We start from the raw sequence: 121,896 nt of genomic DNA on the forward strand, positions 1-121,896 counted from the left end.
CAAATCCAGCGAGCAATCGTCTGCTTAGAAGCAGGAACACCCATCTTGTTGGGTGCATACAGGCTAAACAGCAAGTCAGATTTTCTGACTCCAGTCGTCCTGGAAACATATATTTTCAGGGCCCTGACAACGTCAAGTAACTTGGAGTCCTCCAAGTCCCTAGTAGCCGCAGGTACCACAATAGGTTGGTTCATGTGAAAAACAGAAAACACCTTAAGGAGAAATTGAGGACGAGTCCTCAATTCTGCCCTGTCAGAATGAAAAATTAAGTAAGGGCTTTTATATGATAAAGCCGCCCATTCTGACACACGCCTGGCTGAAGCCAGGGCTAATAGAATCTTCACCTTCCATGTGAAATATTTTAATTCCACAGTGGTGAGTGGATCAAACCAATGTGACTTTAGGAAACTCAAAACAACATTGAGATCCCAAGGTGCCACTGGGGGCACAAAAGGAGGCTGTATATGCAGTACCCCTTTTACAAACGTCTGAACTTCAGGCACTGAAGCCAGTTCTTTCTGGAAGAAATTCGACAGGGTCGAAATTTGAACCTTAATGGACCCTAATTGTAGGCCCATAGACAGTCCTGTTTTCAGGAAATGTAGGAATGACCCAGTTGGAATTCCTCTGTAGGGACCTTCTTGGCCTCACACCACGCAACATATTTTTGCCAAATGCGGTGAAAATGTTTTGCGGTTACATCCTTCCTGGCTTCGACCAGGGTAGGGATGACTTCATCTGGAATGCCCTTTCAGGATCCGGCGTTCAACTGCCATGCTGTCAAACGCAGCAGCGGTAAGTCTTGGAACAGACAAGGCCCCTGCTGGAGCAGGTCCTTTCTTAAAGGTAGAGGCCACGGTTCTTCCGTGAGCATCTCTTGAAGTTACGGGTACCAAGTCCTTCTTGACCCATCCGGAACCACGAGTATCGTTCTTACTCATCTCCTTCTTATGATTCTCAGTACTTTTGGTATGAGATGCATAGGAGGGAACACATACCCTGACTGGTACACCCACAGTGTTACCAGAGCGTCCACCGCTATTGCCTGAGGGTCCCTTGACCTGGCGCAATATTTGTCTAGTTTTTTGTTCAGGCGGGACGCCAACATGTCCACCTTTGGTTTTTCCCAACGGTTTACAATCATGTGGAAGACTTCCCGCTGAAGTCCCCACTCTCCCGGGTGGAGGTTATGCCTGCTGAGGAAGTCTGCTTCCCAGTTTTCCACTCCCGGAATTAACACTGCTGAGAGTGTTATCACATGATTTTTCGCCCAGCGAAGAATCCTTGCAGTTTCTGCCATTTCCCTCCTGCTTCATGTGCCGCCCTGTCTGTTTACGTGGGCGACTGCCGTGATGTTGTCCCACTGGATCAATACTGGCTGACCTTGAAGCAGAGGTCTTGCTAAGCTTAGAGCCTTGTAAATTGCCCTTAGCTCCAGTATATTTATGTGGAGAGAAGTCTCCAGACTTGATCACACTCCCTGGAAATTTTTTTCTTTGTGTGACTGCTCCCCAGCCACTCAGGCTGGCATCCGTGGTCACCAGGACCCAGTCCTGAATGTCGAATCTGCGGCCCTTTCATAGATGAGCACTCTGCAGCCACCGCAGAAGAAAACACCCTTGTCCTTGGAGACAGGGTTATCCGCTGATGCATCTGAAGATGCGATCCGGACCATTTTCCCAGCAGATTCCACTGAAAGGTTCTTGCGTGAAATCTACCGAATGGGATCGCTTTGTAAGAAACCACCATTTTTCACAGGACCCTTGTGCAATGATGCACTGATACTTTTCCTGGTTTTAGGAGGTTCCTGACTAGCTCGGATAACTCCCTGGTCTTCTTCTCCGGGAGAAAACATCCTTTTCTGGACTGTGTCCAGAATCATTCCTAGGAACATTAGACGTGTCGTCGGAAAAAGCTGCGATTTTGGAATATTTAGAATCCACTCGTGCTGTCGTAGAACTACTTGAGATAGTGCTACTCCGACCGCCAACTGTTCTCTGGACCTTGCCCTTATCAGGAAAGCGTCCATATTTCTTTTAGGAAGAATCATCATTTCGGCCATTACCATGGTAAAGACCCGGGGTGCCGTGGACAATCCAAACGGCAGCGTCTGAACTGATAGTGACAGTTCTGTACCACGAACCTGAGATACCCTTGGTGAGAAGGGCAAAATTTGGACATGTAGGTAAGCGTCTCTGATATCCAGTGACACCATATCGTCCTGGTTCGCTATCACTGCTCTGAGTGACTCCATCTTGATTTGAACCCTTGTATGTAATTGTTCAAATCTTTTAGATCTCACCGAGCCGTTTGGCTTCAGTACCACAATATAGTGTGGAATAATACCCCTTCCCTTGTTGTAGGAGGGGTACTTTGATTATCACCTGCTGGGAATACAGCCTGTGAATTTTTTCCCAATACTGCCTCCCTGTCGGAGGGAGACGTTGGTAAAGCAGACTTCAGGAACTTGTGAGGGGAAGACGTCTCGAATTTCCAATGTACACCTGGGATACTACGTGTAGGATCCAGGAGTCCACTTGCGAGTGAGCCCACTGCGTGCTGAAACTCTTGAGATGACCCCCCACCGCACCTGAGTCCGCTTGTATGGCCCCAGCGTCATGCTGCGGACTTGGCAGAAGCTGTGGAGGACTTCTGTTCCTGGGAATGGGCTGCCTGCTGCAGTCTTCTTCCCTTTCCTCTAACCCTGGGCAGATATGACTGGCCTTTTGCCCGCCTGCCTTTATGGGTACGAAAGGACTGAGACTGAAAAGACTGTGTCCTTTTCTGCTGAGATGTGACTTGGGGTAACAAAAGTGGATTTTCCAGCTGTTGCCATGGCCACCAGGTCCGATGGACCGCCCCTTTATACGGCAATACTTCCATGTGCCGTCTGGAATCTGCATCACCTGACCACTGTCATGTCTATAAACATCGTCTGGCAGATATGGACATCACATCTACTCTTGATGCCAGAATGCGCATCTCGCATATATAGAAATGCATCCTTAAAATGCTCTATAGTCAATAAAATATTGTTCCTGTCAAGGGTATCAATATTTTCAGTCAGGAAATCCGACCAAGCCCCCCCAGCGCTGCACATTCAGGCTGAGGCGATTGCTGGTCGTAGTATAACACCAGTATGTGTGTATATACTTTTTAGGATATTTTTCAGCTTCCTATCAGCTGGCTCTTTGAGGGCGGCCGTATCTGGAGACGGTAACGCCACTTGTTCTTATAAGCGTGTGAGCGCCTTATCCACTCTAAGGTGTGTTTCCCAACTCGCCCTCACTTCTGGCGGGAAAGGGTATACCTCCAATAATTTTCTATCGGAGGAAACCCACGTATCATCACACACTTTAATTTATCTGATTCAGGAAAAACTACAAGTAGATTATTCCCACCCTACATAATACCCTTATTTGTGGTACTTGTAGTATCAGAAATATGTAACACCTCCTTCATTGCCCTTAACATGTAACGTGTGGCCCTAAAGGAAAATACGTTTGTTTCTTCACCGTCGACACTGAAGTCAGTGTCCGTGTCTGTGTCTGTGTCGACCAACTGAGGTAAATGGGCGTTTTTACAAGCCCCTGACGGTGTCTGAGACGCCTGGACAGGTACTAATTTGTTTGCCGGCCGTCTCATGTCGTCAACCGACCTTGCATCGTGTTGACATTATCACGTAATTCCTAAATAAGCCATCCATTCCGGTGTCGACTCCCTAGAGAGTGACATCACCAATACAGGCAATTTGCTCCGCCTCCTCACCAACATCGTCCTCCTACATGTCGACACACACGTACCGACACACAGCACACACACAGGGAATGCTCTGATAGAGGACAGGACCCCACTAGCCCTTTGGGGAGACAGAGGGAGAGTTTGCCAGCACACACCAAAAACGCTATAATTATACAGGGACAACCCCTTATACAAGTGTTTTCCCTTATAGCATTTTCACATATGTAATCATATCGCCAAATAAGTGCCCCCCCTCTCTGATTTAACCCTGTTTCTGTAGTGCAGTGCAGGGGAGAGCCTGGGAGCCTTCCTCACAGCAGAGCTGAGCAGGAAAATGGCGCCGTGTGCTGAGGAGAATAGGCCCCGCCCCCTAAAACGGCGGGCTCTTCTCCCGGAGTTTGTGAGATCTGGCAGGGGTTAAATACATCCATATAGCCTCAAGGGCTATATGTGATGTATTTTAGCCATAAAAAAGGTATAATACATTGCTGCCCAGGGCGCCCCCCCCAGCGCCCTGCACCCTCAGTGACCGCTGGTATGAAGTGTGCTGACAACAATGGCGCACAGCTGCAGTGCTGTGCGCTACCTTATGAAGACTGAAAGTCTTCTGCCGCCTGTTTCTGGACCTCTGGACCTCTTCAACTTCGGCATCTGCAAGGGGGGTCGGCGGCACGGCTCCGGGACGAACCCCAGGGTGAGACCTGTGTTCCGACTCCCTCTGGAGCTAATGGTGTCCAGTAGCCTAAGAAGCAAATCCATCCTGCACGCAGGTGAGTTTACTTCTCTCCCCTAAGTCCCTCGTAGCAGTGAGCCTGTTGCCAGCAGGACTCACTGAAAATAAAAAACCTAACTTAAACTTTTATTCTAAGCAGCTCAGGAGAGCCACCTAGATTGCACCCTTCTCGGCCGGGCACAAAAATCTAACTGAGGCTTGGAGGGGGGTCATGGGGGGAGGAGCCAGTGCACACCACCTGATCCTAAAGCTTTTATTATTGTGCCCTGTCTCCTGCGGAGCCGCTAAGCCCCCATGGTCCTGACGGAGTCCCCAGCATCCACTTAGGACGTTAGAGAAAATATACTGTATAACGGACCTGGTGGACACTGTCAGCAGACTGCTAAACTAGTATGAAGAAAAAAAAACAACACAGGAGTGTTTTTCAGGCAGACAAACGTATACTGGACTGGTGGTCACTGTCAGCAAAACTGTGCACTGTACTCCTGCTATAACTGCTCCCCAGTCCCCACAATTAGGCAGTGTGAGCAGAGCAGTGCACTCAGCACAGATATATCATGCAGCAGTGCAGCACACTGAGTGAGCACAGATATGGTGGAGCGTTTTTTTTTTCAGGCAGAGAAACAAACAAAGGATTAAACTTACTGGTGGTATAATCAAAACCCTGCACTGTACTCCCTAACAGCTGCTCCCCGTCCCCAATCCTCCCCACAATTATAAGTAAGTCACTCAGTCTTTATACTCAGTCTTTTTCTACTATAACGGAGAGGACGCCAGCCACGTCCTCTCCCTATCAATCTCAATGCACGTGTGAAAATGGCGGCGACGTGCGGCTCCTTATATAGAATCCGAATCTCGCGAGAATCCGACAGCGGGATGATGACGTTCGGGCGTGCTCGGGTTAACCGAGCAAGGCGGGAGGATCCGAGTCGCTCGGACCCGTGTAAAAAAAAGGTGAAGTTCGGGCGGGTCGGATTCCGAGGATCCGAACCCGCTCATCACTAACACACACTGCAACAATGTTGTTTTAATACTTTCCTTTCCAGGAGTCCCACGACGGGTGCTGCAATCACAGTGGCCGCGGCAAAAATCACAACCAAAATGGCTACCACGGTATACAATGTAGATGGATGGATAGTATAGTATTATATTACTTATGGACGACGAGTGCACTGACGACACAGAGGTAGGTACAGCCGTGGCCTACCGTACTGCTGCTTATATATATAATATACTGTATAACGGACCTGGTGGACACTGTCAGCAGACTGCTAAACTAGTATGAAGAAAAAAACAACAACACAGGTATACAATGTAGATGGATGGATAGTATAGTATTATATTACTTATGGACGACGAGTGCACTGACGACACAGAGGTAGGTACAGCCGTGGCCTACCGTACTGCTGCTTATATATATAATATACTGTATAACGGACCTGGTGGACACTGTCAGCAGACTGCTAAACTAGTATGAAGAAAGAAAAAAAAACACAGGAGTGTTTTTCAGGCAGACAAACGTATACTGGACTGGTGGTCACTGTCAGCAAAACTGTGCACTGTACTCCTGCTATAACTGCTCCCCAGTCCCCACAATTAGGCAGTGTGAGCAGAGCAGTGCACTCAGCACAGATATATCATGCAGCAGTGCAGCACACTGAGTGAGCACAGATATGGTGGAGCGTTTTTTTTTTCAGGCAGAGAAACAAACAAAGGATTAAACTCACTGGTGGTATAATCAAAACCCTGCACTGTACTCCCTAACAGCTGCTCCCCGTCCCCAATCCTCCCCACAATTATAAGTAAGTCACTCAGTCTTTATACTCAGTCTTTTTCTACTATAACGGAGAGGACGCCAGCCACGTCCTCTCCCTATCAATCTCAATGCACGTGTGAAAATGGCGGCGACGCGCGGCTCCTTATATAGAATCCGAATCTCGCGAGAATCCGACAGCGGGATGATGACGTTCGGGCGCGCTCGGGTTAACCGAGCAAGGCGGGAGGATCCGAGTCGCTCGGACCCGTGTAAAAAAAAGGTGAAGTTCGGGCGGGTCGGATTCCGAGGATCCGAACCCGCTCATCACTAACACACACTGCAACAATGTTGTTTTAATACTTTCCTTTCCAGGAGTCCCACGACGGGTGCTGCAATCACAGTGGCCGCGGCAAAAATCACAACCAAAATGGCTACCACGCATGCGCAATACGAAATTTGTCTCCAGATTATGGCGGGTGCCATTTTTTCGCAGACCTGCACATGTGCAGTAGACTCCGGCACAATGCCGGAGCCTGCGGCGCCGTGGAGAGGAGGGGGCCAAGCCGGAGTCTACAAACAGGCCTCCCCCACTCTTAAATAGCCCCTGGCTTTATTTACTGATATACATTACTTTAATTCTTATTTATAAGGCACCATAAATTCTATAGTACATAAATAAATGCAGACAAAAGAACATGGAAACAGTTAAGTGTAACAACATATACAACAGTAATACATAACACACCTATGTGTAATAACAAGTACGAGAATACAGACACTTATAAATAGCTAAAAAGGAATGAGATATGGAGAGTTGTGCAGGCATCAACAATTAACATTCACACAAAGAATCAGCATAAGACATACTGTACAAAGGAGACAGATGGATATGTTACGGCACATGGGGTACGGAGGACCCAGTGAGTGAGGGAGGGGGAAACAACTGCTTGCTTAACACTGTAGAGAAAATGAACATAAGATAGTTACATTTCACTAAAATATCACTGGATTTGTTTTTAGCTTCCGTCTCAGAAACTAGTTTTCTTGTTTTTATTTTTTAATAAATGTCAAAGCTTATGAAAAAAATAAATCACAACGCGCGCTGAAATAAAAATCAATATTACAGTGTAGGCCAATATCTGGGAGAAGTAGAGAGATTGCGCTTAATCTTTTTCCCAAACACTGTTAAAACCTTAAACAATTGCTGCATAAGCTTTATAATTACTCCATAAGCCTCACTAAACTAAAGTTTAATTGTTTCATTTTATATATAATGTCCTCATTAGAATGTAAAATAATGAGCAAAAACATGGTTATTTTCAGTATAATTACAGTAAACCAACCTTCATTAGTCTGGGGACATTCATTTGTCTTGTGATGACATCACTGCTCACCACAGATGCAGATATTTTTCTCTTACGTCCTAGAGGATGCTGGGGACTCCGTAAGGACCATGGGGTATAGACGGGCTCCGCAGGAGACATGGGCACTCTAAAGACTTCAGATGGGTGTGCACTGGCTCCTCCCTCTATGCTTCTCCTCCAAACCTCAGTTAGATCATGTGCCCAGAAGAGACTGGGTGCACTGCAGGGGAGCTCTACTGAGTTTCTCTGTAAAAGACTTTTGTTAGGTTTTTTATTTTCAGGGATCACTGCTGGCAACAGGCTCCCTGCATCGTGGGACTGAGGAGAGAGAAGCAGACCTACTTAAATGATAGGCTCTGCTTCTTAGGCTACTGGACACCATTAGCTCCAGAGGGTCGGAACGCAGGTCTCACCCTCGCCGTTCGTCCAGGAGCCGCGCCGCCGTCCTCCTCACAGAGCCGGAAGATAGAAGCCGGGTGAGAATGAGAAGAAAGAAGACTTCAAAAGGCGGCAGAAGACTTCGGATCTTCTATGAGGTAACGCGTAGCGGGAACGCTGCGCGCCATTGCTCCCAACACACACACAAACTGGCGGCACTGTATGGGTGCAGGGCGTAGGGGGGGTGCCCTGGGCAGCAATTATTAACCTTTTAGGGACACTGGCAGAGATATATACTGCGGAGGCAGTATATGGCAAAACCCCCCGCCAGTATAAAGATTTGAGCGGGATCGAAGCCCGCCGGTGAGGGTGTGGAGCTTGATCCCTCAGCACTAACCAGCGCCATTTTCTCCACAGCACGCTGCAGAGAAGCTGGCTCCCCGGACTCTCCCCTGCTGAACACATACAGAGGGCAAAAAAGAGGGGGGGCACATTTATTTGGCGCAGTGAGTATATATTATAAAAGCGCTGTACTGACTGGGATTTTATTCCAGTTTCTGGTGGGACTGGGTGTGTGCTGGCATACTCTCTCTCTGTCTCTCCAAAGGGCCTTATTGGGGGACTGTCTCCATATATATATATATATATATATATCCCTGAGTTTGTGGGGGTGTCGGTACGTGTGTGTCGGCATGTCTGAAGCGGAAGGCTCATCTAAGGAGGAGGTGGAGCAGATGATTGTGGTGTCTTAGTCGGCAACGCCGACACCTGATTGGCTGGATATGTGGAATGTTTTAAATACAAATGTGTCTTTATTACATAAGAGATTGGACAAAGCAGAGTCCAGAGAAAAGTAAGGGAGTCAAGCCATGGCTTTGGCTGTATCACAGGGCCCTCCAGGGTCTCAGAAACGTCCCCTGTCCCAAGTAGCAGACACTGATACCGACACGGATTCTGACTCCAGTGTCGACTATGATGATGCGAGGTTACACCCAAGGGTGGCCAAAAGTATTCATTATATGATTATTGCAATAAAAGATGTTTTACATATCACAGATGACCCCTCTGTCCCTGACACGAGGATATGCATGTTTAAGGAAAAGAAACCTGAGGTAACCTTTCCCCCATCTCATGAGCTGAACGAGTTATTTGAAAAGGCTTGGGAAACTCCAGACAAGAAACTGCAGATTCCCAAGTGAATTCTTATGGCGTATCCTTTCCCTGCACAGGACAGGTTACGATGGGAATCCTCGCACAAGGTGGACAAGGCTTTAACGCGCTTGTCCAAAAAGGTGGCGCTACCATCTCCAGATACGGCAGCCCTCAAGGATCCTGCTGATCGCAGACAGGAAACCACCCTAAAATCAATTTATGCACATACGGGTGCCTTGCTCAGACCGGAAATAGCGTCGGCTTGGGTTTGTAGCGCTGTAGCAGCTTGGGCAAATACCTTGTCATCTGACCTTGATACCCTAGATAGGGATAGCATTTTATTGACCTTAGGTCATATTGAAGACGCAGTCTTATATATGAGAGACGCTTCCAGAGACGTTGGGCTGTTAGGTTCAAGAGCCAACACCATGGCGATTTCTGCTAGGCGAGCCCTGTGGACCTGTCAATGGATGGGTGATGCCGACTCAAAGAGACATATGGAAGTTTTGCCTTACAAGGGTGAGGTTTTATTTGGGGAAGGTCTCGCGGACCTGGTTTCCACAGCTACCGCGGGTAAATCTACCTTTTTACCTTATGTTCCCCCACAGCAAAAGAAAACACCGCAATATCAGATGCAGTCCTTTCGGTCGCATAAGTCCAGAAGAGGTCGGGGCTCTTCTTTTCTCGCCAGAGGTAAGGGTAGAGGGAAGAGAATGCCTGCTACGGCTAGTTCCCAGGAGCAGAAGTCCTCCCCGGCTTCTACTAAATCCGGTGGGGGCACGTCTTCGACTCTTCAGCCAGGTCTGGGTTCAGTCAGACGTGGATTCTTGGGCAATGGAGATTGTATCCCAATGCTACAAGCTGGAATTCGAAGACGTGCCTCCTCGACGATTTTTCAAATCGGCTTTACTGGCTTCTCCCCCAGAAAGGAAGATAGTTTTAGTTGCAATTCAAAAACTTTGTCAACAACAAGTGATTGTCCCCATATATCCCCCTCATCAGGCATACCTGAGATTCGCTGTACAGGACTGTCATTACCAGTTTCAGATGTTGCCGTTTGGGCTTTCCATGGCCCCGAGGATTTTTACCAAGGTAATGGCGGAAATGATGGTGCTTCTGCGCAAGCAGGGAGTCACAATTATCCCGTACTTGGACGATCTCCTGATAAAAGCGAGATCGAGAGATCAATTGCAGAAAAGCGTGTCACTCTCCCTGAGAGTGCTGCAGCAGCATGGCTGGATTCTAAATCTACCGAAGTCACGGTTGATTCCAACAACTCGGCTATCTTTCTTAGGCATGATTCAGGACACGGAACAAAAGAGGGTTTTTCTCCCAATGGAAAAAGCCCAGGAACTCCAGAACATGGTCAGAGACCTGTTAAAACCAAAAAAAGTGTCAGTCCATCAATGCACTCGAGTACTGGGAAAAATGGGGGTGACCTACGAGGCCATCCCCTTCGGCAGGTTTCATGCAAGGACGTTTCAGTGGGACCTTCTGGACAAGTGGTCGGGGTCCCATCTACAGATACATTAGGAAATAAGCCTGTCCCCCAGGGCCAGGGTGTCTCTCCTGTGGTGGCTGCAGAGTGTTCACCTTCTCGAAGGTCGCAGGTTCAGCATTCAAGACTGGGTTCTGGTGACCACGGACGCGAGCCTCCGAGGATGGGGAGCAGTCACACAAGGAAGAAATTTTCAGGGACTATGGTCAAGCCAGGAGGCTTGTCTACACATCAACGTACTGGAATTGAGGGCCATATACAATGGCCTACGACAAGCGGAGACTCTTCTTTGCGACCTACCAGTTCTAAATTCAATCAGACAACGTCACAGCTGGGGCTCATGTAAACCGCTAAGGTGGGACAAGGAGCAGAGTGGCAATGGCGGAAGCCACCAGGATTCTTCGCTGGGCAGAAAATCATGCAAGCGCTCTGTCAGCGGTCTTCATTCCGGGAGTAGACAACTGAGAAGCAGACTTCCTCAGCAGACACGATCTCCATCCAGGAGAGTGGGGACTTCATCAAGAAGTTTTTGCAGAGATAACAAGTCAGTGGGGACTTCCACAAATAGACATGATGGCGTCACGCCACAACAAGAAGCTTCTGAGGTATTGTGCCAGGTCAAGGGACCGTCAGGCAGTAGCGGTGGACGCCCCGGTGACACCATGGGTGTTTCAGTCGGTCTATGTGTTCCCTCCTCTTCCGCTCATCTCAAAAATACTGAGAATCATAGGACGAAAAAGAGTGCAGACAATACTCATTGTTCGTGATTGGCCTCGAAGGGCCTGGTATTCAGATCTTCAGGAAATGCTCACAGAAGATCCGTGGCCTCTTCCTCTCAGGGAACACCTATTTCAGCAGGGACCCTGCGTGTTCCAAGACTTACCGCGGTTTCGTTTGACGGCATGGCGGTTGAACACAAAATCCTAGGTATTCCGGAGGAAGTCATCCCTACTCTGATTAAGGCTAGGAAGGAGGTGATGGTGAAACATTATCACCGCATCTGGAGGAATTATGTATCTTGGTGTGAAGCCAAGAATGCTCCTACTGAAGATTTCCATCTGGGCCGTTTTCTCCACTTTCTACAGACAGGAGTGGATATTGGCCTAAAGTTAGGCTCCATTAAGGTACAGATTTCGGCCCTATCAATTTTCTTTCAGAAGGAATTGGCTTCTCTCCCAGAAGTCCAGACTTTTGTAAAGGGAGTGCTGCACATTCAGCCTCCTTTTGTGCCCCCAGTGGCACCATGGGACCTTAACGTGGTGTTACAGTTCCTAAAATCTCACTGGTTTGAGCCTCTTCAAACAATAGATTTCAAATTTCTCACTTGGAAGGTGGTCATGTTGTTGGCCTTGGCATCTGCACGGCGGGTGTCCGAATTGGCAGCTTTGTCTCACAAGAGCCCCTATCTGATTTTCCATGTGGATAGAGCAGAATTAAGGACTCGTCTTCAATTTTTGCCTAAGGTGGTTTCATCTTTTCATATGAACCAACCTATTGTGGTGCCTGTGGCTACGGGTGACTTGGAGGATTCCAAGTCCCTTGATGTAGTCAGGGCCTTAAAGATTTATGTAGCCAGGACGGCTAGAGTTAGGAAACAGAGGCACTGTTTGTCCTGTATGCAGCCAACAAGCTTGGCGCTCCTGCTTCTAAACAGACTATTGCTCGCTGGATCTGTAACACGATTCAGCAGGCTCATTCTACGGCTGGATTGCCGTTACCAAATTCGGTAAAGGCCCATTCCACTAGGAAGGTGGGCTCTTTTTGGGCGGCTTCCCGAGGCGTCTCGGCCTTACAGCTTTGCCGAGCGGCGACTTGGACAGGTTCAAACACTTTTGCTAAATTCTACAAGTTTGATACCTTGGCTGAGGAGGACCTTATGTTTGCTCAATCGGTGCTGCAGAGTCATCCGCACTCTCCCGCCCGGTCTGGAGCTTTGGTATAATCCCCATGGTCCTTACGGAGTCCCCAGCGTCCTCTAGGATGTAAGAGAAAATAAGATTTTAAACCTACCGGTTGATCTTTTCTCCTAGTCCGTAGAGGATGCTGGGCGCCCGTCCCAGTGCGGACAAAATTCTGCAAGACTTGTATATAGTTATTGCTTACATAAGGGTTATGTTACAGTTTTGATCAGTCTCGGGCTGATGCTGTTTTGTTTCATACTGTTGACTGGTTCGTATGTTCCAAGTTGTACGGTGTGGATGGTGTGGGCTGGTATGTATCTTGCCCTTAGATTAACAAAAATCCTTTCCTCGTACTGTCCGTCTCCTCTGGGCACAGTTCTCTAACTGAGGTCTAGAGGAGGGGCATAGAGGGAGGGGCCAGTGCACACCCATCTAAAGTCTTTAGAGTGCCCATGTCTCCTGCGGAGCCCGTCTATACCCCATGGTCCTTACGGAGTCCCCAGCATCCTCTACGGACTAGGAGAAAAAGATTTACCGGTAGGTTTAAAATCTTATTTTTAACTTCACCACTAACCAGTACCTACGTACATGCACCGGCTGGTGGGGGTGTATGCCACCCTGCTCTTCTGAGGCTTTGCTCCATGGGCAGTGTGTTACAGTGACTGTGGGGCTAATTCAGTCTGGATCACTGCAGCAGCAGCAGAGATCGCAGTCTGATTTTTTTTTTTGTGTGGAGTGCGCATGCGCAGCTGGCGCATTGAGCATGCACACGCCCGGGATCCCAGTGAGATGCTATCAGCATCTGTGAGCTGCAATCCTCTCTGCCTGGTTGACAGGTAGAGGTGGTCGTGGGGCGGCAGGGGGCATGCCAATGGCGTTAGAACGCCCTTGGCTCGGTGCGATCAAGACAACGAAGGCGCATCTGGATCGCTGCAGGGGCAGGCTGCAGTGGCTGCATGATATCACAAGCAGCCGCTGCAACCCGGGACACGTGGATAAGCGGTCTGCCGACACGCAGGAGCTGCACTGGCAGGGAGCTACTCGCTAGGTGCAAAAGCAACGCTGGCTTGCGATGCTTTTGCACCTGTACGGGGGGAGGGCGTGGCATGCGGGGCGGACTAACCCTGTGCTGGGCGTCCCCCCGCATGTCAGAGTAAGTGATCGTAGATGTGCTAAATTTAGCGCATTTACTATCAGATCTGAATTACCTCCTGTACCTGCTATACACGGTAGCTGTGCAATATTAACACCTGCACACACATCATTCCCAACAAAAAGCACCACTGTGTGTTTGAAAGAGGAACGCCTTAGTAGGGGTGCAGAAAGCAGCACTAGATTCGTGGATTCTTCATCTGGATTGCCCCATGAGATCAAAGCTCCAAAGATTAAGTAGCGGTTTATATTTATCAATATATATGAATTACACCTATAATCCCCTGAGCTGCTGTGTACCTATATCTACTTCTATGGGGTTATGGGTGGTAAAGTTAGGGAACTCTCACTTTTTTTTCAGTTTCTCAGATGTCCCCGTCATGTTCCCCTTTGGGCTGTAGAGCATTCCAAGGGCCACCAGGCCTTGAATCAGGGAACCTCTGCCCAACACACTTAAAGGAACTGTGATAACCCACTCACACCAGTGACGTGCGATGGGGTGAGGCAGAGCCTTTCCTGTTATACTAACATTTGCGGCAGAATTTTGAGCATATAAAGTATATGAAAAATACAAAGAATATTTTGGATATATCTTTTTTGTATTATTCTAATAATTTTTTTAGACAAAACTCTGGAGTAAAAAGTCTATGACAGGTGAGGCAGTGCCTATTTTTTCCGCACTTGTCTGCTGCGTCTGCTCTAACACCTGTTGCTGGGGCCACGGTTGCAGTAATATGCAAATGCTAGTTTCAGCCCTCCCTTTAGCACTAGCGTGAGTCTGAATGTGCAAGTCCAGAGACACCTACTTTTAGCATCTGTGCATGATGTAACACCACCACTGGTTGTAGACAATCCACCATTGACGCAGCATCGCATGCTCCATTGACTCTTGTACCTCTGTCAGCAGCCGCTTTCACACTGACATGCCCATATAACACCCAAAAGATTTATTTTAATTTCACATTCACTTCAGGTCACCGCCCAGGAACTCCGTCTCGAATTGATACCATCAGTAACATATAAAATAGCGCCTCTGTGTGTACACTCAGGGTAATGCATGCACTGTATGTACTTTCAGAATTTTTCACGCACTGAATATAGAAATAGCTTGTGGTTTGCGTGAACCTCTTACTCAGGCCTTATGTGTAAATCAGAATCAGGCTCTACATGTTCTGCCCATTTCCAGTCAGGTCTTTTACATCAGGTTGAGCAGTAATGACCATGCTGTTTGCATTACCACGTTGTGCTAGGCAGTTGTTCCTAATTGGATTTATCAATGCACTGAACAGTTTCCATACATGACACCCTCCACATAGTTTTATTGCACAGTAAAAGATGACTCATGAAGTAGTCTGGTTTTTACAATGGAGTAGTGAATTATTCATCCTATCAAGGCAAATTGAACTATGTTCTATTATTTTAACACCATCTGCTGGGTATAACTGTCAGATTAGAGTATAAGGGTTGAATTTAGTGGGCATATGACCCTTAAGGGTCTATTTACTAAGCCTTGGAGAAAGATAAAGTGGACGGGGATAAAGTACCAGCCAATCAGCTCCTCACAGCTGGTTGGTTGGTAAGGGGTCTATTTACTAAGCCTTGGATGGAGATAAATTCGCTGGAGATAAAGGGGCAGATGTATTAACCTGGAGACAGGGCCGGATCCAGGGGGGGCAAACGGGGCGAACGACCCCCCCCTAACTGTCATAGCCACGCCCACTTACATGAGGTGGGGGCTGCTGCCAGGTGATGGTGTGTGGCTGCACTAACATCCCTCCCCATCCTCCGTGTCCCTGTGGCCCCTAGCCCCATCTGCCATCATCACATGCCGTCACCCCCATCTTGGGCAGTGTGTGCCGCCCATCGGTGTGTTAGTAGTTACATGTGCCCAGTGTGTGTGTGTGCTACATAAGAAGTACATGTGCAGCCTAGCAATGCTTTCTATGCTCTTTAGAGCATTAATTGACAGTTGGTACAGGAAGTGGGAGGAGTAATTAATGTAGGGGAGGAGTCAGGAATAAATAAACCGCCCCCCCCCTAAAAGAAAAGTCTGGATCCGTCCCTGCCTGGAGAAGGCATAAGGAAGTGATAAACCAGTGATATGTGCAAGGTGATAAAGGCACCAGCCAATCAGCTCCAATATGTAAATGAACAGTTAGGATCTGATTGGCTGGTGCCTTTATCACCTTGCACATATCACTGGTTTATCACTTCCTTATGCCTTCTTCAGGTTAATACATCTGCCCCAAAGTATCAGCCAATCGCCTCCTAACTGCCATGTCACAGGCTGTGTTTGAAAAATGACAGTTAAGAGCTGTCTGGCTGGTACTTTATCTCCATCCAAGCCTTAGAAAATAGACCCTTTAGTGGGACACGTATAATAATGTGCAACATATGTGTAAGGGGCACTATGCGTGTCATTATGTGTATAAGGGCATTAATAATGTGCGGCATATGTGTAAAAGGGTACTACTGTATGTGTGTCATTATGTGTATAGGGGCACTAATAATGTGCGGCAAATGTGCAGGGGGCACTATGTGTGTCATTATGTGTATAAGGGCATTAATAATGTGCGGCTTACGTGTAAGGGACATTATGTGTAAAAGGGCATTAAAAGGGCATTAATAAAGGTTGTCATAATGTGTAAGGCACGTTATGTTTATAAGGACATTAATAATGTGTCTCATATGTGTAAGGGGCATTACTGTGTGGAATTATGTGTATAAATTAGAGATGAGCGGGTTCGGTTCCTCGGAAACCGAACCCCCCCGAACTTCAGCCTTTTTACACGGGTCCGAGGCAGACTCGGATCTTCCCGCCTTGCTCGGTTAACCCGAGCACGCCCGAACGTCATCATCCCGCTGTCGGATTCTCGCGAGGCTCGGATTCTATCGCGAGACTCGGATTCTATATAAGGAGCCGCGCGTCGCCGCCATTTTCACACGTGCATTGAGATTGATAGGGAGAGGACGTGGCTGGCGTCCTCTCCGTGTAGAATAGATTAGAGAGACACTTGATTTACTACTTGGGGAGCATTAGGAGTACTCAGTACAGTGCAGAGTTTTGCTGATAGTGACCAGTGACAACCAGTTTTATTTATAATCCGTTCTCTGCCTGAAAAAAAACGATACACAGTCACATACCATATCTGTGCTCAGCCTCAGTGTGCTGCATGATAATATCATCTATGTATATCTGACTGTGCTCACTGCTCACACAGCTGAATTGTGGGGGAGACTGGGGTGCAGTTAATAGCAGGAATACAGTGCACACTTTTGCTGCCAGTGTGACTGACCAGTGACCACCAGTATATTGTCTGCCTGAAAAAGTTAAACAAACACTCCTGTGGTGTTTTTTTTTTAATTCTATAAACGCATTCTGCTGACAGTGTCCAGCAGGTCCGTCATTCATTATATTATATAAATATTTACCTGCAGTAGTGTTATATTTTTTTTGTTCATCTCTATCATCTTTATCATCTCTATATTAGCAGACGCAGTACGGTAGTCCACGGCTGTAGCTACCTCTGTGTCGTCAGTGCTCGTCCATAATTGTATACCTACCTGTGGTGGGTTTTTTTTTCTATCTTCTTCATACTAGTAGTTTAGGAGTCTGCTGACAGTGTCCAGCAGGTCCGTCATTATATTATATATACCTGCAGTAGTGATATATATATATTTTTTATATCATTATCATCTCTATACTAGCAGACACAGTACGGTAGTCCACGGCTGTAGCTACCTCTGTGTCGTCAGTGCCTCGTCATCCATAAGTATACTAGTATCCATCCATCTCCATTGTTTACCTGAGGTGCCTTTTAGTTGTGCCTATTAAAATATGGAGAACAAAAATGTTGAGGTTCCAAAAATAGGGAAAGATCAAGATCCACTTCCACCTCGTGCTGAAGCTGCTGCCACTAGTCATGGCCGAGACGATGAAATTCCATCAACGTCGTCTGCCAAGGCCGATGCCCAATGTCATAGTACAGAGCATGTAAAATCCAAAACACAAAATATCAGTAAAAAAAGGACTCAAAAATCTAAAATAAAATCGTCGGAGGAGAAGCGTAAACTTGCCAATATGCCATTTACCACACGGAGTGGCAAGGAACGGCTGAGGCCCTGGCCTATGTTCATGGCTAGTGGTTCAGCTTCACATGAGGATGGAAGCACTCAGCCTCTCGCTAGAAAAATGAAAAGACTTAAGCTGGCAAAAGCACAGCAAAGAACTGTGCGTTCTTCGAAATCACAAATCCACAAGGAGAGTCCAATTGTGTCGTTTGCGATGCCTGACCTTCCCAACACTGGACGTGAAGAGCATGCGCCTTCCACCATTTGCACACCCCCTGCAAGTGCTGGAAGGAGCACCCGCAGTCCAGTTCCTGATAGTCAGATTGAAGATGTCAGTGTTGAAGTACACCAGGATGAGGAGGATATGGGTGTTGCTGGCGCTGGGGAGGAAATTGACAAGGAGGATTCTGATGGTGAGGTGGTTTGTTTAAGTCAGGCACCTGGGGAGACACCTGTTGTCCGTGGGAGGAATATGGCCATTGACATGCCTGGTGAAAATACAAAAAAAAATCAGCTCTTCGGTGTGGAAGTATTTCAACAGAAATGCGGACAACAGGTGTCAAGCCGTGTGTTGCCTTTGTCAAGCTGTAATAAGTAGGGGTAAGGACGTTAACCACCTCGGAACATCCTCCCTTATACGTCACCTGCAGCGCATTCATCATAAGTCAGTGACAAGTTCAAAGACTTTGGGCGACAGCGGAAGCAGTCCACTGACCAGTAAATCCCTTCCTCTTGTAACCAAGCTCACGCAAACCACCCCACCAACTCCCTCAGTGTCAATTTCCTCCTTCCCCAGGAATGCCAATAGTCCTGCAGGCCATGTCACTGGCAATTCTGACGAGGCCTCTCCTGCCTGGGATTCCTCCAATGCATCCTTGCGTGTAACGCCTACTGCTGCTGGCGCTGCTGTTGTTGCTGCTGGGAGTCGATGGTCATCCCAGAGGGGAAGTCGTAAGACCACTTTTACTACTTCCACCAAGCAATTAACTGTCCAACAGTCCTTTGCGAGGAAGATGAAATATCACAGCAGTCATCCTGCTGCAAAGCGGATAACTGAGGCCTTGGCATCCTGGGCGGTGAGAAACGTGGTTCCGGTATCCATCATTACTGCAGAGCCAACTAGAGACTTGTTTGAGGTACTGTGTCCCCGGTACCAAATACCATCTAGGTTCCATTTCTCTAGGCAGGCGATACCGAAAATGTACACAGACCTCAGAAAAAGACTCACCAGTGTCCTAAAAAATGCAGTTGTACCCAATGTCCACTTAACCACGGACATGTGGACAAGTGGAGCAGGGCAGACTCAGGACTATATGACTGTGACAGCCCACTGGGTAGATGTATTGCCTCCCGCCGCAAGAACAGCAGCGGCGGCACCAGTAGCAGCATCTCGCAAACGCCAACTCTTTCCTAGGCAGGCTACGCTTTGTATCACCGCTTTCCAGAATACGCACACAGCTGAAAACCTCTTACGGCAACTGAGGAAGATCATTGCAGAATGGCTTACCCCAATTGGACTCTCCTGTGGATTTGTGGCATCGGACAACGCCAGCAATATTGTGCGTGCATTAAATCTGGGCAAATTCCAGCACGTCCCATGTTTTGCACATACCTTGAATTTGGTGGTGCAGAATTTTTTAAAAAACGACAGGGGCGTGCAAGAGATGCTGTCGGTGGCCAGAAGAATTGCGGGACACTTTCGGCGTACAGGCACCACGTACAGAAGACTGGAGCAACACCAAAAACGCTTGAACCTGCCCTGCCATCATCTGAAGCAAGAAGTGGTAACGAGGTGGAATTCAACCCTCTATATGCTTCAGAGGTTGGAGGAGCAGCAAAAGGCCACTCAAGCCTATACAACTGAGCACGATATAGGAGGTGGAATGCACCTGTCTCAAGCGCAGTGGAGAATGATTTCAACGTTGTGCAAGGTTCTGCAACCTTTTGAACTTGCCACACGTGAAGTCAGTTCAGACACTGCCAGCCTGAGTCAGGTCATTCCCCTCATCAGGCTTTTGCAGAAGAAGCTGGAGACATTGAAGGAGGAGCTAACACAGAGCGATTCCGCTAGGCATGTGGGACTTGTGGATGGAGCCCTTAATTCGCTTAACAAGGATTCACGGGTGGTCAATCTGTTGAAATCAGAGCACTACATTTTGGCCACCGTGCTCGATCCTAGATTTAGAACCTACGTTGTATCTCTCTTTCCGGCAGACACAAGTCTGCAGGGGTCCAAAGAACTGCTGGTGAGAAAATTGTCAAGTCAAGCGGAACGCGACCTGTCAACATCTCCTCCTTCACATTCTCCCGCAACTGGGGGTGCGAGGAAAAGGCTGAGAATTCCGAGCCCACCCGCTGGCGGTGATGCAGGGCAGTCTGGAGCGAGTGCTGACATATGGTGGAGGATTATATGAGTGACCGCATCCAAGTAGGCACGTCAGACAGTCCGTACGTATACTGGCAGGAAAAAGAGGCAATTTGGAGGCCCTTGCACAAACTGGCTTTATTCTACCTAAGTTGCCCTCCCACAAGTGTGTACTCCGAAAGAGTGTTTAGTGCCGCCGCTCACCTTGTCAGCAATCGGCGTACGAGGTTACTTCCAGAAAATGTGGAGAAGATGATGTTCATTAAAATGAATTATAATCAATTCCTCCGTGGAGACACTGACCAGCAGCAAATGCCTCCACAAAGTACACAGGGAGCTGAGATGGTGGATTCCAGTGGGGACGAATTGATAATCTGTGAGGAGGGGGATGTACACGGTGATGAATCGGAGGATGATGATGAGGTGGACATCTTGCCTCTGTAGAGCCAGTTTGTGCAAGGAGAGATTAATTGCTTCTTTTTTGGTGGGGGTCCAAACCAACCCGTCATTTCAGTCACAGTCGTGTGGCAGACCCTGTCACTGAAATGATGGGTTGGTTAAAGTGTGCATGTCCTGTTTATACAACATAAGGATGGGTGGGAGGGCCCAAGGACAATTCCATCTTGCACCTCTTTTTTCTTTCATTTTTCTTTGCGTCATGTGCTGTTTGGGGAGTGTTTTTTGGAAGGGCCATCCTGCGTGACACTGCAGTGCCACTCCTAGATGGGCCAGGTGTTTGTGTCGGCCACTAGGGTCGCTTATCTTAGTCACACAGCTACCTCATTGCGCCTCTTTTTTTTCTTCTTTGCGTCATGTGCTGTTTGGGGAGTATTTTTTGGAAGGGCCATCCTGCATGACACTGCAGTGCCACTCCTAGATGGGCCAGGTGTTTGTGTCGGCCACTAGGGTCACTTATCTTAGTCACACAGCTACCTCATTGCGCCTCTTTTTTTTCTTCTTTGCGTCATGTGCTGTTTGGGGAGTATTTTTTCTAAGGGCCATCCGGCCTGACACTGCAGTGCCACTCCTAGATGGGCCAGGTATTTGTGTCGGCCACTAGGGTCGCTTAGCTTACTCACACAGCTACCTCATTGCGCCTCTTTTTTTCTTTGCGTCATGTGCTGTTTGGGGGGTGTTTTTTGGAAGGGCCATCCTGCGTGACACTGCAGTGACACTCCTAGATGGGCCAGGTGTTTGTGTCGGCCACTTGGGTCGCTGAGCTTAGTCATCCAGCGACCTCGGTGCAAATTTTAGGACTAAAAATAATATTGTGAGGTGTGAGGTGTTCAGAATAGACTGAAAATGAGTGGAAATTATGGTTATTGAGGTTAATAATACTTTGGGATCAAAATGACCCCCAAATTCTATGATTTAAGCTGTTTTTTAGTGTTTTTTGAAAAAAACACCCGAATCCAAAACACACCCGAATCCGACAAAAAATATTCGGTGAGGTTTTGCCAAAACGCGTTCGAACCCAAAACACGGCCGCGGAACCGAACCCAAAACCAAAACACAACCCGAAAAATTTCCGGTGCACATCCCTAGTATAAATGCATACTAATGTGTGGCATTATGTGTATAAGGTGCTCTACTATGTGCATTCTTGCCTACCTGACCCTCTCCATGAGGGAGAAAATGCTCTGTTCCTGGACTTTCCTGGTAATGTATGATTGCCATCACCTGTGGTGAAACACCTTTCTTATCAATTAACTAGCTCACCACAGGTGATGGCAATCGTACATAACCATGAAAGCCCAGGAACAGAGCATTTTCTCCCTCATGGAGAGGGTCAGGTAGGCAAGTATGACTATGTGGCATTGCGTATAGAAAGGGCACTACTGTGTTGTCTAATGTGAATAAAGAGCAATAGGGTGTGATGTAATGTGAATAAGGGGCTCTACTGTGAGTAGTAACGTTTATAAGGTAAAGTGATACTACTGTGGGATGTAATATGAATTATGAACACTATCGGATGATCAAATGTGAATGAAGTTGCAGTACTGTGTGGAGTAATTGGAATTGGGGTTACTATTGTGTGGCCATGCCCCTTGCCAACAAAAACACGCCCCTTTTTGGGCTGTGCGCCAAATGTGCAAACTTTCTATTTACAATATAGGGGATACAAACACCAAAATAAGGACTGCTATGGGTGAGGGGTGATGGTGCTGGGAAAGAGGTGCAAGGTCAGAGGCGGAACCAGCGGTGGTGCTAGGGGGCACCAGCCAAAATCTTGCCTAGGGCATCATATTGGTTAGGGCCAGCTCTGATTGGTTGCCATGGGCAACTTCTCCACTCGGTCACTTCTCCACTTATATCACTGCTTAGTACATGTTCCCCTTAATCTTGTAACGTCAAAGATAGGGGCAATCTAATAATTAAAAAACAAAAATTTCCATTAGTGCCTGGCATCAGGGTGCTTGATCAGAGGGAAGTCAACAAACAACCAGACAAACTACATGTCCACATTTCTGCGCAAATTTCTGGCTGCAAAATGACATTTGTTTCTTGGGCAAAATGTGACCATATTCCAGTGGTGCAAGTAGAAATAATGTGTTACGGGTACTGTGTGCGCGCGCCGAAGGCGCGCGCGCAAAAAAAATGGGTGTGGCCAAATGCCACATGGGGCGTGGTCAATGAAAATGGGGGCGTGATACACATATGGGGGAGGGGCAGATACACGTATGACCCCAATAGTGTCAGATACACGTTGCCCCACAGTGCTAGATATACATTGCCCCACAGTGCCAGATACATATAACCCCACAGTGCCAGATACACATTGCCCCACAGTGCCAGATACACAAATGTCCCCAGAGTGCCAGATACACAAATGTCCCCAGAGTGTCAGATACACATTGCCTCACAGTGCCAGATACACATTGCCCCACAGTGCCAGATGCACATTGCCCCACAGTGCCAGATACACAAATGTCCCCAGAGTGCCAGATACACATTGCCCCACAGTGCCAGATGCACATTGCCCCACAGTGCCAGATACACAAATGTCCCCAGAGTGCCATACATTGCCTCACAGTGTCAGATACACATTGCCCCACAGTGCTAGATACACAAATGCCCCCACTGTGTCAGATATACATTGCCCCCCGTGCCAGATACAGAAATGCCCCTACAGTGCCAGATATGCCCCCAGTGCCAGATATCCTCCAGTGCCAGGTATACATGCCCCCCTGTGCCAGATATCCCCCAGTGCCAGGTATATATGCCCCCCTTTGCCAGATATGCCCCCAGTGCCAGATATCCCCCAGTGCCAGGTATACATGCCCCCCCCCCAGTGCCAGATATCCCCCAGTGCCAGGTATAACATGCCCCCCCAGTGCCAGATATCCCCCAGTGCCAGGTATATATGCCCCCCTGTGCTAGATATGCCCCCAGTGCCAGATATCCCCCAGTGCCAGGTATACATGCCCCCCCAGTGCCAGATATCCCCCAGTGCCAGGAATACATGCCCCCCCAGTGCCAGATATCCCCCAGTGCCAGGTATAACATGCCCCCCCAGTGCCAGATATCCCCCAGTGCCAGGAATACATGCCCCCCCAGTGCCAGATATCCCCCAGTGCCAGGTATAACATGCCCCCCCAGTGCCAGATATCCCCCAGTGCCAGGTATAACATGCCCCCCCAGTGCCAGATATCCCCCAGTGCCAGGTATACATGCCCCCCTGTGCCAGATATCCCCCAGTGCCAGGTATATATGCCCCCCTGTGCCAGATATGCCCCCAGTGCCAGGTATACATGCCCCCCTGTGCCAGATATCCCCCAGTGCCAGGTATACATGCCCCCCTGTGCCAGATATGCCCCCAGTGCCAGGTATATATGCCCCCCTGTGCCAGATATGCCCCCAGTGCCAGGTATATATGCCCCCCTGTGCCAGATATGCCCCCAGTGCCAGGTATACATGCCCCCCTGTGCCAGATATCCCCCAGTGCCAGGTATATATACCCCCCCTGTGCCAGATATGCCCCCAGTGCCAGATATCCCCCAGTGCCAGGTATAACATGCCCCCCCAGAGCCAGATATCCCCCAGTGCCAGGTATATATGCCCCCCTGTGCCAGATATGCCCCCAGTGCCAGGTATATATGCCCCCCTGTGCCAGATATGCCCCCAGTGCCAGGTATATATGCCCCCCTGTGCCAGATATGCCCCCAGTGCCAGGTATACATGCCCCCCTGTGCCAGATATCCCCCAGTGCCAGGTATATATACCCCCCCTGTGCCAGATATGCCCCCAGTGCCAGATATCCCCCAGTGCCAGGTATAACATGCCCCCCCAGTGCCAGATATCCCCCAGTGCCAGGTATATATGCCCCCCTGTGCCAGATATGCCCCCAGTGCCAGGTATACATGCCCCCCCAGTGCCAGGTATAACATGCCCCCCTCCCCTACTCACCGCTGCCGCTGCCGTCGCTGTCCTCCTGTCTGTCATGTGAGGGAAGGAGAGTGCAGCCTGCGCCTCTCGTTCCCCTCAGTCTCCGGCGGGTGTCTCAGTTTAATTCAGCGCCGATCCGTGAGCCAATCAGAGCTCGCGGGTGCGAGCTCTGATTGGCTCACGGATCGGCGCTGAAGTAAACTGAAACACCCACCGGAGACTGAGGGGAACGAGAGGCGCAGGCTGCACTCTCCTGCCCTCACATCAGCGGCGGTGCGGCGTGTGCGGCGGTGCGGCGGTGCGGCGTGGGGGAGGGAGGGAAGGAAGAGGAGCGGCGGCCCGTCGGTGTGGGTACGGCGTACCCACGGCTAAATTCTTACGGGTACGCCGTACCCACCCGTACCCACCCACTTGCACCACTGCCATATTCCCAGCGTTAATGTACGTTGACCAATCAGAGAGCAGAATCAAATGTTTGTGGTTGTCCCAGTTATATTTCTAGATTATAAATTCTGCAAAATGTTGTTTGCAAATACAATGCAGAATGGATATCTGCGGGACAGTAAGTAAGCAAATGTAGAAATTGAGGATTGTAATAGGGAAACTTTGCAACCTCTGCAGATCTACTGTACACATGCTCCCATAAATACTGATCTGCGCAGAAAATGTCCATGTCTCTACAAGCAACCAACAATAACACAAAATAACTTTCCGAAATTGTTATGAAACAGAAACGTATAAATTGTGCAAACATGGTGCCATCTAACACATAGGGGTAAATTTACTAAGATTCGTAATTTCCGAAAAAAGGTCAAAGTTCAATCACGAATGACATCGACAGTGTAAAACTGCAACTTTTTGAATTGATTACGATGGATTTACTAAGCTGTCGTATTCGGGTTTTTCTTTTCTTCCGATGTCGATGTCATTCGTGGTTTTTTACCTATTTTTACGGCAGTGATTAGCAAAACACTGCCGACTTTTTTTACAATCAATCTCGGCCGGATCTGTGTGATCCGTGCTGGGGTTTATTTTTTTTTTTAATTAAACACTGTAAAATAATAAAAAAAAATGCGTGGGGTCCCCCCTCCTAAGCATAACCAGCCTCGGGCTCTTTGAGCCGATCCTGGTTGCAAAAATATGGGGAAAAAAATGACAGGGGTTCCCCCATATTTAAGCAACCAGCATCGGGCTCTGCGCCTGGTCCTGGTCCCAAAAATACGGGGGACAAAAAGAGTAGGGGTCCCCCGTATTTTTAAAACCAGCACCGGGCTCCACTAGCTGGACAGATAATGCCACAGCCGGGGGTCACTTTTATATAGTGCCCTGCGGCCGTGGCATCAAAAATCCAACTAGTCACCCCTGGCCGGGGTACCCTGGGGGAGTGGGGACCCCTTCAATCAAGGGGTCCCCCCCCAGCCACCCAAGGGCCAGGGGTGAAGCCCGAGGCTGTCCCCCCCCATCCAATGGGCTGCGGATGGGGAGGCTGATAGCCTTTGTTGTAAAAGAAAAGATATTGTTTTTAGTAGCAGTACTACAAGGCCCAGCAAGCCTCCCCCGCATGCTGGTACTTGGAGAACCACAAGTACCAGCATGCGACGGAAAAACGGGCCCGCTGGTACCTGTAGTACTACTACTAAAAAAATACCCAAAAAAAGACAAGACACACACACCGTGAAAGTAAAGATTTATTACATACATCCACACAAACATACATACATACTTACCTTATGTTCACACGCAGGTCGGTCCTCTTCTCCAGTAGAATCCAAGGGGTACCTGTTGAAGAAATTATACTCACGAGATCCAGGGGTCCAGGCTCCTCGGGAAATCCAGGGGTAATCCACGTACTTGCATAAAATAAGAAAACGGAAAGCCGAGCCACGAACTGAAAGGGGCCCCATGTTTTCACATGGGACTCCTTTCCACGAATGCCAGAAACCCACTCTGACTGATGTCTAAGTGGGTTTCTTCAGCCAATCAGGGAGTGCCACGTTGTAGCACTCTCCTGATCGGCTGTGTGCTCTTGTCCTCACTGACAGGCAGCACACGGCAGTGTTACAATGTAGCGCCTATGCGCTACATTGTAACCAATGATGGGAACTTTCTGCCCTGCGGTTGACCTAAAGTGACGTCACCGCTGAGCTGAAAGTTCCCATCATTGGTTACAATGTAGCGCATAGGCGCTACATTGTAACACTGCCGTGTGCTGCCTGTCAGTGAAGACAGGAGCACACAGCTGATCAGGAGAGTGCTACAACGTGGCGCTCCCTGATTGGCTGAAGAAACCCACTTAGCCAGAAGGCAAAGTGGGTTTCTTGCATTCGGGGAAAGGTGACCCATGTGCAAACATGGGTCCCCTTTCAGTTCGTGGTCGGGACACCGTTTTTTTATTTTTGGCAAGTACGTGGATTAACCCTGGATTTACCGAGGAGCCTGGACCCCTGGATCTCGTGAGTATAATTTATTCAACAGGTACCCTTGGATTCTACTGGACAAGAGGACCGACCTGCGTGGGGCCATAGATAAGTATGTATGTATGTGTGTATGTAAGTAATAAAATTATACTTTCACGGTGTGTGTGTCTTGTCTTTTTTTGGGTATTTTTTTAGTGGTAGTACTACAGGTACCAGCGGGCCCGTTTTTCCTCCGCATGCTGGTACTTGTGGTTCTCCAAGTACCAGCATGCGGGGGAGGCTTGCTGGGACTTGTAGTACTGCTACTAAAAACAATATCTTTTATTTTACAACAAAGGCTATCAGCCCTCCCATCCGCAGCCCATTGGATGGGGGGGGACAGCCTCGGGCTTCACCCCTGGCCCTTGGGTGGCTGGGGGGGGGGACCCCTTGATTGAAGGGGTCCCCACTCCCCCAGGGTACCCCGGCCAGGGGTGACTAGTTGGATTTTTGATGCCACGGCCGCAGGGCGCTGTATAAAAGTGACCCCCGGCTGTGGCATTATCTGTCCAGCTAGTGGAGCCCGGTGCTGGTTTTAAAAATACGGGGGACCCCTACTCTTTTTGTCCCCCGTATTTTTGGGACCAGGACCAGGCGCAGAGCCCGATGCTGGTTGCTTAAATATGGGGGAACCCCTGTCATTTTTTTTCCCATATTTCTGCAACCAGGATCGGCACAAAGAGCCCGAGGCTGGTTATGCTTAGGAGGGGGGACCCCACGCAATTTTTTTAGCAAAAATAAGCACTTTCACACCCCTTCCCACTGATATACATGCACGGATCTCATGGATCCCTGCATGCATCTCAAATCACGGATAAAAAAAGCAGGTCTGTTTTTTTTTAGGACTTTTTTACGAGTTGTAATTTTTCACGGCAGTGTTTTGTGTTTTTTTGCTTTGCACTTCTTAGTAAATGACCGAGATTCATACTTAAACAGCCGCGTTTTGACCGATGGTGTATTCATTCGTAATTTTTTACCTGAACTAGCAAAAAATTACGAATGCCCTCATCACTGCCGTGATTAGTGTTTAGTAAATGACCGAGATTTACAGAGATGACACTTTGATGAAAAAACGGCATCTCGGTCAAAATCGGGAGCTTAGTAAATATACCCCAAAGTAGTACTCTTTTTGTAAAGGGCACTTTGCATTTGCAAACACATAAGTGTGTAATTTCAGAGCAATTATATTTACTATGGGGGTAATTCTGAGTTGATCGCAGCAGCAAGTTTGTTAGCAATTGGGCAAAACCATGGCCCTCATTCCGAGTTGTTCGCTAAGTTTTTCGTTCGCACAACCTATTAGTAAAGTTGCGTTAATGTAGTAAATTTGCGAACATCCGCCCCAACGTATTTTTGCTCATTCGCACGCATTATTACACAAAGTGGGCGTACGCCAAATGACATCGCAGCAATGCGAAATCCTCGCAGCAATGCGAACCCATCGCATTAACACATACTTCTTCGTAAAAATACTAAGTTGTAGTAGATTTACACATTTTTCAGTTAAAGTGCTCACTTTTGCTGAGAAACGCAGCACAATTTGTTTTTATACTATTAAGTGGACTAACACCTTCCAATTAAAAGTCCACAAGCCCTCCTCAATAACAAATCCAATTAGTGAATGATTTGAAATGTTCATGATCAATTAAGTATTTGTTTAAATACCTGAAGTGCACTTTGTAGCCATAAAAGAGCCTCCTTTTATTTACATGTTTAATATAAATATAGATGTTTGCAATGTGCTTGGTCTAATGTGTTTTCTGAATTTATTAAAGTAGAGTTTTTGTATGTGAATGAAGGTGTTTGCATGTTTATTTAGCTAATAACATGTTTTATTTGGTGTTTTAAAATAACTTACGTTAGATGTTTGAAATGTTTAAGGTAAAAAATGTTTGTTCTGCAATCTGCTGTTCCTTTATTGCATTAATAAATAATAAAGAGCCGCTGAAGTATTTAAATTTAGTAGTTTATTTTTTTTTTTTTACTGGAATAATGATAATATCCTTTTTTTTTTTTTTTTTTTAAATCACAAAATTAACAAAATTTTTCCATTGCGTCCACAAGACCCAACAAGGCCTGGAGATGGAGCCTCATGTTGGAAACAATCTCCTGCAACGATGTGGGATCTCCAACGGCAACATCTGAAATTAAGAGATAACATAAACATTACTAACTTACTCACATTGCTTATTATCCAAGCAAGGCACAAAGCACACTTTAATGCAGGCAGGTCCAAACTGCATCCCTCAAGCTTGTGTGAAACTACATATACCAGCATGCGTTGACTCAGTTTTGGGGCCAGGGAATGCCAAACCTGTGTCAGGGCATGCTGGGATGTGTAGTTTCTCAACAGTTGCAGTTGCGCAGTTTGGACAGGCCTGCTTAATGGCAAAGTTGATACATCATGGCTGTTTTATGGTACAATCATTAGCAGAAAAACACACAAGCCTGCTCAGTCTTTTTTTGTTACTTATTACAGTTTTCTTGACCATGGGCTACATTTACTACTATGTGAGTTCATTTTAAGATGTAGTGTCGCCCATAGCAAACAAGCCAAAATAAGATTATTATCTTGTAGAAGTGGTTCCCCAATTGTAAAGATTAATTGTATTGGTTGTTATGGGCGACATCCCATGTTAAAGATAACTTCCATCTTCGTCACTGTTACACCATGTTGGCATTCATTCTCATCTTTTTTTTATTTTTATTTTTTAAGGGGTTTGGTCCTGCCTCATCACACTGCATATCAACATCTTCAGAAGGCCAACATATCCTAGCATTCCCACACTCCCTGAAAGCTGCCCTTACTAAATAAGTGCAAACAGGTTTGACTTGAACAATTAGTCATTTTGTGAATGTAACTTTCACACCACAAATCAGTGTGTCATTAGGCTGCATAACAAAGTGAAGCATGTGATTTGTAAGTGCAAATATTAAGACTACACAGGCACAAGTGTAAAAGACCAACAACATACTAAACTCCACTCAGGTCTAACTGTTTACCAGAAAATGTAACACATATAAACCCTGTTGTCCTGGCAACCCTGGCTACCTAATGAGTGTCAACCTAGAGTGGACACACAAAACATTGCACACATACACACTGTACATATAATGACACTCACAAATATGTAAAGGCAACATGTACACCATGAAGAAAAAAACAAATATTTGTCCTTGGCCCAAGAATTCAAACAGTACAACACTGCATGTTTTGTCATTGTAAGTGTAAGTGGGTAATCATTTGTAAAAATTTTTTAAAAAACTTACTTTCCACGGCAACATGAAGACTCCCTGAACTGTCTTCAGGGGCTTCCTCTGCCCATTCACTGGGTGGGGATGTTGGCTGGATGGGGGAAGGCGGCTGGATGGGGGAAGGAGGAGGGATTGGGGAAGGAGGAGGGATTGGGGAAGGAGGCTGGATGGGGGAAGGAGGCTGGATTTGGACTGCAATTTCAGAGGGGGGGTCTGATTGAGAGGGCGAGGGGGGCGGAGAGAAAGTTAATGCAATAGAGGGTGAGGGGGGTTGAGATGGTGATGTAGAAGTTGAAGGAGAAGGGGTATGTGAAGGAGGAGAAGGGGTCCCAGAAAGAGATGGAGAGGTGTGGTGAGAAGGGGAGTGGAAAGTGGAGTGGGCCAGGGAAGCTGAGGGGGACTGGGAAGCTGATGGGGACTGGGAAGATGAGGGGGACTGGGAAGCTGAGGGGGACTGGGAAGGGGAGGGGGACTGTGAAGGGGAGGGGGAGTGAGAAGGGGAGGGGGACTGGGAAGGGGAAGGGGGCGGAGAGTTGTGCCGTTGTTGTTGTCCTATAATGATATTATTGACAACATTTAGTTTACATGAGAAATTACATAGTAAACAATTTGAATTATCAATGTTCTGTTCCATGTAAAATTCAGTGTTTTTAAAAATTGAAAAGCAAACATGTTAAGATCCTCTTCATGTTGGCCACAGCAAACAAAATGAGTCCAAACTTTTACTTTGAAGCTCATTCCTTAATCTAGTCCATTGAGTCATAGTGATTGGTCTAGGCAACATCACCAGATCACTATTCAAGGCACCTTATTATATAGCCAGCACTGATCAAGTATTTGTGTACAGTTTCCTGGCTGGTTCTTATTTCTTGAAAACATGCACTTGTTTGGTGACAGTTTGCTACAGTCAGTACTGTTTGCCCTAACCACACACACTGTCCTATTTTCCAAAAAAGGACACTCAAGGTTGCAATTAGCCTACCACTTAGTGTAAATTGTGGGTAATTCCAAGGGGATTACAGCAGGAATATAGTTTGCAATTGGCCAAAACCATGTGCACTGCAGGGGAGGCAGATATAACATGTGCAGAGAGAGTTAGATTTGGGTGGCTTATTTTATTCTGTGCAGGGTAAATACAGGCTGCTTTATTTTAACACTGCAAATTATTTTGCAGATTGAACACACCCCACCCAAATCTTACTCTCTCTGCACATGTTACATATGCTTCCCCTGCAGTGCACATGGTTTAGCCCAATTGTTCACTAAATTCCTGCTGCAAACAACTTGGAATTTCCCCCATTAGCACAATTTATGCTAATAATCTTATGTAATGTAACTTACTTCGTGTATGCATAGTTCGGATTTGCTGGCGGATCTCCGCCAACAGATCGGGAGTCCTCCTGCGGAGATCACTCCACCTCCTCTCAAGTTGTATGATTGTCCGCCTGCTGCGGACGCGAGTCCGCAGCAGGCGGCGGACCTCCGCGTAGGCCTCGCGCTTCACCCGATTGGGGATGAAGCGCCCAACGCGGCCTACGCGGCGGTCCATCACCGCAACCAGCACGCGGAGCTCCCGCCTGGTGAACGGTGCTGCACGCATCATGGCAATGGCGTTTTCCTTATTTGGGCATATATTTATAGTGTCTGTTAGCATGTGATTGGTCCAAAATCTATGTTGTCATTTCTAATAACTTTATTGATCTTTGCAATGCTGTGAAGAGCAGAGTGTTATTTCGCACGAGCGGAAATACGCATTCGCAGAAGCAAATATCAAACAAAATTTAAAAAAAAACACAGACACAGAGACACAGTTTATTTAAAATTACTATACATATCTGTGTACTCACCACAGTTCGTGTGATCATTCAGCTGGACAGTCACAAAGTGGGAAACATTGAGTATCATTTGTTTGTGTGTTTGTTTACATAATCAGGATTTGAGGATATAAAACAAATAAGGACACTATTTAGCAACATTACATTATTTGGTTTTCTAACTAAACATTGTAAACTTAACGTGTTTGCGGAATTTGACGCCAACAAAAATTACCCATTCCAACACAACAAAAGCCTTACACAATCACTTTACAATATCATACAAAATGTCATCATTGTTAAAAAAACATAAGCATACTGTGTTTTAAAAATTTTAAAACTAGAAAATATCAAAACACTATACCTGAAATATTCGGCAACAATCCTTGCCCTCACTTGGCTCCCCCTCCGTGTAACACTCCCCCCACCGAAATGTCGAACAACCCCTGGCTCCTCATCAGGCAATTCCTCTGCCTGAGGAAGCTCTACACTACTCCTTACCGCGATATTATGTAGTATTGCGCACAGGACCACTATTTTACTTGCCATCTCCGGCGAATACATGATGTCGCCACCAGTGCGGTGGAGCACACGAAACCGCCCTTTAAGGACACCAATTGTGCGCTCCACCAGCTGCCTAGTGGCAGTAAGCGCGGAGTTAAATGCCATCTGTGGTCCTGGCCTGGGATTACGGTAAGGAGTCATGAGCCAGGGGGTGCAAGGATATCCACGGTCTCCTGTTGGAAGAAAATCCAAAATTTAGAAATATTAAATTTGTCAAGTTACTTTTTTTAGAAAAAAATATTTGAGCAACAACTCACCCAATAACCACATGTCTGCTCGTTGACTTGATCTTAATCTCTGCCATATCCCTGATTGTCTAATGACATATGCATCATGTGAACTTCCAGTAAATTTTGCATTCAGGGAAAGGATCTGGAGGGATGGCCCACAAACAACCATTACATTCAGAGAATGAAACAGTTTCCTGTTTCTATAAATTTCTTCATTATGTCTTGGTGGCTGAATAGCAACAAGTGTGCCATCCACAACCCCAATAACATGTGGGAAGCGACTACCACCTTCCTCAAATTGCCGCTTCACCACATCTAGGGCACCAACATCCAAAGGCATATCAATGAATTGCTTCACCCGCTTTAGGAAAGCCTGGCAGACACGCCGCAGGACCTTACTGAACTGGCCCTGCGACATGCCAACCAGGTCTCCCACAACATGCTGATATGAGGCTGTAGCCAAAAAATGTAACACTGCAAGGAATTGTGTCAATGGTGGTATTGCTGTAGGATACCGAATTTCAGACTCCAGATCACTCTCTATTATGGAGAGAGTGTCTAGGATTAGATGTGGTGGCAGCCTGTATCTACGCACCACCACATCATCTGGCATACCAAAAAGTAGGACACGGGTTCGGAAAATTGGTGGCCTAGCACGCCTCCGTTGCCTTGGTTGATGAGGAGCCGGCTGTGGTTGTGGGGCTGGCGGTTGGGGTGGGAGTGCTGGCGTGGGTTGGGGAGGTAGGGCTTCTGCAGCAATAAATATTGACATAACACACTTTTTTGAAAAAGAAAAAAAACGAGGTGAAAAATACAAAAACAACTTATAAAAAATATTCAAACAATAAATGTTGTAAAAAATGTTGGGGAAACTTACTGCAGGAGCGTACATTTTTTCTGTGTTGAATTCATGGCCAAAATGTGAAATTAATAAAAAGAAAAATTTAAAAAATATGTTATTTTTACAAATAAAAAAAAAAAAAAAAATTAAACATTTCTGTGCATCAAAAGTCATCACAAACACCAATTAAAAAAACAAAAAAACAAAAAAAACATTTAGTAGCTAGTCCAGGAAACACAAACACTACTTTGCAGATCAATCCTGGGAAACAAAAATTCAATTTTAGACAAAATGGAAAACAAACAGAATCACCACACTTTTAAGAAACACAAACAGCAAACCAAAACACAGGCCAAGGGCACTTACCTGCTCCAAAAAAAAAAAAGACTTGGTGTTCAGTAGCACACCCAGAAAATAAATGAAACCAGGGATATTTCTCCCAAAAGCAAACACCTACAAGAGAACACAAATGACAGTCAAAAAACAGCATACAGACCATTAAAACTAAACAGGCACCAACACAGGCCAAGGGCACTTACCTGCTCCAAAAAAAAAAAAGACTTGGTGTTCAGTAGCACACCCAGAAAATAAATGAAACCAGGGATATTTCTCCCAAAAGCAAACACCTACAAGAGAACACAAATGACAGTCAAAAAACAGCATACAGACCATTAAAACTAAACAGGCACCAACACAGGCCAAGGGCACTTACCTGCTCCAAAAAAAAAAAAGACTTGGTGTTCAGTAGCACACCCAGAAAATAAATGAAACCAGGGATATTTCTCCCAAAAGCAAACACCTACAAGAGAACACAAATGACAGTCAAAAAACAGCATACAGACCATTAAAACTAAACAGGCACCAACACAGGCCAAGGGCACTTACCTGCTCCAAAAAAAAAAAAGACTTGGTGTTCAGTAGCACACCCAGAAAATAAATGAAACCAGGGATATTTCTCCCAAAAGCAAACACCTACAAGAGAACACAAATGACAGTCAAAACAAAGAAGCACAGGTTTATTTTCACAAATGGACTAGCAAAATAGTTATGTTTTTAAAATATTTAAAACAATAAATTTTTACGAAAAATTTTTAACAAAACAAAAAAAAAAAAAGAATCAAGAATACTCACAAACGAAAAAACGCATAACAAATGCAACACTGTCTAGATTCAAAACGCAAACAAAATGACAAAGGTATGCTTGACAATTACTCACTCTGCAAATTCCACAAGCACCTTCACGCACAAGCCAACAAACAACTGAAACTCCAAACTACCTACACTCACAGCGTGCAAAGTAGGCCCTTAAATAAGCAGTGCAATCATTAACCAGAATAACAGTGTACAGCTGTGTGAATTAACGATTCGCACGTAGGTATATAAGCACACACCTCGGCGTACACACGTCATCACAAACATGGCTTCTCGTGAGCAAATCGCTGCAGAGATGGACCGCATTGCAGAGCAGGAGATGGCATTGCGGAAAAGACGCATAGATTGCCAACGGCGCATGCTGGAATACGCCTCTGCGGATGTTGAAGAGGCAGGACCTAGTACTCTGCAAATGTCTGCTTCTGAACCACAACAATTGACTGGGGATACTCTGCCACACACACAAAGTGACCAAACTGAGGGAGAATTGGCTTTAGCCACACAAACACAACAGACAGAAGCTGCTAGTGAGGAGGAAGATGGTGATGAACAACAAGAAACCTCACAGGCTACCTCCAGACGGAAGAAAAGACAGCCTGCATTCACTAAGAGGGAGTTGCGTGTCTTGGTCACGCAGGCCATGTCCAAAATCCATAGAGGGCCAAAAAACATGGGGGCTGCTTCAAAAGAACGAATCTGGAGAGACATCACCAAATCTGTGAATGAAGTTGGCTCTGTCGTCAGAACATCACAGGAAGTGAGACGACGGTAAGTGCATATTGACAGTCCTTTTTCTGTGCTAAGTTGACTAAAAAATGTAGTTACATGTGATCAGATGCGGGTTGGCCATAGTGTTTACAGGGAAGATTCCCGGTGGGCCGGTGCATCCACAGGGCCTGTTCTGTTTGAGGACATGTGGTCCTTTTTATAGACATAATGAATAAGATGCTAAATAATTTGCATATGTGAAAATGACTTTGCCACTTAGCCTGTGATTGCAGATGATCTAGTGTATGCTCTGTCTGCCTGCTTGGCTGACATATAAGACTGAGTGAATAGTGATTGGGATACGGTTGGTATAATAAGCAAGAAAATATATCTTTCTAAAGAATTATATAGTTTCCTAAATTCTGAATGTGTATCATATAATGTGCTAATAATATTTAATTTTAATTATTTTTAACTTCCCCCTTGATGCTGGACATGCCCACTATCTGGAAAGTCATGGGGGTAGGGTGCTGCTGCCATGGCCCATGGCTAGAGCTTAAACCCCTGATGCTGCCCATGTGGGGCCACTAGTCCAAATTTTTCCAGGGCCGTTTTTTGTAACCCAATCCGCCCCTGCATGTGATGTTATGTCTAGCAAACACAAGCAGAACACGTGTCCTATATATTAGCTTAGACAAATAATAAGACTCTACTTTGTCCCTCTTTCACAATACATATGTAGGTGGGCCGACTACAAATCCCGCCTGAAGGCAAAGAGGGCTGCGGAGTGGAATGCCTCAAGGGCTACAGGTGGAGGAGCACCTGTCGCTGTGGAGTATACTGACTTGGAGGAGATGGCGATGCCCTGTGTCAGTTATGAGGAGGGCCAAGGGGTGTCTCATATGGACACGGACCTGCCTGAGATCCTGACGGGACATGACTTGGAAGGTAAGTTTACACATTTATTTGTCTGTAATTTTGACAGTATTTATAATAATAAACTAATTTTGTATCCTACTTTTTTCCCACACATTCTTCTATTTGCTTGCCACAAAACACAGCACAGGGGGGTGAACAGTTTGAGTCACAGGCCGGTTATGTGGTTGAGGCTGAGGTGGAGGGACCTAGTGAGTCTGGCAGTGTGGGCCAACAAATCCCACCTCTGCAGGTTCCTACTGGCCCCCCCACCCAACCCTCTGCTATCCCGGAGATCCTGCTTGAAATCGCTAGGTATGGTGAGAGCCTAAATCGGTTTCAAGACGGGGTCATCCGGGAGGTAAGCCAGATAGCTGTCCGGCTCACTGAGCACCGAACCTGTGTTGAGCAAGGTGTTGCTCAACTCTGCCAAGGTCTGGCAGAGATCAGGCAGGGCCAAGAACAACTTGCCTCCTCATTCCAAACCCTTGCAAATAACATCTTGCAAGGGCTCCAGGCCATCGCTGTCTCCCTTGCCCACAGTGGCAGAGAGCCACCCACATCGGCTCCCTCCCCTGCCCCTGCCCAGGAAGAACAGCCCACTGGGCAGGCCCAACGAAGGTCGCTCCGCAGACCTTCCAAAGAAGAACAGCCTCAGGCGGGGAGAAAAAGAAGAAAATGATGTCTCTCCAGATGGGCAGCACCCATGTTTTTGATGTTGCCTCTCTGTATTTTTGGAGTTGGCTTGTGTGACCAGAATGGATAACTCCCTCTTAGTGAAATGTATTTTTTCTGTTTGGATGTATTGTAGCCTGTGAGTTTATGTGTATAAACACCAGAGCCATCTTCCTCTTACTAGTGTGCTATGTATTGTTGTGTTTGTGTGGTGGATCCTAATTCTTTCTCATTTGGTTTAAAATGTGTGTGTGGCAGGGTGTGTCATGTTTTATTTATGCTTTAAATATATACTTTTGGCAGAAGCAGACTTTTGCAGAGTACTGAGTTCTGCTATCTAATGATTGTCAGTGCCATCTGCTTGCTGCTTGGTCCATCTCTGCCTGTGCGACTCATGTGGAGCCATGTTTAAATGTTGTCAAAAAATTATATAGTAATAAAAAATATATTTCAAAAATTTGAGCAGTTTCTTCCAGGTAATGCAGTTCCAGAAAGATTAGGTCAGCATATAGACACTTGTAGACCAATCTGCTAATTCTCCTTAAAAATTGAAAAAAACACAAAAAAAAGGTATGCTTTGCACCACACTTTAATGTCCATATTAAGTAAACAGACACGACGCTTTTTATAAATATCTAGGGTCAACAGGACATCATTTCAAACATTGTCAGATATTATAATCAAATATTATTGTGACTTTTAAGGCTAAATTAAAGTGTATGCTGCATTATGTTGGTGTTGGTTTATTTTTAAACAATTATGCAGATTTCAAACACTTTCACAAAAATTTTCATTTGCTTGTATTTGGGAGTCTTACACACATTAAAACAAGTTTTAAAAAGGCTTACACAACAATTTCCAAAAAAACAAAAACCCTTATTTGGCAGTGTGTGAGATTTCTATGTGAGTAGACTAAACATGTAATGTGTGTTCAGACAATTGCTGGTTGGTAACTTTCATCTGCTCATTAATTAACAAGTAATTGGACATCAGATGAATGTGATATCCAATGAACTGCTAATTACTGCATACACACTTGTACCAGTACTTCGCAAATGTAGAGTAACTGCAGACCTACTCTGCTGCTGCGTGAATGTTGCTACGGTTTCCTATGTTAGTTTTAACAGCGACAATGTTTATTTGCTAAAAACACGCCCATTGCGAGTTGCATACTCCCACACTGTACGCCCACTTTCACGCCCATGTCGGAGCATTGCGAAGTCGCGCCTCCGCAACGCCCACGCCACTCCTCGTTTTCGGTTGCCAGTTACGGCTTTTTTTTTTCTAAGTAATTTTGCACAGTTGTCGGACGTATGTACTCGCGCATGCGTAATCACGCATTTGCGCATGCGCAGATACTTACATTTCGTAAATTTGCGATGCGATGACTCTTAGCGAACAACTCGGAATGAGGGCCCATGTGCACTGCAGGGGGGGCAGATATAACATTTGCAGAGAGAGTTATATTTGGGTGGGTTATTTCGTTTCTGTGCAGGGTAAATACTGGCTGCTTTATTTTTACACTGCAATTTAGATTTCAGTTTGAATACACCCCACCCAAATCTAACTCTCTTTGCACATGTTATAGCTGCCCCCCCCTGCAGTGCACATGGTTTTGCCCAACTGCTAAAAAATTTGCTGCTGCGATCAACTCAGAATTACCCCCTATATGTGAAAACATCATAATTTAGTATATCGCAAAGCTATGGCGGCTCTGTACTGATATCTATGGTGCGCATTGTGCTGAATTAACGGTTTACTTGCAGATCCCACTGTGTTAAGGTGACCCTTCATAAGTACATTTCCTTACACAAAATAAAATAACAGCCATTGCTGTACTGTATTTATAGTTCTCAACAGTTCCAGGATGTGAGTGCTGCAATAAATGTTATTACAATTGGATTCCTTTATTTTTTAAGTGACTTTGTGTTCATACAGAGGAATCCACTTGTGATAACATCCTCCAACAAGACAATGAGGGAGTCTATGGCCCTCATTCCGAGTTGTTCGCTAACTGCTTTCGGTCGCAGCACGGCGATTAGGTGAAAAAGCTGCATTTCTGCGCATGCGTATGGGCTGCAGTACGCACGCGCGAAGTACTTTCCCACAAAACGATGCAGTTTTAGACAAGGGTGAGTGACGCCTTTCTGTCGCTCTTTTGATCGGTGAGTGATTGACAGGAAGTGGGTGTTTCAGGGTGGTAACTGACCGTTTTCCGGGAGTGTGCTAAAAAACACAGTCGCGTCAGGTAAAAACGCAGGCGTGCCTAGGGAAACGGGTGAGTGGCTGGCCGAACGCAGGGCGTGTTTGTGACGTCAAAGCAGGAACTAAACTGACTGAGGTGATCGCAAGATAGGAGTAGGTTTGGAGCTGCTCAGAAACTGCATGAAAAGATTTTCGAGCAGTTCTGCTAACCTTTCGTTCGCACATCTGCTAAGCTAAGATACACTCCCAGAGGGCAGCGGCCTAGCGTGTGCACTGCTACTAAAAGCAGTGCACAACTCGGAATGAGGGCCAATGTAAGTTGTGTTAGCCAGAGCCGGCCCTAGCCAATTTGATGCCCTAGGCAAAATTTTGTCTGGTGCCCCCTAGCTCCGCCGCTAGTTCTGCATCTGTACTTGCAACGCTCAGGTAGTGGGGCCCACCGGGGGGTTACCCTGTGGGCCAGTTCAACTCTGCACAATTCCACACAGTAATGCACCTTACACATATGCCCCACATTAGTAATGCCCATAATACACATATACTGCCACAGATACTGCCACACTTGCTGGTTATACAAAAAGACCAGTATCAAACATGTAGAAACTGTCCATTCTCTTCACTATTCAGTGTGTTTGCTGGTGTCTGTTACTGCATGCCCTTTACTTTATACTGTGGGAGTGATATGCTCTGCCCCCCAGTCTGATGTGTCCGAAAGTCATGCTGCACTGATGTTTCATATAGAAAAGCACAACGCAACTTACTGACCTCGTTACAGTGCTGGGTGGCAGGGGAATTTTACGGCATGGACTGACTAGGAAATAAAGTGTGGGGAGAACATTGCCCATGTTATGTCCCTGCAGACACCTGGGAATTGCACAGGGATAAGGGACACAGGATAACAGGGTCCTCCTCCCCTATGTGCACAAGCAGTATAGGTGATGTCAGGTTTCTGTGAAGCAGTCTTCCAAAATACACATGTGTTATAGAAGCCATCCAGTAATAACCTTATATAGTCAGTGAAAATGTCACAGGTCCAGGAATTGCATTTACTTGGCTTCTGCTGTCTGTCTGAGGTCTCACAACTCAGGGGCATTCAAGCATGTCAGAGGAAGTTTAAGGCACAGTGTGCATTTTTTTTTACAAATGTAAACAGCAGTGTATACAAGTACTGATTGAATACATTTGGAAAGTAACAGTTAGTTTGCGGACTGTCCCTCCCAGCATGAGATACTGCAGGGACATGCTTGGATGCCCCTAGACATGCTTGGATGCCCTAGGCAAATGCCTAGCCTGCCTATAGCTAAGGCCGGCTCTGGTGTTAGCTGCATTGTAATTGTGCATTACGTTACGTGCCTGGTAATGTTATGAAATAATCTTAAGTATGACAATAAAAAATTAACCCTTTTCGGTCCAAGTGTAGGTGTTTGCAGCTGTAAAACAGTGCTTGCAGAAGCCGAACTACAGAGCATTTAAGAGCATTAAATGCAATTGTACAATTTTTAGTTTTGAACGTTTCATGACCCTTCAGGGGTCATGAAAACAGACACATTTTCAATTGTTTATGTATTTGGTTTCTTCATCTTTTCTGTGTCTTGTTCCAAGTTAATGTTCATAGTGATGATTAAAAAACACCAGGTGTTAGCAAATTAATCTTTGTGTCAACATTATTTCCATGTGTTGGGTCTATTAGGTTTCCTGATAGCTCTGCATCAGTGCTTGCACCAGCTTACTGTACACGTCTTCCTAAGCATTGCTGCAGACAAAACACACACCCTTGACAGCTACAGTCAGAGGCGTCATGAAGGTTGGTGTCACCTGGTGGGGTAACTCATGGTGTCACCCTCCATGGACCTCCTCCCATATCACATCACACAGAATCCTTAGTAATGTTTTTGTACTAGTCTTACTTGTAAATCATAATTCCTGTATATCACTGAATGCGATGGAAATAGTAGTGACATAGGACCCTATTCAGGCTGGTTTGCATATTCTGCTAAAAAGCAGAATCTGTAATCGCTTCTGTAGCATGCTGGGGGCCATCCAGCATGCTAATTGGCATCTAGCGATGCGATCGCAAAATGGTTAACTGAGATCACATCGCTGAAGCAGAAACTAGGCTGTGTATGCAGGCAATGCACCGCCCTTTTTTTGGGTTGCAGTGGGCGCCTGTGATGTCACGTAGCCGCCCCAAAAAAGCTCTAAACCCCTTTCGCAACCACGCCCCGCTACGTTGGCCCCCAATGCCCACCACTGTCAATGAAAGTGGCATCCTTCTGGGATGCGACCGCACTTTGATTGCATGCGCACTGTCACTGTGGCGCATTGTAGCAAAAATAGCTTGATTGCGGTTATTGCTAAAATGAAATGCGACCAGAATTAGGTCCATAAACAGCACAATTAATATTATACCTTTAAATTACAATATCAACATTCCTTTGTAAGTAAATGAAATTTGTACGCTTTTTACAGTTAATTACTTTTTTTTAAGAAAATGCGCAAATCAGCCATGTAACACCTTTTGAAAGTCTCCAGTGCTCTCCTTATGCTCACTGACTTTCCAGATGATTTTGCTAACAAAGGAGTCACTTTATTAGGGTCCAGGAAGGTCTCCTTACTTTTTAATTCACTTCTCCCAGGTCATATTTTGTAAAAAACGTGAAATACCACACTGTGAGTACCGCAAGTTAGCATTTTTAATTGTATCCCACATTTCTTAGGTATACAAATTCATGTGGCCTGTTTCATTATATATATATATATATAGAGAGAGAGAGAGATTATATATATATATATATATATATATATATACACATACAGTGGTTGAAGTGGAAGTTTTGAAGTGGGGGTATGGAACAGTGCTCCAGAAAAGGGTGTGTGGTCAATCAAAAAGGGGCGTGTCCTTAATTGTAGTGTAACACATCATATACCCCTTATACACATTATGCACCACAATAGTAGGACTCCTTATACTATCTAGTTAGTACTGATGCCCCTTTCACATTATAGCACACAGTATGAGCCGAAATTCACAATATACTACACAGAATGAGACGAAAAATCATATTATACCACACAGAATGAGCTGAAATTCACATTATACCACACAGAATGGGCTGAAATTCACATTATACCACACAGTATGAGCCAAAATTCACATTATAACACACCGAATGAGCTAAAATTCACATTATAACACACAGAATGAGCTGAAATTCACATTATAGCACACAGAATGAGCCGAAATTCATATTATACCTCACACCATGAGCCAAAATTCACATTATACCACACGGTATAAGCCGAAATTCACATTATAGCACAGGGTATGAGCCGAAGTTCACATTAAAGCACACGATATGAGCAGAAATTCACATTATAGCACAGGGTATGAGCCGAAGTTCACATTAAAGCACACGGTATGAGCAGAAATTCACATTATAGCACACAGAATGAGTCAAAATTCACATTATACCACACAGTATGATCCACAATTCAGGGACAGGGAGAGTGACAGCAGGGACATAGGGACAGGGAGAGTGACAGAGAGACAGTGAAAGCAGGGGCAGTGACAGAGAGACATTGACAGAGAGACAGTGGCAGTGACAGAGAGAGTGACAGCAGGGACAGTGACAGAGAGTGGCAACGAGGACAGTGGCAGAGAGAGTGACAGCAGGGACAGAGAGAGTGACAGCAGGGACAGGGACAGTGAAAGCAGGGACAGTGACAGAGAGAGTGACAGCAGGGACAGTGACAGAGAGTGGCAACAAGGACAGTGACAGAGAGAGTGACAGCAGGGACAGAGAATGACACCATGGACAGTGACAGCAGGTACATTGACAGGGAGAGTGACAGCAGGGGCAGTGACGGAGAGTGGCAACAAGGACAGTGACAGAGAGAGTGACAGCAGGGACAGTGAGTGACAGCAGGGACAGTGACAGAGAGTGGCAACAAGGACAGTGACAGAGAGAGTGACAGCAGGGACAGAGAGTGACACCATGGACAGTGACAGCAGGTACAGTGACAGGGAGAGTGACAGCAGGTACAGTGACAGGGAGAGTGACAGCAGGGGCAGTGACGGAGGGTGGCAACAAGGACAGTGACAGAGAGAGTGACAGCAGGGACAGTGAGTGACAGCAGGGACAGGGAGAGTGACAGCAGGGACAGAGAGAGTGACAGGGAGAGTGATAGGAAGAGTGACAGGGACATAGGGAAGCAGGGTAAGAGTACCTGAGCAGCGGAGGTGTGTGTAGTCGTCGGCGGTGCGGAGTTGAAGGCCCAGGTCAGTGGAGGAAGTGGGCGGCAGTGGTGAGGAGGATGTGGGTGGTGGCAGCAGTGTGCAGGACGTGGCCGGCGGCGGTGAGGAGAATGGCAAGCCACAAGCGTTGCCAGCGTGCGTGATGACGTCACGAGGGGTGACGTACAGCGGCCAGCATCCTGGCTGAGAGAGGGTGAAGGGGGGTCATGTGTTTGAGTTAGCAGGGGGAGGGATGTGATCATAACTGTGCTGCGGCGGAGTCTTCTTGTTGCAGGCGGGGGTGTATGATTTTGAGTTAGCGGAGGTGCGATCATAACTGTAGCGTTTGGTGCCGCACGGCAAATAGGGCACTGTATTTACAATCATACCCCCGTCGACTCAAAATCATACACCCCCGCCTACACGAAGACTCCACCCACTGCGGCACAGTTACGATCGCACTCCCCCAGCAGGTGCGAGTTCGCAGCGGCCGGATCCGTGCTGTCTGACACATTGACAGTGTCAGTGACAGTGTCATGGTGGGAATTCAGCAGGTGCGAGGTGTGCGGCTCTTGTTTGGTGTCACCCCATTGAAGGGTGACACCCGGGTGCGGGGCGCACCCCCCGCCCCCGCCTCATGACGCCACTGGCTACAGTTCATCCATCTGCTAATGAGTATTTCAAGCAGGGTTATGCTTCAAGCCTTTGGGAAAGGGAATGACGCAATAGTGATAGGAATAGGATCATAACTAACTTTAGTATACACCAGTAGTACAGTGTTGTTAACATAATGCAGCATTATCAGATTCATTATCATGGCTATACTGACAACACTCATGGCAGGCCCGGCGCTAGCCGCTCAGCAAGGTCTGCAAAGCAGGGAGGCACTGGGCTAGAGAGGCGCACTCCCCGCTCTGCCACCTTGCTAAGCTGTTGTGCACTGTTACACTGCCGCTGTCACAGGCAGGTATGACAGGCAGTGCCCCGGCAGATTAAAGACTCCTCTCCTGTTGCGCGCTCCCCCCCCCCTTCTCTCCTGTCTGTCCCCGCCTCTGCACTGTGCTCAAAGCAGAAGCCGGATAGCCACCTCCCGAGTCCCGACGCTGTGCTGATCTTGCTTCCTGATTAGAACAGGAAGTCACATGAGGGAGGCACAGTTGGAGGCACACACTGGAGGAGACAGCAGGCGTGGAGCAGCCACAGCACTACCATATAACCACACCACAAGCATACAAAACAGCAGAGACTCAGGCAAGTTCTGGATAAAAGGGGAGGGGGAGAGGAGGAATATTAACAATGTGTATTAATGTGTGCTATGGAGGGGAAGGGGCATATTAATGTGTGGGGTGGAAGGGGCATATTAATGTGTGCTATGGGGGGAAGGGGCATATTAATGTGTGCTATGGGGTGGAAGGGGCATATTAATGTGTGCTATGGGGGGAAGGGGCATAATAATGTGTGCTATGGGGGGAAGGGGCATAATAATGTGTGCTGTGGGGGGGAAGAGGCATATTAATGTGTGCTATGGGGGGAAGGGGCATAATAATGTGTGCTATGGGGGAAGGGGCATATTACTGTGTGCTATGGGGAAGGGGCATATTAATGTGTGCTATGGGGGGAAGGGGCATAATAATGTGTGCTATGGGGGAAAGGGGCATAATAATGTGTGCTGTGGGGGGGAAGAGGCATATTAATGTGTGCTATGGGGGGAAGGGGCATAATAATGTGTGCTATGGGGGAAGGGGCATATTACTGTGTGCTATGGGGAAGGGGCATATTAATGTGTGTTATGGAGGGGAAGGGGCATATTAATGTGTGCTATGGGGGGGAAGGGGCATATTAATGTGTGCCATGGGGGGAAGGGGCATAATAATGTGTGCTATGGGGGGAAGGGGCAGAATAATGTGTGCTATGGAGGGAGAAGGAGAATATTAAATTTTGCTATGGGAGGAAGGGGCATATTAATGTGTGCTGTGGGGGGGAAGAGGCATATTAATGTGTGCTATGGGGGGAAGGGTCACATTAATGTGTGCTATGGGGGAAAGGGGCATATTAATGTGTGCTATGGGGGAAGGGGCATATTAATGTGTGCTATGGGGGAAAGGGGCATATTAATGTGTGCTATGGGGGAAAGGGTCATATTAATGTGTGCTATGGGGGAAAGGGTCATATTAATGTGTGCTATGGGGGAAAGGGTCATATTAATGTGTGCTATGGGGGAAAGGGTCATATTAATGTGTGCTATGGGGGGAAGGGGCATATTAATGTGTGCTATGGGGGGAAGGGGCATATTAATGTGTGCTATGGGGAAAGGGTCATATTAATGTGTGCTATGGGGGAAAGGGTCATATTAATGTGTGCTATGGGGGAAAGGGTCATATTAATGTGTGCTATGGGGGAAAGGGTCATATTAATGTGTGCTATGGGGGAAAGGGTCATATTAATGTGTGCTATGGGGGAAAGGGTCATATTAATGTGTGCTATGGGGGAAAGGGTCATATTAATGTGTGCTATGGGGGAAAGGGTCATATTAATGTGTGCTATGGGGGAAAGGGTCATATTAATGTGTGCTATGAGGGGAAGGGGCATATTAATGTGTGCTACGGGGGGGGAAGGGGCATATTAATGTGTGCTATGAGGGGAAGGGGCATATTAATGTGTGCTATGGGGGGGAGGGGCATATTAATGTGTGCTATTGCGGGAATGGGCATATTAATGTGTGCTATGGGAGGAGGAGTATATTGACAATGTGTGCTGGGGGGAAGAAGTACCATATCAAAAATTTGTGACGCAAGCTGTTTTCTGCTTTGAAAACCCAGAGGATCGAGGAAATACTCACCTTCTTCTGCTCTCCACTGTCATCTGTTCCCGACTGTTGCATCCTCCAACCACTGGACCAGCTCCTGCATGAAGAATGAAGCCAAAAATACAAAAAGCTAAAAATTGGTATGTAAATATGCGCACAAGATTGAAAATATCAGCAAAGGAGTGATTCGTAGGAATTTCACCAAGAATCCCCGAAAGACAATGGAAAGAACAAAAGAACAAAGCACTCCAATATGCGCTATTTTCAATAACATGCAGCGCTTTGTCCAATAATGTCCACCATCAGTGCCAGTCAAGAACAAGGTCTTACTCTCCTCATCAGAGTTATAGGTGGAGTAGATTCAGGTTTTTTCACACCATAAGGTTTGGAATATCTATTCTACTGCCTTTTTCTTCCTATTTTTTGCTTGGTAATAAGCCAAGTAAGGAGAAAAAAGGAAAAAGATTGTACAAAAATCTTCTAAAAAGAATAGGTTTTATTTCACAAATGCACTCACATTTAAAAACATATAGTAAGCATATCTGCCACATGCAGGTGGAATAGTCCGTGCTGCCCTCTGGATGATGTAAAATGTCCTCTCCTTGACCAAATGGAAACAGGTCAGGTCAATACAGGAATGTTCCCGGACACCATACCCTATTGTTGAAGAGACAGTCCACGAGATGCCCATGGTTTACAGTAGAGATGAGCGGGTTCGGTTCCTCGGAATCCGAACCCGCCCGAACTTCAGCTTTTTTTACACGGATCCGAGCGACTCGGATCTTCCCGCCTTGCTCGGTTAACCCGAGCGCGCCCGAACGTCATCATGACGCTGTCGGATTCTCGCGAGGCTCGGATTCTATCGCGAGACTCGGATTCTATATAAGGAGCCGCGCGTCGCCGCCATTTTCACACGTGCATTGAGATTGATAGGGAGAGGACGTGGCTGGCGTCCTCTCCATTTAGATTAGAAGAGAGAGAGTGAGATTGAGACAGAGACACTTGATTTACTGGAGCTTAGGAGTACTAGAGAGTGCAGAGTTTACTAGTGACTGACCAGTGACCACCAGTGCAGTTTTATTTAATACAATCCGTTCTCTGCCTGAAAAAAACGATACACAGTGACTCAGTCACATACCATATCTGTGCTCAGCCCAGTGTGCTGCATCATCTATGTATAATATCTGACTGTGCTCACACAGCTTAATTGTGGGGGAGACTGGGGAGCAGTTATAGGTTATAGCAGGAGCCAGGAGTACATACATATTATTAAAATTAAACAGTGCACACTTTTGCTGCAGGCAGGAGTGCCACTGCCAGTGTGACTGACCAGTGACCTGACCACACTGACCACCAGTATAGTATACTATATTGTGATTGCCTGAAAAAGTTAAACACTCGTCGTGTGACTTGTGTGGTGTTTTTTTTTTTATTCTATAAAAAACTCATTCTGCTGACAGACAGTGTCCAGCAGGTCCGTCATTATATAATATATACCTGTCCGGCTGCAGTAGTGATATATATATATATTTTTTATATCATTATTTATCATCCAGTCGCAGCAGACACAGTACGGTAGTTCACGGCTGTAGCTACCTCTGTGTCGGCACTCGGCAGTCCATCCATAATTGTATACCACCTACCCGTGGTTTTTTTTTTTCTTTCTTCTTTATACATACTACATCTCATTATCATCCAGTCTATATTAGCAGCAGACACAGTACAGTACGGTTGTCTACGGCTGTAGCTACCTCTGTGTCGGCACTCGGCAGTCCATCCATAATTGTATACCACCTACCCGTGGTTTTTCTTTTTCTTTCTTCTTTATACATACTACATCTCATTATCATCCAGTCTATATTAGCAGCAGACACAGTACAGTACGGTAGTCCACGGCTGTAGCTACCTCTGTGTCGGCACTCGGCAGTCCGTCCATAATTGTATACCACCTACCCGTGGTTTTTTTTTCTTTCTTCTTTATACATACATACTACATCTCATTATCAACCAGTCTATATTAGCAGCAGACACAGTACAGTACGGTAGTCCACGGCTGTAGCTACCTCTGTGTCGGCACTCGGCAGTCCATCCATAATTGTATACCACCTACCCGTGGTTTTTTTTTCTTTCTTCTTTATACATACTACATCTCATTATCATCCAGTCTATATTAGCAGCAGACACAGTACAGTACGGTAGTCCACGGCTGTAGCTACCTCTGTGTCGGCACTCGGCAGTCCATCCATAATTGTATACCACCTACCCGTGGTTTTTTTTTCTTTCTTCTTTATACATACTACATCTCATTATCATCCAGTCTATATTAGCAGCAGACACAGTACAGTACGGTAGTCCACGGCTGTAGCTACCTCTGTGTCGGCACTCGGCAGTCCATCCATAATTGTATACCACCTACCCGTGGTTTTTTTTTCTTTCTTCTTTATACATACTACATCTCATTATCATCCAGTCTATATTAGCAGCAGACACAGTACAGTACGGTAGTCCACGGCTGTAGCTACCTCTGTGTCGGCACTCGGCAGTCCATCCATAATTGTATACCACCTACCCGTGGTTTTTTTTTCTTTCTTCTTTATACATACTACATCTCATTATCATCCAGTCTATATTAGCAGCAGATACAGTACAGTACGGTAGTCCACGGCTGTAGCTACCTCTGTGTCGGCACTCGGCAGTCCATCCATAATTGTATACCACCTACCCATGGTTTTTTTTTCTTTCTTCTTTATACATACTACATCTCATTATCAACCAGTCTATATTAGCAGCAGACACAGTACAGTACGGTAGTCCACGGCTGTAGCTACCTCTGTGTCGGCACTCGGCAGTCCATCCATAATTGTATACCACCTACCCGTGGTTTTTTTTTCTTTCTTCTTTATACATACATACATACTACATCTCATTATCAACCAGTCTATATTAGCAGCAGACACAGTACAGTACGGTAGTCCACGGCTGTAGCTACCTCTGTGTCGGCACTCGGCAGTCCATCCATAATTGTATACCACCTACCCGTGGTTTTTTTTTTCTTTCTTCTTTATACATACATACTACATCTCATTATCATCCAGTCTATATTAGCAGCAGACACAGTACAGTACAATAGTCCACGGCTGTAGCTACCTCTGTGTCGGCACTCAGCAGTCCATTCATAATTGTATACTAGTATCCATCCATCTCCATTGTTTACCTGAGGTGCCTTTTAGTTGTGCCTAAAGAACAAAAATGTTGAGGTTCCAAAATTATGGAAAGATCAAGATCCACTTCCACCTCGTGCTGAAGCTGCTGCCACTAGTCATGGCCGAGACGATGAAATGCCAGCAACGTCGTCTGCCAAGGCCGATGCCCAATGTCATAGTACAGAGCATGTCAAATCCAAAACACCAAATATCAGTAAAAAAAGGACTCCAAAACCTAAAATAAAATTGTCGGAGGAGAAGCGTAAACTTGCCAATATGCCATTTACCACACGGAGTGGCAAGGAACGGCTGAGGCCCTGGCCTATGTTCATGGCTAGTGGTTCAGCTTCACATGAGGATGGAGGCACTCAGCCTCTCGCTAGAAAAATGAAAAGACTCAAGCTGGCAAAAGCAGTAGCACCGCAAAGAACTGTGCGTTCTTCGAAATCCCAAATCCACAAGGAGAGTCCAATTGTGTCGGTTGCGATGCCTGACCTTCCCAACACTGGACGTGAAGAGCATGCGCCTTCCACCATTTGCACGCCCCCTGCAAGTGCTGGAAGGAGCACCCGCAGTCCAGTTCCTGATAGTCAGATTGAAGATGTCAGTGTTGAAGTACACCAGGATGAGGAGGATATGGGTGTTGCTGGCGCTGGGGAGGAAATTGACAAGGAGGATTCTGATGGTGAGGTGGTTTGTTTAAGTCAGGCACCCGGGGAGACACCTGTTGTCCGTGGGAGGAATATGGCCGTTGACATGCCTGGTGAAAATACCAAAAAAATCAGCTCTTCGGTGTGGAACTATTTCAACAGAAATGCGGACAACAGGTGTCAAGCCGTGTGTTCCCTTTGTCAAGCTGTAATAAGTAGGGGTAAGGACGTTAACCACCTCGGAACATCCTCCCTTATACGTCACCTGCAGCGCATTCATAATAAGTCAGTGACAAGTTCAAAAACTTTGGGTGACAGCGGAAGCAGTCCACTGACCAGTAAATCCCTTCCTCTTGTAACCAAGCTCACGCAAACCACCCCACCAACTCCCTCAGTGTCAATTTCCTCCTTCCCCAGGAATGCCAATAGTCCTGCAGGCCATGTCACTGGCAATTCTGACGAGTCCTCTCCTGCCTGGGATTCCTCCGATGCATCCTTGCGTGTAACGCCTACTGCTGCTGGCGCTGCTGTTGTTGCTGCTGGGAGTCGATGGTCATCCCAGAGGGGAAGTCGTAAGACCACTTTTACTACTTCCACCAAGCAATTGACTGTCCAACAGTCCTTTGCGAGGAAGATGAAATATCACAGCAGTCATCCTACAGCAAAGCGGATAACTGAGGCCTTGGCATCCTGGGTGGTGAGAAACGTGGTTCCGGTATCCATCATTACTGCAGAGCCAACTAGAGACTTGTTGGAGGTACTGTGTCCTCGGTACCAAATACCATCTAGGTTCCATTTCTCTAGGCAGGCGATACCGAAAATGTACACAGACCTCAGAAAAAGAGTCACCAGTGTCCTAAAAAATGCAGCTGTACCCAATGTCCACTTAACCACGGACATGTGGACAAGTGGAGCAGGGCAGGGTCAGGACTATATGACTGTGACAGCCCACTGGGTAGATGTATGGACTCCCGCCGCAAGAACAGCAGCGGCGGCACCAGTAACAGCATCTCGCAAACGCCAACTCTTTCCTAGGCAGGCTACGCTTTGTATCACCGGTTTCCAGAATACGCACACAGCTGAAAACCTCTTACGGCAACTGAGGAAGATCATCGCGGAATGGCTTACCCCAATTGGACTCTCCTGTGGATTTGTGGCATCGGACAACGCCAGCAATATTGTGTGTGCATTAAATATGGGCAAATTCCAGCACGTCCCATGTTTTGCACATACCTTGAATTTGGTGGTGCAGAATTTTTTAAAAAACGACAGGGGCGTGCAAGAGATGCTGTCGGTGGCCAGAAGAATTGCGGGACACTTTCGGCGTACAGGCACCACGTACAGAAGACTGGAGCACCACCAAAAACTACTGAACCTGCCCTGCCATCATCTGAAGCAAGAAGTGGTAACGAGGTGGAATTCAACCCTCTATATGCTTCAGAGGTTTGAGGAGCAGCAAAAGGCCATTCAAGCCTATACAATTGAGCACGATATAGGAGGTGGAATGCACCTGTCTCAAGCGCAGTGGAGAATGATTTCAACGTTGTGCAAGGTTCTGATGCCCTTTGAACTTGCCACACGTGAAGTCAGTTCAGACACTGCCAGCCTGAGTCAGGTCATTCCCCTCATCAGGCTTTTGCAGAAGAAGCTGGAGGCATTGAAGAAGGAGCTAAAAGGGAGCGATTCCGCTAGGCATGTGGGACTTGTGGATGCAGCCCTTAATTCGCTTAACAAGGATTCACGGGTGGTCAATCTGTTGAAATAAGAGCACTACATTTTGGCCACCGTGCTCGATCTTAGATTTAAAACCTACCTTGGATCTCTCTTTCCGGCAGACACAAGTCTGCTGGGGTGCAAAGACCTGCTTGTGACAAAATTGTCAAGTCAAGCGGAACGCGACCTGTCAACATCTCCTCCTTCACATTCTCCCGCAACTGGGGGTGCGAGGAAAAGGCTCAGAATTCCGAGCCCACCCGCTGGCGGTGATGCAGGGCAGTCTGGAGCGACTGCTGATGCTGACATCTGGTCCGGACTGAAGGACCTGACAACGATTACGGACATGTCGTCTACTGTCACTGCATATGATTCTCTCAGCATTGAAAGAATGGTGGAGGATTATATGAGTGACCGCATCCAAGTAGGCACGTCACACAGTCCGTACTTATACTGGCAGGAAAAAGAGGCAATTTGGAGGCCCTTGCACAAACTGGCTTTATTCTACCTAAGTTGCCCTCCCACAAGTGTGTACTCCGAAAGAGTGTTTAGTGCCGCCGCTCACCTTGTCAGCAATCGGCGTACGAGGTTACATCCAGAAAATGTGGAGAAGATGATGTTCATTAAAATGAATTATAATCAATTCCTCCGCGGAGACATTGACCAGCAGCAATTGCCTCCACAAAGTACACAGGGAGCTGAGATGGTGGATTCCAGTGGGGACGAATTGATAATCTGTGAGGAGGGGGATGTACACGGTGATATATCGGAGGATGATGATGAGGTGGACATCTTGCCTCTGTAGAGCCAGTTTGTGCAAGGAGAGATTAATTGCTTCTTTTTTGGGGGGGGTCCAAACCAACCCGTCATATCAGTCACAGTCGTGTGGCAGACCCTGTCACTGAAATGATGGGTTGGTTAAAGTGTGCATGTCCTGTTTTGTTTATACAACATAAGGGTGGGTGGGAGGGCCCAAGGACAATTCCATCTTGCACCTCTTTTTTCTTTTCTTTTTCTTTGCGTCATGTGCTGTTTGGGGAGGGTTTTTTGGAAAGGCCATCCTGCGTGACACTGCAGTGCCACTCCTAGATGGGCCCAGTGTTTGTGTCGGCCACTAGGGTCGCTTATCTTACTCACACAGTCAGCTACCTCATTGCGCCTCTTTTTTTCTTTGCGTCATGTGCTGTTTGGGGAGGGTTTTTTGGAAGGGACATCCTGCGTGACACTGCAGTGCCACTCCTAGATGGGCCCGGTGTTTGTGTCGGCCACTAGGGTCGCTTATCTTACTCACACAGTCAGCTACCTCATTGCGCCTCTTTTTTTCTTTGCGTCATGTGCTGTTTGGGGAGGGTTTTTTGGAAGGGACATCCTGCGTGACACTGCAGTGCCACTCCTAGATGGGCCCGGTGTTTGTGTCGGCCACTAGGGTCGCTTATCTTACTCACACAGTCAGCTACCTCATTGCGCCTCTTTTTTTCTTTGCGTCATGTGCTGTTTGGGGAGGGTTTTTTGGAAGGGCCATCCTGCGTGACACTGCAGTGCCACTCCTAGATGGGCCCGGTGTTTGTGTCGGCCACTAGGGTCGCTTATGTTACTCACACAGTCAGCTACCTCATTGCGCCTCTTTTTTTCTTTGCGTCATGTGCTGTTTGGGGAGGGTTTTTTGGAAGGGACATCCTGCGTGACACTACAGTGCCACTCCTAGATGGGCCCGGTGTTTGTGTCGGCCACTAGGGTCGCTTATCTTACTCACACAGTCAGCTACCTCATTGCGCCTCTTTTTTTCTTTGCGTCATGTGCTGTTTGGGGAGGGTTTTTTGGAAGGGACATCCTGCGTGACACTGCAGTGCCACTCCTAGATGGGCCCGGTGTTTGTGTCGGCCACTAGGGTCGCTAATCTTACTCACACAGCTACCTCATTGCGCCTCTTTTTTTCTTTGCGTCATGTGCTGTTTGGGGAGGGTTTTTTGGAAGGGACATCCTGCGTGACACTGCAGTGCCACTCCTAGATGGGCCCGGTGTTTGTGTCGGCCACTAGGGTCGCTTATCTTACTCACACAGCGACCTCGGTGCAAATTTTAGGACTAAAAATAATATTGTGAGGTGTGAGGTATTCAGAATAGACTGAAAATGAGTGGAAATTATGTTTTTTGAGGTTAATAATACTTTGGGATCAAAATGACCCCCAAATTCTATGATTTAAGCTGTTTTTTAGGGTTTTTTGAAAAAAACACCCGAATCCAAAACACACCCGAATCCGACAAAAAAAATTCGGTGAGGTTTTGCCAAAACGCGGTCGAACCCAAAACACGGCCGCGGAACCGAACCCAAAACCAAAACACAAAACCCGAAAAATTTCAGGCGCTCATCTCTAGTTTACAGTCACAAACGCCAGCTGCTTTACGTGTTTTGAACCACACCGGTTCTTTGTCAGACGAAGAACCAATGTGGTTCGAAATGCGTAAAGCAGCTGGCATTTATGACTGGAAACCATGGGCATCTCGTGGACTGACCTGTTTCCAATGAGGAGAATAAGACCTTGTTCTTGACTGGCACTGATGGTGGACATTATTGGACAGAGCTCTGCATGTTATTGAAAATAGCGCATATTCGAGTCCTTGGTTCTTTTGAAGAATGAAGCCATCCAGAGAAGGTAAGTGTAGTGTAGTGTGTGTGCGGAGGGGCATGCAGGATAGTGGCGATAGTATAGTGTGTGCAGGAAAGGGGTAGAGCTTAGTTGCGGTATTCTGGCCGGCCGGTCCGTTGAAGATCTCTCTGCGTCGCTGGAGAAGAAGACAAGAACCAGAGGAGAGGCAGTGCTGTGTAAGGTGAGTAATCAAAGTCTAATTAAGCTAATTTCTAACTTTCAATTGTGTTTTCTCCCCCTAGGACTGACAGTCCAGAGTTTTTTGTTTATGTTACTATTTTTTTTCATCTGACTAATGCAGTTTTTCCCACTGTCTGTCACCCACTGCCTTTCCCCATCACCTCTCTCTCCTGACACCCACTGACTCTGACTCTCACCTATTGACTCTCACCCTCTCCCTGTCACCTCTCTCTCCTGTCACACTCTCCCTGTCACCCACTAACTCTCACCCTTTCCCCATTACCTCTCTTCTGTCACACACTGACTTTCACCCTCTCTCCGTCACCTTCTCTTTTCATCCTCTGCTTGTCACTCTCTGCCCATCTCCCCTGCCGTTACCCTCAACCTGTCAACCCTCTGGATCTCACCCTCTTCTGACTCTCTTGTAACCCACTGACTAACTCTTTCCCTATCACCTCTCTCTCCTGTCACCCACTGACTCTTCCTCTCACCTCTCCCTCCTGTCACACTCTGTGTCACCCACTGACTCTCAACCTTTGCCAGTCACCTCTCTCTGTTGTCACTCTCTGCCCATCTCCCCCTGCTATTACCCTATCCTCTGTCACCCTCTCCCCGTCACCTACTTACTCTTTCATAGCCCACTGACTCTAACCCACTCCCCATCACCCTCTGGCTCTCACCCTCTCCCCATCACCTACTGACTCTTTCATAGCCCACTGAGTCTAACCCACTCCCCATCACCCACGGGCTCTCACCTTCTCCTGATCACCCTCTTTTCACCCTCTGCTTGTCACCCACTCATTGTCACCAACTGACTCTCGCTAGCGTCACTCTCTACCCGTCTCACACTTCCTTTCCCCTGCCGTTACCCTCTCCCCAACACCCCTCTCTCTGCTCACCCAATGAATAGCACCCTCTCCCCGTCTCCCTCTCTCTTTTCACAATTCAAACATTGAAACATTATAAGAAGATATGTCAAGATGACATACAGATGTGTTCCTTCTCAGATTAACAGCAGATAGAGGGGGGGGGGGGGTGCTTTTCCCCCCATGGTATCCCCCCAGCACACTAAAAAATTACCAGTAACCATACCTGAACCTATCTGGTAATACGATTTCAGAGAATTGGTGTTTGCAAAGACATGTTTAGCTGCTGAGCCCCGACAAGGCTACTCCGATATCATCAGATAAAAGCTAGATTAAAATCTTAGATTAAAAGGTAATCGCGGCAAATGCGACTCATCTGATGCAATAAGCATGCCTGTGGGTGTGCATGCACCCGCAATTCATAAGATTGCAAGGTGTGTATGCTCCTGCGAATGGGCTGTGACTAATCACGAACACAATGCGGCCGCTCGCTGGTAGGGTAAGAGTGGCCACTAACATTGCCTTCACCAGGGGCATATTAAGAGAGAAGAGGGCCCATGTGCAGTCTCCATCAGGTCCCCCTCCTTTCTAGCAGGCAGCGGCAATGCACTAGCTCTGTGCACTACGAATTACAGAGTGCTAGGAGTACAGTAGACTCTAGTGTTGTGCTAGAGCCTACTGTGCAAGCACAGGTCTCCTGGAAAATGGTGTGGTAGAAATGACCCCGGTGATTTGTGCATTACTGCTGTCAACAATGCGGGACTCCAGGAGAGGAAAGTATTGAAAAACCGGGTACAGGATGTGAAGTATGGGCCCCCCTGAACTCAGGGGCCCATGTGCACTGCATACACATCACCCATTATAGATATGCCACTGGCCTTCACCTCCCATTCTGGGCCATCGCTTGGAAACACAGAAGTGGCTGCTCTTCATCTGCCAGTTGGGCTATCCAATTTCCCGATCTGTATGCCATGCTGTATGATTTGGGATTATTAAACCATCATTTCGTAACACCAGTAATTTTTCAGCTATTTGGGACTTCAGATAATTAGAGGTGTGAACAATAGTGTGGTACAGTGTATGTTGGATGCTAAATGTAGCACATTATTAGTATGAATATAAAAGCTATATCTGGATGTTACTGCTGATGGCATATTATTGTCTTTCCCAGATTCAGCCACTCTATGTAAGTAGTGAGTAATGAATACACCTGTGCACCTGCTAGGTAACTTGGAAAACACTGGAGACTTGAGAACTACCGCTCTATCAGGGATGTGCGGTGAGGTAAATGGATCAGGAGGCACTGGCTAGCATCAGAGCCAAATTTACACGCCATATGAGTCAATGGGTACATCTTTTACATTGTTTAGAGATATGCAGAAAAGGTACTGTAGGCCAGTGAGGAACTGCTTCACCTGCCATAGACTTTTTACTCCAGAGTATTGACTATAAAAATGATAAGAACAAAACGAAGAAGACATTTCTAACATATTCTTTGTGTTTTTCATATACTTTATACCAGGCATTCCCAACCACGGTCCTCAAGGCACACTAACAGTGCAGGTTTTAGTGATATCCAGGCTTCAGCACAGGTGACTCAGTATTTTGATTTAACCATCTGTGCTGCAGCCTGGATATCACTAAAACCTGCACTGTTGGTGTGCCTTGAGGACCATGGTTGGGAATGCCTGCTTTATACAGTCAAAACTCTGGCACAAATGTTAGTATGACAGGAAAGGCTCTGCCTCACCCGCCTCACCCCACTGCACGTCACTGCACTCTATGTCATATGTACTACAGTATAATCAACTCCAATGACATAATTTGTTGCAGATTACCTGTGGTCCTGGTTCTAGATTATGGCTGTTCCTGCTAGACTCGCCTCTTCAAATCACAAAGGTAGGATCACACTGTGACAGGGGCACCAAGGAGGGGGAGGGCAGTTACTAACTAGTAATTACCCAGGAACGGCTTCTTGGAGGGGCCCTTCTTACCTGTCATCGACAGCGGCATCTCTCCACAGCCCAGCAATCTCCTTTGCCCACATGATGTGAGATTTAAGGAGCCAGGTATTTTGGTTACTATTAAATCAAGGTATTATTTATTATTATTATTTTATTGATGAAATAAATGTAAAAGATGAATGAAATGGAAAACATTAAAATGTAAGAATATATATATATATATATGTATATATATATATATATATATATATATATATATATATGTTTCCATTTGGCTTTATTGAGTTTTTATATTCTTTTTTGTGTTAACGTTTGCTAATACAGTATGTAAGCCATAGAAACGCACAATTGTACCCATTTTCACCAATAGGCTTTTTACTTAACTGTTGTACATTCAGTGGTACACAACCTAAAATATTGTACATTTTGTTCTTCATTCATTTTAAATCCTATTTTTTTCAATTTTGTATTCAATTTCAAATTTGAGGAAAATTTGGTGTCTGGAACCATCTCAGATATCCCCATTTTGCTTTGTTACATGGTTTTTTGCTGCCGAATTTCTCTCAAATAACAGTATCAGTGCTCTCCAATTATTTAATAGATTCTGCTACAGTGCAGGTTGCTATATTCTTTTTAAGATAGCTTTCCAGTTCCTATATAGTGTACACCAATCACACATAATGACAGACTAACAATTGAAAACCGTTTTATGGCAAACACATAGTTTAGAGATTGTCCAGTCAGAAACTGATCTGATATTGCTTTTCTCTTTGTTTTGTTTTTTTAATGCTAGCATGTGAACAGATTTACTTCAGAAAAATGGACCTGACTGTCCATTTGATTTCTTATACATTGTGACTAATGGCTGCTGTGGTGCAATTTCAGGTAACATGGGTAAGGATTAAGATTAACCATTTTAGGCCCAAAACATTCTGGTATATAACAGTTCCCTGTTTAGTTAAAAAAATACACAAATGCTTGATAAGAACAGATGTTTGGGTAAATTGTTACATATTTTTGCACACACTAATTATTAATGTTTTAAGGGAATGTTCACGTTAAGGCAAGCAGTTCTTTAGGATACTTGCCTACCCTCCCGGAAGCTGCGGGAGGCTCTCGATTTTTAGGGTCATTCCCCCGTAGTCCGTAAGGGTATGTGTGCATCCCACTTCCTAGTGAAGCGGGCAGGATGAGGGTAAAAGTCTTGAAAATGCAGAAATGGTCTTAAGAGGGTGGGGCTAAATGGCATGATTGACATCCCATACCCTCCAACATTGTACCCTCGAAAACCGGTACAATTTAGGGAAAGGGGCGTGGCCACAGGTAAAGGGGGCATGGCCACTCCCCCTTTCCTATACTTTCTATGGAGATTTAGTGAGTAAAAAATCGGTACAAAGCTCTTTTTGGCCGGTACAGACCATAAAAAACGGTACTGTACCAGCCAAAAAGGTACAGTTGGAGGGTATGACATCCCAGGCTGGCCCCGCCCCTAAAGCCCCTCTCTGGGCTTTTCCCGGTGAGGAGTAATCAGAAGTAGGCAAGTATGTTCTTTAGTAATGTTGGCAAAACATAGGTGGATCCTGGCTTCATTGCCACCGGTTAAAAGATTAGTCAGACCAATAGCCGTTATTGGGATAGATGCAGGATGCCCAATTCAGCATGGGTTGTAGTTTTGTGAAAAAACGCACAACTACAACCCTTTTTCCTAGCATGCGGGGGGACAGCACAGGGCAAGTCCATTATGCCAGATCCTGCCCCCCCTGCTGACATGCAAGTGTATCGCTATACAGTGATTCGCTCGCATTATTAGGGTTGCTCCCTGCCTACGCAGCCTAGCTGCGAAGGCAGTCAGAGGGCATCCATGTTTTGGGTCACAGCGGCTGCAAGTAACATCACAGTATAAGACCACCACTGTGCGCACATGCGCAGAAGAGCGAAAAAATTGGCAAATTGCAATTTCCGCACTCCGGCGGGGTTTACATAATTAGCCCCTAAATACACTCCAGGTGGCTCTACAGAAGTTTTTCAGGCTCCAAGGAGCTGTTACAGACACCCTGCAAGACAAATGCAGATGCGCAGATTAATCAATAGTGCCACCTCGTAGGCCCTCCATTGTGGGCAGCCGAACCGCTTTCAAACACCTAGTTACAGCTCTCTTTGTCAATGCCACTCCACATCTTAATGGTTCAAGACATACTGTAAATCCCACTGCAGTGGCAAACGCAGGATCTCTAGAGAGGGGTTTCCAAATGAAGTCTACAATCTCCTCTCCCACTCTGCGGAATATTAGAGCAAGTGTGGGAGTCTGGGGGAGTGGCAGAAGAACCTAGTAACGACCCTGGACATTAATGTAAACATTGGTCTTTTTATATACTGGATACTGTATAGAATAAAGTATTAATATCTAACACTATAGGTGGTCTCTAACTATAGATGGTCTCTAATATAGGCTGTATCAAACATTTAAATAATATAAATAAGTGGTCCGAAAAAAGGTTAAATATACCATAATAAATTAATATAAAAACATAATAGAAGCAATACTGCACTTTCTAAGCACACATTCTCCCACCTCATGATAAGGCTCCTGTCTCTACTACCTAGTAGCAACTCTCTGGTCCAGTGCACTAATTGAGGATCCACTCACAGCAATCTTGCTAGGAGAAGCTGCTACTATTCGGTATGTGCAGTAGCTCTGTCCCTTAATTAAACTGCATAATGTGGCTGCAGCTCTTGTAACTGTATTACAGTATATACCATTGCTATTGTCATAATATGAGGCACTTGCCAAGAGAAGGGGGGTTTATGTGCAACCGGAAACCCCCCCCTGCGTTTGCCTATGCACTGTACATCCTAACGGTTTTGTCTTCTTTTGTTCTTCTTCACCTTAAGTAGCCATGATTATGATCTAAAGGGGGAGATTTATCAAAGATTGGATAGAGATAAAATGGAGAGAGATAAAGTACCAACCAATCAGTTCCAAACTGTCATTTAGCTGTGTTAGAAAAATGATAGAAGCTGATTGGTACTTTATCTGTATACACGTTTTGATAATTCTCCCCTCAGTGAGCTATGAGGCACAGAGTTCACACAAATGCAGTGATAGTAGTTTTCCCAGCTGTACAGAAAGGCTCTGGAACTTGTACAGATGTATACTCATTAAACCAGGGGTGTGCACCGGCCACTTTTCGTGTTTTGTGTTTTGGATCTGGATCCTTCTTCGTGTTTTGGATCTGGATTGGTTTTGCCAAAACCACCCTTGCGGGTTTTGGTTTTGGTTTTGGATCTGTATTTTTTGGGGAAAAAGGCAAAAAAACAGCTAAAATCACAGATTTTTTTTTTAGTTCCTATGCTATTATTAACCTCAATAACATTCATTTCCACTCATTTCCAGTCTATTCTGAACACCTCACACCTCACGATATTGTTTTTAGGCCAAAAGGTTGCACCGAGGTAGCTGGATGACTATGCTAAGCGACACAAGTGGGCGGCACAAATACGTGGCCCATCTAGGAGTGGCACTGCTGTGGCAGACAGGATGGCAGTTTGAAAAACTAGGCCACAAAGAGTATATAATGCAAAGAAAAAAAAGAGGTGCAAGCTGGAATTGTCCTTGGGCCCTCCCACCCACCCTTATATTGTATAAACAGGACACTCACACTTTAACAAACCAATCATTTAAGCGCCAGGGTCTGCCACATGACTGTGGCTGAAATTATTGGTTCGTTTGGGCCCCCAGAAAACAAGCTGCCAATTAATCTGTTCCTGCACAAAATGGCTCTACAGAGGCAAGATGTCATCCTCATCCTCATCGACCGATTCCTCACCCTCTTCAGTGTTGTGTACATCCTCATCCTCACAGAGTATGAAATTCATCTCCACTGGAATCCACAACCACCACCTCAGGAGTCTGGTCTTCCTGGAAGAATTGAGCATTCATTTTGATAAACATCTTCTCCACATTGTGTGGAAGTAACCTCCTACGCTTATCGCTGACAAGGTTACCGGCTGCACTAAAAACTCTTTCGGAGTACACACTGGAGGGGGGGCAACTTAGGTAAAATAGAGCCAGTTTGTACAGGGGCCTCCAAATTGCCTCTTTTTTCTGCCAGTACAGGTACGGACTGTCTGACATGTCTACTTGGATGCTGACACCGATGTAATCATCCACCATTCTTTCAATGGTGACAGCATCATATGCAGTGACAGTAGACATGTCAGAAATTGTTGACAGGTCCTTCAGTCTTGACCAGATGTCCAAAGATGGTCCTGCCTGCCCTGCATTACCACCAGAGGGTTGGTTAGGAATCGGATATCTAAGTTGTTTCCTGCCAGCCCCAGAAAATGAAGAAGGAGCTGTTGCCATGTGACGTTCCACTTCAGCTGACAGTGTTTTCACCAGCAGGTCTTTGCACCTCTGCAGGCTTGTGTCTGACGGAGAGACACCACGTAGGTTTTAAACCTAGGATCGAGCACGGTGGCCAAAATGTAGTGCTCTAATTTCAACAGATTGACAACCCTCGGATTCTGGCAAAGTGAATGAAGGGCTTCATCCACAAGTCCCACATACTCAGCGCCAGCTACACCATATCTTCATCCTGGTGTACTTTAACAGTGACATCTTCAATTTGAATATCAGAAACTGGACAGTGGGTGCTCCGTCCAGCACTTGTAGAGGGCGTGCAAGTGGTGGAAGGAGCCACCTCTTCCTGTCTCGTCCAACCACCGACACAGTTGGACTTTCCTTGGGGATTTGTGATACCATCTTAGAATGCACAGTTCTTTGCTGTGCTTTTGACAGCTTAACTCTTTCTAGCGGGAGGATGAGGGCTTCCATCGTCATGTGAAGCTGAACCACTAGTCATGAACATAGGCCAGAGCCTTAGCTGTTCATTGCCACTCCGTGTCGTAAATGGCATATTGGCAAGTTTACTTTTCTCCTCAGACGATTTCAATTTCTTTTTTTTGGGTCATTTTACTGAACTCTGACTTTTGGATTTTACATGCCCTCTACTATAACAGTGGGCATCTGCCTTGGCAGACGACGTTGATGGCATATCATCATCTATGTCATGACTAGTGGCAGCAGCTTCAGCACTAGGGGGAAGATGTTCTTGATCTTTCCCTATTTCATCCTCCAAATTTTTGTTCTCCATTATTTTTCTGGAGTTATATAACCATATGCAGCACAGGAGAGCATACCCCTACACCTCACAGAGCAAACCCTGTAAAAATTATTTGGATTAAATATTAATTACCCCTTTTTTTAGAGTAAATAATATACAGCACAGGACAGCACCACTGGACTTATACAGCAGTACTGATGGACTTATACGGCTGTACTGCTGGACTTATACGGCAGTACCGCTGGACTTATACGGCAGTACCGCAGGACTGTACTTATACAGCAGCACCACTGTACTTATGGCAGCACAGGACACCACCACTGGACTGATGCAGCACAAGACATCTCCACTGGACTGATGCAGCACAAGACGGCACCACTGGAATGATACAAAAGAGCAGGTTGCCATCTCACGCGCCACGCCACTTTCCCGCACAGACACTGAGGAGACACGTCCTCTCGCTATATTCTCCAGGACTGGAATGAAAATGGCAGGGCGGGTGGCGCGAAATATACAAAGTCCGGATCTCGCGAGAATCTGACACCAGGATTTTATGACGTTTTGCCTCATTCTGGGAGCCAAGTCTGGTAGAAAAACCAGAGCCAGACTCGGTTCCCGACTTGGATCGTGGGTGTTCAGTGGGGTTCCCATACCAAAATCCGAACCCGCTCATCCCTACATTATTATTATTATTATTATTATTATTATTATTATTATTATTATCCTTTATTTATATGGCGCCACAAGAGTTCCGCAGAGCCCAATTACAGAGTACATATGCACATAATCAAAACAGGAAAACAGTGACTCACAGTTGAAGACAATATCGGACAAGTACAGGGTAACTAAGCATAACTACATCTGCAGACGACACTGAGATAAGTATGAAGGTGGCCGAGAACTGCAGGATTTGGGCAGTTGAGGATTATTAAAGTAAGAAAAGGATAATCATATGAGGGAAGAGGGCCCTAATCGTGAGAGCTTACATTCTAAAGGGGAGGGGCAGACAAACAGGGGTGACACAGATGGGGTAGACCGAGCGTGGGACAGAGGGTTAGGATGAGATTTGGCTGGGTTTGGTAAAGAAGTGGGTCTTGAGAGCCCGTTTGAAGTTCTGTAGAGAGGTGGAGAGTCTGAGGGGGAGAGGTAGAAAATTCCAGAGTAAGGAAGCAGCACATGAAAAATCTTGGAGATAGGAGTGGGAGGAAGTAATCAGAAGACAGGATAGTCACCGTGCATTAGCAGAGCGCAGAGGACGGGTGGGAGAGTAAAGGGAGATAAGATGGGAGAGGAGTGGGTGAGTGCTTTGTAAGTGAGTGTGAGAAGTTTGAATTGGATTCTCAAAGGGAAGGGAAGCCAGTGAAGGGCTTGTAGGAGAGGTGAGGTGGACGTAGTGCATTTGGTGAGGAAGATGAGCCGGGCTGCAGCATTGATAGATTGGAATGGAGAGAGGTAATTGTCAGGGAGGCCAGTTAAGAGGAGATTACAGTAATCCAGTCTGGAAACATAATGGTCTTGGTGGCATCCTGGGTGAGAAAGCGTCTGATCTTGGAAATGTTTTTGAGATGAAAATGACAGGTTTGTGAGAGGTGCTGAATGTATGGTTTGAAGGAGAGGGAGGAGTCAAGGGTTATCCCAAGACAGCATACTTGGGGGCTAGAGGAGATAGTTGTGCCATCAATGGATAAGGAGATTGTGGGAGGTGAGGTTGTGCGGGAGGGTGGGAAGATGATCAGCTCAGTCTTGGACATGTTGAGTTTAAGAAAGCGCTGGGACATCCAGGAAGAGATAGCAGAGAGACAGTAGGAGGTACGAGTGAGGAGAACCGGGGAGAGATCGGGGGAGGAAAGGTAGATTTGAGTGTCATCAGCATAGAAGTGATATTGGAAGTTAAAAGAACTAATGAGTTCACCTAAACAGGACGTATAGAGAGAGAAAAGAAGAGGACCACGAACAGAACCTTGGGGGACACCAACAGTTAGTTAAACTATACTTCTGGTCAGAGATAACTTAGAACATTGGTAGGCAATGTGTGGCACTCTAACTGCTGAAGAACTACACATCCCAGCATGACCAGCCTATATTTTACTGTTATCTCTAAAACTGCGGCAGGGCATGTTGGAATTTGTAGTTCAACAGCAACTGGAGTGCCATGCCTTGCATTGCATAGCCTTTCTTTGATAGAGTGCCTTTCATTTTCTCTAGTCCATCACTCAAAGACATACAAATGTTAAATGAAAAACATTTTAATAAAAATTGGATTTAAAATTACCTACCGGTAAATCCTTTTCACGTTGTCCGTAGAGGATACTGGGGTCCACATTAGTACCATTGGGTATAGTCGGGTCCACTAGGAGCCATGGGCACTTTAAGAAATTGATAGTGAGGACTGGCTCCTCCCTCTATGCCACTCCAACCGGACTCAGTCTAGGAAACTGTGCCCGAGGAGACAGACATACTTTGAGAGAAGGATATAAAAGGATAGTGGTGAGATTCCGAACCAGCACACACAGCTAGAAAAAAGCCAAGCTAACCAAACATAAAACCAGAACAGCAACAGCTGAACCACCAATACTTAACCAAGTGACAGTGCAGGAAGAAACTAAGCACTGGGCAGGCGCCCAGTAACCTCTATGGACTACGAGAAAAGGATGTACCGGTAGGTAATTAAAATCCTATTTTCTCTTATGACCTAGAGGATACTGGGGTCCACATTAGTACCATGGGGATGTTCCAAAGCTCCCAAACCAGGTGGGAGAATGCTGCGGTTCCTGCAGAACTGATTTACCAAACTGAAGGTCCTCAGAGGCCAAAGTATTGAAATTGTAGAACTTAGCAAACGTGTTAGAACCTGACCAAGTAGCTGCTCGGCAGAGCTGCAAAGCCAAGACACCCAGGAAGAACCCACCGACCTATTAGAGGGGGCTGTACAGATCTTGGACACGACAAACCTGCTGTGGAATAAGCATGTTGGATAGTAAGCCTGATCCATCGTGCAATTGTCTGCTTTGAAACAGGACACCCAATTTTATTGGGATCATAGAGAACAAACAGTGAGTCAGACTTTCTGTGATGAGCTGTTCGCTGCACATAGATCTTCAAAGCCCTCACAACATCCAAAGACTTTGAAGCAGAACCACAATAGATTGGTTGATATGAAACGCAGACACCACCTTTGGAAGAAATTGCTGATGAGTTCTGAGTTCAGCCCTAGCTTCATGAAAAATCAAATAGGGGCTTTTGTGAGACAATGCCCCCAGCTCCGACACACGCCTCACAGAAGCCAAGGCCAAAAGCATGATGGCTTTCCATGTAAGAAACTTGACGTCAACGTCCTGTAAAGGCTCAAACCATTCCGACTGCAGGAACTGAAACACCATGTTGAGATCCCAAGGTGCCATAGGAGGCACAAAGGGCGGTTGGATGTGCAGAACCCCCTTCAAAAATGTCAATTGACAAATGTCAACAAGCCAATTGTTTCTGGAAGAGAATGGATAAGGCCGAAATCTGGACTTTGATGGAGCCCAAATGTAGGCCCACATCCACACCTGACTGCAGAAAAAGGAGAAAACATCCCAGTTGAAATTCCACCGCAGAAAATTTCCTGTTCTCACACCAAGAGACGTATTTTTTTCCAAATACGGTGGTAATGTTTAGACATTACCCCCTTCCTGGCCTGGATCAGGGTTAGAATAACCTTATCCGGGATCCCCTTCCGGGCTAGAATTTTATGCTCAATCTCCATGCCGTCAATCGTAGCCACGGTAAGTCTTGATAGACGAACTGTCCCTGTTGGAGAAGGTCCTTGCGAAGAGGTAGAGGCCACGGGTCCTCTAGGAATATCTCCAGTAGATCCACATTACAGGCCCTTTTTGGCCAGTCCAGATTAATAAGAATTGCTTGAACCTTTTCCCTTTTTATTCTTTTGAGAATATTTGGGATCAAAGGGAGTGGTGGAAACACGTCCACCATCTGGTAGACCCATGGAGTCACCAGAGCATCCACCGCCACTGCTTGTGGGTCTCTTGACCTGGAACAATACCGCTGGAGCATCTTGTTGAGACGAGAGGCCATCATGTTGATTTGCGGAATTCCCCACCGACATGTCAAGCACCCGAACACCTCCGGGTGAAGGCCCCACTCTCCTGGGTATAGGTCATGTCTGCTGAGGAAGTCTGCTTCCCAGTTGTCTACTACCGGAATGAAGACTGCGGACAACGCTACAGCATGTCTTTCTGCCCAGAGGAGGATCCTTGTTACCTCTGACATTGCTGCTCTGCTATTTGTTCCTCCTTGTTGCTTTATGTACGTTACTGCCGTCACATTGTCCGACTGAACCTGAATGGCTCGATTTTGAAGAAGATGCAATGCCTGTAGAAGGGCTTTGTATATGGCCCTTAGTTTCAGAATGTTGATCGGAAGGATGGCTTCCTGACTTGACCATTTTCCTTGTAACTGTTCTCCCAGGGTGACCGCTCCCCAACCTCTGAGGCTTGCGTCTGTGGTTAGTAGAATCCAGTTTTGAATCCCAAACCTTCTGCCCTCAGTCAGGTGAGAAGTCTGCAGTCACCACAGAAGAGAAATCCTGGCTTTTGGTGACAGACGAATTCTCTGGTGCATGTGAAGATGCGATCCGGACCATTTGTCCAACAGATCCAGCTGGATCGGCCTTGCGTGAATCCTTCCGTACTGCAGCGCCTCGTAAGCGGCTACCATCTTTCCCAGAAGGCAAATGCATAGATGCACCGATATCCGGGTTTGTCTGAGAACATCCAGCACCATCAACTGGATCACCAATGCCTTTTCCAAAGGAAGGAACACCTTCTGTGCCTTCATATCAAGTATCAACCCCAGGAATGGAAGCCTCCACGTTGGCTCCAGATGAGATTTTGGTTGGTTCAGAATCCATCCGTGATCCCGGAGTAGTCAGATTGAGAGGGCAATGTTGACTAGCAACCTCTCCCTGGATGGTGCTTTTATCATCAGATCGTCCAGGTATGGTATTATGTTTACTCCCTGTTTGCGGAGGAGAAACATAATTTCTTCCATTTCTTTGGTGAACACCCTCGGTGCCGTAGAGAGGCCAAATGGAAGGGCATGGTAGTCCTGTAAGGCAAATCTTAGATTAGCCTGATGAGGCAGCCAAATCGGAATATGAAGGTACGCATCCTTGATATCCAGAGATACCAAAAATTCCCCCTCCTCCAGACCTTAGATCACCGCTCTCAGAGACTCCATCTTGGACTTGAACACCTGTAAGTATGGGTTCAACCACTTGAGATTTAAAATGGGTCTTACCGAACCGTCCGGTTTTGGAACTGCAAACAGGTTGGAATAATAACCCTGGTTTTGCAGCTGAAATGGGACTGGAACAATGACCTGAGTACGTACCGGTTTTTTAATTGCTTCCTGTAAAGTCATACTTGTTTCTAGAGAAGCTGGTAAGCCTGATTTGAAGAATCTGTGAGGTGGGAGTTCTGAAACTCCAGTATGTACCTCTGGGTTATAAGATCTTTGACCCAGGGATACTGGCATGACATTGCCCATATGTGACTGAAGAATATCAAATGGGTTCACACCTGCCTGTCTTCCAGGCAGTGAGGTCTACCATCATGCTGAAGGCTTAGAGGAAGCAGAACCGTTCCTGTGAACCTGCAGTTGCTGGTTCCCTAGGTTTATCTCTATTACCTTTGAAGGCTGTAGTGGACATGTTTTTAAACTTCGCTGTCCAAAAGGACTGAAGAGTTGGAGCAGTGTAGGATTTCCTAGCCGGGGTAGCTGCGGAAGGAAGGTATGTAGACTTACCCGCCGTAGCCTTGGATATCCACGTATCCAGTACATCTCCAAAAAGGGCTTCACCTGTGAAAGGCAGGCTTTCCACGCCTTTCCTGGAATCCGCGTTCGCAGTCCACTGACGTAGCCACAAGCCCCTGCGTTCTGACACAGCCATGGCAGTGGTGCGTGCATGGAGTAAACCAATTTCCTTTATGTCCTCCACCTTAAAGTTAGCAGAATCCTGTATGTGTTGTAAGAGTAAAATGATCTCCCCCCCCCTGGATAAGGAATCTAACCCATCAATTAGATTACCTGACCATTTTGCAATAGCCCTAGAGATCCATGCACAAGCTATAGTTGGTCTCTGGGCCACCCCTGCAGCAGGGAACAGAGATTTGAGAGTGGTCTCAATCTTGCAGTCTGCAGCATCCTTCAAAGAAGCTACCCTAGGAACAGGTAAAAATATCTTACGAGAGAGCCTAGAAACCGATGTGTCAACTATCGGTGTGTTTTCCCATTTTTCCCTATCATCCTGAGGGAACGGGAAGGATGTGAGTAACCATTTTGGGACCTGAAACTTCTTGTCAGGATTTACCCAAGTTGCTTCAAATAGGGAATTTAACTCCTCAGATGCAGGGAAGTAGTTGAGGACTTCTTTTTCACATTAAAATAAAATTCCTCCTCGCCCTCTGACACCTTATCAGGAATGTGGAGGACGTCTCTAATAGCTTCTATCAGGGCCTGTATTCCCTGTGACAAAGCTGCATCCCCCCTCCCGAGTCCACCTCACACTCCTCTGGGTCTGATACATCATCATCATTGGTATCAGCCTGCATGATTTGGGCCAGAGTACACTTCCGTGGACAAATGGCAGGGGTCTGAGACGCTGGACTAACCACTGAATCTCTATTCATCAGGTCATCAACAGATTGTCTCAAGTATTGCATCTCCTTCTCATTTTGGGATAATGTATTCGAAATATTTGAAATCATGCCTTTGAATGAATCTAACCATACTGGTTCAGATCCACTAGCCTGAGAATGTGCACTATCCTGAGTACACAGCAGTGATCCCTCAGATTGAGAAAAACACTCTGCTGTGCATGATACACACTCCTGTGACATAGTAAATGTGTAAGAACACACACACACACACACACACACACACACACACACACACACACACACACACACAGGAAATAGGTTAAAATCACAGATAACCCACACATAGTCATTCTAGGGAGACACAGAGTATAATGGAGAAAGCCACACAGCACCCCTGTAGCTAAAGTGCAAGTTTAGCTGGGTCGCAAACTAAGTACCCTTAGTAGGGTTTAGTACACCAATATATTGCTCCCCCCCTTCTATAACCCCCTTGTACTGCTGAGGTGCTCTGGAGTCCTTGTGGAGGAGCTATGCTTCCCTGCCAGTCTGCCTGAGTCAAGCTGCAAAGGGAAAATGGCGCTGGTGTGCTGCTGGATCCGCTCAAAGTGAAGACTCTGCCAACTTTTTTTTATACTGGCTTATGTGAATAATGAAGACTACAGTAGGTTAAAACCCCTGTAGTACAGTGCCAGTGTAGGTATAGAAGTGGCTATAGTTCGCCACTCACAGTGGTGTCACAGTGTGCCTGGAGCGCAGCGTGCATGCAGCTCTGCACTCCTACCCTTGTGCTGCCATTACTGCCGGCGACCCGCTAACCGGGACGCCGTCTACCTACTCACCACTCTTCAGTCTTCTGGCTCTGTTAGGGGTGGCGGCGTGCTGCGGGTCTGTACGCTAGCCATGGCGGGGCTTGCGAATAGGACCCTCAGGAGCTCAGTGTCCTGTCAGCAGGGAATGGGACCACAAACCCCAGGGAGGTTGGGACGTTCGCTGCCACCACCACCCCAAGTCCCACGAAGCAGGCAGTCTGGTGCCAGCCAGACTTGCCTGAAAACAATAAAAAGAAAATAAATGCAGAAAACTCTTCAGGAGCTTCCCAAGCATGACCGCCTTCTCCGGGCACATTTTCTAAACTGAGTCTGGTAGGAGGGGCATAGAGGGAGGAGCCAGCCCACTCTTAAAGTGCCCATGGCTCCTAGTGGACCCGTCTATACCCCATGGTACTAATGTGGACCCCAGTATCATCTAGGACGTAAGAGAAAACGCATACATTATGTATTGGATTGAATAAATAAATAAATAAAAATAATTTTATACATATAGATATAGATATATATATATATACACACACTACAGGCTGATCCAACTGTGATGTAATGTCCTTAAAACAAGTCAAAATGAGGCTCAGTAGTGTGTGTGGCCTCCACGTGCCTGTATGACTACCCTACAACGCCTGGGCATTCTCCTGATGAGGTGGCGGATGGTCTCCTGAGGGATCTCCTCCCAGACCTGGACTAAAGCATTCGCCAACTCCTGGACAGTCTATGGTGCAACATGGCATTGGTGGATGGAGCGAGACATGATGTCCCAGATGTGCTCATTTGGATTCAGGTCTGGGGAAAGGGCGGGCCAGTCCATAGCATCAATGCCTTCGTCTTGCAGGAACTGCTGACACACTCCAGCCACATGAGGTCTAGCATTGTCCTGCATTAGGAGGAACCCAGGGCCAACCGCACCAGTATATGGTCTCACAAGGGGTCTGAGGATCTCATCTCGGTACCTAATGGCAGTCAGGCTACCTCTGGCGAGCATATGGAGGGCTGTGCGGCCCCCCAAAGAAATGCCACCCCACACCATTACTGACCCACTGCCAAACCGGTCATGCTGGAGGATGTTGCAGGTAGCAGAACATTCTCCTTGGCCTCTCCAGACTCTGTCACGTCTGTCACATGTGCTCAGTGAGAACCTGCTTTCATCTGTGAAGAACACAGGGCACCAGTGGCGAATTTGCCAATCTTGGTGTTCTCTGGCAAAGGCCAAACGTCCTGCACGGAGTTGCAAACGTCCTGCACATCCACCTGTGGATGTCGTGTCCTCATTCCACCCTCATGGAGTCTGTTTCTGATCATTTGAGTAGACACATGCACATTTGTGGTTTGCTAGAGGTCATTTTGCAGGGCTCTGGCAGTGCTCCTCCTGTTCCTCCTTTCACAAAGGCGTAGGTAGCAGTCCTGCTGTTGGGTTGTTGCCCTCCTACGGCCTTCTCCACATCTCCTGATGTACTGGCCTGTCTTCTGGTAGCACCCCCATGCTCTGGACACTACGCTGACAGACACAGCAAACCTTCTTGCCACAGCTCGCATTGATGTGCCATCCTGGATGAGCTGCACTACCTGAGCCACTTGTGTGGGTTGTAGACTCCGTCTCATGCTACCACTAGAGTGAAAGCACCGCCAGCTTTCAAAAGTGACCAAAACATCAGCCAGAAAGCATAGGAGCTGAGAAGTGTTCTGTGGTCACCACCTGCAGAACAACTCCTTTATTGTGGGTGTCTTGCTAATTGCCTATAATTTCCACCTGTTGTCTATTCCATTTACAGAACAGCATGTGAAATTGATTGTCAATCAATGTTGCTTCCTAAGTGGACAGTTTGATTTCACAGAAGTGTGATTGACTTGGAGTTACATCGTGTTGTTTAAGTGTTCCCTTTATTTTTTTGAGCAGTGTATATATGCAGCTTGTCAGTGCTTTCTACCTTTGGTTTTTTTTTGGTCTTTAAAAATGGTTGAGTATTCCCTTGTTTTTGGAAAGCTGCGGCAATTCCGTTAAAAACACTGGGTATTTAATTGGTGCCAGGAAAACTTGGCTTGCTTCTTTTTTTCAAATGTTAAATGAGCACACATCTGTATGTGTCATGTAATCATATTTAAAATAAAAACACATACATTAAAACATGATTACACACACACACAAACACACACACACACACACACACACAATTTAGAATACTGTATATATTCAATATACAAGCCAAATATACAGTATACAGGAAGATACACACACACTGCAATTTGGCATGAAGACAATCAGAGACATTCACCCTGTGATAATTATTAATAAGTATCTCCTGCTTTTCTTAATCACATCTTTATTGTTATGTTATTAATCAGTGCCGTAACTAGACATTTTTGTGCCCTGTGCCAGAAAGAGAATTGGTGCCCCCCCATATATAAAATAGGGACAGTGTGCACCAAAAATATAGGCAAGGCCGTCTTTTCATAAGGGCTCAATGGGTACTTGCCCAAGGGCCCCAGGTGTATAAGGACTGATAGCTGTGGGTCCCCTCTTTCCAGGGGTACCAGATTTTTGAATATTGGCCCTGGGGAACCGGAGATATCCGACTTCAAAGCAGTGGTCCCCATCCAAGGCTGTTAATTATTCTTCCAAGCCGGATATCTCAGGTTCGGTATAACTGAAGGTGCATACATACACACGGTGAGATTCGGGCTAACCCCGATTCTCACTATGCGACAGGGGCTAGGTAGGCATCGACACTCCTAATATGCTGTTTTATACTTTTGTTGGTGGATAGTTCTGGCTCCTGAACTCTGATCCCCAATTCCCCTGTACCTCCTGAAAGGTGGAACTCTGTAGATTTTTATCCCATTCAAAGCTAAGAAATCTATTACCGGGAACTGGAGATCTCTGCAGTCAAGCAAGATACTATCCACCCCTCCACTACTTATTAAACACCCCCTACCTCCCTGGAAGTCATGTTCCAGGGCCCCTTCATTCAGCCCAATGCCCCTTATACGGTTTAGTGTTCTCCCTACCATCCCATCTGTGCAGTAAACGAGTAATTAGCTGAATTTACTGCTCCAGGTCCTACATGCTAAGTGGAAGAGAGTACACCCCCTACCACCCACGAGACATCAAAGCTGCCGCTGATAGCACCCCCCACCCCTACTGCTGGAGGATGGGTAGGGGACCCAGTGCATTGCTGGGCCCAGGGGCCTACACTGCTGTTATGATGACCCTGAAAATAGGGGTGTGGCTTTATGGGGAAGGGAGAAAAAAACAAGACCTGCACATTCTTCAACTGCAGTGGAGATTTCTAACTTTGGGCTTTGTGGATTACCCAGATCCATCAGGAACTCATCGCTGGGAAGTTCTGTGTGCTGATGTCTGTTAGGGGCCAGTGAGCAGGAAACAGTTTGTAGTGCCAGGGACTGTGGACATTGACCAAGCCAGGAGAGCATTGCATGTGTTGCTGCAAGCCACTGCAACAGACTAATTATTGAGCACAAGGAGTTCTAGGATTTTTTATATATATTTGTTTATTTTTTCAGTTACAGTATGTACCTGTGTCTAGCCCTAAGCCTGAGTATATTGTTCTACAGTGTCTGATGCCAGTATAGACACTGGGGGATATTCAAATGATTGAAAAGTCGGTTGGGTGTCTGTTTTTTCCTATCTAATAGAAAGGAAAAAACAGACACCCAACCGACTTTTCAAATATTTGAATTCCCCCCACTGTGTTTTAACCAGAAGACCTGCCTCATGAGTTAAAGCTAAAGTATGTATATTTGTTCTTCATAGGATTCAACATGTCTTCATAGCTCTGGACCAAACTTGCTACACATACCCTTCATTATCCAACTTAAAATACTGGCGGGGTTTCAAGTGAGAAAATCCACCCCTAGGGCCCCAATCATGAAAATGCATAGAGAAAATGCATTGGTATGTTTGTGTTTTTCTGTCTGTCTGTGATATCATGCTGTGATGTCATAATGGTAACAACTGCCTGTACCAGGACTTTGATGCTGCTGTCCTGTCTCATAATGCAGGGAGGCCACTAAGTACATTATTTTTATATTTATTGGTTTTCTATTTTGAATTATAGTTTAACTATGTCTGCAATCTAAGTCCATGATTGCAGGTTCTCCATACTTGAGCAGATGTTTGTAAAATGAGTAATTCAAATAAGTTTTACAGTAAACTGCTGGACTCAGTCATTGATATTCCTTAGTTATGAACTAGAGATGTGCACCGGAAATTTTTTGTGTTTTGGTTTTGGATTCGGTTCCCTCGGCCGTGTTTTGGATTCGGACGCGTTTTGGCAAAACTTCCCTGAAAATGTTTTGTCGGATTCGGGTGTGTTTTGGATTCGGGTGTTTTTTTTTCAAAAAACCCTCAAAAACAGTTTAAATCATAGAATTTGGGGGTAATTTTGATCATATAGTATTATTAACCTCAATAACCACAATTTCCACTCATTTCCAGTCTATTCTGAACACCTCACACCTCACAATACTATTTTTAGTCCTAAAATTTGCGCTGAGGTCACTGGATGACTAAGCAAAGCGACCCAAGAGGGCGGCACAAACACCTGGCCCATCTAGGAGTGGCACTGCAGTGTCAGATAGGATGGCACTTCAAAAAATTGGCCCCAAACAGCACATGATGCAAAGAAAAGAGAAAAAGAGGTGCAGATCAGACTGTAAACAAAGATCTAAATGCACTTATGGCCCTTTAGGGGTAACAACTCGTGCGAGAAACAAAGGGGGCGGACCAAGAGATGCCGATATAATAGACGCGGAAAACAATGGCAGAGACAAAGGCCGTGGAGCAAAACCACCACGTCAACAGAAAATGTAGTAGTTAATCTATCCTATATATTACTATCCTATGTATTATCAACGGTAGAGACTAAGGTACTCTCCAGGGGACTTTCATTCATACCAACAAATGTATTCAAACCATTCCAATAGGAATTTTTTGCTAAGAGTACCAAGGAATCGGGTGTACGTGATGAGATACCGATGGCAGTGCGCAGACTAGTGCCTAAGTCTACGTTCGACCCGCCGTCTTCAAACCCCACAATCAAGACATTCATGTGTCTATTGAACAATCAAGTTGATAGTGCAATAGTGAAATCTACCTCAGTATGGCATAACCTTAGTAAGGCAGAATATCAGGCATTATTAGAACTAGCTGATAATAATAACCTTAAATTTAGACCTGCGGACAAGGGAGGTGCCTTGGTTATACAGGAGACTAACAAGTACATGGCAGAAATTAGGAGACAGCTATCTGATGTGATGACATATCGTTTGTTGGAGAGAGACCCCACTAATTTATTTAAACAGGAACTTAAGCGCTTATTGACTGAGGCAGTGACTATGGGAACTATAACCTCGACGCTAAGAGATGCCCTGATACCGGAGTACCCTAAAGTACCCATATTGTATATGACCCCCAAGATCCGTAAATCTTTGGAAGATCCGCCTGGACGCCCAATAATTGCTGCAGTACAATCGTTATTTCAGCCTGTTCCTGTCTATCTTGATAGTCTCCTCCAACCATGTATACAGGCTCATCCCCATATCTTTTAGATACCACCACATTACTGAGGAAGTTGAACTCTTTACCAGTATTTGATGAAGATATTTGGCTGTGTAGCATTGATGTTTGTAGCCTATACACTAAAATACCTCATGAAGAAGGCATAAATGCCATTAGGAGAGTCTTAACTGATAAGCCTTTGTTCACCGGGCTAGATTTGAATTTGTTGTTAGAAATGTTGCGCCTTATCCTTACTAGGAATTTCTTTATGTCTGATGGTAAATATTACCTACAATGCAGAGGGTGTGCGATGGGTGCTAGTGTAGCACCATCGTACGCTAATATATACATGTTCCAGGTTGAATACGATATATTCTTTTCTGACCCAGATGCTACTAAACAGGTGTGCTTTTATACCAGATTTATAGATGACTTACTCATATTTTGGCAAGGTACTAAAGAATCATTTATATCACTCATGAACCGCCATAATGAGCTTGACCATCCGGTTAAATTGACGTATAATATCAGCAACACTGAGGTCAATTTCTTAGATATGTGAATTATGAACAATGATGGAAGTATTAACACATATACTAAGCCCACTGACTGTAACAATCTGTTACACAATAGAAGTTTCCATCCAGAACCTCTTAAACGTGGGTTACCTTATTCCCAACTATTACGTATTAGAAGAATTACTTCTGACCCAAGGCTAGCTAGTGAGCAAATGGATACAATGATTGATAAATTTTATGAGCGAGGGTACCCACTAGATAACCTTAGACAAACTAAAGAATGGGTACTTAACTTGGATAGGAATACTCTATTAGCAAAGAATAAAACTAGAGATGAAAAATTGATACTACCTTGGGTACAGGAATATAATCAGGTAAGTCATCGAGTTAACAGCATTTCTAAAACATTATGGCCCATTATCCAATAAAATGACATTTTAAAATTGGATGGAGTACATCTCATGAACTGCTATACCAGAAGCCGTAATATCAGGGATATACTGTACTAGTCAAAGCTGATATTAGATCTACTACTATATCTAGAATGGGTAGCTTTTTAGGTTAAAAAAATGGGGAACATTAAGTGCTTATGTAGGACTTGCCAGTTTTTAATACCTGGAGATACTTTTAATCATCCTTCATCTGGTAAGAAGTACCAGATCAGATACCAACTTATATGTAACACTAAATTTGTGATTTATCAGATCTTGGGCGGGATGTATTAAGATACATCGCCGCCCCTCGCCGCTTATCGCAGCGATGTTGATCGCATATGTACTAACAATGCAATGCAGTGACGGTGGCCCCCCGCGATACCTGTGAGGTGGTCTGCGGGGGGTCTCCGTCACCTCCCATGGGTCTCCACACTGCCTACACACCGGGAAGCAACAGCAGGCTGCCCCCAGCGCCTCCTCCTCCCCCTGCAGCCGGAAGGACCTCCGGCTGCGTTGCTAGGGGGAGGAGGAGATTACCTTCCTGTACCAGGGCTGCCTGGAGGAAGATATGCCGGTGGGGAGGGGGTCGGCGTCTGCGGCAGGGGTCGGCGGCGGGTTGCGGCAGTCGGCGATAAGAAGCCCATAGGCTTCTATAGGGTATCGCCATCCAGAGATGGCGATACCCTGGACAGCGAAAAACCGGTGGTAGGGTCTTAGTGAAAAAAGCTATATAGGCAAGACTGAATGCACATTTAAAGAGCGGATGGCGGCTCATCTGTACTCTATACGGCAAGCCATCACTAAAGGTAATAGTGAACAGCCTGTAGCTAGGCATTTTAGCAGAGCTGCACATCCCTTAACTACTAAACATTGTGGTACAGAATGATAGACCATATACCACCTATGCCCAGAGGAGGGAATAGACCCAGAGGCGTAACTCTGGGAGGCAATGGAGTCATCTGCCGCTGGGCTCCTGCTCTGAAGGGAGCACCTCTCCTCCCATTCTGTGACACCATTGAATTAAGTTACTTGATAGCTGCCTCCATTTCTTCAGTGGCCAACTTACTCACTGGTCTCTGCACCTTACAACTCACACTCTTTTTATTACACTGTAGATACACGTTTTACAAGTGTCATACCCAGGATTTAAAACCTCGACCTATTACACTGTAAGCACACACCTTACTGATGAAGCTGTTTGCTCCTGTATAGGAAATAATAGTATTCTAACTACTGTATATGAAGTTACGTCTCTGACAATTAGACATAAGTTCATATAGTAAGAATTCTCATGCTTCCTGTACAGGAGCAAATAGCTCCACCAGTAAAGTGTAACAGGTCATGGGTTCTAATCCTGGGTATGACTGCTAAGGAATGTGTGATTTAAAATAAGAGACAATAAAATGTATATATACAGTATAGACATTTTTTTTCAGAACACTCCATAGACTCAAACACACACACGCACACACACACACATACACACACACACACACACACACACACACACACACACACACACACACACATATATATATTTATCTAAATATGGGGGGGGGGGGGCGCACCAATATTTATCTTGCCTCCGGGCAACTGGGACGAACTTACGCCACTGAATAGACGCCTTAAATTACTTCAGTGTGAGGCTGAATTGATATTTAGATTGGGTACTATTGATTGGGGCTAATGAACAGCTTGGTCTGAATTGTTTCTTATAATATGGGTAGCATAGATACATTATGGATCAATTATTTGTGGTTTCTCTGTAAATATGTAGCGCATTAGTAGTCATGACTCTCTCTATTGTACATATGGACTTGCTCATGTCTTTGGTTTTTATCTTATAATATGAATTGTTAATTGTAAGTGTATTTTTATTGTCTTTTGCTATAGCGTTCTGTCACCATGGTGAAAGGGGCCTGAGGCGTGTGTCTGGATGACGCTAGCTGTGACGTATTGCCGGGCGGGTGGGAGGTCCCGTTCCTGGCATTCGGCGTCGGCGTGGGGATGCACACATACAAGGTGAGATGGATGTTGTATATTTTAGGTCTGATGAAAGTGCCGTGAGACGATTAAACAGGCACTGAAACGTTGCTGCATTAAACCCGCCTGAGAGTCGTTAATTGGTCTGTGAGTGCCGCACTTGGACCCGTATATATATCCACCAAAACAACAGCACGCACTACTTTTTCATATTCCTAGAAATATACAAAATTTGTATTGATTCAATCTGTAGGCACAGCTGTGTCAATTTGCTATCTTGATAAGCATGTCCATACATTGGAGCCACTGTACAGCATAATTCAGCATAACACATCAGCAACTTTCTGTGTTTTCATCAAAAATCTGTTCACTTTGCACTATTTCTTCAAATTGCTTTCAACATTTTCCTTATAATCTTGCTGCAATATTTCCTCCGACTCCACTTGTTATGGCTTTACATGCTATATCTTTATAGGGTACATCATGTCACAATCTATGTCTGTCGACTTCGGCCACTTACGTGCCTTATGAGACCTACATCTAGAACATACAAACACAAACTATTACAAACTTGCACAGACGCGTGAAAACCGGTACTCACTAACAGGATTGCATTAGCTACCTGTCCAGCCGGACTTCCGGCGTGTGTTCCACCAGGCTGCACATGTCCATTCTCTACCTCCGGAGGACAGACCTTAAGTCCCGTCATTCCAGTCATGGGATGTGCTCCAGAATCATCCATCTGTTCATTGCGCATGTCACGTTCAGCGTCACTCCATGACGCTTATGTGGTTCACGTGCGTTCCACTTCAACATCTCGCCAGCAACGTCGTCTGCCAAGGCCGATGCCCAATGTCATAGTACAGAGCATGTCAAATCCAAAACACCAAATATCAGTAAAAAAAGGACTCCACAACCTAAAATAAAATTGTCGGAGGAGAAGCGTAAACTTGCCAATATGCCATTTACCACACGGAGTGGCAAGGAACGGCTGAGGCCCTGGCCTATGTTCATGGCTAGTGGTTCAGCTTCACATGAGGATGGAAGCACTCAGCCTCTCGCTAGAAAACTGAAAAGACTCAAGCTGGCAAAAGCACCGCAAAGAACTGTGCGTTCTTCGAAATCCCAAATCCACAAGGAGAGTCCAATTGTGTCGGTTGCGATGCCTGACCTTCCCAACACTGGACGTGAAGAGCATGCGCCTTCCACCATTTGCACGCCCCCTGCAAGTGCTGGAAGGAGCACCCGCAGTCCAGTTCCTGATAGTCAGATTGAAGATGTCAGTGTTGAAGTACACCAGGATGAGGAGGATATGGGTGTTGCTGGCGCTGGGGAGGAAATTGACCAGGAGGATTCTGATGGTGAGGTGGTTTGTTTAAGTCAGGCACCCGGGGAGACACCTGTTGTCCGTGGGAGGAATATGGCCACTGACATGCCTGGTGAAAATACCAAAAAAATCAGCTCTTCGGTGTGGAAGTATTTCAACAGAAATGCGGACAACAGGTGTCAAGCCGTGTGTTCCCTTTGTCAAGCTGTAATAAGTAGGGGTAAGGACGTTAACCACCTCGGAACATCCTCCCTTATACGTCACCTGCAGCGCATTCATAATAAGTCAGTGACAAGTTCAAAAACTTTGGGCGACAGCGGAAGCAGTCCACTGACCAGTAAATCCCTTCCTCTTGTAACCAAGCTCACGCAAACCACCCCACCAACTCCCTCAGTGTCAATTTCCTCCTTCCCCAGGAATGCCAATAGTCCTGCAGGCCATGTCACTGGCAATTCTGACGAGTCCTCTCCTGCCATGGATTCCTCCGATGCATCCTTGCGTGTAACGCCTACTGCTGCTGGCGCTGCTGTTGTTGCTGCTGGGAGTCGATGGTCATCCCAGAGGGGAAGTCGTAAGCCCACTTGTACTACTTCCAGTAAGCAATTGACTGTTCAACAGTCCTTTGCGAGGAAGATGAAATATCACAGCAGTCATCCTGCTGCAAAGCGGATAACTGAGGCCTTGACAACTATGTTGGTGTCAGACGTGCGTCCGGTATCCGCCGTTAGTTCACAGGGAACTAGACAATTTATTGAGGCAGTGTGCCCCCGTTACCAAATACCATCTAGGTTCCACTTCTCTAGGCAGGCGATACCGAGAATGTACACGGACGTCAGAAAAAGACTCACCAGTGTCCTAAAAAATGCAGTTGTACCCAATGTCCACTTAACCACGGACATGTGGACAAGTGGAGCAGGGCAGGGTCAGGACTATATGACTGTGACAGCCCACTGGATAGATGTATGGACTCCCGCCGCAAGAACAGCAGCGGCGGCACCAGTAGCAGCATCTCGCAAACGCCAACTCTTTCCTAGGCAGGCTACGCTTTGTATCACCGGTTTCCAGAATACGCACACAGCTGAAAACCTCTTACGGCAACTGAGGAAGATCATCGCGGAATGGCTTACCCCAATTGGACTCTCCTGTGGATTTGTGGCATCGGACAACGCCAGCAATATTGTGTGTGCATTAAATATGGGCAAATTCCAGCACGTCCCATGTTTTGCACATACCTTGAATTTGATGGTGCAGAATTTTTTTAAAAACGACAGGGGCGTGCAAGAGATGCTGTCGGTGGCCAGAAGAATTGCGGGACACTTTCGGCGTACAGGCACCACGTACAGAAGACTGGAGCACCACCAAAAACTACTGAACCTACCTTGCCATCATCTGAAGCAAGAAGTGGTAACGAGGTGGAATTCAACCCTCTATATGCTTCAGAGGTTGGAGGAGCAGCAAAAGGCCATTCAAGCCTATACAATTGAGCACGATATAGGAGGTGGAATGCACCTGTCTCAAGCGCAGTGGAGAATGATTTCAACGTTGTGCAAGGTTCTGATGCCCTTTGAACTTGCCACACGTGAAGTCAGTTCAGACACTGCCAGCCTGAGTCAGGTCATTCCCCTCATCAGGCTTTTGCAGAAGAAGCTGGAGACATTGAAGGAGGAGCTAACACGGAGCGATTCCGCTAGGCATGTGGGACTTGTGGATGGAGCCCTTAATTCGCTTAACAAGGATTCACGGGTGGTCAATCTGTTGAAATCAGAGCACTACATTTTGGCCACCGTGCTCGATCCTAGATTTAAAGCCTACCTTGGATCTCTCTTTCCGGCAGACACAAGTCTGCTGGGGTTGAAAGACCTGCTGGTGAGAAAATTGTCAAGTCAAGCGGAACGCGACCTGTCAACATCTCCTCCTTCACATTCTCCCGCAACTGGGGGTGCGAGGAAAAGGCTCAGAATTCCGAGCCCACCCGCTGGCGGTGATGCAGGGCAGTCTGGAGCGACTGCTGATGCTGACATCTGGTCCGGACTGAAGGACCTGACAACGATTACGGACATGTCGTCTACTGTCACTGCATATGATTCTCTCAACATTGAAAGAATGGTGGAGGATTATATGAGTGACCGCATCCAAGTAGGCACGTCACACAGTCCGTACTTATACTGGCAGGAAAAAGAGGCAATTTGGAGGCCCTTGCACAAACTGGCTTTATTCTACCTAAGTTGCCCTCCCACAAGTGTGTACTCCGAAAGAGTGTTTAGTGCCGCCGCTCACCTTGTCAGCAATCGGCGTACGAGGTTACATCCAGAAAATGTGGAGAAGATGATGTTCATTAAAATGAATTATAATCAATTCCTCCGCGGAGACATTGACCAGCAGCAATTGCCTCCACAAAGTACACAGGGAGCTGAGATGGTGGATTCCAGTGGGGACGAATTGATAATCTGTGAGGAGGGGGATGTACACGGTGATATATCGGAGGATGATGATGAGGTGGACATCTTGCCTCTGTAGAGCCAGTTTGTGCAAGGAGAGATTAATTGCTTCTTTTTTGGTGGGGGTCCAAACCAACCCGTCATATCAGTCACAGTCGTGTGGCAGACCCTGTCACTGAAATGATGGGTTGGTTAAAGTGTGCATGTCCTGTTTATACAACATAAGGGTGGGTGGGAGGGCCCAAGGACAATTCATCTTGCACCTCTTTTTTCTTTAATTTTTCTTTGCGTCATGTGCTGTTTGGGGAGGGTTTTTTGGAAGGGACATCCTGCGTGACACTGCAGTGACACTCCTAGATGGGCCCGGTGTTTGTGTCGGCCACTAGGGTCGCTTATCTTACTCACACAGCTACCTCATTGCGCCTCTTTTTTTCTTTGCGTCATGTGCTGTTTGGGGAGGGTTTTTTGGAAGGGACATCCTGCGTGACACTGCAGTGACACTCCTAGATGGGCCCGGTGTTTGTGTCGGCCACTAGGGTCGCTTATCTTACTCACACAGCTACCTCATTGCGCCTCTTTTTTTCTTTGCGTCATGTGCTGTTTGGGGAGGGTTTTTTGGAAGGGACATCCTGCGTGACACTGCAGTGACACTCCTAGATGGGCCCGGTGTTTGTGTCGGCCACTAGGGTCGATTATCTTACTCACACAGCTACCTCATTGCGCCTCTTTTTTTCTTTGCGTCATGTGCTGTTTGGGGAGGGTTTTTTGGAAGGGACATCCTGCGTGACACTCCTAGATGGGCCCGGTGTTTGTGTCGGCCACTAGGGTCGCTTATCTTACTCACACAGCTACCTCATTGCGCCTCTTTTTTTCTTTGCGTCATGTGCTGTTTGGGGAGGGTTTTTTGGAAGGGACATCCTGCGTGACACTGCAGTGCCACTCCTAGATGGGCCCGGTGTTTGTGTCGGCCACTAGGGTCGCTTATCTTACTCACACAGCTACCTCATTGCGCCTCTTTTTTTCTTTGCGTCATGTGCTGTTTGGGGAGGGTTTTTTGGAAGTGACATCCTGCGTGACACTGCAGTGCCACTCCTAGATGGGCCCGGTGTTTGTGTCGGCCACTAGGGTCGCTTATCTTACTCACACAGCTACCTCATTGCGCCTCTTTTTTTCTTTGCGTCATGTGCTGTTTGGGGAGGTTTTTTTGGAAGGGACATCCTGCGTGACACTGCAGTGCCACTCCTAGATGGGCCCGGTGTTTGTGTCGGCCACTAGGGTCGCTTATCTTACTCACACAGCTACCTCATTGCGCCTCTTTTTTTCTTTGCGTCATGTGCTGTTTGGGGAGGGTTTTTTGGAAGGGACATCCTGCGTGACACTGCAGTGCCACTCCTAGATGGGCCCGGTGTTTGTGTCGGCCACTAGGGTCGCTTATCTTACTCACACAGCTACCTCATTGCGCCTCTTTTTTTCTTTGCGTCATGTGCTGTTTGGGGAGGGTTTTTTGGAAGGGACATCCTGCGTGACACTGCAGTGCCACTCCTAGATGGGCCCGGTGTTTGTGTCGGCCACTAGGGTCGCTTATCTTACTCACACAGCTACCTCATTGCGCCTCTTTTTTTCTTTGCGTCATGTGCTGTTTGGGGAGGGTTTTTTGGAAGGGACATCCTGCGTGACACTGCAGTGACACTCCTAGATGGGCCCGGTGTTTGTGTCGGCCACTAGGGTCGCTTAGCTTAGTCATCCAGCGACCTCAGTGCAAATTTTAGGACTAAAAATAATATTGTGAGGTATTCAGAATAGACTGAAAATGAGTGGAAATGATGGTTTTTGAGGTTAATAATACTTTGGGATCAAAATGACCCCCAAATTCTATGATTTAAGCTGTTTTTTAGGTTTTTTGGAAAAAAACACCCGAATCCAAAACGCACCCGAATCCGACAAAAAAAATTTGGTTAGGTTTTGCCAAAACTCGGTCGAACCCAAAACACGGCCGCGGAACCGAACCCAAAACCAAAACACAAAACCCGAAAAATTTCCGGCGCTCATCTCTAAAAAACACGGAAAGTTGCTGATGTGTTATGCTGAATTAGGCTGTATAGTGGCTCCAGTGTATGGACATGCTTATCAAGATAGCATATTGACACAGCTGTGCCTACAGATTGAATCAATAAATTTTTTTTATATTTTTTGGAATATGAAAAAGTAGTGCGCGCCCTTGTTTTGGTGGATGTGGATAGTTCCTGAAAGGGACAATTAAGGATGCACACTGCATGTTGTGAAAAGAAGAGTGCACCTATGCAACCTTGGATATATCTATATATATATATATATATATACACACACACACACACACACACACACACACACACACACACACACACACACACACACACACACGAATCCACGGCACTTGCCATTTCCAGGAGAGGAGTGCACTAACATACTCCCCACCCTTAGGTTGGGGTGCAGTGGTCTGTGACCACCGAACTCAAATATACATATACAGTGAACCCTGCACCCTCCTTAGCTGTTTTATTCACCTTAATACTTTAATATACAACTAGATAACCAATGGGTTTTGGTTTAGGAATTGTTCAATGCATGTAAGCTTGCAGCCCACTACACGGGACCCCATTTCACCGCAAGTCCTACTCTATCACATAAACTTTTACAGAGATTTTTTAGAGACCTGGCAACTGCTGCATCATAGGGAAAAATGTGCTTACCTGGTTTAAAGCTTACCTGCCACACTTATGGCTTTTAAAAGGTAAGACAGTCACCAACACAACTTCACAAGTTTTCTTACCTGGTTTAAAACTCACCTACCAACTGACTTCTGGCTTTCAAGTCACCAACACACCTAAACAGCAGCTGATCCAGGTTAAAGATAAATGAGCTTAGGGGTGCACAAGAGAAAGATATACTCACAAATGGGCCAATTAAAAATTAACCCTATTATATACATACGGGAATCCACTGCACTCGCCACTCCTAGGAGATGGGTACACTCACGTACTCACCAACATTAATATGTGTGTAAGCGGGACAACTACAGTGGTCATTTTGTGTGTAAGTGGCACAACTACAGTGCTCATTATGTGTGTAAGTGGCACAACTGCAGTGCTCATTTTGTGTGTAAGTGGCAGAACTACAGTGGTCATTATGTGTGCAAGTGGCACAACTACAGTGGGCAATATGTGTATAAGTGGCAGAACTACAGTGGGCATTATGTGTGTAAGGGGCTGTAACTTGCGCAATGTGTATAAGGGGCTCTATTCTGTGGTGTAATGTTATTTGTAAAAGGGACACTACTGTGCGGTGTACCGTGAATAATGGACACTACTGTGCTGTGTAATGTGAATAACAGACACAATGATGTGGCCACACCCCTTCCTCATAAAGCCACACCTCTATATTTTTGGTTCATGTCTTCGGTGTGCACTGTCACTATTTTATATATGGGAAAGGGACCAATTGTCTTTCTTGCACATGGCCACAGAATGTCTTGTTATGGCACTGTGCAATGCTGATGATTTGTTCCACAAAGAACAAGGTATGCTTCAAATAGTTAGAATTCTGACTGCAATGCCACAGGCAGTGGGTTTGAATCCCAGGTAATTGAAATGTAATAAAGGACAGTGTGACTGAATAACAAAAAGCTATCCAGTTAAGTTCATGAATGTTGTATTGGTATTAGCGGTGAAAGGGGTCAGGGTAGGAGACAGGGGCGGTCAGGAGATGCTGGGCTTCACAATGGGGGGAAGCTGCAAGTAAAAGTAATTAAAGCAGATAATTGACAAGTGCTGTCAACAATGCCCCCTAGCCTGCAGCGCTCTGTGCTGTGCCTCCTCCGCACACACCTAGATATGGCCCTGTTATTACTAGTACTTTATTGTATTTATATACAGTAAAAAGGTCTTGAATCTTTAAAAACTGAATTCCTTTTCAATTATGTCTTTGCTAGTCTACAATCGTCAGACATTTCCATAACACCTCATAGGGTAGGGTTAATCAAAGATTTAGAACTTTCTGATGTGAAATTGTGTTCTTGCTTCATATAACAAGTCTGCCATGAATTGGTTCCTCCTTGAGAGCGCCGTGAATTTGCTAGTTTCTTAATCTGTAATTCCAGCTGGTTCCAGCTCACATCTGTTGAATATGAAACATTAATAATCGAAGTTACATTATATGCAAGTTTGGAAAATCTTGTAGGGTAACTAATATTTCCAATTTCTAAATGTAGTCCCCATTACTTTACTACTGTGTTATGTATCACCCAGAGACTGGGTTTAGCGTAAATAAATAAGATTGGTTGCTATGGGTAACTTTATCTCTCTATGTTGGTGGCCATACACATTGAGATTATCTGTCCAATCCAATCATCCAGTTTGCTGTTTGGAATAATAACCTGAAAATGTATGGGAGGAAATGTAAATCGACCATTTGCTCCCATATACCAGAAAAAAAGACAAAGGGGCATATTCATTATAAATGAAAAGTTACAATTTCTACACTGCGCAGGAGATGTAGAAATTGTGATATTCATCAAACTCTGGAAAAGCATTTTTTCTGGAGTTTGATCGTGAAACTGTTCGCCATCCTGAGATCTCAGCACAAGCTGCCGTTTACATGTCAGCCTGTGCAGCAGGGGTAGGGGTACTGCGGCTGCAGAGCGATCTCTGCAGCTGTGCTAAACAGCCGGTGCTGGCAGGACTGAGGGGGGAGCCGCACTGGCTGAAATCTCTGCCGACGGGCACTGCGGGCAGCCCTGGCTGCGGGGGACAGAGGGGGGAGAGCATACTTTGAATGTAATCTCCACAGGCAGCCGGCGGGGGAGGGAGCAGGGGCTGCGGCTGCAGCATGCTCTCTGCTGTCAGGCACACCTTATACAGGAGCCGGTGGGGGGAAGGGGGGTGAGCAGGGCGCAGCATGAAGAACACAGGGCAGCCAGAGGGGAAAATTATCACTTTTCGAAAAATTGTTTTCTCCAATTTTTCTCATTGGGGCATATTGAATACTGAAAATATTGTGAGAGAATTCAATGAGAAATGGAAATTTTCATTGCACAATTTTTTCATGATGAATATGCCCCAAAATCCATTTGATTTAAACAATTTCTCTGAATGACCATTTTATCTATTTTCCATCATTTGGCAGACGATGGTCGTTTGTCATTGGCTTCCATAAGTTACAAGATTTAAATTCCAACCAGCCAACTATATATATATATATACACATATACAGTATATATATATATATATATATATATATATATATATATATATATATATATATATATATATATATATATATATATATATATTGCATAAAAAATAAGCCAGCCTGCACACATTAGAGTCCAAAGGGGGAGTGCATGGTACATATGTATTGTATAGTCCAGAACCAAGAACCAGCATCTCCAATCAATGTAAAAAAAAAAGGTTCCACAAATTCCATTTAAAAACAGATGCAAAAAACTGGAAACATGATAAAGCATAATAGGAGCAAAAAAGTGCAAATGCCTGCATAGGGTGGCCAATGATAGTTACATGTCTCCAGTGTGTCATATTCAGGTCGACAGCCATTTCGGTGCCATCACAGCACCTTCATCATGGATAGATATATATATATATATATATTTAATTAGAAAGTGTATGGTGAAGCTGAGGGTTTGATACATCTCCCTCCCAAAAAAAATTTGAAGCATGGAGATTAAAATTACCCAGCATACCAGGGGACATAAAGGTGGTGGACCCAGGGTCGGACTGGCCCACAGGGGTACAGGGGAAATCAACGGTGGGCCCCATTGCTTTAGGGCCCACTCCTTCCTCTAGTGATCAGGTTCCAGACTGTGCCCTTGTATTATAAATGGTAGATATGTTGCATTACACTGCAAAAAGAAATTGTGTAGAGATGTGCAGCGGGCATTTTTCGGGTTTTGTGTTTTGGTTTTGGATTCGGTTCCGCAGTCATGTTTTGGATTCGGACTCGTTTTGGCAAAACCTCCCTTAAGAATTTTTGTCGGACTCGGGTGTGTTTTGGATTCGGGTGTTTTTTTTTTCAAAAACCCCTCAAAAACAGCTTAAATCATAGAATTTGGGGGTAATTTTGATCCTATTGTATTATTAACCTCAGTAACCATAATTTCCACTCATTTCCAGTCTATTCTGAACACCTCATGCCTCAAGTCACAATATTATTTTTAGTCCTAAAATTTGCACCGTGGTCGCTGGATGACTAAGCTAAGCGACCCAAGTGGGCGGCACAAACACCTTGCCCATCTAGGAGTGGCACTGCAGTGTCAGACAGGATGGCACTTAAAAAAATAGTCCCCAAACAGCACATGATGCAAAGATAGCTAAAAAAAAAAAAAGAGGTGCAAGATGGATTTGTCCTTGGGCCCTCCTATCCACCCTTATGTTGTATAAACAGGACATGCACACTTTAACAAACCAATCATTTCAGCGACAGGGTCTGTCACACGACTGTGGCTGAAATGATTAGTTGGTTTGGGCCCCCACCAAAAAAGAAGCAATCAATCTCTCCTTGCACAAACTGGCTCTACAGAGGCAAGATGTCCACCTCCTCCTCATCGTCCGATTCCTCACCCCTTTCACTGTGTACATTTCCCTCCTCACAGAGTATTAATTCGTCCCTACTGGAATCCACCATCACAGATACCTGTGTACTTTCTAGAGGCAATGGCTGGTAAATGTCTCCACGGAGGAATTTATTATAATTCATTTTGATGAGCACACTATCGACTGCTTATCACAAGGGTGACCCTATAAGAACTGTAAACCACAAACACCACCCATGCGGAGGAAGATCTAGAACTCACCCTTTGATATATTTATATCCAACTGTATAGGATACAGGGACTAAGAGACTTTCTTCTTTTTTCTTTTTCCCCATTTCCCTTTTCCCTCCCACGATCTGAACTGACGGAGACGGCTGGATAATACCTCATCAGGAGAAGATTTCATGTAAAAACCCTTCTAGAATCACACAAGAACTTATATATATATTTATTATTATTTTTATTCTTATAATTATATCATTTACGGTATTGCTGTTATATGGAGCGCTACTGAAAGTGTGTACTCAAATTCTTTTCACATATCCTCATCCTGGTGTTCTTCAACAGTGACATCTTCAATTTGAGTATCAGGAACTGGACTGTGGGTGCTCCTTCCAGCATTTGCAGGGGGGGTGCAAATGGTGGAAGGAGCCACCTCTTCCCGTCCAGTGTTGGGAAGGTCAGGCATCGCAACCGACACAATTGGACTCTCTTTGGGGATTTGTGATTTAGAAGAACGCACAGTTCTTTGCTGTGCTCTTTCCAGCTTAACTCTTTTCATTTTTTTAGCAGGAGGATGAGTGCTTCCATCCTCATGTGAAGCTGAACCAATAGCCATGAACATAGGCCAGGGCCTCAGCCGTTCCTTACCACTTCATGTCGTAAATGGCATATTGGCAAGTTTATGCTTCTCCTCCGACGCTTTTAATTTAAATTTTTGGGTAATTTTACTAAACTTTTGTTTTTTGGATTTTACATGCTCTCTACTATGACATTGGGCATCGGCCTTGGCAGATGACGTTGATGGCATTTTATCATCTCTGCCATGACTAGTGGCAGCAGCTTCAGCACGAGGTGGAAGTGGATCTTGATCTTTCCCTATTTTACCCTCCACATTCTCCATTTTTTAATGTGTGGAATTATATGCCAGTAATTTATCTGGAATTAGATGGCAGTAATGTCTGGAATTAGATACTACTAGATAGATACCAGATACCACTGGGACTGGAATGATGATGACCTATGCACAGTGACTGGACACTACCACAGCACCCTACAGCAGCAAGATGCAGCACAAGACACTGGACTTTTAGTCACCACAATGCAGCACTGATACTGAGCACAGATTTTGAGCACTGACGAGGATACTAGAACTGACACTGGACAGTGAGAACAGCACTGGACTACTGTAGTGTACTACTATATACTGCTCACCACAATGCAGCACTGATACTGAGCACAGATATTGAGCACTGTTCAGGATACTAGAACTGACACGGAGCAGCAAGATACAGCACTGGACTTCTGTACTGTACTGTACTACTATATACTGGTCACCACAATGCAGCACTGATACTGAGCACAGATATTGAGCACTGTTCAGGATACTAGAAGTGACACGGAGCAGCAAGATACAGCAATGGACTACTGTACTGTACTACTATATACTGGTCACCACAATGCAGCACTGATAATGAGCACAGATATTGAGCTGATATTTAGCTGATATTGGGCTATTCAGGCAGAGAACATAGCCACGTCCTCTCCGCTCAATCTACAATGCACGAGATAAAATGGCGGCGGCGCGCGGCTCTTTATATGAAATCCGAATCTCGCGAGAATCCGACAGCTGGATGATGACATTTTGCCTCGTTCGGGTTTTGCGAGTAAGGCGGGAAGAACCGAGGCTGCCTCGGACCCGTGTAAACCACGTGAAGTTCGGGGGGGTTCGGATCTCGACGAACCGAACCCGCTCATCTCTATTTTCAAGCCTCTGTGGAGGCTATACACAACCCCTTTGTAGGCTGGCCACTCCCATAAGTATGGGCCCCTATCACTGGATTCCCGCGGTGGGCCCTACATGCCCCATTCTGACACTGGATTGACCTCATTTACACCTTGGACATTTTTCCATATTTCAACATCAGTATCACTAATTTATTTTATGTGGTGCCACAAATTATACTATACCTTATTTTCTTCAGAAATTTTGTATTTTCAGAAAAGACTATTAGTCTTTTTTTTATCCAAATGGTCAAAAATAATTTCATAAAAGAAAATCAAGAACAAACTTGATCTTTTCAAACAAGGGTACCCTTTCTTTCTAGGTTGTAAGATTGGGGGGTCCTCCCTATACCACTTTCAATCATTTTTTTCTCTCCTAAAACTGACATGAGTGCACATGACTGCCAACATCACTCCCCTATGCGACCTGGCACCTGCTAGGGATCCCCTACAGTCTTTATGACTTTTGGGGCACAAGCAGGATAGGTTTTGGGGTTTTTCACCCTTCCTACAGAGGACGAGTCTTGATATGCTGTTTACCCAGAGGACAAGCCCTGCTCATCTTCCACAACGAAAGCGTTAACTTGTCAATGAGTGGGTCTGATGGCAGGAATGTGGGGTTTCCTGTGTAGATTAAGTCTAAAATAAGCCTGAGTTATCCAACAGTGGATGGGCGGGAGAGTATTTGTGCAGATCTGTGTTTAATATCCTTCAAAAATGAAATTAGTGAACGCGTTAATCATTGCACGAAAAGAGCTTTTCATAAAACATATTTACTGTCAATACAAAAAAAATGTACTCAAATCTAGCCATAGCTACCTTTTATTGTATTCCAATTTCCTATTACAGCACATAGCTGCATTAAAATGCCAATATTAAAGATTTATATTACCATTAAAATGATTAGATCATAAATCAATCATACAGTATTAATAAAATATATTATTTATATCGTGATTGAGGTGAGGGTCTACATGCCCCAATACCACAAGTTGTACCCCTTCAGCACCAAGTATACATGCAACTGAGTGCGATTCACCCGGACTTGTGTATGCTGGATCAGTGTTGGACTGGCCCATCGCGGGCTCAGGGAAACCCCCCCGGTGGGCACCACTGCCTGCCCCCCTCGCCCCCATCTCCCCATCTCCTCCTATAGGGATCAGGTTCCAGACTGTGCACGTGAGTTATACATTATACATACAATATGTTACCTAAAACTGCACAGAACTATTGTTTATTGTCTCCAGTGCTTTGCTGTTATAAATCTGCTACATTATCATGTATGCACTAACAGTATTTACTAAACGTATTTATCAAAGGGCCCTCCCATGCATTATCTAATTAGAAAAAACAATGTGGTAGCTGGCCACACCCCCTACGGAGACTGGTCACACCCCTAAATATGGCCCCCTACCACTGTGTTCCCCCAGGTGGGCCCTTTATGCCCCAGTCCAATACTGTGCTGGATGGTCCAACTGATGGGTTATTGCGGGCTTTTTGCCATATTCAACACAGTGTACAAGATGTGGTGCTACACATTTTTCCAGCAGCAATACACATATTCAGATGGGTAATGCCATCACTGCCACTGCCCTACACACAGTGCTTGTACAGTAATTGCAGGTAATCACAAAATAGCAAAAACAAACTTAGCAAGAAATTTGTGGAATATTAGCAAATATTTGTTCTTTGTATGTTGTTGTTTGTCACATTCTCTATATCATTATGTAATAGAGCATTTTGCAGTATTATATGTACAACATGATTTTCCATGTTTAGTATTAGTATTATGGATTTGACTATTCTTAATTACTTTGATACTTTTTTTGTCAATATTCAGTTAATCTCTTGCTCCTATTTTGCTATTTTTTACAAATTTGTTTTTTTATATTTATCTTTTGCATGAATATTAATATATATACAGTATATATATATATATATATATATATATATATATATATAGAGAGAGAGAGAGAATATGTAGATTAATAGGGAGATGTACTGTAGCTAACTTTTATTTCATTTGATATACTGTATATACTACTTTATAACACTTTCGGCAGTATTTCAAATCTTATCCCACCAGCAGCCGATAGATGGCACCCAAATGGAGCTATTCAATTGTAGCTCCATTCCTGGCAACAGCTACCAGAGTCTGCATTTCAGCTCGCCACCCCTGGAGGTGGCGAGCTGAAATGCGCGAAAAGTGACCTATTTGGTGCCCAAGCGCCACTTTTTGAGATCGCGCCCAGCCCTTTGGTCGGGTTCAGCCGCTTAACCTGACCTCTATGGGTGTGATCAGAACGATAACGGGGCTCAATTGAATATCACCCCCACAATGTCCCCTCACTTTTGACGGGAGATCAGGCAAAATAATCAGTTGAATTCCACCGTTTGTGTTCCTTACTTTGGGAAGAATAAGACCTGCAATTGCTGTGTAATCTGTATACTAAGCAAATTATGGTGTTGGGTTTTTTCCCTATTAAATTCCAGAATAGAATGTTGTATTGTTTTCAGGCTTGTTGTTGGTATTCAGAATACGTTTTTAGTTATTTAATTATCACCGTAAAAGAAGAGTGCAGTATACAGGTATAATTGAACAAAGCAAAATTTCAGTTGTTAAGCTGCGGGAACTGCGTACAGAGAGTGCTTTGGTCACTTTGAACTCCACTTACCAGCATTTTATTTACTCGGAAATCTGTCACCAAATAAAGTTCAATGGATTTTAGAATGATTTACATTGATGTGTTTTAATAGATGAAAAAGCAATCTGCAACTGAATGCATTGTGATATCAAAGTGGAACAAAGCGCACTGTAACAGATTGTGTTACAGCTTGGGGAATTTTATAACTGAACGCAACTAGTTTAAATATAGATTTGTATCCATTTCCCCCCCCCCAAAAAAAATAAAAAAATATTTATCAATATTTATTATGCTGATTTTTAAAAGAAAGCAGAACTTTAAAAAAAAAGTTATACGCTCTAATTAATTTAAACTTCATTATTTTGTTTTCCTTGGCTGACAGACCTGCTCTGTTTATGCAGAATGTTAGACATTAGTTTTATCTGCTCACTTACAGTACTGAATTCTGCTATAAAGAATATCTTTCCAACGGACTTGTGGAGTGAACTGTCAGCAGCTCAACCGGCATTTTCTTATGCCACCGTACATCAAACTTTTTTTCTAACTTGAGCATGTAGTGTACAAGTCAGCGCTGCTCAGATTCTGAATGTATTTCTCACATTTGCATCTTTCACGAAAACATAGTGGGGGTAATTCCAAGTTGATCGCAGCAGGAATTTAGTTAGCAACTGGACAAAACCATGTGCACTGCAGGGGGGGCAGATATAACATGTGCAGAGAGAGTTAGATTTGGGTGGGTTATTTTATTTCTGTGCAGGGTAAATAGTGGCTGCTTTATTTTTACACTGCAAATTAGATTGCAGATTGAACACACCACACCCAAATCTAACTCTCTCTGCACATGTTATATCTGCCTCCCCTGCAGTGCACATGGTTTTGCCCAGTTGCTAACTAAATTCCTGCTGCGATCAACTTGGAATTACCCCCAGTGATCTGTAAATATCAGACTGCTTACAGGCACTACTGCAGATGGATGTACAGTATGAATGCCTTTATAACAGACAAATCTGCGAATTGGTAGAATGTTAACAAAAAGTCATTTCTCTTACGTCCTAGAGGATGCTGGGGTCCATTTTAGTACCATGGGGTATAGACAGTTCCGCAGGAGCCTTCGGCACTTTAAGAATTTTCAACAGTGTGAACTGGCTCCTCCCTCTATGCCCCTCCTCCAGACCTCAGTTTAGAAAATGTGCCCGGGAGACTGGCTGCACATCAGTGAAGCTCTACTGAGTTTTGCTGAAAAAGACTTTGTTAGTATTTTTATTTTACAGGGAAGCTGCTGGCAACAGTTTCCCTGCTTCGTGGGACTTAGAGGGGGAAGTAGGAACCAACTTCTCAGTTAGTTTAAGTGCTCTGCTTTCGCTGACAGGACACCATTAGCTCCTGAAGGGTACTGAACACAGGCTGCTGCTCACTCCAACAGCACTGCCGCCACCCCCTAACAGAGCCAGAAGTCTGGTGAGTATTAACCGGAGACCTGCACAGAGGGACCCTCCGGTCATCATGGCGACATGAAGGTACCAGCGCAGCGCGGGACGCTGCGCAGCAACATGTCTCTCAGCACAGGGTGCAAGGCGCACGGGAGGGGGGGGGCACGCTCTGAGGGACATGATAAATCCTTACTCTCACTGGCAAAATGTACATACATGTGAGCCGCTGATGTACACTACCCCCGCCAGTATAAATTTTACTGTGGCTGAACCGCGTCATTACAGGGGGTGGGCTTCACCTCAGAATTGCTTGTAACACTCATTTGGCGCCATTTTCTCCTCACAGAGACACCGGAGCGCTGATTCTAAAGGCTTCTTCTCCTCACACATCGCTGATACAAGTACCAGGGTGTTATAGAAGGGGAGGGGAGCACATAATTTATTGAAGTCTGCGGGCTTCACATTGGATATAAAGCGCTGTTTTGGTATATATGTATATTCAGTGTATTTAATACATATAGGGCGCGTGGTGTGGACTGGCAATCCCCTCTGGGTCTCTCTGACAGACTTTAGGTAGATCTGTCCCCAATAGCTCCCCTGTGTGTGTGAGAGGTGTGACTGTACACGTGTGTAACATGTCTAGAGAAAGTTCTTCCCCAGAGGAGACCATTTTGGAGGCACAAGAGTGTTCTGAGCCTGTGTGGGTGAGAAAGCTGCAGAGTAATATGTAAATTCTCTGAGTCTGAACAACAAACAAAGCAAGACAGTCTGTGGAGGGTGCTCTGTTTGCTGATTCCTCCACGTCACCCACTCGGGATCCCTCCTGTTCCCAGAAAAGGTCTCTGACCAAATTATGCAAAGGGACACTGACACAGATTCCGACACTGAAGTCGATACTGGAGTTTTTGAGGGGGGTAGATCCCAAACTGGCTAAGAGCATTTAATGTATGATAGTCACTATAAAAAAGGTGTTGGAATTTCCTGACACAACACCTCCACCTGAGGTAAAAGATTATTTAAAATTAAATAAAAAACAGGTGGTGACTTTTCCTCCGTCTAAGGATAGCGTATCCTTTCCCTAAAGAGGATAGGCGTAAGTGGGAGTTACCCCCAATGATAGACACCTCAGTCTCTAGGTTGTCAAATAAAATCATTTTACCTGCCCCAGGGTAAGCTTCATTAAAAGAACCTGCTGACCGCAAATTAGAGACGACTTTAAAGTCCATCTATGTTGCTACGGGTACGTTACTCAGGCCCGCAATTGCTTCTGCGTGGGTAGGTAACGCAGTGGAAAAGGGGGCAGACAATTTAATTGTTAATATTGACACGGTCGATAAAGATGATATGCAGCAAATTCTAGGTCATATCAAAGATTCTGCAGGTTACTTAGTTGAGGCTATGAAGGACGTAGGCTTACTGGGCTCAAGGGCCTCTACTATGGCGATTTCAGCGCAGGGCGCTCTGGATCCGCCAAAGGAATGCTGATGCTGAATCCAAAAGAAAATTGGAGCACTCCCCTACAATGGGAAGGCCCTCTTTGGAAACTAGATGCCATGATATCAACTACTACATCTGGCAAGTCAGCATTTCTGCCGTCGGCAGCTACACCGGCTTAAAAAGTATATAATTCTCATACTATGCAGTCCTTTCGGCCCAACAAGTACAAAAAGGCTAAGAGTACCCCATTTGTCACAGGAAAAGATAGAGGAAAAGGTAGAAAATCTACAACACCGTCAAGCTCCCAGGAGCAGAAGTCAGCAACTACTTCTGCAAAAGCCACAGCATGACGCTGGGGCTCCTCTGCGGGAGTGCGATCGGGAGGGGGCACGTCTATTATATTTCAGCCAGGTCTGGCTTCACTCAGACCTGGATCCTTGGATATTACAGATAGTATCCCAAGGTTACAGGTTGGAATTTCAAGACCTTCCTCCATGCCGATTTTTCAAATCAGCTTTGCCAGTTCTGCTCAGGAAGGCACATATGTCCTGAACGCAATACACAAATTATGTCAAGACAAAATACTTGCCTTGGTTCCTGCCGAACAAAGAAACCAAGGTTTTTATTCAAACTTGTTTGTGGTGCCGAAGCCGGATGGCTCGGTCAGACCGATTTTAAATCTAAAATCTCTGAATCTTTAATTGATAAGGTTCTTATTCAAGATGGAATCCTTGAGAGCGGTCATTTATGGCTTGGAAGAAAGGGAATTTCTGGTGTCAGTGGACATCAAAGATGCTTACTTGCATGTCCCCATTTACCTGCCACATCAAGCATACTAAGAGTTGTGGTTCAGGGTTGCCACTACCAATTCCAGACATTACCATTCTGGCTCTCCACGGCTCCGAGAATATTCACCAAGGTGATGACAGAGATGATGGTTCTCCTTCGCAATCAAGGAGTCAACATAAATCCATACTTGGATGATCTCATAAAAGCGATATCCAGGGACAAGCTACTCCAGAACGCAGTTGGAACCGACAATGAGATTATCAATTTTGGGAATGATATTGGACACCGAGTTACAGAGAGTATTTCTACCGGTGGAAAAGGCTCAGGAGATCCAGAGCATGGTCAAACAATGTTTGAGACCAAGAAGAGTATCAATTCATCAGTGCATTCGCCTGTTGGGGAAAATGGTAGTGGCTTACGAGGCGCTACAATATAGCCGATTTCATGCCAGGGTCTTCCAGTGGGACCTACTGGACAAGTGATCCGGGTCGCATCTCCAAATGCATCAAAGCATTCCTTTTCAGCGAAAGCCAGAATTTCGCTCCTGTGGTGGCTAGAAATTTCTCACCTCCTGGAGGGATGCAGGTTCCGGATTCAGGCCTGGATCCTAGTGACCACGGATGCAAGTCTCCGAGGATGGAGAGCAGTCACATAAGGCGAAAGCTTCCAAGGAAGATGGTCAAGTTAAGAAACTCGCCTTCATATAAACATTCTGGAATTGAGAGCTGTGTACAACAGTCTTCATCAAGCGGCACACCTTCTTCAAGGTCTTCCCATACAGATCCAGTCAGACAATGTAACAGCAGTAGCTTACATAAACTGTCGAGGCGGAACAAAAAGCAGAGCAACAATGGCAGAGGTGACGAAGATACTCCTCTGGGCAGAAAGACATGCAAAAGCTCTTTCGGCAATTTTCATGCCGGGAGTGGACAACTGGGAAGCAGACTTCCTCAGCAGACACGATCTCCATCCAGGAGAATGGGGCCTTCACCAGGAAGTCTTTGCGGAGGTGGCAAGTTGTTGGGGTGTTCCTCGTGGATATGATGACATCACGCCTCAACAAGAAGCTTCAGAAATATTGTTCCAGGTCAAGAGACCCACAAGCAATAGCGATAGATGCACTGGGGACCCAGTAGGTGTTTCGGTCGGTGTATCTGTTCCCTCCACTTCCACTTATTCCAAAAGTTCTCAAGATCATCAGAAGAACAGGAGTTCGGGCAATACTCGTTGCTCCGGACTGGCCAAGGAGGGATTGGTATCCAGATCTTCAAGAGTTTTAATGGAAGATCCTCAGCCTCTTCCTCTTCGCGAGGACCTGTTTCAGCAGGGGCCGTTAGTTTATCAGGACTTACCACGGTTGCGTTTGATGACATGGCTGTTGAGCACCAGATCCTATCCCGTAAGGGTATTCCCAATGAAGTCATGCCCACACTTATTCTGGCCAGGAAAGGGGTAATGTCCAAACATTACCATCGTATTTGGAGAAAATATGTATCTTGGTGTGAATCCAAGATGTCTCCTGCAGTGGAGTTTCAATTAGGACACTTCTCCTATTTCTACAGGCGGGTTTGGATGCTGGATTGAGATTAGGATCTATCAAGGTTCAGATTTCGGCCTTGTCAGTTTTCTTTCAAAAACAATTGGCTTTTCTTCCTGAGGTCCAGACATTCGTAAAGGGGGTTCTGCGCATCCAACCTCCCTTTGTGCCTCCTGCGGCGCCATGGGAGCTTAATGTGGTGTTGCAGTTCCTTAAATTGGACTGGTTTGAGCCACTACAAGATGTAGAGTTGAAGTTTCTCACTTGGAAAGTGGTCATGCTATTGGCCTTGGCCTCAGGCAGATGGGTGTCTAAGTTAGGATCTCTCTCACACAAGAGTCCTTACTTAATATTTCATGAAGATAGGGCTGAACTGAGAACAAGTCAGTATTTACTTGCGAAGGTTGTGTCTTCTTTTCATATCAACCAACCAGTGGTGGTGCCAGTGGCTTCTGACACCTCAGCCGTATCAAAATCCTTGGATGTCGTCAGAGCGTTGAGGATTTATGTTGCAAGAACGGCTAGGATAAGGAAAACAGAATCTTTGTATGTCCACTATGATTCCAACAGGATTAGGGGTCCTGCTTCTAAGCAGACTATTGCGCGCTTGATCAGGGATACCATTCAGCACACTCATTCCACGGCAGGATTCTAAAAGGAAAGTGGGTTCGTCCTGGGCGGCTGCCCGGGGTGTCTCGGCTTTACAAATCTGCCGAGCTGCTACTTGGTCAGGAGCAAACACGTTTGCTAAGCTTTATAAGTTTGACACCTTGGCTGCTGACGACCTAAGATTTGGTCAGTCAGTTCTGCAGGAACATTAGCACTTTCCCGCCCGTACTGGGAGCTTTGGTACATCCCCATGGTACTAAAATGGACCCCAGCATCCTCCAGGACGTAAGAGAAAATAGGATTTTATTCACCTGCTGGTAAATCCTTTTCTCGTAGTCCGTAGAGGATGCTGGGCGCCCACCCAGTGCTAATTTTTCCTGCTGATTACGTTTATCTTTTTGCACATTTTTCATGTGTTCAGATGTTAACAGATGTTGCTGTTGTGTTATGCATGCTGGTTGGCATGACTTATGTCAAAGGCCACGTTAGCCGACATGTTGTTAATGGATGGTGTGAGATGGTGTGAATCTCGCCACAAGTTTAATAGTAATTCCTCTTTCGAGAATGTCCGTCTCCTAGGGCACAGTTCCTATACTGAGGTCTGGAGGAGGGGCATAGAGGGAGGAGCCAGTTCACACTGTTGAAAAGTCTTAAAGTGCCGAAGGCTCCTGTGGAACTGTCTATACCCCATGGTACTAAAATGGACCCCAGCATCCTCTACGGACTACGAGAAAAGGATTTACCGGCAGGTAATTAAAATCCTATTTTTTGCTTTGTAATGTGTTACCAATTACTATTCCAAAAAACAAACTTAATGCACTTTTGTAGAAGAATGGACTGATGAAATTAACACAATGAAAAAATGTGCAATTGTTTCACTAATTTCTGTTGTTTAAAATAAATATAGCAAAATGCAATTGGAAAATATAGATAGACTGGTAAAGGGACCCGGGGTGAGCCACCTCCAGTTCCCACTATCTCCACCCTATCCTGCCCCCCCATCCCGCTCTACTACTCAGTTCTGCTCCCCCCTACCCCGCTCTGTCTTCCCTTCTTTCCTCCCGTACTAGCAGACATAACACCATCCTGAAGCGGACATAACACCACCCAGAGTAGAATATGCCGGCGGTCTGAATACTGACCGCGGAATCCAGATAGTCTGAATCCCCCCTAACTCCCTAATCCTAACCCTCCATCCCCAGCAGCCTAAACCTAGCACTCCCTAATAGCGCCTAAACTGAACCCCACCCCCCCTTCCACCAGCCTAAACTTAACCCTCCCCATGCCGCCTAACCCTAACCTAGTCTTGTGACCCTATTCGGGATGACGGTGTCGGCATTCCGAGTAGTGTCGGGACACCAGCATCGGTATTTCAACTGCCGGGATCCCGACCGCTGGGATCTTGACCGGATCCCATCTAGAGTTGCATTATGTTTTGCACCAGATCTTTACTTCTCTCCTTTATTTAAATACTGTTTCTTCAAAGCACCATTAAAACCAATAGGGACTGCAGGATCTGAAGAGAGATTTTCAATTATGTAAATAGAGAGAAGACAAAAGTATGGCTTCCTATATGTAAATGACAAAAAAACAACTTTTTTTAGTTTAATAAATAGACACCCAAGTCTTTCGTTTTCATACGGAGAAGAAATCTATGTTAATCATGGTGATTAACCATGTAGATTTCCCAAGGCATAAAGATGGGGGTGCAGCTTCTGCATATGACTCCGGTATTCACAACCAAGCATGACCATGTCCCCATACACTTGTCCATGCCCCCATAGAACAGTATAAGTGTCTTGGTGGATCTGCAAAGTTGTAAACTCTCAGAATAGTGATTTGGCCACTGATGTAATAAAAGGGGTAAGTTGCTGTTTCTGTTTCTATTAATTTACTTTGTTAGATGGTGAATTAAGTAACAGTAGACATTAGGTAGGCATTTTAAATTTAATTGACAAACCTTAATCATCAGAAGCTAAGGTATTTCCAAAAGAGGTCTTAACACCCCTACTGTAGATTCTTATTACCCTTCCACAACAAATGTTAGACGAAAAGTTTGAGCTGGTACGAGTTTTGGAGGGAGTAGATCATAGACATTTCTCGACTCACTGAAAATATCGGGATTTTGTTGCAGTGACTCCAGAGGTTGTAGAGATACATTCCCCATTTTTCACCCAGATGGATCTATAGTTGGGGTTTTAATTAGAAAGTAATTTAACAAAAGCCTTTTCATAGTAGTTAGGTATGAGGCTTTTGGAATGACCTATGCTAGTGCTTTTCTAATCAAGTTCTCAAATACTCTCAACAGGTCATGTTTTTTTTTTAATTTCTTTAATCAAGCACAGTTGAGTTAATCTATTTTGCTGGATCAGTAATTAGTCTACTTGTTTCCACAGACAGAAATCCTGAAAACGAGACCTGTTAAAGGTACTTTCAGATAGAAATATTGACCTATGTAATGAGGAACACATTTCAGAAGATCAGATAAAGGGGTCCATTTATCAAAGTTTATTTGCGGCTATATCCCTGAAAACACCCATTTTCAGAGGTTAGCCGCAAATATTAGGCATCTCCTGAATGTAAGAAGGAGGGAATACAGCAGGTATCGGAGATTCCTGCTGCGATCCTTCAATTGCTGTCCGCAGCCGCATCCCCTATAAGTTTCCATGGGGGATGTAATGCTGTCCGATTTACCAATATCCGGGATGCAAAGCATTCTCGATATTGGTCCCCAGGACTATCGCCGTTTGAAGATGGTGATAGCTCATTGTAGCCTATGGCTACACATCACATTGCCGGCAGGACGGAGGGTTCCCTCCCCGGAAGTCGCTTCTGTGCTGTGCAGTCAGCGCTACAGCTGCGACAGCCGCCACAACACATCCCAGGGATGGGCTACTTTTAGAGCCCCTGTCGATGCATGTGCTGCATCATACATTCGGGGGATAGGATTGCATATTTCAATGTGACCCTGGGCGGTAAGATCCTGCCCAGAACGCATTTAATATGCAATCCATGATATATGTGCCCAAAAGTGATGCAAGTGGGTGTGCAGCTATATACAGTAGCTTTACAGGATTTGTTTGAGAATTTAGGTTAGTACTGGAGTGTACCCTACATTCTACAATCAGTCATTGAGTATAATCTAGACAAACATCAATACAGTAGTTATACAACGTGGTGGAATTTAATGAATAATTCTACCTTTGTGGCCATTTTTAGGGATTCGATTATTTAACCCCTGTCCTAGTGTATAATTGCTGGCTCGGATAGCAGGGCATATCTAGGAATGTATTTCTATGTAGTATCTTCATCGATAGTAAGCAAGACATGCTGAGTTGTCTGTGTATACCTTAACCCCGATCACCATCTCTTTGTCATACAGTACTGTACATCCATCATCATTTGCTATGAACATTTCTTGGGAAGATGATGCATCAGTCAAGAAACATAGGATTTGACAGTAGATAATAACCATTTGCCCCATCTAGTCTGCCCATTTCGGGTGTGGTTCTTATGGTTAGGGGTTAGAGTTGGGTTAGAGGTTTGGTTAAGGTATTAGTGTTAGAGTATAAGAATCAAAGTTAGGGTTTGGTTTAAGGGTAAGGGTTGTAGGATAGTAGACTTAATGGTAAGGGTTTTGGGTATTAGTGTTAGGGTTTAAGATTAAGGGTGAGGGTTAGGTTATTAGTGTTTGAGGCTAGGAATAATAATAATAATTATTCTATTTACATAGCGTACTCAAAGTGCTAAAGAGTGAGGGGTAAAGTATTAGTGTTAGGGTATTAGGATTAAGGGTGAGGGTAGGGTATTAGTGTTAAGATTAAGGGTGAGAGTTAAGGAATTAGGAATAAGGGTCAGGGTTAGGTTATGACTGAGGGTGAAGTTAATGTTAGGGGTCAGGGTTAAGGGGGTAATTCAGGCTGGATCGCTGCAGCGGCAGCGATCGCAGTCTGAATTACTCTGTGGAGTGCGCACGCGCAGCAGCTGCACTGCACGTGCGTACCCTGGGAGCCCAGTGAGATGCTATCAACATCTCTGGGCTGTGATCGCCTCTGCCAAACTGACAGGCAAAGGCGGTTTCGGGGCGGGGAGGGGGCGTGCCAACGGTGTTAGAATGCAGCTGCTGCGACACGGAACGCGGCGGGTTGCTCCCTGTCAGCGCGCAGGAGCTGCGCTGGCAGGGATCTACTTGCCAGGTACAAAAGCATTGCCGCCGTGCGATGCCTTTGTACCTGTGTGTGTGTGGGGGGGGGCCTGACATGCGGGGTGGACTAGTCCTGTGCTGGGCGTCCCCACGCATGTCAGAGTAAATGATTGTAGATGTGCTAAATTTAGGGCAAGAGTATTAGTAAGGGTGAGGGTATTAGTGTTAGGGGTAAGAGTATGTATTAGGAGTTAGGATTAAGGGTAGGGGTTAGGGTATTAACGTAACAGTACTTTGAGGGAATTTAAGTGTGCACTTAATATCTTCTTTGTATTATTCTAATCATTTTTTCAGTAAAAAGTCTATAGCAGGGGAGGCAGTGCCTCCACTGCCTATCTTTTCCGCACATCTCTGATCAAAACTCACCAAATTTCAAGGAGTATATACTGCTGCACATGTGCATAATGCCCAGATGCATCCTTTAGCTCATATATTGTGTGTAACTCTGGCTCTGGTACTAGCCAGTGTCTCCCCAGCCATTTACCTCACCGCACGTCCCTGATAAAGATGTAGCCATGTTCATCTTACTGCGATGTGGCATGTTGCATCATGGCATGCTGCATGGCGTGCCAGGCTGCGACAATTTGCAGCCGGTGATCGCTTCATTAATTCCTCTAGGAATTAATGGAGTGATCGCAGTCTGCGAATAGTTGCAGCCTGGCACGCCATGCAGCAAGCCGTGTTGCAGCATACTGCATCGCAGCAAAGATGAGCATAGCCAAGTGGTCCTGACGATGGGACATATATATATATATATATATATATATATATATATATATATATATATATATATATATATATTTAATATAACAGACTCGGCAGTCGGCACCTGTGGCGGCACCCGGGTCGGTGACACATGGGTTGGGCAAAAATGGCATGGCCTTGCAAAACGTGGTGTTTCCTTCCAGGGACCCCACTACTTTAAAGGATGTGTGCCCTTTATCGCTGTTGATGTTCCAACAATAGACTACAGCTGGTCACTGCTGCTTTGCATATGAGCATTAGATTGCATGATTCTCCAGTGGATGTCACGTACTTGCAGTTTTCTTGACGAATCAGAATGGCTTTCTAATTAGAGTGTTTGCTGTTTTCTTGCTTTCTAACAGCAACTACAAAGTCTAACACAAGTCAATACAAAGGCATTGGTAAGAGAGATGAATATGAATACTTTGTTCTTGCACCAGTGTACGTATGTATGTGTGTGCATAAGTGTCATCATGGTGTCCTCATATACCCCGGTATGGGGCTTGGGCCTTACAGAGTTGCAGCCATGCCCACCGTCTTACAGTGACACAGCATTAGCAAAGGGTGCCTGATGATTACGATAGTCCTGCCCCCACGTACTTAGCCATGCCCCCCTTCAGTACCAGCGCCAGAGTGTGCTCACATTAGCGGAGATGTAGCAAAGTTTGGAGATAGATAAAGAAGAGGGAGATAAAGTGCACACAAATCAGCTCTTAAGTGTCGCTTTACAGGCTGTGTTTAAAAAACAACAGGAGCTGATTAGTTGGTACTTTATCTCTCTCCACGCTTTGATAAATCTCCCCCTAAGAGATGGTCATTGCTACATGCAACCCTCACACAATCACGTCCCGCCTCCATGGACAGTCCATGTGTACATTCTGATTATCATATCTATTAAATGATTGGCCATAGCTTGTTTTAGCCCCACTTGCTGTACTCCATTTCCGGTTATACACTTACCTGCAGAAGACCATGAAAGAATACAATAGGCAAACTGAGATAATCAGATAAAAGAAATTTGAAAAAGTAATGTTTTATTTGTATTATAAATTTATTTTTTTCAGCTTCACTAATTGATTTCCCGGTAGATAAATTACTGCATGAAATACAGAGAAACTTGAACTTTGCTGCAATGCTTCATTCATCTTCTAAATTTCAATTGCTGTTACCAGGAGAAAACAGGTAGCTGCTATGAGAAAATGACGTCTTCTTTGTCCACATAAATGATTTGGTAGAACGGCAAGGTAAAGCTGCATGAGACGATACTGTAAATAAGATTCTTCGAAAGGTATGTCACATTAACGTACAGTGAAAAACTGTTCAGTAATAGTATAGTAGCTGCCGCACTGACTTAGGCTGGTTATAATCCTCCTATACACCGCAGGGGTGACATCATGTATGCCAGATATTTTTTCCAGACTGATGTATTATTTAGTTATTATTCCTGTTCATTAAATAGTGGGTACTGTTACAGATTATTATATTTATATTTTTTAGATAATGATTATTATTATTATTATTATTATTACAGGTTGAGTATCCCTTATCCAAAATGCTTGGGACCAGAAGTATTTTGGATATCATGGCGATGGGACCCAGGTCTAAACACAGAATGCATTTATGTTTCATATACACCTTATACACACAGCCTGAAGGTCATTTTATCCAATATTTTTAATAACTTTGTGCATTAAACAAAGTGTGTGAATATTCACACTATTCACTTATGTTCCATGTACACCTTATACACACAGCCTGAAGGTCATTTAATACAATACTTTTAATAACTTTGTGTATTAAAAAAAGTTTGTGTACATTGAGCCATCAGAAAACAAAGGTTTCACTATATCACCCTCACTCAAAAAATTCTGTTTTTCGGAATATTCCATATTTCGGAATATTTGGATATGGGATACTCAACCTGTAGTATTATTATTAATAATAATAATAATAATAATATTTTATTTTAATAAAAAAATTCCCAGAAATATAATTTCTTATACAAAACCACAGTCAAGTGTATCTCTGTAAACAATTTTTGGGGTCAATGATAGTTATATTTATAGCGACACCAAAACCAATAAACTTATTTAATTCCCTTTTCTAGTAGAATGTAGTTGATTCATTTATTCTAGAGGATAAATTTACTAAGCATCATTTTTCAAAGCCTCTGCATACTCACCGTTGTCAGCTGTTGGATTTAAAGGGGATTATAATATCAATAACCATACATGTATTGGATTTAATATTATTGCTGCTTAAAACCAGCAGCCAAAATTGCAGCTTGGCATTTACTGAAATGACCCCTATGTGTACACATTAGTTCATTTTAATACTTATAAATATTGGTTTATGTGTGCATGTAAATGGGCTTTCCAGTAGAAAATGCATCTAGTTAGCACAAAATATTCAAAGTACTACAATAGTTTGCCATAAATTAGTGTTAAATTAGAGGATGTGCAAAAATCTAGTCATTTTATTGAGCAAAAAAATGCTCCAGGAGAATCTATTTTAGCCATAATTGTGCAGTCACTGACCATCAACGTTTGTTAGAACAACTCTTTTCGCTAAACAGAATAATTTATTTGCCCCCACTGCACCAAGGAACTGGGCCGCTACTCCTACAGATGCAGCAACAGTTGTGCTTTGCCTGAAAGTATTACTTGGTTTGTTTAAATTGGCACAGTAGCTATATTTTGTAGCAAACTACTTTAGATTGTGGCTCTTTAAAGTTAAAAAAAAATTATAAAGCTGGGACCCAAATAAAATCTCAGAAACAATTTTATAACTCATGTTTTTATTTTAAATAACGCATTTCGCTTTGTGTATATTTTAGGTTTACACAATTGGTATCAACATTTGCTCAAGAATTAAAAAACTGTCCATTTTTACAAAATAATATTACAAGAAGATGAACAAATGCATTATAGGCTGGTAGTGTGCAAAAATTTAATTGAAAAAGGACAACTGCAAATCATTTAAGATGCCATGGCGATTCGTAGTTCAAGAATCCATACTCTATGAGAAAATGGAGAGGAGACGAGTATATAAACATTGGGGGCCTCATATACTGTACAGTTGGATGCATTGTGTGCCAAAAACACAGGTTGTAAAATTTGCTAGAAAAAGAGGCATTTTGCAGAGCATCTCAACCTGCTTCCATCTACAAGGGTAGCTTATGCATCAGTTTTTCACCAGGAGAGAATATTATTATTATTATTATTATTATTATTATTATTATTATTTGTAGGGCGCCACAGGTGTTTTTCGCAGCGCCGTACAAAGGACAGTACAGGGAGACAAAACTTAGCATTACAGTAAATAACAAAAACAGAGCACAGGTAGCAAAGAGCACCACAATTCTCAAAACATAATACAGCTAAGATGTAAGTAGCGAGGGAGTAATCATTGTACTACTTGGGGCTGGCGGCCATAGATAGAGATTAACCTTTACCAGCAGGAGGAAAAACGGGTAAAGATGGTCGCTGAGTAGGAGAGAGCTGTGAGTGAAATGTGTCGAGAAGAGGGCTTTGACAACAGGAAGAAAGAGGGCCCTGCTCTTAAGTGCTAACAATCTAGTGGGAAGGGGCGACAGACAGATGACATGAGGTGAAAGCAAGCGGGAGGTAGCCTGATAGCAGTATGTAAGCAAAGCAGAGATGTTCAAGGCATGAGGCAGGGGGATGGAGAAGCAGCCTCAGGACTAGGTTATGCATCGGAAGGGTACGCGTTGATGAATAGGTGGGTTTTCAGTGCTCGTTTGAAGCTTTGCAAGGTCGGAGAGAGTCTAATGAAGCAGGGGAGTGCATTCCACTGAAGGGGCGCAGCACTGGCAAAATCTTGAATTTGTGCATGGGAAGCAGTGACCAGGGCAGAGGAGAGGCGACGGTCATTGGCCGACCTAGTGGGCGGGAGGGAGCATGAAGGGAGAGGAGGTTGGAGATGTAGGGAGCAGTGGAAATAGAGATGGCCTTGTATGTGAGGGTGGGTGAGGAGTTTGAAGAGGATTCTGTAGGAGAATGGGAGCCAGTGTAGGTTTTGTCGAAGGGGAGTGGTGTATAGTATATAAACTATGTTTACACCAGGAGATGATAGTAATAAAAGCTAAAGTTATAGTCAAGGCTAGCAAGACACTGGAAGGGGTATGGTAATTGTGATGGGGCATAGCCACACAGGAGGACATCATGGCCTCTGTGAGTACAGTGCACAGCATCTTAGGTGGTGTGGTTTTGCCTCATGTACTTATAGAAGTTAATACATTTTATTGTACAGGTGAAACTCAGAAAATTAGAATATCCTGCAAAAGTTCATTTATTTCAGTAATTCAACTTAAAAGGTGAAACTAATATATTATATAGACTCATTACAGATATTACAAGCCTTTATTTATTATCATTTTGATGACTGTGAATTACAGTTTAAGAAAACCCCAAATCCAAAATCTCAGAAAATTAGATTATATAAAATCAATAAAACAGGGATTGAAATACAGAAATGTCGCCCTCTGAACAGTATAATCATTTATATGTACTCAGTACTTGGTTTGGGCTCCTTTTGCATGAATTACTGCCTCAATGCGGCGTGGCATGGATTCTATCAGCCTGTGGCGCTGCTGAGGTGTTATGGAAGACCAGGAGCCTTCAGCTCTTCTGCATTGTTCAGTCTCATGTCTCTCATCTTTCTCTTGGCAATGCCCCATAGATTCTCTTTTTTCTTTAACCCAAGTAAGACGCTTCTGACGTTGTTTGTTGTTCAGGAGCGGCTTTACAAGAGGAATACGACATTTGAAGCCCATGTCCAGGATCCATCTGTGTGTGAAATAACATATGCATAACACTGACTGTGTCTGGTCCGTGTAATAAATAAATACACCATAAAATACATTTACAGTAAATACAGATAAAATACAATATAAAAGTACCATTTCCGTTCAATAAAATACAAATATTTGTTGTCTTTTCCTTTAAAACCATCAAATGGGAATTAGCTCTATTGCCACAGACCAACTGCAAGCAAATACTGTGAAGACATTGTAGCAACCACACTAATAATAGTAATTGCATCAATGAGCGGTATTAAGATCCAGCCAGTCAGAAGCAGTCATTGTAATTGCCGGTATGTATTTTGCATCGGGGTCATGCGCCTACAAATGCTATATCTCCAGTTATTTTTTGTTGTGGTCTGCATGGGAACCCACCCTTTCAGTTTGTACCCAAAAAAATGCAATTATACTCCACTCTGTGTTAAGTTGTCGGACTCATTAATTTTTGTTTGTGGCCCCATAGAGCTAGGCACAAAAATCAGCAAGTCCAGTGCTAGATTGGGACAAGTGGGGGGCAATTTCAGGTGTCATTGCCAACATTTATACAGCGTTGCAGCGCAACTCACCCCTTTCGCTAGTGGTGAATTTCCCATGAGGAACGTGCCTAGGGGCGGCACTTGTTTGGGTGGCAGCATTTGGATGCTTGTTTTGGTACTGTCAGTCAGAAATGTACCAGTAACTGCTAAATAGTTCAACTGTATTGTAGCATATACCATCTTGAATGGAGTGCCTCTGTAAGCTGTCCTGCTTAGTAAATACTGTATACTGTATATACATAATAAGAAATAAAAAAAATCATAGTTAGTGGCTTTTTTATTATTCTATTAAATTGGCAATCATCAAATGAGGGCTTATAATCAATCAATGAAAATAATAATAATAATAATAATAATAATAAGTGTTTGGGGGGCATTACTGTTGTGTATAGGGGCCTTAAATCCTCACCCTTAAATCCACCCTTGCCTTTCGCACCTAATTGAATTGACCCCTCTGTATGTGTTAGCCAAGCTCAAGCTGAAAACAATTGCACTTGCATTAATGCCCATAGTTCAGGCATTCCCAACCGCGGTCCTCAAGGCACACCAACAGTGCAGGTTTTAGTGATATCCAGGCTTCAGCACAGATGGTTAAATCAAAATAACTTAGGTACTAATTAAGTCACCTGTGTTCAAGCCTGGAGATCACTAAAACCAGGACTGTTAGTGTGCCTTGAGGACCGAGGTTGGGAATGCCTGCCATAGTTAGTATAGGCAGTGTTTTTAAATTATTTACAAAAAAGGCCAAGGTTCTATGAAAAAGGTGCCAGTACTAAACCTAAATTGCTGAAGGTCCTCTGTTGAGGTTAGTGTCTCCCTTAAACAGCTGGAATAGGCCAATCTAGTAATACAAGTTCATACTTACTCTCCCGGAAGTTACAGGAGACTCCCGATTTTTCGGTGAGTATGCCTCCCGCATCCTTCTGGCTTCTTAGTGAAGTGGGCATAATGGGGTAAAAATGCTGGAATCACAAGTCTGATCAGGTGGAGTGGGGCTAAACGACTAAAATTTGCATTGATTAGCCCCGCCCAATCACGGCAGTTTGCAGTCACAGGGGGTGGGACTTAATGATGTCACTGCCTGCCCCCACAGTGCCCAGATGGTTCTACTCTGGATTCCTCCTGGAGAGAAGTTTTTAAACGTCTGGAATTTCCTGTTTCCAGAATAATAGTGCCCAATAGTCATAAAATAAACACTGAGTAAAGGGAAGATGGAGAAGTTGTGTTGCTCAGAAATATCCCTAATATCAAAATGTACAATGAAGTTTGTTAGTATTTCAGATAAAAATACAAAATCAAAAACATCACACCCTCCATGTTACAGTTCAGTATTTCATGGCCCAAGGAGCCAGTTCCCAAAACAATTATGACTGTGCTGCAAGAATAATCTTTTTAAATTCTGCTTTGACTAAAAATATATTTTAAAATATTATTGCTAACGAGCACAATTCGATAGGTACTGTATATAAAAAAAATTCCCAACAAATTGAACAAATATAAATTCTTAATGAAATGTATACCCTTGATACATATTTGAAATTACTTTTTGTTGCAATCCATTTAAAAATAAACGCTTGTACTCTATATCAGCAATTATCAGATAAGATATATCCCTAAGTAAAAGATTACTGTATTTTAGATTACTGTTTGTCTGGAGCAGGGGCGCAGGAACGTTTTTAGGTTGGGGGGGAGATATAATCTGAGTTTGGCGCCCCTAGCTTCCTAGCACACTGTGACAGTGGGTGACAGGAAAGGCATCATTATGATTATTAGCATTACCAGCAACATGGCACACACGAGATCTGGTTTGGAACCCGGCAGTCGAAATACCTATGCCAGAATCCCGACTGCTCGGAATGCTGGCATTGGCATCCTGAATAGGATCACAATCCTGGCGCCGAATCCTGGATGTCTGTGTGCTGGGCAACCAGAGAGGTGAGCAACAGAGGGTGAAAGTGGCGGGGTTGGAGGTTAGGGTTAGGCTGCAAAGGGGAGGGTTAGGTTTAGGCTGCGTGAAGGGGGGGTTAGGGTTAGGCAACCCCCGCAGAGGGTTAGGCTGCGGGGGGGTATTAGATTTAGGCTTTGGGAAGAGGGGGAATAGGGTTATGCACACCTGAGGAGGGTTCTGCTGCGGGGTGGGGAGGTTTAGGCTGCGGGGAAGGGGAGGGGTTAGGCACTAAGAGGGAGGGTTAGGGTTAGGCTGCGGGGAGGAAAGGTTAGGCACTAAGGAGGGAGGGTTGGGCACAAAAGAGGGGGGGTTGGGTTCGACTGTGGTAAGGGAGGGTTAGAGTTAGGCTGCAGGGGTTGGAGGGTTAAGGTGAGGCTGCAGGTAGGGAGGGTTAGGACACTTATTTCCCAGGTGTCGGGAAATGCATGAATACAGATTAATACATTACACATAACTTAAATAAGACATACATTAGTAAAAGTACACTTGTATTATATTTTAACAACCCACAAGGAGCTTAAAGTTGCTCCCTAGGAGCAAAGTCCTGGAAGTTTGCAGGACATGTGGAGGCAGCGAGTACCTTGGTATATAGCTGGGATTGCTGCTACCAAGAAGGTTAATGTAGCACTTAACCTTCGGGCAGCCACAGAGACGGAGCAAGTCAGCCAGCGCCGGCGGCATTTCAAAGGTGGGGCTGGCCGTGTGTTGTGATGGGAACAAGGGAAAGTTGTTGTAGTTGGAAAATGGTGGAAGAAAGATGGAGTACAGATATGATAGATGGGTAGAGAAAAGTGTGTGACAGCCAGATGCTGTGTAGATAAAGGGTAGGACAGCCAGATGCTGTACAGAGAAATGGGAAAGCAACCAGATTCTGGGCAGAGAGGGTGGAGTTGGCAGCCAGATGCTAGGCAGAGAGTGGGGGGAGACAGATGCTGGGCAGACAGCGGGTGGGATAGCTATATGCTGGATAGAGAGAGGAGTCGGCAGCTGCTGAGCAAAGAGATGGGGAGCAGATGCTGGGCTGAGAGAGGGGGGACAGCAATATGCTGGGCAAAGAGAGGAGGGGAGGCAGATGCTGGGCTGAGAGATGGGGGATTCAGATGCTGGGCAGAGAGAGGAAGGGGGACAGATGCTGGACAGAGAGACAGGGGGTGCAGATGCTGTGGAGTGAGTGGTCATATGGTGGGCAGAGAGAAGTGGGAAGGCAGATGAAAGGCAGAGAGATGGGGGAGACATATGCTGGGGTGAGGGGGGTGGGCAGATGCTGGGCAGAAAGCAGGGGGACAGATGATGAACAGAGAGAGATGGGTGAATACAGATGCTGGAGAGAGGGGGAGAGATGCTAGGCAGACAGAAAAGGGAAGGCAGATGCTGGAAATAAATGGGGAGAGGGGGGCAGATACTAGGTAGAGAGAGGATTGGAGGCAGATGGTGGTCAGAGAGAGGAGAGACAGATGCTAGACAGAGAGAGAGTGGGTGACAGATGCTGGGGAGAGGGGGGCAGAAGCTGGGCAGAGAGAGGATGGGAGGCAGAGCTGGGCAGACAGAGGAGGGGAGGCAGATGCTGGGCAGAGAGGAGGGAGACAGATTCTTTGGAGAAGGAGGGACAGATGCTTGGCAGAGGGGGGGATATGCTGCTCAGAGAGGGGGAGGCAGAGCTGGGCAGAGAGAGGAGGGGAGGCAGAGATGGGCAGAGAGAGGAGGGGAGGCAGATGCTGGTCAGAGAGAGGAAGGGAGGCAGAGCTAGGCAGAGAGAGGAAGGGAGGCAGAGCTGGGCAGAGAGAGGAAGGGAGGCAGAGCTAGGCAGAGAGAGGAAGGGAGGCAGAGATGGGCAGAGAGAGGAGGGGAGGCAGATACTGGTCAGAGAGAGGAAGGGAGGCAGAGCTAGGCAGAGAGAGGAAGGGAGGCAGAGCTAGGCAGAGAGAGGAAGGGAGGCAGAGCTGGGCAGAGAGAGGAAGGGAGGCAGAGATGGGCAGAGAGAGGAGGGGAGGCAGATACTGGTCAGAGAGAGGAAGGGAGGCAGAGCTAGGCAGAGAGAGGAAGGGAGGCAGAGCTAGGCAGAGAGAGGAAGGGAGGCAGAGCTGGGCAGAGAGAGGAAGGGAGGCAGAGATGGGCAGAGAGAGGAGGGGAGGCAGATACTGGTCAGAGAGAGGAAGGGAGGCAGAGCTAGGCAGAGAGAGGAAGGGAGGCAGAGCTGGGCAGAGAGAGGAAGGGAGGCAGATGCTGGTCAGAGAGAGGATGGGAGGCAGAGATGGGCAGAGAGAGGAGGGGAGGCAGATGCTGGTCAGAGAGAGGAGGGGAGGCAGATGCTGGTCAGAGAGAGGAAGGGAGGCAGAGCTAGGCAGAGAGAGGAAGGGAGGCAGAGCTGGGCAGAGAGAGGAAGGGAGGCAGAGATGGGCAGAGAGAGGAGGGGAGGCAGATACTGGTCAGAGAGAGGAAGGGAGGCAGAGCTAGGCAGAGAGAGGAAGGGAGGCAGAGCTGGGCAGAGAGAGGAAGGGAGGCAGATGCTGGTCAGAGAGAGGATGGGAGGCAGAGATGGGCAGAGAGAGGAGGGGAGGCAGATGCTGGTCAGAGAGAGGAAGGGAGGCAGAGATGGGCAGAGAGAGGAGGGGAGGCAGATACTGGTCAGAGAGAGGAAGGGAGGCAGAGCTAGGCAGAGAGAGGAAGGGAGGCAGAGCTGGGCAGAGAGAGGAGGGGAGGCAGATGCTGGTCAGAGAGAGGAAGGGAAGCAGAGCTGGGCAGAGAGAGGAGGGGAGGCAGATGCTGGTCAGAGAGAGGAAGGGAGGCAGAGCTAGGCAGAGAGAGGAAGGGAGGCAGAGCTGGGCAGAGAGAGGAAGGGAGGCAGAGCTGGGCAGAGAGAGGAAGGGAGGCAGAGATGGGCAGAGAGAGGAGGGGAGGCAGATGCTGGTCAGAGAGAGGAAGGGAGGCAGAGCTAGGCAGAGAGAGGAAGGGAGGCAGAGCTGGGCAGAGAGAGGAAGGGAGGCAGATGCTGGTCAGAGAGAGGATGGGAGGCAGAGATGGGCAGAGAGAGGAGGGGAGGCAGATGCTGGTCAGAGAGAGGAAGGGAGGCAGAGCTAGGCAGAGAGAGGAAGGGAGGCAGAGCTGGGCAGAGAGAGGAGGGGAGGCAGATGCTGGTCAGAGAGAGGAAGGGAAGCAGAGCTGGGCAGAGAGAGGAGGGGAGGCAGATGCTGGTCAGAGAGAGGAAGGGAGGCAGAGCTAGGCAGAGAGAGGAAGGGAGGCAGAGCTGGGCAGAGAGAGGAAAAGAGGCAGAGCTGGGCAAAGAGAGGAGGGGAGGCAGATGCTGGGCAGAGAGGGGAGAGATTCTGTGGAGGAGGGACAGATGCTGTGGAGATGGGAGAACAAATGCTGGGCAGAGGGAGGGGAGACAGATGCTGGTCAGGGAAAGGAGGGGAGGCAGATGCTGGGGAGAGGGGGGGGGGCGATGCTGGGGCGAGGGAGAAACAGATGCTGAGGAGAAAGTGGGGAACAGAAGCTGGGCAGAGAAAGGTGGGGATGCAGATACTTGGGAGAGAGGAGGAGATAGATTCTGGGGACAGACTATACAGAGACAGATTGAAACATGTAGCAAGCAGAGAGCAACAGACGCTGCATGGAGGGGAGGCAGAGACAGACAGGAGATACAGAGACAGGAGCAGTTACTGTGGAGACAGAGGAGTCAGGCTAAATACTCCCAGAGAGGGGCCATGCTGTGAGATCCTCCATGTTCAAGGGCTCAGAGGAGTATCATGTGACAGTCTCCTCCAATCAGAGGCTTTTCTAATCAGCATGTTCCGAGCTCCTCCAATTACAGCTCGGCACATGTTCCATGCTCTACTGATCCTACCTCTAAGATCAGGGAGGAGATGCTTGGGCTCGGCACCGCAGTGAGTTTCAGTGACTTCCCCCGCCGCTGCTGCTCTCTCACACAGTCATGTAAGCCCGTCCTTCTCCTTCCCTGTCCCTCTCCTTCCTTGTGCTGCCAGCACAGCTGTCTTTCATGTGACAAGGTGCAGTGGCAGCCGACACATGCAGCAGCAGAGTAGCAGAGCAGGGCGAGCGCCGTTCCAGCACGGCGCCTCCCTGCTTTCCAGACTCTGCTGAGCGGTAAGCGCCGGGCCTGCGCAGCGGGTATCCAACCGCAGTGCTCCCAGTGCCGGTGTGAGCGGAAGCAGAGGCGCTAGTACACAGGCACATCTTCAACGGTATTTCACCTGGCTGTCCGACACTCCTCTGCCCAAGTGTTGGCACCTTCTCTCATGTTTGGGGGGAGCGAGCTGCCCCCTTGCCCCCTCCCCCCCATTATGACGCCCCTGGTCTGGAGTAAGGTATTATTCCTTTTATTTGTCTTATGCAGGTGCACTGAGAAAGATTGGTGGTGGCAAGTACAGATGGCACCTGATGGGTTCTCTTACCTTCCACATACCGAGGTGTGGCTATTAAACAACAACACTGAAGCTATAATTTACTATAATTTAATATTTAATTATATTAAGTACATTTTAATGCCATTCCCCTTCTATGTACTCCCCTTCTGCATCCACACACTGCTGCATTCTTATTTTCCATTGGTTAAAGCCGTGCTGTAACTCATTACCTGTCAGCTGTCTCAACAGCTCCATCATTTTCTTCTTTACTTCAGTAACTGAGCAAAACGGGTTCCCTTGAGTATAGATGAGACTTTAGGGAAAACAAAGAAGTTTTATAGTGCCATTTCTGGTGAGTATGGAGGGCATTCTAGCACTGCAATCTGTTTCTTGGCCAAAAACTACTTCACAGAAAGAGCTGTTTGGGCTGGTACATTATCCTGATGGAGGATGAAACCGTTTTTCCACAGCTCTGACCTCTTTCTTCTGATTATTTCCGGCGATTTTGTAGAACATTTATGTAGTAATGTTGATTCACTGTTGCTCCTTCTGGTACCCAGTCTTCCAAAATAACACCATTCATATCAAAGAAAACAATTAACATGGCTTTGAATTTGGATTTGCTTTGATGTGCTTTCTTCATTCTTGGTGATGATGGTGTTTTTCAGTGCATGTACTGGCATTTGGGGGTAAATGTATGAAGCAGTGATAAGAGCGGAGAAGTGAGCCAGTGGAGAAGTTGCCCATGGCAACCAATCAACATTGAAGTAACATTTATAATTTGCATACTATAACATTATACAGAGCTGCTGATTGGTTGTAACGGGCAGCTTCTCCACTGGCTCACTTCTCCTCTCTTATCACTGCTTCATATATTGATCCCATTGTCTCAGGATCATACAGGAAGATCCATGTTTCATCACTTTATCTAAAAAATATGATGTAAAATTATTGAATTTGTTACAAAATGCCTGTACAAATTATCTTTTGAGTTTATTTCTGCTCAGCAGTGAGAAGCCTTGGAACCATCTTACCACAAACTTTTGTCATGTTAAGATCTTGATGCAGAACTTGCCTAACAGTTTTTTTTTGCCTTCAGTTCTTCTCAGTTTTTTCCACATTTTCATTTGTTTTTCTTGTGCAGGGCCTTCTGGGACGTTTACCATACAATGTACCTTGGTTAGTATATGGAAAGATTCGGTAGGCATTTTGTTCAATCTAACTAAAAATGTTAAGTAAACACGTTGCTCTACTTTTGAACTAAGTATTTTTATGACGCACAGGAGAAACACACCTTCTTCAAATACTGTGTGACAGTAAACCACCTGTGCGAGAGGGGTGAAACTTACAAAACCATTTTGGGAAAGTGCAAGGTCAATGTTCCCCCACTCCATTTTAACTCACACAGCATGTTTTATTGTTTATAAGTACAGTCTCGTAATTTAATATCCACACCTCGTAATCCCTTCATCTCCAACTAGACCCACTCAGTAGATTTTAGGTATGATAATTGTTTCACTATACAATATGTTGGTGGGTGCAGCCTAGTGCGATAAGTGTAACACAATTGGTGGCATGTGTGTGTGTTCATTGGAAATGTGGCCACATATAGAGGTATAATAAAGGTCTATGGGGGCATAGGCAAGCACAGCGGGGGTTGCCCGGAAACCCCCTCCTCTTGGCAAGTGGCTCAAATTCTGACAACAAAAGCAATGGTATATAATGCTATTACTAGAGCTGCCACCACATCATGCAGTTTAAGGGACAGAGCTGCTGCACATGCCCAGTGGTAGCAGTTTCCACTACTAAGTTTGCTGTGCATGTGCAATCAGTGCACTGGACCAGAGAGTAGCTACCAGAAAGAAGAGACAGGAGCCTCACCATTAGGTGGAAAAATGTGTGCTTAGGAAGTGCAGTACTGGTTCTATTTTGTTTGTGTATTTATTTTTTTATGGTATGTTTAACTTTTTCCTGACTACTTATATAATTTAGATTATTTAAATATGTTTGATACATATACCCTAGACCATCTATAGTGTTAAATATTAAGAATGTATTCCATTTATTATCCAGTGTATAAAAAGACCAATGTTTACATTAATGTCCAGGGTTGTTACTAGGTTCTTCTGCAGCTCCCCTAGACTCCCGCACTTGTTTCAATGTTCTGCAGAGTAGAGATTGTGGATTGCATTTGGAAATCCCCCTCTATAAATCCTCTGTTTGCCACTGGGTGGGAGATGTACTGAGCCTTGGAGCGTGGTAAAGTGGAGAGAGATAATGTACCAGCCAATCAGCTCCTAACTGCCATGTAACAGGCTGCTTTTGAAAAATGACAGGAGCTGATTGGTGGGTATTTATCACTCTTTAATTTATCACTCTGCCCCTCTGTGTTTAGCGTGTACATACCCCTGAGCTAGTCAAAGAGTATATAATGCAACATCCTTTTAAATCTAGCAACATAGGGGGTCATTCCGAGTTGTTCGCTCGCAAGCTGCTTTTAGCAGCTTTGCACACGCTAAGCCGCCGCCTACTGGGAGTGAATCTTAGCATAGTAAAATTGCGAATGAAAGATTCTCAAAATTGCGATTACACACCTCTTAGCAGTTTCTGAGTAGCATCAAACTTACTCGGCAACTGCGATCAGTTCAGTGCTTGTCGTTCCTGGTTTGACGTCACAAACACACCCAGCGTTAGCCCAGACACTCCTCCGTTTCTCCAGCCACTCCCGCGTATTTCCCAGAAACGGTAGCGTTTTTTCGCACACACCCATAAAACGGCCAGTTTCCGCCCAGAAACACCCACTTCCTGTCAATCATATTACGATCACCAGAACGAAGAAAAAAACGTGAGTAAAATTCCTAACTGCATAGCAAATTTACTTGGTGCAGTCGCACTGCGGACATTGCGCATGCGCATTCGCGACTAATCGCTCCGTTGCGAGAAAAAAATAACGAGCGAACAACTCGGAATGACCCCCATAAATTGGACAAATTTGGCAACAATTTGCAAGAAGTCAAAAGATAATTTTACCTAAATTGCTACCTCATCTCTCTTTTGGTATGGAGAGATTTTAGGTACAATTATTTTTAAAAATAGAATTGTAAACTGTATCATTTAAGAGGTCACTAGTAGTCATTAACTTTGTTTATCAGTGATACCATTTGTGCTTTATTAAGAGAACATTAAAGTTTCATTATTTACCTTGGAATACTGTAGATCTAAAAAAAGAAAATAACAATATACTTTGCTCTGTCCCCTACCTTCAACTTTAAGCTATAATAGGCAATGCTGACTTTATTGACAGAAAGACTGATGATTTTAATTATGGTTTCCAGCTACGAGTTCTGTGGGACTGTATAATAATTTTCTGTGGCTTATTTCATTTATACAGAAATGTCACTGTCACTTATTATAGTGAGAGATGGATGGATGATGCAATGAACAATTTGTAAAACAAATGGTGTCAAAACAGAACAGCTGATCTTTTTTTTCTGTGACACCTATTAATGCAGAAACACAGAACACGTTTAGCTTAGCCTTGGAAAATGCAATAGTAATGGCAGCCCCCCATCACCATCTTCCATTTACAGTACTGTATGTTTCAATGTTATTTATAGTAATAAAAAAAAGGTAAAAAAGGCAAAAAAAAAAGTATTTCTAAATGTCATTTCGGTGCAGTAAACCAACCTTTTGAAGTAACTTTTTAAAAAACACTAAAGTTCATTTATTACATATAAATTGACTAATGAGGGAGAGAATGAAGTTGACTAATTGTTCGTTCGGTTCTGCCCATTAACTAGCAGAATTTGGAAGTGTTTCACTTATCTGTTTAGCCGCACACAACCTGCAAAGTTACAATAGAAAGCACAAGTAGGTAGGTAATTAATTAGGCTGTTAATGTGAAACTTTACTCTTACTTTGGAAGAAATGTTTTTAGACAAAGTTTAAGACAAGTGCACAAGGAAACAAAAGAAGATTTTTATTTTTTTTAGACAAAACTAACCGTATATACTGTATGTTTATCATTAATGTATACAAAACTCTAAACACAAATCCGAATATAGAAACATTAATTCTGGGCCTTGTACCAGAGCTGGAAGCTATTTGTATCGCCACTGAGTAATTGGACGCAACAGCTATGCAAAAATATGCTAATGCCACAGGAGGCATCTAAGGACAAAAGAGGGCCACTGCCAGCTTCACAGAACCAAGTGCTGCATCGAGGGGCGCATTAAGAGAGGAGGGAACCACGTCTGGGCCCCCCTCCTTTCTAGCCGGCAGCACAGTAAACTCTAAACACTAGGAACACTAGGAGAACCTAGCGCTTTACCAGAGTCTAGTGAACAGGTGCAGATCTCCAGGGGAAATAGCATGGCGGCCATTTTTCCTGTGATTTCCTTACTGCACATGCATAAAATACCAATGCTCAATTTTCCCCCTGATCTGTGCAGCGCTGCTGCCGGCGACATGGGACTGCGGAGGGGTAGGCATTCAAGAAAGGGTTGTAGGGTGTGCAGTGTTGGCTCCCCTGCACCTGCACTGCACACCTTGCACTCATCACGGATACGCCGATGTCTACATCTAAAGACGTAGAATCGGATCACCATCCGATGAATGTGGCATCAGCCATCTAAATCATCCTAAGGCTTCTCAGAATGGCCGTCTCAGCTAAATAGCCGAAGCTAGTAAATCTGCATCAGCTTTGCCACTCTCAGATAAAATGGCCAATGTGTGCACATGCTCGAACGCATCTCGGCAATAATAAGAGGAGGACACAGCTGTATATTATGCAGCGCTTTACAGAGAATATCTAATCATTCATTTTAGTCACTGCCCCAGTGGAGTTCACAATCTATTGTATATTTTACCAATTATTAGAACGACGTGGTCTCAGTAAGGGACTCACAAGCAAACAGATTTTATTTATTTTATATGTCATGTCTATTGTGAGGGGGGGGTTGTGGTAATTTGAAACTTTTCTTAGTATTTGGGGTTATTTTGTTTTCTTTTGCATATTTTGCTATTTCATAATTTATAACAATAGTTACATATTTATTTATACTATATTAAATGCTAAGTATTCATAATAGGGGTCATTCTGACCCGTTCGCTCGCTGCGTTTTAATGCAGCAGAGTGAACGGATCCCTACTGTGCATGCTCCGGCGCCGTAGTGCGCCGGCGCATGCCAGACGGCCGAAAGCCGTAGCAGGGATGCGATCGCCTCTGCCTGATTGGCAGAGGCAATCGCTGGGCGGGAGGGGGCGGCCGCAGTTTCGTGGCTGCGGTCCGCCCAACACAGGCGTGGCCGAATTGAACGGGGGCAGGTCGCAGCGGCTGCGTGACGTTACACGCAGCCGCTGCGGGCTGGGGAGTGATGAGTAGATCCCGGCCAGCACGCTAAAGCTGCGCTGGCCAGGAGCTGCTCTTGAAGTGCAAAGGCATCGGGGGGGCCTGACTGACATGCAGCGTCCCCCAGCATGTCAGGGAAGATGATCGTAGCTGTGCTAAATTTAGCACAGCTACGATCAACTCGGAATGACCTCCAATGTTGTATGCTTAGTGCATATACCCAACCTGGTACCTCTTCCCCTATCCTGTTTTCATTACACTTGAAATCAGTCCAATCAGACAGCACCAGCTTCTTCCCCTCTACCATATATGCCATCTATGGCCACATATTTGGATTGAATTGTTTTTCTCATCTAATATATAATTAACTGGTGCTGTAACTTCAGCCTCTTCCCTAAGAAAAGCTACCCAACATCATGGCCGGGATGCAGTGCAGATTGCGGCTTCACTGTAAGAACAGCCAGCAGGTTAGATTTAGTGATGGGAAGG

General features: G+C 45.5%; 1 protein-coding gene and 1 long non-coding RNA gene across 4 annotated transcripts; one reads left to right on the forward strand and one right to left on the reverse strand.

Annotated features, from left to right (window-relative positions):
- Window positions 1-30,424: 30,424 nt before the first annotated feature.
- Window positions 30,425-33,710, reverse strand: LOC134987046 (putative nuclease HARBI1). The gene is made up of 5 exons (XM_063950468.1): window positions 33,694-33,710; window positions 32,844-33,594; window positions 32,387-32,759; window positions 32,056-32,077; window positions 30,425-30,760 (listed from the first exon to the last, which is right to left on the reverse strand). Exons 1-4 carry the CDS (start codon window positions 33,706-33,708, stop codon window positions 32,074-32,076), a joined length of 1,143 nt encoding a protein of 380 aa, XP_063806538.1. The 5' UTR covers window positions 33,709-33,710; the 3' UTR covers window positions 30,425-30,760; window positions 32,056-32,073.
- A 12,655-nt stretch (window positions 33,711-46,365) lies between these two features.
- Window positions 46,366-117,505, forward strand: LOC134987062 (uncharacterized). Of its 3 annotated transcripts, XR_010192812.1 has the most exons (9): window positions 46,366-46,492; window positions 57,445-57,510; window positions 58,369-58,460; window positions 78,551-78,679; window positions 101,836-101,866; window positions 104,750-104,788; window positions 105,452-105,675; window positions 109,375-109,502; window positions 117,202-117,505. It is a non-coding gene; the product is annotated as an uncharacterized LOC134987062 (long non-coding RNA). The 3 variants fall into 3 exon arrangements; XR_010192811.1 differs by lacking the exon at window positions 117,202-117,505 and having other exon boundaries at window positions 109,375-109,961; XR_010192813.1 differs by lacking the exon at window positions 117,202-117,505 and having other exon boundaries at window positions 105,560-105,675; window positions 109,375-109,961.
- Window positions 117,506-121,896: the final 4,391 nt, after the last annotated feature.

This window comes from Pseudophryne corroboree, chromosome 2 (assembly GCF_028390025.1).
Source record: "Pseudophryne corroboree isolate aPseCor3 chromosome 2, aPseCor3.hap2, whole genome shotgun sequence".
Taxonomy (NCBI): Eukaryota; Metazoa; Chordata; class Amphibia; order Anura; family Myobatrachidae; genus Pseudophryne; species Pseudophryne corroboree.

Excerpts from the sequence above, each read along its gene's own strand:
- LOC134987046 (XM_063950468.1), bottom strand. Across the intron at positions 32,760-32,843 it reads AGCAGACATGTGGTTATTGG|GAGACCGTGGATATCCTTGC; the intron begins GTGAGTTGTTGC and ends TTCTTCCAACAG.